The sequence below is a fragment of the Felis catus genome, chromosome C1, assembly GCF_018350175.1.
Source record: "Felis catus isolate Fca126 chromosome C1, F.catus_Fca126_mat1.0, whole genome shotgun sequence".
NCBI lineage: Eukaryota > Metazoa > Chordata > Mammalia > Carnivora > Felidae > Felis > Felis catus.
In genome coordinates, this window is record NC_058375.1 from 26,002,789 (window position 1) to 26,146,967 (window position 144,179).

At 45.5% G+C, this 144,179-nt stretch overlaps 2 protein-coding genes and 1 long non-coding RNA gene across 12 annotated transcripts in view; 1 reads left to right on the top strand and 2 right to left on the bottom strand.

The window, feature by feature from the left end:
• The window catches only part of CSMD2 (CUB and Sushi multiple domains 2), a 602,474-nt gene extending 586,804 nt beyond the window's left edge, over positions 1-15,670 (bottom strand). For 5 of the 6 annotated variants that reach the window (XM_045035511.1, XM_023258438.2, XM_023258437.2 and 2 more), the window contains exon 1: positions 15,369-15,668. In XM_045035511.1, the coding sequence (XP_044891446.1) occupies positions 15,369-15,558 (190 nt within the window). In that variant the 5' untranslated portion in view covers positions 15,559-15,668. Of the gene's footprint in view, positions 1-15,368 lie in introns of all 6 variants that reach the window. The other variant, XM_023258442.2, reaches the window with a different exon arrangement.
• Positions 15,671-22,802: 7,132 nt separating this feature from the next.
• Positions 22,803-28,282, bottom strand: LOC111561705. 3 transcript variants are annotated; one of them, XR_002744408.2, is made up of 4 exons: positions 28,162-28,282; positions 27,346-27,534; positions 24,902-25,031; positions 22,803-24,664 (listed from the first exon to the last, which is right to left on the bottom strand). It is a non-coding gene; the product is annotated as an uncharacterized LOC111561705 (long non-coding RNA). The 3 variants fall into 3 exon arrangements; XR_006584143.1 differs by having other exon boundaries at positions 24,902-25,036; XR_002744407.2 differs by lacking the exon at positions 28,162-28,282 and adding an exon at positions 27,825-28,154.
• Positions 28,283-29,001: 719 nt separating this feature from the next.
• On the top strand, positions 29,002-65,852 carry CC1H1orf94 (chromosome C1 C1orf94 homolog). Of its 3 annotated transcripts, XM_011284744.4 has the most exons (7): positions 29,002-29,330; positions 48,183-48,871; positions 51,676-51,936; positions 52,969-53,144; positions 57,396-57,473; positions 61,309-61,505; positions 65,407-65,852. In XM_011284744.4, the coding sequence occupies exons 1-7, from the start codon at positions 29,002-29,004 to the stop codon at positions 65,480-65,482; spliced, it is 1,806 nt and encodes a 601-aa protein (XP_011283046.2). In that variant the 3' UTR covers positions 65,483-65,852. The 3 variants fall into 3 exon arrangements, with proteins under 3 accessions (XP_011283046.2, XP_019692178.2, XP_023114211.2); XM_019836619.3 differs by lacking the exon at positions 57,396-57,473; XM_023258443.2 differs by lacking the exons at positions 57,396-57,473; positions 61,309-61,505; positions 65,407-65,852 and adding an exon at positions 54,950-55,084.
• The last annotated feature ends 78,327 nt before the right edge of the window (positions 65,853-144,179 follow it).

Below are 144,179 nucleotides of genomic sequence, written 5' to 3' on the forward strand. Positions count from 1 at the left end.
TTCTGGAGACCTAAACATAGGATGCAGGGATCATCAGTATTTGGACAGCCGTGTTAAGTCCCAGGAAGGAAGGGAATGTAGAATCAACAGAGAAGAGGGCTAAGGGCAAAAACCTAGAGACGCTGATATGAACGCAACTTTAGGTGGGGAGGGAGTGATGATCAGTGTCAGATCATGGTAAGGGGAAGGGACATGTCGACAGAAAGTCAAGAGCAGGCTGTGCCAGACTGGAGAAAGGTCTAGAGGCCATGAGAGACACTTACATTTGGGAAGTAGGAAGTCACGTGGTGCCCTGGGCTGCAGCACTTCCCCCTGGAGTGGGGAGGGTGGAAGGCAGATGACGGGCACTGAGAAATGACGGGCACCCTCCTGGGAAGCCTGGTTAGGAACAGAGGGAGAGGGGGTGACAGCCGAAAGGGGTGCAGAGTCAAGGAAGGGGCATTGTTCAGTGTGCTTTTAAGAAGAAAACAAAGTGTGTTTATGGGCTCGTGGGGAGGAGGGATGCCAATTACACCTGTGCCATATTCCTGGGTAGCACTTCCCAGCCCCAATTCAGTGGCGAGGTTCACGCAGTCTCCATTTTTGTGTGATGGAAGAAACAAGGTTGTTCAGGATAGCCAAGGGGCAAGACTGCGCCAACAGTGAAAATGGTCTCCAGACAGAGCCTGTGGTTCAGAGGAGCACAAAGGCCAGGGGCAGATTACCCCAGGGACTGCACTGAGTGGAAGAGGCCAACAAGGGTTGGATCAAGAGGAAGAAGAAGAGTAAGGTTAGGCCAGACTAACTTCTAGGTTCACTGTCTGAGGCCTAAGGATGCTGAGTGGTGTCAGATACACAGTGGGTCCTTTACCACCCTACCTGACCCTAACCTCTCCAGACTGATCAACTCATTTTTTACCAAAGTGTTAATGGCTAACACTCCTCAAAATAATTTAGTTCTAACAATGGACAACAGAATTTTCCTGCAACACAGGCTGACACACACCAGCTATCTCATTACTCCGTATCAGAAATTTCCACCACCCCCTTGCCCCAGCCTCTCAGCAACCTTAGGGAATCTACCATAATCTGGGGCAGCAACAGGAAACAGAAAGGAAAACTTCACTGTGTCTCTTCCAGGTGTTGAGCTTTCCCTGACGACCATTCAATATGCTTTCATTCACTCAACAAACACAGACTGACCATCTACCATGCTCCAGGCACCGTCTCAGGTGCCAGGGACACTGTTGGCATGAACAAAAGAACCCAAACCCGTCAGTGGAGCATGGACTTACATGGACAAGGGGGCAGGAGAGCTGTGTGCTCAAAACCAGGCCCCTCACAAACACAGACCTGTATAGGCGAAATTGCAAGGTCAGGCTGTTTGACCCATCCTGCTACTGAAACAACTGAGGCCCAGAATGAACTAGGGCCAGGATCTGTGTTGTGTTGGACTTAACTCCAAAGTTTGTGCTGAGAAAGTGGGTCCCCTAGTGCTTCTTAGACTCTCTGGCACAGGAATCATCTGGGGTCTTGTTAAAGTGCGATTCTGATTCAGCAGGTGGGTGGTGAATTTCTAAGAAGTTTCCTGGCAAGGCTTTGGGCCACACCTTGGACACCAAGGGCCTACTGTTTCCCAAACTCGTCTGAACATGAATATTTTTCTCCCAGGGCACTCATTTAATAGCCCCAACCCCACAAATGAATGCCATCTCTGGGCCTCCCAGGGTCTTTATACTTCCTGCCTTAGCATCCTTATTTGTGCTACTGGCCCTTTGCCTCGACTTCCCCACACAGGGAAGACGGACTCTCAGCTAGGTCAGGGCCCCTCCCCTGGGGGTCGGTCCTGCTCCAGCCAGGAAGGTAAGAGGGCTGGAACCTGAATTCCTTGGCCTCACTCTGGGAGCTTCCTCCAGAAGCCTGTCTTGACCAAGCCCTGACCCCAGCCTCACCCCACCCTGACCCCAGCCTCACCCCGCCCTGACCCCGCCTGACTGACCCTGCCTTAGCCTGCCTGCAACGCCTCTGTCTTAAAATGCCAGCTGCCTCTCACCACAAGGCCCGAGGAAAAATGGCATTTCGGTGCTTTGTGTCTGCTCTTCAACGAGTATTAACTCTAGAATAATGGGAATTAGTACACTGAGGAAGTAGAGGATAAGACTCCCCTGAGTGCCCTGATTTCTCACCTAGCAAATCAGGGCCTGGCGGAAGAGCTCTGGGACTCGGGAGCTCCAAGCTGGCGGGCCAGCCCTCACCAACAGGCCCTTTGTTGGGTGGGTCAAGCAGTTTGGGAATGTAAATGCCTGCCCACAGAGCTTGGGGGTTTCTCCTCAGGAAACCACCTAATCTGACAGCGCAAATCTGGTCAGCTCTGGGGTCTGCAGCCTCTGGACACAGGTCCTGCCTCGGCCAGGGCGAGGCCGGTGGGGGCGGGGGGGGGAGCGGGGCTCGTTTCCACTGCGGAATCCCGGGTCCTAGCTAGGTGAGCTGGAGTGGGTGGTTGAAGGCCTATGTCCTTTGAGCTCCACCTCTGGACCTGGGGAGCTGTTTGCCTGAGAGGCTCCCAGACAGAACCCGGATGCATAATAGTAATAGTAGGAGGAACTTGTTAGGGATACAGACTGCACATCCGGCTCCTAGATACTCTGATTCAGAAGACCAGGGGGAAGGCCTGGGACTCTACATTTGTCACTGGAAACTGGGCTACAGTGATGGTTGTGCCTGAGGGGCCTGAATCAGACCGGCTTTAAGTCTGGCCTCTCCCCTGCCCCGCAGTGTGGTCTGGGGCTAGTAACTTCATCTCCTTCTATTCCCATTTCCTCATTCGCAAAATGACTGACTTCTTGGGAGCACCAGGTTTAAGAAGAGGAAAGTGCAGCTCGCAGCCAGGGGCCTGAGTGTTCCCTAACGGACAGCTTCCAGCTTCCAGGACAGAGGCAGCGGTGCGGCTGGAGGGGAAGGCAAACCACGCGCCCCAGAAGCTGCCTGCAGTTTGCAGCCTTTGTCCAAGCCACTCCCTGTCCAGCACCTCCTACCCCACATCCTCAGCATCCAAGGGACCAAAGCTCGCCCCTGGGGAGCCTGCTTGCTCTCTGGGGGAAGCCCAACCTGCCACCTCCTCCCCTCTGTTCTCTTAGACCTCCCTGAGCCTCTGGGAGCTTATAACTGTCCTTAGGGGAAGGTGCTGGCTTTGAAATGGTATTTGTAGGCATGACCCCCAGCCCAGGGCCACAGCAAGCAGCCCACTGTCCCTAAGCAGATGGCAGTGGCCAAGGGCCTTAAAAATCCTGCTTGTTGACAGAGCTGCTGGGCCAGAGCCTGGCTAAAGGAAAGGCCATGGACAGGGAGGGTCCCAGGTCAGGTGGGGGTGGGGGTCAGGTGGAGACAACAAGGTCAAAGGTCAGGAAGAGGGCCCAACTGGAGGTGAAGACAGGGGTGAGAAGAAGATGACAACAGTGCCAGGGAGGTCACGGGAATGAGGAAAAGGAGGGAGGGAAAAGGAAAGGGGACGGAGACGGGCCGAGGAGGAAGAGAGCGGCAAGCAGGTGGAATGATGGAAATGGGGAGGGGCACGCGTGACTGGATATGGAGGGGCTCTGAGGGTCTCCCCGCCAGACGGTCTGCTGAGTCAGGCCCAAGTAAGGAGATTTCCTGTTTTTATTCCTTCTGGCGGAAAGTTTGGTGATGTTCTCACGGTGGCAGGATTAAGAGCCCCGTGATTTACGGTCCACGATTTATGGAGCCGGGTTCCTGGACTCCTGACAGTGCTGTCACATGTTTACTCCCTCTGGGAAGGCAGGCAACGGGGTGGGGGGGACGCAGAAAAATGAGGATTCCTTTACCCCCTCCCTGCCTTCTCTCCCCAACTCCTCCTTCCTTCAGAGGCCTGTGCCCGCCCACCCAGCCAACCAAACGGGTCACACCCCGGCTCGAACCCTCCAGACTCCCCACTGCTAGAACGCTGCTTGCTCTAGGAGCCTTCCTCGTCCCCTCAAGTCTGGAAAGTCAGTTACCCCTCCTTTTTTCTAATTGTGGCAAAATATATGTAATGTAAAAGTTACCACATTAACCACATTTAGGAATACAGTTCAGCTGGTTAACTACATTCACACTGTCGTGCAACCATCACCACTCCAGAACTCCTCTCATCTCCAGAACTCTTCTCATCTTGCAAAACTAAAACTCTGTACCCACTAAACACTAACTCTCCCCTCCCCTCTCCCCTGAGCCAGCAACCCCCATTCCACTTTTCTGTCTCTATGGATTTGACTACTCCAGATAGCTCATCTAAGTGGAACCATATGTTATTGGTCCTTTTGTGACTGGCTTAATTCACTTAGCATAATATCTTCAAGGGCCATCCACGCTGTAGCATGTGTCAGAATTTCCTCCCTTTTTAAGGTTATGTAATATTCCCCTGTGCCCGTGTATACACCACACTTGGTTTATCCATTCATCTGCTGATGGACACTTGGGTGGCTTCCACCTTTGGGCAATTGTGACTAAAGCAGCTAGGGAACTTGTCTATGTCCCCAGGGGATCTGAGAGTCGGGCACAGCACAGACCCACAGTAAATGCCTTGCTGAAAGACTAAGTAATCCCTCCCATTCTCTAAGCGGGGCACCCATTAGGTAACTCATTTCTCCTTTAGCTGGCATCTTCAGAAAACACAGGGCCTTGAGCCAAAAGAGAGACCTTTCACAGGAATTGGGAGCCCAGTATGGATAGGAAGGTTCTGGAAATCCTCAAAACCCTCTGAACAGAGAGCCAGTCCTATAAGAGGGTAGACCCAGATGTCCTCACATGTCTCAACTTCTGCCCTTTACAAAACACTGATAGGTCTGGCCACATCAACATGAAGCATCCCTGTCCAAAGAAAAATGCTAAACCAAACAGACAGATGAAAGATTGGGAGAAATGATTTGTAACCTCTGAAACTAACCAAGGATAATATCTGGAATATAGAAAGAACTTCTACAAATCAACCAAAAATTTTTCTAAATTAAGACAGGAAGTCCAATTTAAACGCAGGCAAAGACGATGAATAGACAATTTGCAAAAAGAAACTCAAACCACTAAGCATATAAGAGATACTCAAACTTACTAGCAATGAGAGAAATGCAAATTAAAATGATGAGATGGCATTTTAAACTCATCAGGATGGCACACATTAGAAAGGTGGACAAGAGCAGGTATTGGTGATGACATGGGGGGACAGAAACTGTTGTCCGCTCTGGGTCAAAATGGGTCCTGCCTCAGCCTTTCTGGAAAACATTATGGCACAGCATAGAAAATAAACATATTAACTCAAGGATCCCAATTGTCCATTTATATAGCCCAGACTTAGTCTCACACAGGGTCCCAAGAGAGCATGAATGAGGATGTTCTTCAGAGTTTCATGTGTGGCCAGGAGTTACAGCCAAGCCAGGGTCTCTCCCGGGGGATGGATATACAGAATGTGATGGAAACACAGCTCATAATGCAACACAGCAGTTAGAAACCACAAACCAGACAAACACAGGAGCGGGGCGAGATCTTTTATTTATTCATTTATTTGAGAGAGAGTGCGTGTGTGAATCGGGGAGGGGTAGAGGGAGAGAGAGAAAAAATCTTAATCAGGCTTCATGCTTAGTGCAGAGCCCGATGTGGGGCTTGATCCCACAACCCTGGAATCATGATCTGAACTAATATCAAGAGTCAGACACAACTGACTGAGCCAGTCAGGTGCCCCAGGGCTAGATCTCTAAAATACAGTGCTGAGTAAAGTAAGAAACTGCAAGAAATGTATAGTTCAAGATCACCTATGTAAATTAAAAATACCTATAACGCACTAAACAACCTTACATACATTATAAGGATCTATGCATATTTCAAGATATCTGTCAAATATGTCAGGGTGGGTACAGATAAAGGAAGGCAGCAATGCCTTGGGATTGAGGATAAAGAAAGGAAAAATTTTAAATAAAACAAGAGAGGAGCCTTGCATAGACAGGTGATCATAAAGTGTCATGGTCTGAAGGTGGGATTAATTCAATGTCAGGTACCTGAGCTCAAAACAAACAAACAAACAAACAAACAAACAGGCACAAAACAAAAAGCACCTGTGTCTTCCATGTGACTCAGGAAAACTACCTCTGTAACATTTTCCTCTTTCCATGTTTCTGGGAGCAAACTGTCAAAGGAGATGTGAGTCCCAGTGGTCTTGGAATATAAGATCTTGGAACTTTCATCTTGCTACAGTTAAAAGGCCTCAATGAAGAGCGTGTCCTCTGGATGGATGTGTTAGTGAAGAAGAAACCTGGGCTATCAACCTCTCCCAGACTGAACGCACAGCGATGCTGCCCCAGGGCTGGTGGGTGGGTAGAGAGAAGGCTGCACCATATGTCTGATGGGATGGGGGTGGTAACTGCTTATCCCCTCCCTTCCAAGTTTTCCTGAGCAGCCACACAGTCCATCGGAGGGTAAGAATGGACCAGGGCCAGGAAACTCAGCAAGCCCACCCTTCCTCACTCACTACCCCTGTACCCGGAAGGTCTGCATCCCTGGGAAGCCAAGCCAGCCTGGCCAGTGGGCAGGACCTCCCACTGGATGGGGCTTAGACTAATGGCCCATTCTAGTATCTCCGGGTCCTATTTGTTTTGTTCATTAAAGAGCTTCCAAGTCCAGCATTACAGAGACACAGTGAGTAATATTATCCCCATTTTATAGGCAAGGAAATAGAGGCCCACAAAGATGAAATCATGGTTGCATAAGTGAGAGAGACACGACCGAGACTGGAATACTAGTTTCCTGACCCTCAAGTCAAATTTCTAGACATATATCAAGCACATGAGACTATCTTCCTCCCAGTGGTGGATCTGCTGTGGGTCAGCCCTTCCAGGCCTACCAGGGACAGAGGGGCAGAAGGGCAGGGCCACACAGGTCCCTCGGAGGAGAGGATGCCATCCCGGAGGTGGCTGTTTTCATGCTAGGAACTTTTTAACGTGGATTGAAAATGAATCATTACACTCTCACCTCCTCTTATTGCCAAGGAACGTGCCAGAAGCCCACACACCCTCACCAAGTCTCACTCAATCTCTCCGCCTCTCTCCATACTCAGCCCCCACTCAGGAAACAGTGAGGGAGGACGCAGTGAGGGTCAGTAAGTGGTAGGCGAGACCCAGGCTGAGAGTGGACAGTCAGGCAACGAGCAGGCAAACCTCCCAGGGCTGAGTCAACCCGACCACGCCTGCTCATCCTAGAAGAAGCCACACAAACCACCCGTGCATTCTCTAACACGGACTTGTATCTCAAATGATCTACATTTCAAACTCTCTGTTTTCTCCCTTCAAGCTTAACACCATCACACTTGCTCACTGCCATTCAATACACAGATGTAGCTACTTAATAATGGAACTTAGTCTACCTCTGATTTGAAAACCCAGAAGATAGCCACATCATTTTTTTTTTTTTGAGGTTTCTGGATGATAATTGCACTTAACTGAGTATAAATTGGACATTGGCAGAGAGGAAGGCTATTTGTGCCACAACAGGAGCCCTTGTTTTCTGCTCTAGACCACATGGGAGATTTTCAAATAAATTTCTAAGAGTTGTCTTGGTGCTATCAGTAATGTAACCATACATACATTATTTCTAGCATCATAAAAGTTCCTTATGATGATGATTTTCAAGGATAAGATGGACATCCTCTGAGAAACCAATTCCATTTAAAATGTTCTGACATTGTACAGAAACAAATAGGTAGAAAGTAAAAGGCAGTTTCCAATGGGGAGACTCTCCAAAAAAAGGAGTGCTACTGAGGTAAACCCCTATACCATGGAGGAAATTGCTTTTTGTGGGAAGAGTCACCCCACTCCCTGGCTTTAGGGAGGACACAGTGCCTTCTTTGGTGCTAGGCTGCACGGGGGCTCCTGGCATGTGCCTGGCATATTCCTCTGATAGGGTTCGTGGTGATGGCCACAGAGGACTCCCAGTTTCTCCCTGAAGAGTGACCTCCGATAGCAGGAGATCGGCACCACCAGCATTTTAGAATCCATGCAAGACTGGATGCAAGGGCTGATGGGGATTTTCTATCTGCTGGGATTTCACAATTCAGGTAAATAAAAACCTGAGGAGCTCTGGGGAGGAAGAAGGAGATGCTACAATAATGTGAAGCAGGTAGTTTTTGGTGCCCTCACTCATTTCCGTTTCCTTATAGTGCCCACCCCACATGTCCCAGTAGCCCATCCCATTCACCTAACTCAAGCTGTCCCAATACATCCTGACGCACCCCCGTCCCACCCCATCCCACCAGGACACATTCACCTCCACTCTACCATATCCCAATTGTCCCATTCCACCACAACCAATACCACCCCTCCCATCCTATCCCATTCCACCCCAATTCATTCTAACCCATTCCTACCCCACCCACCCCATCCTACCAGTCAATCCCCTGAACACTCTCTATCTAACCCTCTCAATCCCACCTCAAACCATTGTATTTCACTCAACCCTATTCCCTTCCATTCCACCATCCATCCCAATCCACCCCATTACATCCTACCCATCCCATTCCCAAAACCTCCCCAGCATTCTTGATCCTACCCCAACTCATTCCTTCCTATATGATCTCAGTCTACCTCAAATTATTTTATTCCTCCAATCCCAAAGCATGGTATTCCATTACATTCCCTCCCCTCCCATACACTGCTTTGCCAAGGCTCTTATTTGTGATTGTATACAGAGGCATGACCATTCTTTGTGTTACATGAAGCTACGTGAGAAAGCCAAAGGGTCTCACCCTCCCCCAAACATCTAACAGTTAAGTGTGTATCCAAGTGGGAGAGGAGAAAAAAAGATACAGAATCTCATCTTTAAAAGAAAGGTATGGAAAGATAGTCCAGGGAACTGAACTCTCAAGAGTCCAGAAAGAAAATAGGGCACCTGGGTGGCTTAGTTGGTTAAGCATCTGACTTCAGCTCAGGTCATGATCTCATGGTTCATGAATTCCAGCCCCACATTGGGTGCAGAGACTGCCTGGGATTCTCTCCCTCTCTCTCTCTCTCTCTCTCTCTCTCTCTCTCTCTCTCTGCCCCTCCCCCATAGGCATGTACACACAAGCGCACACACTCTCTCTCTCAAAATAAATAAATACACTTAAAAAAAAAAAAAGAGTCCAGAAAGAAAATAAATATGAGTCTCCCTTGTCTCTCTTACCTTACAAGAGCCAGGAAAAAGTTCTAAGAACCACACCATCATTTTCAGGTTGAGAAAACCCCACATTGCATAGGCCACCCTTTGCTTTCTTTCTGTGGGTCCAAGGGAGAGTCAAGTTCTGTTCAAAGCCAGTGAATCCTAAGACAGTGTCTCTGTGAGGCAGAGGACCCTGAAATAATCCTCCATTTTCAGGTTCATCCAGATGGTCCCCTGTTGTGGAAAATCGTGCCGCGGACAGAGAGTAGGGGTTTGGAGGCCATACTGGTCTCAAGGAGCAAGGCCCCAGGACAGTATCAGTGACATCAACCAACCTCTAGGGGGAGATACGGGATCCTCCCTGTTACCCCTCCAGGAAGAGGAGTGATGGTTGGGTGAGTGGGCCACCCCACTGAAAGTGCCGGGTGTACTTTCAGCAGGGGGAACGGGGAGGGAAGACTCTTGCAGATGCACAGAGCAGTACCTCAGAGGGGCGCTGTGTTAGAACCCTTCCCCTCAGGATTCTAAGAGGCCGGTGTACAAAGTAGTAGCAGCAGCCCCAGTGGTGGTGGTGGTGGTGGTGGCCGTGGGCGGTGGCGGCAGCATCTAACACATACTGAATACTAACCAAGTCCCGCACTGTGACAATGCTTTCCAGGAATTAGGAGAATGTCCCCTGGAGTCAGGTAGCCCTGAGGGTTGATCCTGCCTCCTTTACCTATCTGCTCTAGAATCTTAGCCAAACTGCTTAATTTGTGAGCCTTTGTCTCTTCAAATCTGATAAAGTGCCTGGATTGTTATGCGAATTGAATAGTAATGTCTAAGACGCATTAGCGGGACTCACTGAAGTGCAGCTGCTATCAGTAAGACACAGAAGGGCTGGGGCTGCCTCCCACCTAGGGGATGCGTCTTCACCCCTTCCCACTCCCATAAATCCTTTGCCTTGGGAATGTCCAAGAAGGCAGTCTGAGGGTCAGGAAGCCTTGGGTTCCAGGGAACCTGCCTCTGATCTTCTCAACAGGTGCTTATTGAGTATCTGTGGTCTGGTCTACACTGCCCTGCCCGAGTTCACAGACCTTCAGGGGATACAAACAGGTATCACCTCGCTAAACAAGACATCCCAATATGTTCTGATGAGTTTTACAACAGGGGAGCTTGGGGATTGTGAGAGTTCATGGCAGAGTTCAATCAAGATGGGTGTTTGGGACTAGCAGACCAAGGTGACATCTCTGCAGTCACAGGAGCTATGGTGGAGATGCATGGACCAGGGCCGCATGAGGGGCTGGAAGTCTGGGGTCCAGGCCTTGAGTGCCAACAGCAGCACAGCATAACTCGGGGTGGGGGCAGCCCAGGGGGAAGAGCAGGGCAGAGGCACGCAGCCTGGGCAGAAGGATACCCGGGAGCACAGCGCCAGCTGGGCCCCCTTAGAAGTTGAACAACAGTGGGGTTGTGAGTAAGATATTCAGAGTTGGACAAACTGGCTTTAAGCCCTGGCTTGGCCATTGACTTGTTATGTGGTTAAGTTACATATCCTCTCTGAACCTATTTCTCCACCTACAAAATGGGGATAATAATATTGCCAGCCTGACCACATTGCTGTGATGGTTGAGTTAATACAAGCAAGTGCTTGAGATGGTACCAGCACATGACGAAGACTCAGTGACCACCAGCTATTAGTGTTACTCCCTTGGATACCTAGGGGGTAGCTGCGGTGGGGGGAGGCACAGGCCACAGTGAGGGATCACAGGCTTCTCGGCTGAGTCCTTTGTCCTCAGGGTTACCGCTCCAGCCCTGGCTTCCACTAAATGGGCACACTGGATGAGCTAGGTTATGCACTGCGTCTGGTGCATTTCGGATTTCTAGTCCTTTCCACAATGCAGGAATGACTTGCCCCTTCTCCAAGTGGAGAACGTGAGCTTGGAGAGGTCTGAAGATCAACCAGTTCTCCCACAAGGAACATCTGGCTCTGCTGGGCAATCAGATTACCTGCTGGCCTGAAAATGATGATGAAGCAGAGGCAGGTCAAGGTGATGCTGCCGAAGCCACCTGCTGGACTCTTGTGGACAAACCCAAACCCTGCAATCTAAGAGCCTGAAAATCTGGTTCTCTAGTCCCCTTGCACATGATTCCAGGCTCACCTTCAACAAAGCCATGTTCTCGCCAGCTGGAGATACGGTCAACATCATCTGCTATGCTCAGCTTCTTTTTTCAAAACCATAAACTTGCTGCTCAATTGCAAATGGAAATTCAAATCCATACTCTGGTGACTGAGTGGTTCAAGACCTTTCCTTGGGGGTGTGGGGACAGTTATATCTAAAGGCTTGTTGCATCGATTCTGAAATCTAAGGAATGACCTACCAATCTGTGATATTTTGTTCTAGAGGGAGAGCAACGGGGGACCAGGGCATCTTCGTCACCTCTGGCTGTCTTGCCCTCTAAAACTCTTGATTTAGCCTTATCAGTCCTTAAAAAACTGTCCAAGAAAAAAAAAATATTTAAAAACCATCCACTGATTTAACAACCATCTATCAGGCTCCAATTCTATGCTAGGTCCTGAGCTGAGCGCTGGTGATATCAAGAGAAATAAAGTACTGTTCCTGCCTTCAGGAAGCTCATAGTTTAATACAGGAGACAAACAAATAAATACTTTGAATACAATTCAATTCGTACTATAATCAAACACTGGGTATGATCAATGTCCCAGTATGCAAGAAACCTCTGGAAACAAGCACTTAGGGAACAAGCAAAGCAGGGAGAATTTTTTTTTAATAATTTGGTTTTTGATTTTTGTTTTTTAAGCAATGAAGAGGTCAGCATGGGAAAAATCAGAAGTTCGTAGGAATTCCTTATACTTCCAGTTCAATATGGCTTTTATTTTGAGTTACTTAGTAAGCATATGGGAGGCACGACAGCCTTGTCAATGCTCAGAGCCTCTGAATCCAGAGAAAAGTAGCTAGGTTAAGAGCAATTGAGGGTCGGCACTAGATGGCCACCTGGTAGGGGAGGCATTGAAAATGACTCTAAGGTTTCTGGGCTGGGTAAGTGGAAGGCTGCAGGTGCTACCAGCCTACACGTGGAATACTGGAGGCTCAGGAAAGGAAGTAATGAGCTTGCTTTGGAAGGGGAACATCTAGGTGAAGTTATCCAAGAGTCAGTCAGATATATGGGCTGTCTAGACCCAGAGTTTCGATGGACTAGGAAGCCAATAGATATATCAGAGGTGTCTTGGCAGGAGACATGTCTGGAAGCTTCACTGTGGTAGTGGAAGGGATGGGCCCTGGTGAGCTCACCCACAAAGTGGTGAAAGGAAATGAAGAAAGACACAAGGAATGGAACACTGCAGGAAACACTTACAGGAGGGGAAGAAGTGCTACCACCAGAGACTGGGAAGGAACAACCAAGAGGTAGGAGAGAAATCAGCAAAGCACCGTAGCCCAGAAACCCAAGGAAGAGAAATTTTGAAAGGAGTAACCCAAAGTGTTCAAAGTCACAGAGAGGTAAAGGAAAATAAACACAGAGTAAGCAGGATGGGTTTGATAATTAGGATGGGCATCGGTGATCCTTCCTAGAGAGTTCCTATCCTAGGGACAAAAGGCAGCCTGCAGTGAGTGAGAGGTAGCAAAGAAAGTTGAGTTGAAGACCCCTTTGAAGACACTCATAAAGGCAAAGAGATGGGATGGTAGACAGAAGGTCACTAAGGCTGAGAAATCTGGTTAGCTTGTTTTCTATTAAAGATTAAGCTGTTCACAGGCCAAGGGGAAACAGAAGAAGGGAGACAGACTGACCCACAGTTAAGAGAGGTTGATGAGAGGTTTCAATGGAGGCTGCAGTGGGGGCGGGGGGGGGGGGGGGCGGGGTTGCGTAGTGTGAGGCAGGGCCCACATGGAAGGGGTTGAGGTCTAAAGAAAGGTGGGTGAGGAGGCTCCCCCTTTTCAAATCCTTATATTCATTTTATTCAGTCCTCCCTGGTCCAAGGAAGGGAGACAGCTCAGTCCTGAGCATCTTTTAAAGTCAACAGAGTGAAGAGAACACAAAATGAATGTGCTTCCCTCTCTAAAGTGCCAAACTCTGCGATCATCTGTCACCAAGTCCATTTCCAAATCTCTGCTGCTTGCAAGGCCAAAAAGCACATCAAAATGCGGGAAAGGTTTTAAAAAAAAAAAATGCACTGGAAGCACCGTAAGTCAGAGTGCCCGCCAGAGAACGAATGCCCCCTCCCCCCAGCAATTCACCACCACCACCACCACTGCTCTACTGACCACAGAGCTGGAATCCAATGGATCTCTACAAGGCAAGATTGCAGCATCCCCCAGCAGTGTGCAAGCTCCTGTGAGTCGGCCCTTTTCTTTCCCCAGGGACAAGACATGCCCAAGGGGCAGGGACAAATCTAGCTAGAAAAACAGTTCCATCACATCAGGAGCAGTCTAAGTCTGCTGAACCAGAGCAAGGGCCCCACCTGGACAAACGTCGGAGAGGCCTGACAGTCCATAGCAGCGGTTCCCCCACCGCCCATGTGGCAAGTCTGGGTGACCAGCAGTGTCGCGGTGAACAGCGCAGCCACCCAGTGGGTGTGGGTGTGCGCGAGGCCTGAGCTCCTAGGCGAGCGCACCGCGGGCGCCCCTCTCTGGGTGTCGGCAGCTATGACTCTTAGGAGAACCCAGAAAGTCCTGTCAAGTCGGGATGGGAAAGCTGAGGCTAGCTTGGGGCGCCTTCCCAGACCAGCAACAGGAACATTCCCGGCTAAGGAGGTGGTGACCGTCTGCAGGTACGGGTTCACTGGATATTGGAGCCCAGAGCGGGGCGGAAAGTTCTCTCGTGAAGGGGCGCACTTTCTAAGAAGGGAGCACTTGGGATGCTGGAGTGGCGGAGGCCAAGCCTTCAGAGGTTCAATCGGTGGTTTAAAAGAAAAAAGAAAAAAAAAAAAACACCAAAAAACAAGAAAACAAAAACAAAACCAGCACGGATCCAGGCCGGAGGTGTTCCTAGGCCAGGCCTAGGCAGCAGGTGTTACCGGTTTTCTCCCCCAGTGAGTGTCAGCCTCTGGGCTAAATGAAAATGCGGCCCCAGGCATCGCCCGTTGGACCCGTCCCCACCCGGGCACGCGGAACTTTCTAGGCTGTGGCTAGAGCTGAGCGTCAGAGGGGTGCAGGAGATAAAGTGGAAGGGCACCAGTCGGGGCCAGTGATCCCCACTGGAGACTGGGTTCTCCCGAAGGTCCGCGTGCCTTCCCCAATACGCCAGCTGCAGCCAAACACCCGCGAAGTTCCGGGACTCGCCGCACCCGCCGGGTCTGCCCCCCTCCCTGACTCGGTCGCAGGGAGCAGGTCCCGCCGCCCGCGCCGCCGCAGCCGCAGCCCCGGCGCTCGGCTGCAGCAGGGCGCGGGAAAGGGCACTTTGGCGCGGAGTGGGAACCGAGGGGAATGTGGCGGCGCAGAACCTGACGGCGACACTCCCTCCCCCGCCCCCGGGCACAACCGCCGCCCCCGCCTCCCCGTGGCTCAGCACCCTCCAGCCCCCAACCTGAGCCCTCCCGCAAGGCGTGCGCGGGACCCCGGCCCTGGGCGCGCGCCCACCTGATTCCCCCCTTCTAGCCCCGAGCGCCGGGGGAGGGGGACACTTGGGGAGGAGGTGGTGGCCGCAGTCTCGAGGCGGCTCCGGCTGGGGCGCGGGCTTCATTCACCAGAAAATGGGCGGGGGCAGGAAGGGCAGACCCCGCAAACAAGGAAACGCGGAGGGGGCACGCCATTCGTCTCCAGCCCCCAGGACCAGTGTGCCAACCGGAATCGGGAGGCGGCGGTGGGGGGAGGGCTCCAGGAAAGTTTATCGGGGAAAAGCCTGGCACCTTGGGGGGCTGGGAGGTTGGAGCAACTGAAGCCACGGTCCGGGTGCCCCTCAACCCCTGGCGGGGATGTCGGTCTCCCAGGCCCCCGCGCCGGCCGGATCCGGCCAAGTTGCGGCTGGGGCTGGGGGTAGCAGTGAGGGTGACGGTGGAGGTGAGGACGCCGCTGAAGGTGGGGGGGGTGGGGGGGTGGGGGGGTGGGGGGGAGGATGGTGGGCCGACTGAAGCGAGGCTGAGCAGGAGGGTGGGCGACTGGGAGTGGGGAAGGTTAAGGGGGAGAGCGGGGGAAGGGACAGGGACCGTGTCGGGGAGGGGTGGGCACGGGGCTCGGGTGGGGCGCGCGGCCGCCGCGTCTCCCCGGCGCGGCCGGACTTACCCGCGGCGGCCGAGGCGCCGAGCAGCCCCCAGCCCAGCAGCAGCAGCAGCGGCGGCGGCGTTGGCGGCGGCGGCGGGCGGCCCCAGCGGCTCCCCGCGCCCGGCACGAGCGCCGAAATCCCGGCTCCGCCGCGAGCCCTCCCCGCGGGGCGGCCGCAGCGCCCCTGCTCCCGTCCCAGCGAGCGCGGCATGGCGCGGCCGGCAGCGCCGAGGGAGAGGCTCCGCTCGCCGCCGAGGAGAAAGGAGGTCAGGAGAGCTCTGGAGCTTTTTTCTGCTCGGAAAAAAATCCCGGTACGCGGGAGCCCTGAGCTTCTGCGGCTGGAATGAACCAAGTGTCCGCCCGGCCGGGGAGAGGCGCGCTGCGCTCTCGGAAATGACTCGCTCCAATCCCGCTTCGCGGGGTTCGCGCCGGGGGGCGGGGGGGGGGTGAATTATCCCCGGATTAATCACTCCGGAGCCGCTTCTCCGCCGCTCCAAATGCTGGGGGTGGAGGCGCAGCAAAGGAAAAAAATATTGGAGGGTGGGGGTTCCTCTTCAGCGCCACCTCCACCTCCAGATAAACCACAAATTACATCTAAAGGGTTGTTTATTCCTGTTTGTTTTACAATTGACCAGTTTCTTTTAAGTTCAGTCCTCTCGTTGCCATTTATAAGATTACCCATTAATACACCACCCCCCCATACACACGCGCGCGCACATACACACAGTGATACACACACGCACACACCAGCCTCTTCCACGTTTGGAAATTGGAATACTGTCTGGGAAAAGGTAACCAAAGAAGGATGCGGTTTCCCAAGTCACGGCTCCTACGAGCTGATCATGGGTGGTGGCTTTGAACTTACAATCTGGGGCCAAGGACTATGTTTAGGAGCCCCATTCGCAATAGCCTCCTACCCCATCCCAGGAGAAGGGTGTGCGTGCGCACATCCAGGGTTAAGAATTGGAGGGGAGGGAGGTGGCGACCCGTCCCTTTGGCTCGGTGCGGTCCTACCCCTGCCCTAAGACAAAATCGGGATGGAGGGAAGAGTGCATGTGTGCGCTGAGGTGGGGGAGGAAGTGGAGGGGGGTGCCTGGGGCAGATGAGGTTGGTGGAAGGACGGTGCGAGAGTTACTTGTACAATTTATCCTCAAAATTAAATAGCCGGACCCTGCTTCTTCTCCCCCACCCCTCCCAGCCACGGCCCCAAACCCGGCGAGTTTCTCTCAGTGGCGTGAGCTGCTCCCCCACCTCTCCCCTGTCGCCGCTGCCGCCTGCCCCCTAGGGCTCAGCGTCGGTCCCCACCCCATCCCCCACCCCCACTCGGTCGCCCTTTCTGTCTCGCCTTCCCTAGGCTCCTCCGTCAGTCACGATGGCTCCTTCGCTGTCTACGCCAAACTCTGGGCGAGGAGGAAGAGATGCTGCGGGGGGGACGGGGGTGGGGGGAGAGGCCGGAGGGGACCGGGAGGGGCAAAGCTGGGGGTGGGGAAAGCCCCCGCTGGCGCGCCCAGCGGAAAGGCACTACAGTCGGTGAGCACCCCACCCCCTTTGCCTAAGGCACCGGGAGAGGCTGCGCTCCGGGCTTAGGGGGTTTGGCCAAGCCGGAGCTCGGGTGTCTGCGAGCCCAGGGGGCAGTGCCCTGCGGTCCGTGGGGCCTGGGAATTTTTGGGAAAGAGCCTGGAAAGGGCTTTCAGGTTGTCGATCTCAGATGGGGAGGGTGATGGGCTGGGCAGGGTCGGAGGAGTGGATGCTTGTCCTTGCTCCCCACGAAAAACTTGCTCCCCAAAGCCACGATCTCCCAGCCTCCTTGATGCCCCTCCTCCCCCACCCCAAGTTGTTCCGGTTTCCCTGCATGAGCTCATCCCACAGCTGGGGAGCCTGCCCGGTGGCCCAGGGCCGGCGAGCTTCCTCCGAATCGCCGGCCCATCCCCACCCCCAACACACTTGCTTTCTCGCCCCTCCTGAAGCTGCCTCGCTGGGTGCCAAGAACCAACCGAAGCAGCCAGAACTCCACAGTGAAAGGCCTGCTTTATGTCCCCGGGGCAGCGGGGAGGGGGCTTTTCGCTTCCCATTGTCCAAGCCCAGCCCCTGAAAGAGAGGGCTCAGCCAGCCACGACTGGCCTCGCTTTCCCTCCAGTCCTGGGGAGGAGAGAGGGACTGGCTCTGCGGTGAGTGGGTGGTGGCCTTGGGGGCTATTGGCTGGGGCCTTCCCTGGGGTGGGCTCCGGGCTCCAAAGCTTGGGCCTTCCCCCTCTTCTGCCAGCGAGGTTCAAAGAGCTGGCAGATACCCAGCCCTCCCCAGCAGCCCACAGCTGGGCAGAAGAGTCTGGGCCGCTCTATACTTCTAGGGCTCCAGCCCAGTGGACTCTCCCTACAGCCTTCTCGGCCCCAGAACTTTGCTCTCTGGCTGCAGCCCACAACTGAGGTTTGCCCCCAAACCTTCCTTAGCAAAAGGTGTATTTGTCATCCTTCTCTTTGGGGGCTGTGGAGGGCAGGGGCGCACTTTTCATTCCTGTAAATGGCCCAGTTACTTTATCCACTATTCGTCCCTCTCTGATCTATTTGGGTCCACGTACATTTTTAGTGAGGCCTCCTGGGCTCTGGGCCCTGTGCCAGCCTATGCTGTGGGCAATGCAGATGTGGACAGTGTGTAGTCCAGCTGGGGAGGATGTGGGGCACAGGTGGGAACCCCACACACATGGCAGTGGTGATCACCATGATGCAAGGGACATGTTCCAGAGACGTATCAAGACTAAGTTTGTCTTGGGACTTGGAGAATTGAAAGGCTCATGCGAGGAGGGAAGTAGGATTTTGGCTGGACCCTGAGGCCTGGGTAGAGACTTTGGCAAGGTGAAGATTTACTCAACAAATATTTATTGAGCATGATTACATGATGGACACTGGACACTAGATAATGAACAGACACCCAAGTGAACAGTCCCTGGCTTGATGAAGATAGGTGATAAATAAATATATATAACATCACAAATTAAGGATGCAATGAAGGAAAAGTTCATGATGCCATGAGAAAGACTATGAGGGAACATAACTTAAATAGGGGGTCTGGGAAGACTTCTCCGAGGCGGTGACCTTGAAAGTGGGATCTAAATTAAGCAACACAGCCATGCCAAGAGGTGGGAAAGGGATTTTTGGTACAGGGGTCGTGGGCAAGGCCCCCCAAAAGGGATAGGGACACAGGAGATGGGGTGTGGGCCTGCATCAAGGTGAGGAAGAGGGGACACCCAGGAGGTGAGGGAGGAGGTGAGAGCACAGGATCCAGATCATGCAGAATCACAGGGGATGGTGAGAAATTTGGATTTTAGTCTTAGGCAATGAGAAATAAGAGGTTTGTTAGTTTGCTAGGGTTGCCATAACAAAGTACCACACAGTGTGTGGCTTAAGTCACAGAAATTTATTTTCTCACAATTCTGGAGGCTAGAAGTCTGAGTTCAAGGTGTCCACAGGGTTGTCTCCTTCTGAATCCTCCCTCTTTGACTTGTAGATGGCCTTCTCCCTATGTCTTCACATTGTCTCCCCTCTATACGTGTCTGTGTCCAGATTGCCTCTTCTTAAAAGGACACCAGTCATTGGTTTAGGGCCCACTCTAATCTCATTTTAACTTGATTACCTCTTTAAAACCCTGTCTCCAAATATAGCCTCATTCTGAGGTCCTGGGGGTTAGGGCTTCAACATATGAATTTAGGGGAGGAGACACAATTCAGCCCATAACAGGAGGAGAGGACTTTTCAGGTGGAGGGAGGAGAGAAAGCAAATGCATGATGGTCAGAATATATATTTAAAGAGAGATTTGTTAAGGCTGTGTGTAGCGTGACTGCTTTAGCAGGAGATACCCTGGAAAGGTAGACAGCTCTGAATACTGGAGAGGTGGACTTTTATTTCTAGGAAGTAGAAGCCAAGGGGCACAGCCTGGCATGTGCCCTGACTTCTCTGTAGGGAAGAGTTGGGAAGGACAGGGCAGAAAAGTGGAGTGCACTGGGGAGGTTACCGCAGTAGTCTTTGCTGGAAGTGATGTGGGCACAGGCAGAGATGGGAGCCTCAGGAACATTTGCAGGACAAGGGAGAGGCAGGAGTCCAAGAGGTGATAACAACCCTCCGCCCTGTAGCCTAGGAGAGTGTGGCTCTCAGCCCAGTTCCTGGGGGCTGGCTTCCTACATGCCCCTTCCGTTCTCCCCAGAGCAATAGGCAGCCACGGGTCAAGATGTCTCCACGATATCATGTTGCAAAAAAAGCCCAATGCAGTATAGTGACTCGCCAAGATAAGCTTAATATCTAGATAAGATCAGAGTTCATTTTAGAAAGAAAACAAGACCTGATGCGCTGGAGAATTCAGCCTGATTCAAACAGGGGCTGTAGACTTGATGCCCTGAAATTTTCATTCTGACCCAAGAAGAAAATGAAGGAGGTTTCTGAAGCCCAGGGGTGGGAGGTGGGCAAATACGATGCTGTAAATAGTGAGGGCAGAAATGGATGTTGAGGGGTGAGCAGGACTGCAGAGAAGGGCTACAAAGGCAAGGGCTCAAAGGAAAAGCCTGGGGTCTGAGTGGAGGGTGGGGATTTGAAATCATGAACATGATCAGACAGAAGCTAGTATTTCCCAAGAGCAAGGCTGTCACTGTGGAGATGACAGTGATCTGCTTCCCAGGGAAAGGTGACAGCAAGGGTTGAGAAAGGAAAAGCCCAGAACAAAGCGTGATGAGGCTATGGACCACAGAATCCAGGAGGGGGAAGTGAGAAGGGCCCATAGTCAGCCCTTCCTCCGGGGCCACCAAATGCTGGGGCCGCCAAATTTTAACATTTCTTATAGAAAAATGTGTTTGTGATAGAAGGTAAGGGACAGCGCTCACATCAGTGGCAAAAGAGGGCAGAATTCTCAGCTTGTCAGAGGCCATAATGCACAGGACAAGGGCTATTCTAGGCTGTCGTCTCTACTTGAAGCTCTAGTCAGCTCTGCTATCACGCCTCTGTGCCTTTACTCATGCTGTTTCTTCTGACTGCACTACCATTCTTTTCTCACTGTGTGGAGTAAATGGTCCTAGCCATCACTCAGCTCAAGTGTCGCCTCTCCCAGGTAGCCTTTCCTAACCGCGCCCCACTCCCCTGCTGGATGCCCCTTGCAGCATGGCCAGCTAGCTGGATCTCAAAAACGCATGCTTCACCTTCCATGGCACACAGCACTGTTCTCAATCAGGGGCAATATTGCCCCCCCCCCCAACCCAGGGGATGCTTGACAATGTCTGCAACCTTCTTTGGCTGTCACAGCTGGAGAGTGCTACTGGCATCTAGGGGGTAGAAGTCAGGGATGCTGCAAAACATCCTACAATGCCCAGGGAAGATCTCCCCCACCCCCCGAAATTAATCAGCCCAAAATGTCAATAGTGCTGAAGTGTCACTTAGAAGTGGCTACATTTTCCAGTTCCCTTTGTAGTTGGGTGAAGTCATGAAACAAGGTGCCAGCCAAAAGAATGTAAGCAGAAGTGGTGTGAGCCACTGCAAGGCTAACCCCATAAAACCCTCTCATCCTTCCTCCTCCATCTGCTGGCTGAGCATGTGGGTCCCTTGGGGATGGCAGAGCCACAAGCTGGAAGAAGCTTGGATCCCAAATCACTGTGTGGAGGAAAATTACCACCCAACAGGGACACCGGAAACATACCCTTATCTGAGAAAGGATCTTTTTAAACATTTTTTTAATGTTTATTTTATTTTTGAGAGACACAGAGTGTAGGTGGGGGAGGGGCAGGGAGAGAGGGAGACACAGAATCGGAAGCAGGCTCCAGGCTCTGAGCCATCAGCACAGAGCCCGACATGGGGCTTGAACTCACAAACCATGAGATCATGACCTGAGCTGAAGTTGGGTGCTCAACCCATCGAGCCACCCCAGTGCCCCTGAGAAATGATCTCTAACAGCATTAAGCCACTGAAATATTGGGAGCATGTCACAGCAGCTAGCAGTACCCTCACACATCCCTTCGTGTTTTTTTCTGTAGTCATTGGCTTACTCCTCACTCACTCATTCATTTGTTCATGTCTGAAACATTAATCTGCATGCCAGGTAACATGCTGGGTGCTGAGGTAACAAATACGAAGAAGAATAAGGCCTGGCCAGTAGGCCCTGCCCTCATGGTGTTGATAGTTTATTGAGGAAGGAGTTCAACAACAAAGCATGACTGGTTACTCTGGGAGAGATAGAGCATGGGATGCAAAGGAGGAGGGCTCTGGGCCTAGTTTAGGGAGAAAGGCAGGTGACAGGTGGCCCTGTCCAGGAGACAGAGTGAGGCTTCTGCAGCACTCCTGTGGCCCAGGATGCTGGCAGAAGAGCGGGGTGGGGGGGGGGGGGGAGGATAGGGGGGAGAGGGCGGAGAACCTCCCTTCTGCACTCTCTGGGCTCTGTAATTGTCAGATTTCTCACTGTCCCGCCTGTACCCTGGTGGACTGGGAGTTGCCTCTGGCAGAAACCTCCTCCTGAAGGTCTGAGTCCCTAATACCTGCAGAGTGTCTGTCATCCTCTCCTCTTGGATGTCCCGCAGGACACTGTGCCCCAGCCTGCTCACACCTTGACTCCCCCTGCCTCTAACCTGTCACCACACCCCGCCTCTGTGCCCAGTGCCTCCATGTCCACAGGCTCCTGAACTGGAAACCTGGGGCCTCATCCCAGACCCCCTCAGTCCCTACTCCCGGCAGCCCCCAAATCATCTAAATTCTGCCTCCTTAATATCTCCCAGGTCCCAGTGAGGGCCCTCCCGGTCTTTCTTTCCAGTTTCTTACAACAGCCACATCACAAGTGCCCCAGCTCTGCTCTCGCCCCATCCAACGTAGCTTCCTCTTTGCCACCAGTGATTTCAAAAGCACTACCCTGATTTTACAGCTCCCACACCTTCCCAAAACGGTTCCCCATGACCTCCAGAGTGAAGGCCAAGCTCCCTGCTAGATTCTCTGAATAGGGGCTTCCGTTACCTGCCCCTGCCTGCTCTTCTAGCCCCTGTCTCCCTGCTCCCCCAACCCACCCGCTCATGCTCTAGCCATTTGGAGGCCCTGTGCTCCTGAGATGAGCGTGCTTTCTCTCTCCCCATCGCCTTGGACCTTTGTGCATGCTGCTCCCTCTGCCTGGAATGCTGTCCTCCTCCTGCTGTGGCTGGCGTCCTCCTGTTTGTCCTTCAGAACTCGGTCCAGGTGTCAGCTCTTGCAAGCAATCTTCACCAGTGCCACTTAGAGTGCCTGGTACATGGTGGGCATTCAGTAGAGCTTTGCTGGCTGGCTGGCTGGCCGGAAGGATGGATGGATGCTTGACTAGGTGCTCAGTAATGTTTGTGGAATGGACCCAAAGGTGTCTCCCCTAGTCTTCATTATTGGAGTTCCTTAAAGAAATGCCTTCTCTGAGTTATGATTTAATGTTATGCTCTATGTCTTCAGAGAACCCTGATGTGAGAAACTGACCAACTTAATGGCATTTCTGTCTTTATGAAAACAGAATTGAATATATTGCCCACTATGTCACTCAGTGTCCTTTACACAAGGACTCATGATAAATTCATGCTTGGGGTTATTTCCAGGAAACATTTTGTCTCCACAGATGAAGATGTGTATTTTCTGCTGTCAGAAAATAAAAACTCTGCCTTCCGACGTGTTTCCATTTTTGCTTTAGCTGACAAATAAGGAAACTCAGTTTTATTACCTTATTACCTCCGTGGTTCTGACCAATTCAGGTGCCTGAGAGTAGCAACTCTTTCTGGTTTCTTTAGATGGAGTCAGTTCTTGCTTTATTCTTCAATGCTGTAATTTTTACTTTTTAATCTGAAAGCTGCCTCAAATCATCTCAGCACTCAGCTAGTCCAAATCTTAAACGAATGCATATTGGTGACCAACATCCTGGCCCGGAAGTTACGAAAGGGAGGGCAGAACACCAAGCTCGTAGCTGAGAAGGATCCCACATAAAGCCTCCCCAGAAATTCTTGGGGTACCTGTCATGATGAGTCTGGCGGGAAAGCCAGAGCAGGAAGCAAAAGGCCAAATGCATTCTGACTTTTTTGCTACCTTACTTTCCCACCACTACCAAGTCGTATTCTTTTCCTCCATTTCCTCCATTCCTTCCTTGTTCCTAGCTTTAAATGGAGATCCCATAAGCTACCATTTTCACTGTAATAGCTGATAATAATAATAATAATCGGTATCTTTTACTGTGGGCACACAATAAGCCTGGCACTGTGCTGAGAGACTTTGTGTTTTCCTGTTTGAACCTCGCCCCCTCCCAACCTGTCTATTGTTTTAACCACTTTGCAGATGAAAGATAAAATGCCAGAGAAGTTAAGCATGTGTAAAGCCACTCCACAGTAAGTAGCAGAGCAGGAATTCAAATTCAAGTATGTTGGCTACCACAGCCTAAGCTCTCAACAATCTCCTCACATGTGGGCGAAGAATGGAGGCAAGAATAAGGGCTGATATTCCCTGGGCAATGGTGAGGATTGCTGATGATGTTGCTGGGAGAGAGAAGTCACAGCGTCATAGCATTGCTTCTAGAGCATTCTGGTGTCCTTTTCAAAGTCCTAGAAATGGCTGGCTACTCTGTGGCCAGGTTCAGTTGCTGAGACAATATCCAGGGGAGGCTTGTCCCTGTGATACATGGCTCAAGAAATTTACCTGGGAGCTCCCTATGCATGGGCCCCCCTCTGGGCAGCTTGACCCATTCAGGCATCATTGGCCTGGTAAGAAAAGGGGTTTCTCTGTGGTTTTTCAAAAGAGCCTACAAGAAAATTTGAAGCCTAAGAATGTTTTTATTAGCTCCACAATACCAAGTAGAAAACTGCAACATTAAAATCAGTAAATATTCAATTAAATGCAAAATGTAACATTATGTCAACTTCATTAACTGTTGAATTTAGTAGTCATAAAAATTTCATCTCATTTGATAACAGTTTGCCGGTTGGACTTCTCTCACTGCGCAAGATTTCCCAGGTAGGCACCAAGATGGGTAAGAAATCATAGCCAACCATAAAAGAAATAAATTACTCATGGCCAAAAATTTTCAAAAGCAAAATGGCAAAAAGCCTTTCAAATTGTTTTACAGCCAAAAAGTTATATTTGTGGTGAGAGGTGGGTGTGTTTAAAATGTTAGATGAGGGATAGGGCCTACAGGAGGAAGCCGGTTTCGCGCCTATGAAGGTCTTCACAGAGTGCAGGCCACGCCCAACCTGGATGAGCTCTCCATCCTGTCCATGTTAGTGTCAGTGATGGAAGCCGGGTAAGTGGAGGTTTGGGCTGGAGACTAGAGAGAGAGATTTGCTTCTTCCTGAGGATTCCCTGCTTCTAAATAGAAGAACAAGAATCCCTGAATCCTAAATAGCGATAGCTTAATATCCACTGGGTACCTGTTCTAAGCTGTGCACCTGCATTATCTCAGCAGTCACAAAACAACTCTATGAGGTTTATTATCCCTGTTTCCCAGATGAGCAAACTGAGGTATGCAGAGGTTAAACAACCTGCCCAGGGTAATAAGGGCAGTAACAGGTAATTGAAGAATTTGTCCAAACAAATTGAACCTACCGCTCAAGGTGCTGAAGACAGGCCTGGTCCCTGCCCTTTTCCAGAGCTTGAAGTGAAGTGCTCAGTGGTGATAGACTCCATTTCGTGTGCTGGGCACACAGATCTATACGTGCTGGAGGAACACAGCCACCTATACTGAACAAGAATGGAATAAGTTCAGTTTCCTCCACATCTGCTGTGTACCAAGCACCTATGGAATGCTTTGTTCCCTTCACTTGCCTGTAGCAGTCTCTAAGCTAGAGAGAGGTCTTATTTACCTCCTAGCCCTGCGCCTCGCACAATCTTGGTCCGTGGCAGATGCTCAAAAATGAACCAAGCCTAGAAAGGCTTAGTTGATGATTGGAGTCTGTCCCTCCATCACAGAGCAATTTCCCCAGTACAGCTAAAGTCCTCCCTCCCTACACATAGCACAAAAGCTGTTATTTAGAAACTCCAGTAGCACACATTTTAATGTAATCAACTGTAAAGGAATCAGTGTAATCAATGTAAAGGAACTAATATACAGCACTTTTATGTGTCTCTTATGTGCCAGGCATTCTAGGGACTTTCCATGTGTTAAATAGTCATTAGTAATAGTATATCTACAGTTCTACCAAGCAGGTGTTCCTTATCATCCCATTTTACAGATGAGACCAGTGTTGTGAGCTACGTGCTGTCCCTCCAAATTCATATGTTCAAGTCCTAACCCTCAGTACCTCACATACCTTAGAAGTGGAGATAGAACCTGCAAAGAGTGGTAAAGGTAAAATGAGAACATTAGTGTGGGTCCTACTCCAATATGACTGGTGTCCTTATAAGGGGACGACACAGACACGCACAGAGGGAAGACCATTCTAAGACACAGGGAGAAGACAGCCATCCGTGAGCTCATGAGAGAGGCCTCACCAGGAACCAACCTCCCCGACACCTTGATCTTGAACTTCTAGCCTCTAGAACTGTGAAGAGATAAATTTCTATTGTTTCAGCCGCCCATTTTGTGGTACTTTGTTCTGGCAGCCCTAGAAAACTAATACACCAAGGCACAGAGTAGCCTGCCTAAATCTACATCGCCAGAACACATGAACTCGGAATTTGAATCCAGGTAGTCTGGTTCTAGAGTCTATGTGTTTTAGGACAATGAAAATGTTTTCTGTGCTGTCCAAAATGGTAGCCACCAGCCTCATATTGAAATGTGGCTGATGGAACTAAGGAGCTACCATTTTTAACTTTATTTACATTAAAATAGAATTAAAATAGCCACATGTGGCAAGTGGCTACCATATTGGACATAGTTTTATGTGATTTCTAATTACTTCACTTATGTTTTTTTGTAGAATCTTCTATTTTTTATTAGGTTTATTCATTTATTATTTCTGAGAGAGAGAGAAAGAGCGAGCACAAGCTGGGGAGGGGCAGAGGGAGGGAGGAAGACACAGAATCCGAAGCAGGCTCCAGGCTCTAAGCTGTCAGCACAGAGCCTGATGTGGGGCTCGAACTCATGAACCGTGAGATCATGCCGAGCCAAAGTTGGATGCTTAACTGACGGAGCCACCCAGGCGTTCCCTTGCAGAATCTTCTAGAAACCTCAGGTGTGTGCTCCAAGAAACATGCCCCTATCTTTATTCCCTGTCCCTGCTACATTTTATTATTGTTATTATTTTTGCAATCCTTTCCAATTTAGCCCCTGTTGCCTAGTCTCCTGCTGAAGGGGAGAAAGAGCAGGAGCGAGTGAGCTGGCTAACTTTCCAGAATCCTGTGGCCTGGGCAGTGCTGGGCTGTTGGTGTACTGCTCTAAGCATAGGTGTTAGCCAACCAAATGCCAAGCAGCACAAACACTGAGTGACATTTTCAGAACTATTAATATTTCATCAGAAATGATCACTTTTCCTTTAAATACACTATCTTAAAAGGTTTTCTACATTCTTAACTATAATTTTATTCAGTCTAGATCCTCAGAATTTTCCCCAAAGGAGCACATCTTCAATTTTATAATGAAAATCAAAGGGGAACGAAGCTCGGATTTCAAATTTGAGAGTCAACATCTCCAGGAACTCGGGCCTTCTCCAAACAGCAAGGATGTGTGTTGGGCACCCACTGTACCACCAGGTGCTTTACGTATGGCATACCATTAATTCATCCGGCACATATTTATTGAGTGCCTACTATGTGCCAGAAATGTGGTTTTCATGATAATTTATCAACACCATTTTACAGAAGACGGTTCCTTCTCTTCCTTCCGTCTCATCTCCAATGTTACCTTAGCTCCCGAAGAGGCCTACCTGGATATCCATCTAATTCTGCCACATTCCCCCCTCCCTTGCCTCCCTTTGTTGATTAGTTTCCATCAGGGCCCTTATTTCATCTGCAGTTGGTGCTTATTTACTTGCTATGCTAGTTTGTGACCTGTCTCCCTGCTCTGGAATATAGGCTCCATAAGAGCAGGGACCCCAGGACGCTTTGTTCACCTGCCTGGACGCTCAGCAGGAGGTGCTCAGTCACTACTGGGAAATGAAGGAGGGAGCATGGGAGACGTCAAAAAATTGGCTGGCGTGACACATCTAGGTGGTGGCAGGGTCCGGGTTCAACCCAGCTCTGGTCTGTTCCCATCCGTTCTTCTTTCCAGTCATCTGGTTCTCCCTTTACTGGGTGAAACCCTGGAGGAACAATGATTCGTGGGGTCAGAGAGCCTGGGGAAGGTGCTGTGTCAGCTCCGAGTTCTGCGAAGCCCATCCAGTGAGAGGAGGGGATCCCACTGGGGGGCAAACTGCTAACTTAGCCCTTCTTCCCGCACCTGAGCCCCTGACCCCACTCCTACCTGCCCACCCTCCACCCCCAGCGTAGGAGGGACTGGTCGATCTCAAAGGCTGAGCGCTCCGCATCAGGCCTGGGGCGGGTGGGGGTCGCGCTGGGTTTGAATCCACTAGAAAGAGGGCCTTGGACACACCCCTTTCTGACTCGGAGACTGGGTTTCCGGCCCCGCGGCACAGTGGTGCTAACTTCACAAGCTTGTTAGGTTGCATATGACACAGAAAGCCCAGCGCTAGGCACACGGTAAGCTCCCAACATAGTGGCCGTTTGGGGTAAAATGAGGCGACCCAGGGCCAAGGGCCCAGGCAGGCGCGGAGTTTTCATACGGAGCGGCGGGGCCAGGCGGGGGCGCGGGGCCCTCGACTTCCAACAGCAGCAAGGGTCCTCCGGGCCCCCACCCCCACCCCGCCGCGGGGCCTTGGGCACCGAACCCGGGGCGGCCCGCGCACCGAGCCGTTGCGTTTGAAACCCACAGAGGAATTCTGGCGCTGGACTGGGAGGGTGTGGGAGCCACCGACACGCAAATAGGCCCAAGCTGCCACCTCCGGCGCGGCCCGCCGAGACAGCGCCCGGTTGAGGCGTGGGGCCCCTGGCCGGTCGAGGCTGAGCGCAGTCCAGCGCGGGGGGCGCGGCAGGTGTCTTCTGGGGGCGCCGGGGCGGGCTGCGGGCGGCCGCACTCCCGGGGGCCTTCCTGCCCGAGGCGGCGGCGGAGCGGCGCAGGCGACTGGGACGCGGGCGGGCCGAGGGGCGAGCTAGGCGGGGCCGGCGGGCCGTTGGCCCCCGGCGGTGCGCAGGGTTCCCTGGGAAGGCCCCACTGAGGAGCTGATGGCGGGTCCCCGCCCCCACGGCGCCTAGCAAGGTGCCCAGTGCCGGGCTCTCGCCGATCCATCCGCGCGGCTTAGCGGGCGACAATGGGCTGAGCCACAGGCTCCGCAAGGTGTCGGGGGCGCCTCACGACGGGGGTGTGCCAGGGACTGTGGGGAGAGCCCGCCCTCCCCCTCCAGCTGTTCCCAGATGTCATTCTGCCCGCCCAGGCGCCTGGTTCCTGAGCTCAGGGGGATTCCACGGTTACTAAGCTACTGGTTTTTGTTGACTTTCAAATATTTTCTTCTAAGGGAGAGGGGGAGGGGGGCAAAAGTCAGGAGAGAGCAAATAAAAAGAAATCAAACTAAGCTCCCCCTCCCCAGAAGAAACTTGCCCTCCAGCCACCACTCACACACACATCGAAGGCCTCTGAACATAGTCACCTTGCTGGAGGAACAGCCAGACAGAACTGACCTGCTTCTGCCCCTCCTCCTCTCCCCTTCCGGTGAATGAGGGGCCGTGGTGGATGGTCCCCCTGTCTTGGAGCCCTGGGTGGACAAAGGAGCTTCCGGAAAGAGAGGAGGAGGATGGCCAGTGGGAATGGGCTCCCTTCATCCTCGGCCCTGGTGGCCAAGCGCCCCTCCGCCCTGGGCCCATTCCCCAGATACATCTGGATCCACCAGGACACACCCCAAGACAGCCTAGACAAGACTTGCCACGAAATCTGGAAGAGAGTTCAAGGCCTGCCCGAGGCCTTGCAGCCCAGGACCTCAAAGGAACAGCTGTCTGCCCCCATGACTGGGACTCCAAGAGACAACGGGCTCGGCTTCCAAGAAGAGTGAGTGTCCCCCCTATGTAGCTGGCACCAAGGGAGGAGGGAAGAGCAGAAGTGGGACCTTCTGGGGGAATGTTCTGGCCCATCGTTCAGTCTGGTTAAACCGTAAAGGCTGTATACTTTCCCTCCATCTGTTGTGGTCCTTTGTCCAGTCTTTATAAGGGAGGTGACTGGGTCCTGGACTTACTGGGTGCAGGGCCAGACCAGGGCTGGATTTCTGTTGCCCCTTTATCAGTCCACTACGGGGACATTTTTCATTTTGCACAGGCGGAAACCCACACTGGCCAGGGCTGAAGGTTAGATGCCCGTGGCTTTGCCTGGAAGCAACTGGGGGACACTTCCCTTTCTCAACCCCCAAAGGCTACGCATTGGCACGGATGAGTCTGGTGGTTTAAAACCACATCTGGAATTCCCTAATACAGGGAGCAGCTGTCCCATTCAGCCTCCACAGAAGCCGCTGCAAGAGCGCACATCAAAATATTTACTGGGAAGGCATTGACATATTCAGAGGACATAATAGAAAATTAAAGTGCGGGAAGATGGCTGTAAATAGCCTTTTTCCTGGATGGGAAATCCTGTGTCTGGGAAACACAGAGCTAAATGTTTCTCCACCAGGGCAAAGGCGGGCAGATATTGTTGGGGACAGATATCCGCAAGGAAAGGAAGATGGGAGAGCTCATTAGGAAAAGCAAGTAAACCACCATGGTCATTAATGCCAGTGCTGAGCCCTTGTTCAATGTTTGGCGTCTTCCAAGTGGGCTGCAAACATTAATTAATCCTCCCAGAGTCCCTGTGAGGCAGGTATTAGTGTCCCCATTTTACAGATGGATTAAGTGTTAATAATTAAGTGCTAATTAAAGACTAAGTGATAATTAAGTGTCGCCTGTTCCAACACATGTTCCTCTTCAGCTCAGAGATGCTAGAGTGGGGGATAATTTAGGCAATTATCAAATGTGTCTGGTTTCAGGGATTTCTATGAAAGAGCTAGGAAGAAAGGTGAAGTATAACCACTACCCAGGTGCGCCCTACCTGCTGTCCCCTTTCAGGCTGCAGGTGAAGGTGGAACGCTCTTTAGCTATTATTGAGTATCCTGCCCTGTGCTCAGCACGACATGGCTGGGATGGGAATGGCCTGTCTATAGCCAAAGTCCTGCTGTCCAGCCCTCCAGTGGCACTGAGCCCCTCTCCCCTGCCTATGGCCATCTGCTCTGGGACAGGGCCTTGGCAGGGGGCCCTTGGGGCTGTGCTTAGCTCTCAGTGGCCAAGAAGCTGATTGTCCACTTTGTGGACCGAGGGTCAGTGGCAATTTCCAGTAGATGGCACCCTCTGTGCCAGGTCACACTGAGTTAATGGAGACAGACTCTACTTCCAGTCTGCTCTTGGCCAAAAAGTGAACTGGTGCACCTTTGGCCAGTTGCTTAACTCCATTTGGCCTTGATTTTTTCATCTGCAAATTAAGGGTGATGTGCCCTGCCTTGTCCACCACGGAGTCGATAATGAGGATCACACGTGATAGAGACAGGAAACCGAAAGCTGCATTATGCAAAGAAGGCTGTCCTTAAATGTAATTCTCAGAGTTCAGGGGTTCTGTTGCTGTTGCTGGCTTCAAAATATGGGCTTTTCGCACTATGCTCACAGACCCCAGAGTGCTTCAGGGGCCACCCTCGAATCAAGGGGCCTGGTTGCTGGTCCCCCATCCCCACTTCAGACAGGGCTGTTTGGCTTTTTGGGGTTTTGCTTCCTGGAGTCCTGAGTAAAAGCTGCGTTTGGGGAGAAAAAAAAAAAAAAGGTTCTGCTACTGAGAACCGAGCTGGGAAACCACTGCCTTAGATGCATAAGCGATGTCATAACCGCGTAGATCTCTACCAAGTAGAACACGAGGAGCTATTCTTGACATCAAGGCAGCTGTGATGGCGGAGTCAGATACTGGGTTTCAGATCGCGTTGCAGCCCTGTGCCAGCTGCGGGATTTGTTTAACTTATGTGAGCTTCAGTTTCCTCATCTGCCAAATGGAGATGATTACCGCCATTTCAGAGGGCTGTTGGGATGATTAAATGGGATATTTAAACATTCCTGGTAATAACGGTAATAACTAGGATTTGTAAAAATTCCTTGTAATAATAATGATGATGATGATTTCTTTAAGCCCTGCAATTACTACATGAGGTTGGTACTATTTCAGACTCCCCCTCTTTTTACTTTTTATTATGCAGCTTCCCATGCATAAAATAGAATAGTGTGGTGAATGTCTGTGTGTCTGTCACAGAGCCCCATTAATTACCACATTTGCGCCATTCTTGTTTGGATTCCTCCCTCCCTGCTTTTTAAACGAAATCCTTTTTGCAGATGAGGTCACGCGTTGGAGGGGTTCGTTTCTCTGCCCAAGGCCCTACAGTTAGGAAGCGATGGAGTTTCAGAAAGCAAACCCAGGTTCATTCTTAGCTACTGTGCAATAGATAGTGTGGTCTATGTTCCCCTGGAAATGGAAGCATCTTTTTGGATCATTACAATATTTGGCAGCCAGGTGTTCTGAATGGTCACACATAGACAACAGATTTCAAATTCAGTGAGCTGTACGGTATGTTTCCGGGATGGCTGCAAGCCCACGAGATACCTCTCAGCTAGTGTTCCCACAGCTTAATTTGTAGACCTGGTTTTGGTGATATTTTTTGCTCTCAGGGTGACTAGAGAAGTAAGTTCTAGAACTCTTGTTAGCCAGAATCTTTTTTCTTGACTCAATCCCTACATATCATAAAACTCCAGACAACTCAAGGTTGAAAGGGATATTGGAGGCCATCTTCTGCTGTTTGAATCTCTTCCTGAAGATTCTTGCCAACTGGTTATCCACTTGTACACTTTCTTAGATGGAAAGCTCACCATTTCGTGAGGTAGTCCCTTCCCTTACTATGAATGCTGGCTGTCAAAAGACCGTTTTCTTCCTATGCCGAATCTATCTCTATCAAACTAATACCCATAGATCTGGATTCTGCCTTTAGGGCTGTAAACTAAATCAATCCCCTCTTTCTCTCAATAGCTCTTTAGATATTGAAAGATGGCAACACTATTCCTCCTCGGATTTCTTATTTCTACAACTGATTATCTCTGGTCTTCTAAGTTTCCCCTCGCGTGCCAACTTGGTCAGTTTCCTGCCCGCACTGCTGGTCCTCGTGGTAGTGCAGTGACCAGAATCAAGTACAGTAATCCAGGTATGATCCAGTTAGTGCGGATTGGATCTTCCCTGTTTCTATTCTGTATTCGTGGTAATGGTGATTGATGCCACATTTACTTTTCTCTAAGAGCCAGCTTCATTGTGTGGACACATTTAAAGTTCATTCACTCCTTCATTCTATTACTCATTCAACAAATATTTAATAAGCATCAACTATGTGCCTGGCACTGTGCTGGCAGGATAGAGTCGGGAACTGGATAAGGCTGTCCTTCTTGGAGCTTACATTCAAGAAGGGGACAGAAACAAAACAAGTAAGTAAAAGAGTATGATAGTTTCAGTATGTGAAAAGGACTGGTGTTCTAGTGGGAGGAAACCAAACACATAAAAATGAACACATAAAATAATTTCAGATAGCGAAGAGCGCTCTGATGGAAATAAAACCAAGTCAAGGGGAAACACCCTTGGATAGATTGCGGTGGGGGAAGGGTTCTCTGAGGAGAGATGGTCATGGGATGTAAAACCTAGATCCAGAGAAGGAGCCAGTCAGGTGAAATCCAGGCAAGGGCCTCCAGGCAGATGGGAGAGCAGCTACGAAGAAGAGCCTGATGTGGGGGTGAACGTGGAGAGGGACAGGGGCAGGTGTTTGATGGGACATGGGACAAGGCAGGCCAGCAAGGTGTAGGCGGCTTGGGGCATCACTGTAATGAGTTCGGACTTGATTCTCCGTGTGATGGGGCACACTTGGAGGATTTTAAGAAGGGGGTGTAGCATGAACAGATTCACTTGTTTTTAAAGACCTCTCCAGCTGCTGTGTGGAGAGGGTGTGCGGGCCTGAGAGAGGACGTGGGAAGACCTTGGAAAGATGCCACAGTAGTCCAGGTGAGGTGCCACGGCGGTGGTGGCTGGATCAGAGTGAGTGCAGTGGAGATGGAAAAAGCTGGCGAGTCAGTGTGTGTTCTGAAGAGCCACCAGACCTGCTGGTGGTTTGGGGACACTCAAACGGAGATGGCCAGGCTAACCTGAGGTTCTCGGGCCTGAGCCACTGCTTGGACAGTGTGCCATTTACTGAGGTGGGGAAGAAACAGGAGAAATGGGCTTTGGGGCAGAAATCAGTAACTCTGTCTAGTGTTCATTAAACTGCAGAATCTTACTCAGTTACCTTTTAATTAGACTTAAACTTGGGCTCAGAGAATCGTGGCAAACCACTACTGACTCATATTCTAGGATTACTTTCTCACTCGTTCCCCTCGTTACTGAAACTTCACAGCCTCGGAGTGGAGTTTTGGATTTGCTGTTGAGTCCATTGCCCTGACTCAGAAGGAGCATTTGTTCATTCCTTCGTTTACAGGCTCATTCAGCAAACACTCAGCGCCGCCTTCTCAGTGCCAGGCCCGGTGCTGAGTCCCACGGGTACAGAGATGTGTAGGACAGGAGCCCTGCTCTCAAACAGCTCCCACTCCGGTGGCTGGGAGGAACCCAGATACATCTGACAGCAAGGACATTCAATAGTGTTTATTGTGCACTTACTGCATGCTGACAAAGTGTGGAAACAGATACAATGGTGGGAAAGATGGGGACTGAACTTCAGGGACCTTTGGTGTCTTGAGGAAGGCAGATCACAACGTATTACGGTTAATGTGCTGGTGAAGTCCCAGTGCTGTGGGAGCACATGGCTGGGGGAAAACTTCCTGGAGGAGGCTGCGGGAGGCGAGCTGGAAGGAAAGTCAAGACCCCTGCACTGTGAGTGTGATGAAGGATGGAGAGACGGCCCCTTGGGGGCAGAGGATGGCAGGATTGTCACTGCAAGGATCTCCATGGTGGTGTCTCCTGAGCTGGGTCTTGAGAAGAAAGAGGGAGTAGCCTACAGAAAGCATTCTGCAGGTGCTGGGAAGGATAGGAAGCTCCCTGCTGAGGGCATATCCTGTGTGGGGTTGGAGGAGAGCAGAAAGGTGGCCAGGAGCTTGCTGGATGTGGTTCACTTTTCTGGCTGCTTCCAGGCCCTCAGGCAGCACTCCGGAAACTTCCCATGTCCCCAAGTCAGACAGAACGTGGTCTGTAGAGTCAGGCTTTGGTGGGTGTCACTCTGAACCAGACCCAAGAAGGAAGAAAAGTCTAATAAAGGAAAGGAAATCCATTTAAATATTTAAAAAGCAGAAATACTCCTTCCTCTCTCTCTCCGCACCCCCCCCCATTCTGTCTCTTTCTCTCTCTCAAACATAAATAAACATTAAACAAATTTTTTTAAAATTTTTTTAACGTTTATTTTTGAGACAGAGAGAGACAGAGCATGAACGGAGGGGGGTCAGAGAGAGGGAGACACAGAATCTGAAACAGGCTTCAGGCTCTGAGCTATCAGCACAGAGCCCGACGCGGGGCTCGAACTCACGGACCGCGAAATCATGACCTGAGCCGAAGTTGGCTGCTTAACCGACTGAGCCACCCAGGTGCCCCTAAACAATTTTTTTATAAAAGGGGGTGGTGCCTGGGTGGCTCAGTTGGTTAGGTGTCCAACTTCGGCTCAGGTCATGATCTCGTGGTTCATGAGTCTGAGCCGCGTGTCAGGCTCTGTGCTGACAGCTCAGAGCCTGGAGCCTGCTTCGGATTCTGTGTCTCCCTCTCTCTCTGCCCCTCTCCCGATCACACACTGTCTCTCTCTTTCAAAAATAAATAAACATTAAAAATGTTAAAAGAATATATCCTTATATCCTTTCATACTTTGCAAATGTCAAAGATGCCCTGGGCCCCAGGTTAGAATCCTTTCCTCTTGGACACTTAAGAATCTCCCTCCCTTAAGATTCCTGAGGCTGGGTCTCAGCCACTGCCATGACCCCAGTCACGTGGACACCCCCCCCCATCTTGGTTGTCAAGTGAATTAGTGCACGAAATGGCAGACCAGAGGTTCAAGGCCCCCCACCCCTTCCCTCTTCCAGTCGTCTTCATGATGGTGTCTGACTCCTTGCCTCTCTGCTGGTCTCTCTTCTGCCGTTTACAGAACATCTTATCTTGCTGTGTCTGGTTTCTTTCCTTCCTGGATGTCCTTCACCCTTCATCTGCTTCGTATTCCTGAAGCATGTCAACAGTGTTGCTCAGGAATCTTCCATGGCTCCCCTCATGATCTTCTGAACCCCTTGACCTGGTCCTCACGGATCTTTGTGTTGGCCCTGCCTTCATGTCTAGATGCATGTCCTGCTGTTCTCCAAACTCTCTGTAAACCAAGATGAGCCACACATCTCCTTGCTCTTGCTCAGACCAGTCCACTACCAGGAATGTCTTTCTTCCATATCTCTGCCTGTTGAAATCCTACCCATCCTTAAAAACCTAGAATAAGTATGTCATCTTCTGAATTTTTCACCGCTCACCCATTCAACATTTTGTTTTCTTTTTTTTTTTTTTTTAATTTTTTTTTCAACATTTATTTATTTTTTTTGGGACAGAGAGAGACATAGCATGAACGGGGGAGGGGCAGAGAGAGAGGGAGACACAGAATCGGAAACAGGCTCCAGGCTCCGAGCCATCATCCCAGAGCCTGACGTGGGGCTCGAACTCACGGACTGCGAGATCGTGACCTGGCTGAAGTCGGACGCTTAACCGACTGCGCCACCCAGGCGCCCCCAACATTTTGTTTTCTTCCTCCCTCTTCCATGTTCTTCCTTTTAATTCAAATAGAGCGTATGCCTTCTCGTTTTCCTCAGAGTTTAAAGGTGGCTCAGAAAACAAAATAAGGCAACAGCTGGATTAGAATCCCTGCCTACTTCTTAGCTGTAACCAACTTGCTAACACTTTCTGTGCCCCGTTTTCCTCATTCTGAAACATGGAAAATGTCTTAGTGATGAACCACCTTAAAAGATTCTTTTGGAGGTTAATGAAAGAGTGCATGCAAAACTCACGCAGCACCTGGCATAAGATAAGGGCTCCCAAGTTATTTTCCACCATCATCATCACCATTATTGTTCTGATCAAAGATAAAATAACAGGCGTTAAGTAATCAAGAATGGTATGGCGAGAGGAGACTTAGACCAGAAAACCTCAGCTAATGGAAATTATTCCGCTGAGGCTAGCATTTTGCTTTGGGATTCTTGGCAGCCAGAACAAATAGTGGAAACACAGCAGTTGGTTTCTATAACTTGCATCATCTAATAGGAGAAAGCAGGAGAGATCATCAGGAACGACCAGTGCTTCCCTAGCTCTAAGGACCATATGGCTTTTATATGAGGGTGATGGAATGGAAAAGTTGGTTCGGGCTCAGCTCTTGTGTTGACCATCGGCCGAACGGGAGGATACCACAGCATCCCAATGGGATCTGTCAGTGAGGTTCTGGCGTGAGGTTTCTGATCATCAGGCACATATTGCACACTGCCTTGTGGCAACAAGCCCTCCACCCCCACTTGACCATGGCTTCTTAAGGGCAAGGACTGTGTCTTACTCATCTTTGTCTTCCCAGTGCCCAGCTGAGTTCCTGGCACTTGGTGGCTGCTATGCGGTGTGTATGAATGAATGAGGAAGTGAATGATGGATGAACCATAAAAATGCCACTGCAAGGAGAGCGTGAAGCCCAGAGGTGGCCAGGATCCAAGCAATGGGTCACAGTCATCAGAGGAAGCATTGAGTGACCCAAGGACAGAATATCAATAAGGCAAGACATTGCAGGGTTTTTCCCTCCTCTGTCTTAAGCTGCGGAGAGAGGAACTAATGTTTTCTTGAACATCTGATATATGCCAGGCTCTATATTTTAATTTTCTGTGTATCTCGTTGTCTTAGCAGCCCTTCCCAGTAGATGGTCAATATTACTCCCATTTTACAGATGAGGAAGCTGAGGCTCAGAGTCCAGGCAACTTGCCCAGAGTCCTCCTGCTACGCTAGGAGTGGGTGAAGCAGAGCTAGAAACCCCCTGAGGCTTCGAGACCTGAGCTCCTTCCTGGACACCGGGATCCCATCGGGATAGCTCTTCCGTGTCTGCTTAGCACCAGGAGCCATGAGCAGCAGAGGGAAGATGAATCACGATTAACGTCCCATGTCCTGTGTCCCCCTTTTTAATTTAATTTTATGGTTTCAGGAGCTGTGTCGCAGGTTGTGGGAGCCTGCAGAGATGGGCCACCGGTGGTTTGTTTTAATCCCCTTTTTAATATCTTTGTTGCAACGTTCTTTCCAATTCAGCTCCCAAGTCACATTAAAAAAATACCTCTTCCTTAGGGTAAGCCTTCTCTTATTAAACAGATTCAAATGAAAAGTTTTAAAGATAATTTGAACAATACGAATCACTCTGTAGCTCTGCAGCCGTAGCTGAAGCTCCTTTACTGCTGTAGTCACTCCCCAGCATCTCCTGTCTTAATCTCCAGCCCACCGAGTGCCCCCACCCCAAACCCTTCCAGTCCCAGGCCAGCCCCCACCCTTGCCTGCTTCCCAGTGGTTCTGAGCTTCTCCTGTCCCCTCCTGTCCCCTCCAGGGGCAGTGGGGAGGAGTGGGGGGGAGGTGTCTCGCTCTGCCTTCTTGGCTTTCTGTCCCACCTGCCCTAAGGGACAGGCAGGGAGGAGCTGGAAGGTATCTGAAGGAAATTCCCACCTCATTTGCATCAAAACCAAGAGGGTCAGAGACAGAGAGATACCTGCTCAGAACGCAGATGCCTAGACCTTCCTCTGGACCAACTGAACTGCCATCCCCCCACGAGTGCCCAGGGATCTGCATTTGGAACAGTTTCCTTCCAGACTCCTGTGCATATGTATGAAAGTTCTCAGGTACTTTGGGGGTCAAAGATGACAGCTCCTCAGATTTAAAAGGGACATAGCTTTGAGAAGGAGGTGTTCCAAAGAAGCACGTGAAGGAAGGAGACTGAGCTTTATTGAGTGAGCTGTAAGTGTGTGCCAAGGACGTCATAAAAAATGGGCTCTAGTCTACGTGAAGGCCTTGCGAAGAAATGAGAGGGACGTGAAGTCCAGGCTTGGCATCGGGGCAGCTGAGGGATTTCACAGGGTTGCCTCCTCTAACGCCGGGTGCTATCGCCATCCGCACGGTGCCGATGACAAGGTTTCAGCAACTTCCGCCACTCTCCAGCCCCACCAGCCTGGGGCCCTGGGCAGCGCGGGGTCAGCAGGGCTCCCGCCCGTAGCCTGCTGGCTGGCTCTCCCACACCACCGGCTCTCTCTCTCCGTCGGTCTGAGCTGCTAACATTTGCATAGCGCTGGTTACAGTTTACCAAGTGCTTCGCATTCACCTTCTCACTTAATCCTCCCACAGCCCGAGAGCGAAGGGCGGGTGGAGGCCAGCTTTCTGAAGGCCCTCACCCCGGCCCCCTGCGCTCCCCAGACAGACAGAGCTCGGCGGCTTTCCAGGGACCTTTGGGACCCAGCTGCACAGGAGCTGGGATGGCAGATTTGCAGCCTCTGTCAAGTGACCCTCTGCCCCAAACTGAGACCCTTCAGAGCCCGGGACCCTGGGTTGTGATGGGTGGAATCCACCCTCCTTTTCAAGCCTTTCCTTCCTGCCAGTTTTCCCCAAGGCTGTGGCAGTGTTTGTGTGAGTGTGTGTGTGTGTGTGTGTGTTGGGTGTATGTGTGTATGGCTGTGGTGGGTGTGGAAAGTGCACATGGGTGAGGTGTATTTGCACAAATGTGCATGGATGTGGTACATGTGTTTGCATGTGTGTGTGGGGTTGTTGTGTGTGTGCACATGCCTTGTATGTATGGTCGTTGCATGGCTACGTGCGTGGGTGTGTGCACCTGGGTTTGTGTACATGGCTATAGTGTGTTTGTGTACATGACTACTATGTCTGTGTGTACACATGGATTGGTGTGTGTGTGCATGGCTGTGGCGTGTGCATGAGGAGGGAGCCCCAGGGTGGTTCAGTGAATCTTACACCTGGAGAGGGAAGACGGATGAAGACACAGGCAGCTTTGACCGAGATGGCCGTGTCCCTTCCCTCCATGTGGGGTGGGGCATCCTGGGTGCTGTGATGAATATGCCAAGGCAACAGAAAATGAGTCTCTGCTCCTCATGCAGACAGGAAGACCCAGAAACGTCTACCACCCTCGGTCAAGCAAGGGTCGTGCCCACTAGGGATGGGACCAGGCTGTATGCCAGAGCCCCTGCCTCCACGATGAAGGCCTCTCTTTGCTGGGGACCTTTGGTGTCTCCTCCCCACCCCCACTTGCAACCTCTCACCTGCCCACCAAGTTCTGCCTTCTGCCACCTCCTAGTTCCTGGCTGGCTCCCTGGCCTCTAGCCTCCTGCAGAGAAGGGAGGTGAATTGCTGAAAGGACAGAGCTGGGGTTTGAACTCAAAGGCCCTGTTCTGTGTCCCACTTGTACTGTTCTGGGCAATGTGGAGTGGTGACTGTGGGTAGAGGCTTGGAGCCACGTGGACTTGGGATCCCATCCTGTTCCAACACTTATGCTCTTGGGTGAACTTGAATTTACGTTTTGGATTCCTGAGCCTCAGTTTCCTCTTTCTAAATTGGGAATGAAGATGCCAGCTATCCTTTGTAACTGTTGTGGGGACAAGTGCCAAGTATAACACCCGGCACCTAGAAGACACAGCATAGATCCTGGCTCGGGCCCTTGTCCCCTCCTGTCACTCCTCTGGGCTGATCCCTGGGAGAAATACATCTGGTCTGGGGAAACGACAGCCTGGCACCTGCCTGCTGAAATCTCCCCAGTGGCTTCCCTTGCCTTTAGAATCAAGTCCCCTAGTATCACTCCAAGGCTGGCAGGTGCCCCCTCCTGCCTTTATCTCTAACCTTGCCTGATGGGACCCTGCCCTTAATGAGCCCCAGGCACTTGAGCATCAGTCCTGCCCAATGCACCAAGCCCTTTCCCACCTCGTGGTCTTCGCACGTGCAGTTCCCGCATCTGGAAAGCTCTTCCTTGCGTCATTTACCTGAATACACACTTGTGTCTTTTCTCCCCCAGCTTAAATGACACTTCCTCAACAAGGCCCTTTCCGCTCCCCTAACCTGGGTACGTGCCCCTAGAATTCCCGCTCGCAGCATCCCCCTCTTGGTTTTCAGAGCAGTATGACCTGGTGGTGACAAGAGTGGCCATCTGAGCAAGATGGCCTGAGTGCATCCACTGTGTTACTTCTTAATTCTGTGACCTTGGGAAAATTACCTAACTTCTCTGTCTCTTTGCTTCTTCACTTTAAAATCTGGGAAAATTGTATCTCCCTGTGTCAGTTAGCCTTTGACATATAACAAATCACCTCAGAGCTCAGTGGCTCCACCCCACAACTCTGTACTTAGCTCCCTTTTCTGTGGCTCAGCAATGTGGCCTGGGTTCAGCCGCATGGTTCTTCTGCAAGGGGCTGGGCCTGACTGCACGTGGCTCGTGTTCACCTGCATCTGCAGTCAGGTGGGCATGGCCGACTGGAGGACCTTGGGGTTTCCCTCTGTGGGCTGTGTCATCGTCCAGCAGGCTCTCCCGCACTCGTTCACATGGAAGTTGCTAAGTCCCGAGACAAACAAGAGGTTAAGCCCTAATGTCCAAGCACTCTCTGCTTATTCCTTTTCCTTTTCTGTATAAAATATAATTTGTTTTTAATTTTCATTCTATTTCTATTGAGCTAGAGTTGACGTATGATATTATATTAGTTTCAGGTGTATAGCATAGTGATCCAACATTTGTATACATTATAGAATGATTACCATAAGTCTTGTCACCATGCAAAGTTATTACAGTACAGTGTTATTGACTCCAGTCCCTAAGCTGTACTGCAGGGGGTATTTTATAACTGAAAGTTTGTACCTCTTAATTCAATTCCCTTCACAAATTTCACCCATTCCTTCCTCCCCCAGCCCCTCTGAAAACCACCAGTTTGTTCTCTATTTATGAGTCTGTTTCCATTTTGTTTTGTTTGTTCATTTGTGTTGTTTTTCAGATTTCACATGTAAGTGAAATCCTACGGTATTTGCTGTTCTCTGTCTGCCTGATTTTACTTAGCATAATACCCTTAGGTCCATCCATGCTGTCACAAATGGCAAGATTTCATTCTTTTTTATGGCTGAGTAATCTTCGTGTGTGTATGCGTTGTGTGTGTGTATACCACATCTTCTTTATTTATCTGTTGGTGGACACTTAAAGTGCTTCTGTAATCTGGCTATTGTAAACAATGCTGCAATGAACATAGAGGGGCATATATCATTCCAAATTAGTGTCTTCATTTTCTTCGGGTAAGTACCCAGAAGTAGAATTGCTGGACTGGATGGTATTTTTATTTTTATTTCTTGAGGAACCATAGTTGTCCATAGTGGCTGCACCAATTTGCATTCCCAGCAACAGTGCATGAGGGTCCCCTTTCTCCTCGCCAATACTTGGTATTTTTTGTCTGTTCTATACTAACCATTCTGAAAACTGTGAGGTGATTTCTCATTGTGGTTTTGCTTTGCATTTGCCTGATGATGAGTGATGTTGAATATCTTTTCATGTGTCTGTTGGTCATCTGTATTCTTCTTTGGAAAAATGTCTATTTACATTCTCTGCCCATTTTTACTCAGATTATTTGGTGGTGTTTTTTTTTTTTTGGGTGTTGAACTATATGAATTTTCAGTACATTTTGGATAATAGCCCCTTATCAGGTATATCACTTGCAAATATCTTCTCCCATTCAGTAGGTTGCCTTTTCATTTTGTTAGTTTCCTTCACTGTACAAAAGCTTTTTAGGTTGATGTAATCCCAATTGTTTATTTTTGCTTTTGTTGCTCTTGCCTGAGGAGACAATGAAGAAAATATTGCTAAGACTGTTATCCAAGAGTTTACTGCTGGTTTTCTTTTAGGAGTTTTACAGTTTCAGGTCTTACATGTCAGTTTTTGATTCATCTTGAGTTTATTTTTGTAGGTAGTATAACAATGTGGTCTGGTCACTCTTGAGTGTAGCTGTCCAGCTTTCCCAGCACCGTTTATTGAAGAGACTGTCTTTTCTCCACTGTACCCTCTTGCCTCTTTTCTATAGATTAATTGACCATATATGCGGGTGTTTATTTCTGGGCTGTCTGTTCTGTTCCACAGCTCTCTGTGTCTATTTTTGTGCCAGTACCATACACTTTTGATTACTATAGCTTTGTAGTATAGTCTGAAATCTGGGCGCGTGATGCCTCCAGCTTTGTTCTTTTTTTATCGAGATTGCTCTGGCCATTCGGGTTCTTTTGTGACTTCATATGAATTTTAGGATTATTTGTTCTAGTTATGTGATAGCATTTTGATAGGAATTGCACTGAACCTGTAGATTGCTTTGGGCAGTATGGACATTTTATCAACATTAAGTCTTCTAATCCCCGAGCATGGTGTACCTCTCCATTTATTTGTGTCATCTGCTATTTCTTTCATCAGTGTCTTATAGTTTTCAGAGTACAGGTCTTTCACCTTCTTGGTGAAATTTATTCCTAGGTATTTCTGCTTATTACTGAATCCAGATGGGTGGGGTCTACCAAAGGGCCTGGATACAGGAAGGCATGATAAAATGGTGGTATCACTGTAATCAGTCTACCACCCTACCCCACCAGGGCTGTTGTGGGGATTAAAATGAGGCTTTTGCGTGGAAAATGCCTAGCACAGTGCCTGGCTGGTTTGCAAACTCTCCATTAAGTGCTAAGCCTTCTTTGTATTTCGTTGAGCCTGGAACCTGAGGCTTAGATGTGTCAGCCAGCTTGCTTAAGGTATGGCCCCCAATTACCAGTGAGGGTTTGAGTCCCGTTTCTGACTCTTTCCAGGGACTGAGCTCTTGGCCACCAGGCTCTGCTGCTCCAACCATGCAGACAGGTAGGGAAGTCAGAACCTCATCCACAGTCAGTGAGGTCGGTCTGCAGAGGGACCGTCACTCAGGCTCAGGTCTGTGGCAGACCTGGAGCCCTTCACTTGCTTCAGTCACAGTCAGCCATGTTGCCTGGGCGCTGGGCTTGGGTACTGTGTTTGTCGTCGTTCTGAAATGCCACGGTGGGAAGAAAATATTTGTTTTGGTGTCCTCTTGTAGCACTAACAATTTTCCGCTTGCATTTTTCTGTTGTCTGGCTCAGCTGAATAGCAGTTTTCATCTTTGCTCTGTGTTATCATGTACACAGAACCGCTGTTGGGAGCTAACAGTGTGCTTGCTTAGTCATTATTCTGGGAAGGGGTGCCAACCAGTCAATAGCCTTTATTTTTATATGACTCTGTACCCTGCGAATGCAGACGTGATGCACTCACTCAGGCACCTGTCACTTCTGGAGGTAGGCAACGCAAAGGTGGCGGTGGCCCCTGGGGCCACGGCACCAGTCCTGACTTCTTTCCTTGTCAGTGCCCGGGAGCTGAGTTAGCCTCCCTGAGTGATTCACTGTGATACAGTCTGTGGCAGATTTTATGGTTTTTACCAACTCAAAGGAGAAAGCAAATAGCATGGGAGAGGTGCCAGGATCGGCAAAACTTCTTAGGAAGAGAGAAGAAAAGATAGATTCCAGGAAATGCAGGGGAACAGACTTGACAGTGAACCCAGCAAAGTCGTGGGGAGAATGAAAAAATCTTTCTGGGAGCCCATGGTGGTTGTGAAGATCAGGCGGGCTCTGTGTGGGGTCTGCTGTGGGACCACTGTGCAGAGGTGGGGAGTTCTTAGGGTGGGGCTGAGCATGTGGTTAGTATCATCTGACCAGCTTAGAGGGGTGCCAGGCTAGTCGTGGGGGCTAGAAAATGGAACCAAGGCAAGATAGTTTGCAACCAGTGGAAGGAACTGGGAAGTATTTGGCAATAGAGCTCTTGATGTCAAGAGCTCCAAGAGATGTCAAGATAAGTTCATGATCTAGTCCACCCATTGATTCAACAAATTCTCAATGAACTGGAGTCGTATGCCAGGCACTGCTCTAGACCTTGAGGCTCTGTGCTGAGCAAGATACAGTTCCTGCCCTCAGGGAAGTTATGTTGTTGTGGGAAGTAAAGATGTAAAAAAAGATGCTGTGTGGTAGTGGTTAATACCATGAAGAAAATAAACACTTAAGTGGGCACAACCGAACAGGAAGGGATGGATTGAAATTAAGGCTTAAACATGAGGTTAATAAACAGAGAAATGGATTGATCTGAGTTCTGAGAATGTCCTAACTCTGCAGGCATGCAGTTTTCTAGAACAAACAAGAGCAAATGAATCTTGTTTTCTTGGGAGTGGATGGGGCAGGTAGGAAGACCCTTGATCAGGGACTTGTAACTGTGCGATGAATCTTGATTGCGGCGAGGTGCTTGATAAAGGCTGTCTTGGAGAAGTCGAGATGGGCCGATAGTGACTGGATTGATTTATTCCCCCAAAGTGTTGAGCCAGGATTACTGTCAGGCTGCAGGGAGGGTATCCGGCAGTGTCTCCAAGGCTTGGCCCTGGGCTTGTTCCCTTCAACATTTCTATCCATAAATTGGCGGAAGACCCAAAAGACGTGCTCATCAGACATGCAGCTGAAATGGAGCTGTCAGGGACAGCTAATGCCATGGATGACAGACCCAGGATTCACCGCGATGATCCTCCACAGGCTGGAGTGATGGAATGAAACCAGCAATGGCCCTGATCACACTCAGATTGGGGAACTAAGCCCAGCCATGGAGTAGGAGTCCTTGCTGGATAACTGACCCTGGAAAGGAAGCCGGATGCGGTAGGAGGAGGCAGCAAAGGCAGCCAGAGCCACTGGCATCCCCACCCTTTCTAGTTGACAAGGTCCTTGGCCTCTTTCAGGCTTAATTTTTCCCCTTCATAAAGTGGGGATGATGCTGTTTATTGCCCAGGAATGTGGAGAGGATTAAATTCAAGCATGTATGTGGATGCCTGGCTTCCTGTCTGTTCTGTAGTGGATTTATGACAGACGCAAGGGAAATAGGGGTTTGTGGAGGCCCATGGGAAGCCTCGGTGCCTGGGGGCAGCCTTTCAGGGGTACGTGGAAGGCCCACAGCCAGAGTGGAGCCTTTCAGGGGTACATGGACAGCCCACAGCAGAGTGGGTCCTCCATTCTTGGCACTGTGCCGTCCCTTCTGGGGATGCCAGCTTCCTAAGAGGCCCGTGACCGCTGTGATGTATCCAGAGTAAGGATAGGGGTTCATACTCAGTTTCTGCCTGTATTCCGAGTTGGGGAGAGGTAGGAGTGTCTTATCAGGTGCTGAGAAAGGACCATCTGTGGGTGGGTTTTGATTCAGGGGCCCCAAGGTCCTGAGGGTCTTTTAGAATCTGCCTCGACTTCTCCTTAGAGTTGGCCTTAAGTAAGTGGTGAGACTTTTTTCTATGTGTATCTATGTCTAACACTTGTATTAAAAAAAAAAACAGCCAAAAGTAGAGCAAATAGCACGTGATGAACCCATGTACCTATCAGTCACGCAGTTTTAGTGATGGCCAATGTGTGGCCATCTTGTTTCATCTATGACCCTGCCATCTTCCCCTCCAACCCTGCTGGATTAAGTTTAAAGCGAATCTTAAACATAATTTTATCTGTAAACACTTTGTATGTATCTTTAAGAGATAAGGACTCAGTTTTTTTTTAAGCATAAACCACAATACCATTATCACAATGTTTTAAAATTGATATCATTGTAGTAGGTCTTTCTAGAAAATCTATTGGTATATAGCTTGCTTTGTAGAGGGGAGAGTCAAAAAGTGGTCCTTTAAATGTCTGGTGTCTGTGACTCGGGACTCACCTGTTCCCTTTGAGGATGATGATGATGAAGAAGAAGGGGGTCTAAAACCCAGATTGGTAGCCTCTTTTATTCTGATTGTTCCCAGGGACACAGCAGTGAGAGTGGGGCCTATTTATAGACAAAGTCTAGACATGGGATGGAGGAAAGGAAGAGAATGAGAGAGGGCAGAGAGAAGGGGGGGGGGAGAGAGCATGGAAGGATCAAGAAAGCCTGAATGGAAGATGACCCAGCCTCCCTGCAGCCACACCACCTTCCTGAGCTCCCAGGACCCTCCCACTGCAGCCAGCACCGGGCACCTCACCACGTTCTCAGACCTATGCCATTACTGCCGGTACAGGTGTCACGCCCGTGCTACAGGGGAGGCCTGGAGGTTCTGGGCTCTGGCATGAAATAGGCTCTAGCACCCTATTGAGACCCAGACCCGTTTGGCCAGAATCTGCTTTTTTCTGGTACCTCGCTCTGCTTCTAAGTCTGCTGAGGCCGCGTGCGCAGCTGGTGACCAGGGGGCATGGCTGTCTCGGTTGTTAGAATAGTGAGGCACTCCCATATCTTCAGCTCTTCCCAATGTTTCCCATTTACCCTGGCCACCCAGCAACCTTGCTACACCCCACTGGGCCTCATCAGGACCTGGCAACGAGGGGGGTAATACCTGGCACAGAGGAAGCCTCTGGGACTGTAGCCTATGTCCATTCTGATTGGCTGTCAAATGCAGTGACTTTCCCCCTGGTTCTGTGTGTGGTAACGTGCGAGACATTTTGTGCCTGCACGTGTGTATGCGTCAAATACACCCACACGTGCGTGCATTTGCTCTTGCACACAGGTGAGCGTGCATGTGCTCATATACAAAGAGCATTACCAGGAAGCCACATCCCTGCTGCGAACATTCATAGTCCCTGTTTGTGGGACTCACTGAGCCCTCGGGATGAACTGTGAGAGTAGGGGTGTGCTCCAGATGTCCCCATTGGCAGAGCTCCATTCATGAGGCATTTTCATTCCCACCCCCCCATTGCCCCTTCATTGTCTTCACCACCCCCTCCCAGGAGAGAGCACTGAGAAGTTTTCAGAATGCTCTTTCTAGAGCACCTCATCGACTTCTTATGGGAGCCCACCAAATATGGATAGCAGATGGTTTTAAGCTAGGTAGTCATGGTCCTTCTGGGAGTGCCAGGGAGGAAGATGCCCCCTTGCCAAAGATGCTAGTGAGGCAGGCTGGGCCACAAGCCAGGCCAACAGGATTGCCATTCTGTTGTGTGAGGTGCAGGTAGGGGCCAGTGTGTAGGTACAGGGAGATGCATGTGAATCAGTGCACGGACCAAGCAACTGCAGCTGCCCACGGGAAGTTGGGCTCAGCCCAGAGACTGTGATCTGATTGGAGGGCCATGTCAACCGGGGGGGACATGGGTAGCCACGGGGCAGTGGTATGGACTCCAGGATCCAGAGCCCAACCGAGCTGACACAGGTGTAGACACCCTCGTGTCACCCTTACTCTGTGCCAGACGCTGTCCACGGTGCTTTGTACATCTATGATATTCCTGTTAACCAGATGAGGAGACAGGGTGTCAAGATGCTAAGCAACCTACCCAAGGTCCCAGCGGGGAAGTGAGGGAGGCAGGGCATGAGTCCAGCTGTCCACTCCACAGTCCCTTCCCTCCCCCTGCCACGGGGCAGTGAGTCTTGGGTTTCCTGGCGCTCAGCCCCAGCACTCTGGCCTCTACGCTCAGAGCTGTCGGCTCACTCCTGACCCCTGTGCAGCTGGTCTTTCCTTGTTTCAGGTCCTGGGCACAACCGAACAGGAAGGGCTGGATTGAAATTAAGGCTCAGCTCACTCAGCAAGACATAGTATCTGGAGAGGACCCAGGTGTCCCAATTCCCAGAACTGTGCTCTTGGTGCTGGCATGTGTAGAAACCTCTTGGGAACCCACTGTTTGTCCATTTTCTGTCTTGAGAAAGCAGTAGGTTTCTTTGGCCTGGAGACGTGTTTTCTTCCTCCCCTTTCCCTGGGGCCTGGGCCCTGCCACGGAGCCACCCCTAGTGAGCTGGCACTAAAGCTGCCTGTCTTTCTGATCTGTTTGCAGAGCTCTGGAGCTCAGCCGTGATAAAGATGAGATCTCCCTGTTGGTGGAGCAGGAGTTCTTAAGCCTGACCAAAGAGCACCTCATTTTGGTCACAGAGAGCTCGGAGGAGCTGGAGGCCCCCGGCATCTCTCCTGAGGGACCCAGACAGCTGGCTCCCTGCCTTCTCATACCTCCTCCGGTGGCCGACGGCAGTGAGTACCCGGGGACCTCCATCATTGCTGGTGATACACTTCTTGAGCCGAAGGTGGCCATGTCTGTCATCAGCAGCCGGCCGGACTGTGATTCTGTCATGTCTACTGTCACGGGAATTCTGCGTGCTGCTAAGGTCAAGAGTGTCAAGGGGACAGACGATGGGGGCCACAGCCTGGGTGCCTCTAACTCAGAGATCGGCAAGCTCCTGGCTCAGTTCCCATTCAAGTCCACAGAAACGTCCAAGGCCCCTGACAACAAGATGGTGTTGGAGGAGACAAGGGTCATCAAGGACTTCTTGCAGAACAGCATGTTCGGTGGCCCAGGATCCAGGGAGCCCATGGGGCTGGGGCCATTCCTACTGCTGCCGCCTCCGCCTCTGTCTGCACCCCCTGAGAAGCTCCCTGAGCTCCCTCCTCAGAAGAGGCAGCTCCCAGTGTTTGCGAAGATCTGCTCCAAGCCCGAGGCTGACTCTGCTATGGAGGGGCACCTCTTGATGGGTGAGTGGGCCTGGGAGCAGGGCCAGTAGATGAGCCTGCAGGGAGGGACTTACCAGCAAGCCAATCAGGGTTGCAGCAGGTGCAGATGGCATCTCTGTGCAGAGTGGGGAGCAGTGGTCTCTCTGGTGGGTGCGGGCCCCAAGTTGTGCAGCCTGCTTTTTGCACCCACAGGCCCCTCTGCTGGAGGCCCATGTATGGGGCACAGCTTGTCTAAGCAAACGTGGTGGCCTTGATCCCAGCGCACTTTGAGGGGAGATAGAGGCACATTTGGTAACGGGCTCAATTTTTGAATCCGGGTACTCAAAGTATGTTGAGGGAAGCGTTTACCCCAGCTGTAACTGCAGCATGGGGACCTTAAGCCAGATAGGAGGGAAATTTGATTAGCAGACAGTGTCATCTGGCTTCCGATAAAGGCACCTGTTCTGACCATGAGGACTGGTCCTCACCCTGGGCCCTGGGAGTGAATGTGCAAACCTTCCAGGTTTAGTTCAGACTCTTGGCTCTGGACTTGTTCCCTGGGACTGTTCCCCCCCATCTCACTCCCAGGTTCTGCATCTTGTGCCCCTTCTGATCCAGCCACTCAGACTGGACGGTTCCAAGGCAGACTGATGGCAGTGGCATCTGCCCACAGCCAGCAGTTACTAGGAGAGTTGACCATACCCCTGTCAACCAAAAGAAAAATTACCCCCAGGCTGTGAGCGTGGATGGATAGCTGAGATCCCTGTGTTGTGAAGGCTCAGATCCCTCTCCTTAAGAAAACAGGTGCGTGTTCTGTGTTCTGGAGCATTATCGGAAGGCTGAGAAATCAGAGCTGGGGACAGCAAGCTGGACTCTGGGTCCTAGGAAGAGTCTCTGGGAGCCAGTGGCCTCTTTGGAGCCATGGGCTGTGCGTGTGAGGGTGGAACCCTGCCCGGAGGGTGGGACTTTCCTGCCATCTCCTTCTCCAGAAAGGATGTATGGATAGCTCCCTGACGGATGGGGCCGCTGGGTTGGAGGTATTCCTTTCCCACCCGCCGCGCCCGCTACCTGTGTGTGTCTGTGTGCCAAAGGGAACTTTACAGATGTGAGTATGCTTGCTAGAAAAAATGCGGGTGTGAGTGCATCTGAATGTGTGTGTCTTGTGTGCATAGTTGTGTACGTGTGAGTGAGGCGGAGGAATGACAGGCAGGAGTGTGTGTGTATGTGTGTCTGTCTGTGTACACAGATGTTAGAAGAGGGAGCTTTGGAGCTGAGTGAGTGGCAAGTGTGTTCAAGGCGATGGGAGGTGGGTGAGAGACTGCAGGTGTGTGGGTCTCTGGGGAAAGGGCTATTATTAGTGGGTACCGTTATTTCAGCACACTGGCTGGGGGCTAAACTTGGCAACCCGAGAAACTCTTGGAAGAGACTCTAGGGACATGTTTTGCTAAAAATGTCATTTTCTCCTAAATTGGCTCAGACTATAGCACTCTTTCCTTGGCTGGGATGGCACTAGGAGGGCAGGCCCAGTTCTGTCCACACTCAGCCACAGGCCACTGGACTGTGGTGGGGGCAAGAGCTGGTAGGATCAGATCCACTCTCAACAGGTGACACGGGGCTCAGGTCCTCCGATCCAGCCACTATGGGAATGATCTGAGGGCACCTGCTGTTTGTCCAGGGCCGTTTCCCAGCCAAGCTCCAGGGAGACCTGCAAAACCTCCAGGTTGGGGTAGGAGTGGGGAGCACTACTCCAACCAGACAATGCCTTAAAAACAAACAAACCCCCATGTATATAATTTCAACCATAGTTAATTTTGTTTGAAGAATGAGTTCCTTTTACTCAAAAGGAAATACGGGTGTGGAGGGTTCCACAATGGTCCAGGCAGCATCCTCATGCTGGCAGTCCATTCAGTCTATTTGGCAGGAGACCTGAGCCTGGCCCCATCCCCATGCAGGGACTCATCATGTCTCTCTGACGCCCTCTCCCGCAGTGCCACCTTTCCAGACTCCTGCATGCAAGGCCTCACTGAAGGCCCACTTCCTTCCGGAAACCCTCTGACCGTCTCAGATAGAAGCCGTCTCAGCCACCCTCTTCTCCCACTGTGTCCCTCTGTCACCTCACGGTCCCCATCTGTCTTGTCCTGGAGCTATTTCTGGGTCTGTCTCTCTCTCCCTCCTTGTTGTGAGCTCCTGCAGGGCTGAGTCTAGCTCTGACTCATCACAGTGTCCTCAGGACTCAGGTCAGGGCCCAGCACTGACGGGCGGGCTGCACTGCCCATGAGCGAGCGGCACAGCAGGAGCAGAGTCCATGGTGAGGGGCTGGACCTCGGTGCAGACCATGTGCTCTGCAGGAATGTGTGTCTCCCCCACTAAGCCAGGGGCCCCCTGAAGGCAGCTTTGTATCCAGGGTCGGCACTGTGGATGAATAGAGAGAAGAGAGGGAAAAAAAGAGGGAGTGAGGAAAGAAAAAAGATAGGAATGAAAGGAGGGAAAAAGGAAGGAAGGGGAAGGAGGAAAATAAAAGAAGAGAAGAAAAGAAAGGTAATTGGGAAGAAGGAAGTTTGGATGGAAGAAAGGGAGAATGGATGGATGGAAGGGAGGAAGGTACAAATGGAGGGTGGATGGATCCATGTATGCATGCATGAGAGGGGAAGATTGGAATGGGCAATGGTCCACAAAGGCTCCAGGGAGAAGAGTAGGACTGGGTTGGGCTGGCAGAGAGGCTCCAGAGTGCTTTGAGTCCCAGGTGTGTGTTAGGGAGGACCTGTCACTTTGTCCACAAGAGGGTTCTCCCAGCATCCAGCACTTGGCCTTCCAGAGCCATTGACCCAGTTTCTCTCCTGCTGTAGAATGGAACCCTAGCACCAAGGATCCAACCAAGGGTCGAGAGAGCCTCTTTCTCAGTCAGTGGCCCCAGAGCCGGAAGGACACCGGTGGTGAGGAGAGTTGCAGTGACCCAATAGGCTCCATGTCCATGGCCCTGCCATCCACGAAGTCTGTATGGCCAGCCGAGAAGAACCTGCTCTATGAGTTTCTTGGGGCCACCAAAAACTCCAGCGGGCAGCTGAAGCTTCGCAGCAAAGTGGAGGTGGACGGGCTGGAGCTGAAACGTGAGTTGAGTGTGCCCAGGGGAGCATCTGTAGAGGAAGGGAATCCAGAAACTCTGCCGCCAAATGGCTGCCTTTGAGTCACTGTCTTTCTCTGGGTGTCAGTTTCTAAACTCATAAAATGGGGAAATGACTTTCTCCTACGTCCCTCATCAGGAATACAACTACTAGGGAAATACAGGTGGCTTTCAGGGTCCCATGGGCATCATTAGTGGTCAATTTGAATACAACTCGGAGCCAGGGTGCTTCATGTCCCCTCAAGTTGCTCAAGCCCAAGAAAAATCCATGCTTCCTATTATTTCTACATTGAGATTATTCGTGTCCCTGCTTTCTCTCCTTACAACTGTTTCAGTCAGAACTCCTTTCCCAAAAAAGATGCCCATAAGGGGAAACTGAGGTCCCAGCTCTGACTCTGTGATAAGCTCACAGGACATATTATAGAGGGAGAGAACCTAGGATTCATATCCCAGAACAACTCAACCAAATCTCATTCATTCAGACTAACTTGGGGTCGTACCATATTAGTTAAATAATGTTTGAGATTTTTAAAAAGTGATTCCAATATAGGTACAATAACGTATATAAGGTTCTCGGTGTTGCCAAGTACATGTCCCAGGGGACTGCTTTAATAACTTGGTAAGAATGAATTCCAACAACATAGCAATTGTTGGTATAAAACTGGATTTTTGTAAAGCACTTGAAAGAATTTGGTTTTGTACCTAGGTGAAATATAGCCATAGCAACCTGGGTTATTGTTTTTTCTTGCTAAACCATCTCCTTTACTAGTGAATGATGGAGAAAGAGCTCTAAGCCAGACCATGCTGGGATTCTCACTTCTTCCAAATTGGCCAGGTGTGTGCTAACGATGTTTTTCTGTAGTTGGAAAGTCACCCAAACTTTGAAGAACCCGAGTCTTGGAGCTTAAAAGACCTGACATCTGAGAGCAATAATCCTGGGGTAGTCACGGTGCTGAGGGTGTCCTGGCCTCTTTCTTCTCCAATCCCTGAAATACTCTACCTCTCCTGTGACTTGCAGTTAACCCACCTGTGACAGTGGCCGACAAGAACAACCTCAAGTACACAGGGAATGTATTCACCCCACGCTTTGCCACAGCCTGGACCTCAGCAACCTTGAACCAGCCACTGTGGCTCAACCTCAACTATCCACCTCCGCCCGTGTTGACAAATCACTCCCCCTTCCCACAGTATCAGGTGAGTGAGTGGGTCTGGCTGTCCAGCTTCCAGCCACGGAGAAGCTGTGGCTTATGGGGAGCCTGATTCACAAAGAGGCTTTAGACTTGTTATTCTCTTCCTTGCAGCCACATCAGACCAACTGTGTGGTGTACACACACACACACACACACACACACACACACACACTTCTAAATTTTCCATTGTCTGAATTCCAGTTCACTCTATGCTGTGTATTCCAGATCTGCTTTGCTAGTTTTGGCCGTTTAAGTGCTTAGACTCCCAGCATAGGATGATGGTGTGGTCCCAGCTTCCCACCCACCTGCTAGTGCTTCCTTGTTACCTGGATGGTATGTGTCCTATAGAGTACTCAGGACAGTCCGGGTTTAGGACTTTTGTCCTGGCATAATTATTAAAAGCACGCCCTTTCACTCTCAAGTGCCCTGGTGTGGACGCCAAATTGTATGGCCACCTTATTTCAACGACATCTGAGTGGTCTTAGCTTGTACCAGTGAAGGTGGCCTGGCATACACAGTTTCAGTCTTGGGTTCATAGCCTAATAGCCTAAAGGGAATTAGTGACCAGAAACACATGTAGCAGGACTGGAAATTTTACTCACAGAACTTACTTATGCAGGAAAATGTAGTTTCTTTAGTTTGTCTATTTAAGTCAATTTCCCTTAAGAGTTGCTGCCCACTGGGCAGAAGGAAGAAAAAAATCAAATCAATGTCCACTCTGGTTTAAACTTGAGTTCAATTCAGTAGCTTAAATAGTCCCTTTAGGTAGTGCTCAGCTTCTCCAGGAAAGGCGCTCAGTGTCTAGGATTACTTAGTCTTCTGGCCCCCGCCCCAGCACCTCTCCAGAGCGGCACGTGGGTGTACCGGAGGGACATGCCAACTTGTAACAGTCAGGTCCTTGGGAACCTGCTGCCCCAGCCTGGCCCAGCAAAGCATGGAGAGAGCAAATAGAGAAGACAAGACACCTGAAAGTCATCTTGTCCTCTCTCTGTGTCCCTTCCCCTTCCACTTCTCCTTGGCTCCCTGTGTCATTCCCTCTTTTATAGCAGAGCAGCAAGCCTTATGGCTTAGATGTCCCCTGAGCAGAAGGCAGATCTTCTCTGCCCCATATAAAGCCTCTCTGGGCCGGTGCACCAGCCTTAGCCCCAGAATCTTAAACAGAAGCTAAGCTTTCTTTCCCTTTGATGTTTTGCTTTCAAGCCTTTTTTGTTTGTTTGTTTGCTAAAGAGGACAAGGGCCCGCCCTCTCCTCCTGCAGGACAGAAAGCCTCACACTCGGGTCCCATATCTGGATCCTCCTTACATCAGTCTTGAGAGAAGTGCCCGCATGCCCTCCTCCACTCACCGACCCCTTCTCCAGTACTCTTCACCCTTGCACGTTTGTGTTTGCTTGTTTACTCTTCAGGCATTTATTCACTGACTCACCGATGTGTTCATTTTTATTTATGTGTTTACTCATTCATTTAAGTAATTCAAAAACCTTTGCTCGACACTGACTAGAGGCCAAGCATTGGCCAGGCGAGGGCATTCGAAGATGACAGACAAGCTCACAGTCCAGCACACGTCAGGAACAAATCAAAGAACAGCCCTGTGTGCACACCCCACCTCTGAAAGAAGCAGTTGCATACTTTTATGCAGTGTAAACCGATCCACTCTAAGTGCCCTCACGGCTCGGCATATAAAGCTGATTCATGATGGCTTGCTTTATAAAGAGGAGATAGCAGCTCCTTGCTATGACACCTGCTTCTGACCTGACTTTTTGGAGGGAGTGAGATTCGAACGTACCTGAGCAGAGACCCTTTGTTTTCAGAGATGGCAGTGTTTGCAGGGCAGGGCTGCTTCCACGGCTTCCTGGCCTCGGCTGGAGACGCTCACCCTCCCAGGTAGTGATGGGGAACAGTGCAGTTTACCTTCTTCCAGCTCCTCGTGATTTCATAATGCCATCCAGCTTCAAGACAGCTCGTCAAGGGGCCTGATTTAATAAAAAAAAAAAGGCAGGTTTTGGAATCGGCAGACTCGGGTTTAAAGGAATCTACTGCCTTTGAGCTGTGTGGCCTTGGGCAAGTTAAAGTTAGCTAAACGCTCTGAGCCCTGGTTTCCTCACTTGTGAAATGGGCTCATGATAATAAGCAGCAGCCACAGCAGCAGCATACGCTTGACTCGCTTGTAAGGTTAATTGAGTTCATGGGTGAGAAAGAGCTTTGAAAAATCTAAAGTGTGATACAGATGTTGGTTTTTATTATTATTCAGCCCTGGTCTTCCTAGGAAACAGGGTCAGGGAACTCCAAAGACCTGGAGGAGACACAGGGAATGGTCTATCCTAGTCTCTTTTCCTGCTTGGCGTTAGGAATAAAGATGAGGTCCCAAAGCCAATTTGCTCAGAACTCTACTGTGGAGCGATGCGGAGCGATGCAGAGCCATGAAAGACTAAGTCCACAGCACCAAGGAACTCCAGAGTGCCCTGGGCTGCTTGGCATAAAGGAATGCTGCTCCCAGTTAAGGAGGGAGAGTGGAAAGAGTCCATGACCTCAAGGAAAGAAGAATGAGTGTTTATTTACCTTGCTTTCGATTTTCCAGAATTGCAAGTTGAACAACTAGCAACATCCTTAAAGTCAGATAGTGTGTTGCTCATGCTGATGCATGTGGCCCAGCCTCTTGAAAATCCATCCAGGATGGAGCAGGAAGGTGGCTGTTTGTCTTGCACAGGCCTGAGGGGTAGCCCGGCCCAGGCCGATGTGGAGGGGATGGTGGCCTGGGGGAGTTTGCTGTGTATAACAGAGCCAAGGCTGATGGGGAGGGAGACGGACACACAGAACATGGCCTCGGAGCTGGCTGCCAGCTGGAACAGCCCCATCTGTCCAACTTCTCTGTCCAGGGTCAGGCCACGGCCGGGGTCACAGAGACCAGGCTGTGGTCATGGTGGTGAAGGGGTTGCCCTGGCCGCAGGGTCTGGGATGCAGGTGAAGGGGCTGGTGGAGGCGGGAGGGGCCTGACCACGGTCTGTGTCAGTTGGTTGGGAGCAGAGACCAAGGAGAGGTTCTTAGAGGATGTGTAAACTTGGGGACCTGGAAGATAGGGCCCCATGTCAGGAATTCTGGAGCCTTTGATGAGGAGCTCATGGGCTCTGAGGAAGTCATCAAGGGTACAGTGTCAGCCACCAACACTTTGATAGTTGCCACAAGCTGAGCCCAGAATGAAGGCAACATCTCAGGGTTTGGAATCTTTGGGAAAGACATACTGGCCTGAGGGGTGCTTTGAGCAGCATCTGAGGAGATGACTCTGAATTGGCAGGTAGAGGCAGTCTGAGATTAGAGGGGCCATGATCTGACGCCACCCACAGAAGCAGGGTGTGTGTGTGTGTGTGTGTGTGTGTGTGTGTGTGTGTGTGTGTGTATACATGGATGCCTGAGGCCACCCCAGACAGAGTTCAAAATAAAGATTCCACTTTCCATCAGGCTGAACTGCCAGACAGCTTCTCCAAGGGGTGGGGAGCAGTGAGAAATGCTAAAAATCCCTCACATTTGCAGAATCCTCACTATGTGCTGGGCACTGTTCTAAGCCCTTTAGAGGCACTAGCTCATTGATCTTTGGGCCAATCCTCATCATAAGGTACAGACTCAGGTGTACATGTGGCACATAGACACACAGCATCAGGGACCTCAACTAATGCACCCGAAACACGCAACTGCAGACACAAAGGGAAGCACACGTGTTGATGTGTTTAAATAAACACAGATGCAAACTGACACACACATACACACAGATGTACATCGATACCTCCTGTCTTGGGGCAGGAATGGGGTTTGGGGAAAGGACAAAGGGTGAAATAGCAAAAAAAAAATAATGTAGCTACTTTCACAGGCTTTCCAGGTCCAAACACATATAATTTTGTAGATAAGGGAAAAGAGGCTCAGAGAGGTGAAGTGATTTTCCCAAAGTCACACAGCCACCAAGGGGCAGATCTGGGATTCAAGAGGCAATCAGGTTCCTCAAGGTCTTACCTTAAATACTCACCCCAAGGGCTATGAATCCTGCCCAAGAAGGGGCTTCCTGTGTGGGGTGAGTTGTGCTTGTTTGGCCTGATGGCTGGACAGGACTAACTGGCGGGTGGGTCTGGCCGGCAGTGTGGTGGGACGGACTCGAGCAGGCTGGCGATCCAGGCACGTGAGCTGGTCTTTGGGCTGAGCGGCTACTGCTCTCTGGCTGGCTGGGAGCCCTTTTCCCCACACTGCTGAGCCTCCCCCTTCTCTCTGCAGGGCCTGTATCCACAGCGTGCAGCCAGGATGCCCTATCAGCAGGCCCTGCACCCCCAGCTGGGCTGTTATTCCCGACAGGTGAGTAGACAACCTGCCCACCTCTGTCCCAGCTCCACAAAGGCCTTCAAGTCAGAAGGACATCTGCTGCCTCGTCTTTATCCAGCTGGGCACTGGCCATATATTTCCTGGCCCGCCCTTAGCCCCAGAGAACAGGCACAGAGGCCAGTGTGCATGTGGAGACAAACCAGTGTCTCTTGGTGATAAGAGCTGGCACCTGCAGAGCCCTCACTATGTGCCAGCCGTTCTCTACAGGCTTAACCTGCATAAACTAAGGGCAGGGCGCCTGGGTGGTTCAGTCGGTTGGGCATCCGACTGCGGCTCAGGTCATGATCTCACAATTGATGAGTTCTAGCCCCACATCGGGCTCTACTGTCAGCATGGAGCCCGCTTTGGATCCCCTGTGCCCTTCTCTCTCTACCCCCACCCCCAGAGGCTCACGCAAGTATGCTAGCTCTCTCTCAAAAATAAATAAACTTTAAGAGAGAGAGAAAAAGATAAGGGCTTTACCTGCATGAACTTCACAACCGCCCTATGAAATAGATTAAAGATGAGGACACTGAGGCACAGAGAGATTAAATAACTTGCACAAGGTCTCAAAGTTAACATACTAGTTAGCTTTTCCTGTGGCAACAGATGGCCTCAATACCTCAGAGGCTTTCAACAATAAATACTTATTTTTCACTCATAGGCCTCTGAGTTGGTTGAGCTGGGCTGGGGTTGGGTTCAAGCCTGTTTCATGTGACCTCCTTTTGGGACCAAGACACGGTAGCTTTGGCTCCTGCCACGGTGGATGACCGGAGTGCCAGAGGGGTGAGCGGAAACACGTGATGCTTCCGAGCGCCTCGACGTAGAGCCAGCACGTGGGATGTGTGCCTACCCACTTTCCACTGGCCAAGGAAAATCACATGGGTTTGCCCGGCATCAATGGGGCTGGGGACTCACACCCTTCCATGTCAGTTTGTCAGTTAAAATACGAGACACCCAGTTAAATTTCAGATAGATGGTGGGTAGAGTTTTAGTATAAGTTAGCTCCAAATATTGCATGGGCCACACCGATATTAAAAAATTATTTGCTGTTCATCTGCAATTCAGGTTTAACTGGATATGTTTTTTTGTTTGTTTGCTAAATTTGGCACCCCTGCTTCCGTGGGTAGCGGATATGTGCTTAAAAATCACCCGATGGCAAAATTAGGAGTTTGACCTTGGGCAGCTCAGCTTCAGAGTCCATGCTGCCAATGACCATGGTTTACTGCCTCTTGGACACAGATACACAAAAACACAGTATCAAAATAAAGCAGCAGAGACAAATGCAAACACACAGAGACACACATGAAGATATAGTCATATGCACACCCCCAGGCTGCACACACAAGTGTGTTCAGAGAGACTGAGAGTCTTGGGGCAGCAACGGGGGTGTGAGGAGAGAAGCTAATACTGCTCTTCATCCCCAGGCTGGTCTTGGCCCCTCACACACAGGTGGACAGACCCCCCCACCCCCCGACACACACACACTCAGACTTACACTCCTTGGCTCTCCTTTCTCCCCCCAGGGAGCCCCACCCTTTCTCTGCAAACTGCCCCCCTGACCTGAAGTATGTTGGAATGTTCCAGAGGGTAGAGAAGGGCCCATAGGTAGAGCCTACTTTATTAGCTGGGCCAGAACTATTTCTCTAGCAGTAGGGAATCTGCATCCTGAAGAAGAACAGAGAGGAGACAGTCCGGCTCACAGAATCTCAGTCAGTCACCCCCACCCCACAAACAGTGATACCAACCACCTAGCCCCCACCTAGCTCCAAAGAGTTCGCACTGAGGCGACCTTCTGGGCGTGTGTGCATCTGAAAAAGTAATATAAGAACATGGTACAAAATTTTTAAAAATGTCAGAGTCACTGTTGCTGGTTCCTCAAGCATCTTTCCAGTGGTATCTATTTATACAAACATTTTGTACAAATGCCGCTTTCTGGGCACACTGTTCTAACATTAGTTTCGTCAGCAGAGAGTATCCTGGAGATGGTTCCAGAACGGCATACGTGGCCGTTGTATGGTGTTTAGCTGTTACATGTAGTTAGGGTACCTTTCTAAAGAAAGTTTGTATCAGCTGTAGGACCCCCGTCTCCTCTCTCACGTCAGTTCCCTCCCAGGTCCGGGACTCCACCCACCACCCCCACCCCCAAGAAAACCAGGGGGATTTTCCGCCATTTTCTTGCAGGTGTCTGTCCTGGGAGGTGTCTTCCTGGGTTCTCTCTTTGAGCCCTTGGCCCTTTCTGACTTTCAGCTTGTCATCTTGGGGTTTTGGTGCCCATGTCCAGCATCACCCAGTCCTATGTATCCTCTGGGGGAGACATGGGGAGGGCCAGGACGGAGGAGCATGCCTCCAGCCTCCAGAGGGAACATGCGTGGAGGTGCGGTACAGCGGTGTGCCTTGGGGCTTCTCACTACAACTCTGACACCTTGAAGCACTTTACTATGCAAGGTCTTAACTTCTCTGAACCCCATTTCTTCATTCCTACAGTGGGAATAGTAACGGTCCTGCCTCCCAGGGCTGTTTGGAGTTTGAGTGAGAGAATGTGTATGAAGGGCTGGGCATGCCCTAAGCACTCAATAAACCCTAGCCTTTGTGAGTTTTTTTGTTTTTTGGTTTTTTTTTTTAATGAGATAAGGATGTGCAGTGTTGGAGAGAGGGTTGTCTGTGTGTTGAATCCCTGAGCAGCTTGGACCCCAGACTCTTGCTTTCAAAGAGGAAGCCCAGAAGTTTTCCCAATTTTCCCTTCGGCACACAGGAGGATGGCTGTCCAAGAGAGAGTTTTCTGACGTTTGGAGCCGTCAGTAGTAGAACGTAGTGCTTAACATGTAATGAGATCCCCATCACTTTAGGTATTCAAGCAGACACTTAGTGGCCTCTTTTTTCCTCCCTCCTCTTCCTCTCTCTTTCTCTCTTGCACTCATTCATTTACTATATGTTTATTGAGCAGTTTCTGTGTGCCAGGCATTGTCTTAAGGCTGAGAAGATATCAGTAGATAAGACAGATAGGGTCCCTGGCGTGTCCGTTGGTGGGAGTCGGATCCAGGTAGTGTCTGAAACTCCACTGAGTTCCTAATTTTCTCCAGAGTGTGAGCTGAATCCCACTGCCTTTTTGTGCCCTTTCTCCCAGACTCACACTGTGCAGTACTGTAACCGCTAGCCACATGTGGCTATTTAAACTTAAGTCAATTAAAATTAAGTAAAGTTTAAAATTCAGTTCCTCATTCACAGCAGTCACATTTCAAGTAGTCAGTCAATAGCCACATGGGGCCGGCGGCTACCATACTGGGCAGTGCAGACACAGGACATCTCCATCACCTGTCACGGGCATTTCCACGGGGCAGGGCTGTCTTGCATTGGGAATCTGTTGAGATCCTGAGGTAGAGGCCAGGGACATATAAATCTCAACAGCTTTTTTTTGACAGTAAAAGTAAGAGACAAGGGCTTTGGGGATGGTTATTGACAGAGGAACAGGTAGGGAGGTGGGGCAGAGAATGGGAATAAAATTTATGTACTATTTATTACGTGCCAGTCTCTTCACTTATATCAGCGGACTCAGGGGAGTCCGTTGGGGGAGGGGAGTGTTTGCCCATTCTACAGACGAGGAAACTGAGGCTCAGATAAATTAAGTACCTTGCCAGTCAGACACAGCAGCTGAGCCCTGTGCTTTTGCCGTTTCAACACATTGCCTTCTGTATACCCACAATGAGTGAGGGGCAAGGGGCTGGGGGGAGGCGCCTGGGATTAGGGTTGGGGTTAGAGCTGGAAACTGTGAGGTTTGGAAGCAGTGGGCTCTGCGGGACCCAGCCCCTCTCTCATCTCTGACCTGCAGGTGACACCGTACAATCCACAGCAGATGGGACAGCAGATTTTCCGCTCTTCCTACACCCCCCTGCTGGGCTACATCCCCTTTATGCAGCCCAGCTATCCGTACCCTCAGAGGACACCTCCAAAGCTCTCCGCCAATCCCCGAGACCCTTCCCCCATGGCAGGAGATGGGCCGCAGTACCTCGTCCCCCAGGCTTACGGGTGAGTCCTCAACTCGCACTGGGAGTCCACCTGGTACCCAGAAAGCTGCTGGGGAGGGGAGGCGAGTGCTCCGGGCCTCGCTGGTGTGTTCTTGGTACGTTCGTTCCATGGTTGAGGGGAGGGAGGGGCCCTGTGCCTGTCAGGAGGCTGTGTGGGTCGAGGACCGGTCCGGTGTGGAGGTGAGGCCGGTCTGGGGCCTGCCGGGCCCCTTCTGTAGGCCCATCGGGGGGCTGGGCCCCACAGTCTGGCTGCAGAAACGTAGCTGCAGAGCTGTAGTGGATGACGATGCACTGTCTATAGCAGGTGGCAGGTAGTGAAGCATAACACACCCGCCTTTACCTGTTTGCTTGGTTTACAACAGGACACGGCCAGGCGATCTTCTTACAGCTTTCTCCCCCCACTTCCTGCACCCTGAGCTCCTTCCCAGGCTAATCTCTCCAACATCCTGTTGACTTTGTAACAGGCCTGCTGAAGGGCCTTCCATTGCTTATCAGGGCTCCTCACGCTTCTCCTCCGAAGTGCCCCAAACGGCAGATGAGAAGGATTTAACCGCAAGCAGCCAACACAAACTCAACATTTTAGCCGAAAATTCCGCACACATTTTACCTGCTGGTCAGCCATAAAGTTATGTTTGTTGTTTTAAGATGACAGCACGCGGCCGCTCATTCCCACCCACCAAATCTTCAACTAACCTTCATGCTCAGGAAAGGGAGATGGGAAAAGTGAGGCAAGGTGGGGGCAGGCCCCGGTCTCCCCAGAGGGGCGATTTGGTCATTCCAAAGGTGTTTATTGAGGACCTCGTGTGTGCCTGGCACGGTCCTAGGCAGTGGTTCCTGGAGGGAACAAGGCAAAGGTTTTTCTTCTCTCATTCCAGTGGAAGAAGTAGACAATTCTGAAATACACAAGCAGCTCACGTGTCAGGGGCCAGAGGTTAGGAGAGAGAGAATGAAGGGATGTCTCCTGAGCAGAGATCTAAATGAAATGAGGGATTATATATAGGTGATGAGCTCTCTGGGCAGAAATACAAAGCGCAGTGGCCCTGAGGTAGGAAGTGTTCCTGGAGCATAGCGCGTAGGAGAGGGAGTGGGTGGGATTGGAATCAGAGAGCATGCAGGGCCAAACTAGATAGGGCCTGGTGAGCATGGTGAGGAGTTTTAAGAGCAGTGGGAAGCCATTAACGCTTTTAACCTTTGGAGGACGTATTCTAATTCTCCGTCTAAAGAAGAGGACGTTGGCCAATGTATGAAGCCTGGACCACGGGCCAAGAGCTGGTGCAGGGGAGCAGGATAGGAGCCCTGACAGCTGTCGGAGTAAGAGGTGCTGGCGGTGTGGACTAGGGCAGAGACCTTGGGAAGGAGATAAGTGAAAAGATCTGGAGTATTTATTTTCTTGGTTGAATTGACAGGACTTGATGATGCAGGATGTGGAAGGAGGGAAAGAGAGAAGCCAAGCATGATTCTTCAGTTTTTGATTTGAACAAGTGGAAATGCCAAAATACTAAGGTCAAAATGACTCTTAAAGACGGGTCTGTCGATGCAGTTTGGTTTGGGATATGCAAAATTTGAGAGGCCCGTTACACATATGAGTGGGGCTGTTGACAGGCAGGTGGATGTGTGAGTCTGGGGCTCAAGGGAGAGACTGGGGTTGGCAATATAAATTCGGGAGTCATTAGCATATAGATGATATTTAAAGGCACGGGGTGGGATGAGATCGCCCAGGGAGTATGTGTGCATCGAGAGGAGATGAGGCCCAAGGACTGAGCCCTGGGACTCCTACAGGTAGGGAGGTTGGGGAGTTGTGGAGGATGCAGCAGAGGCTCTAAGAGAGGGAGCGTTAGTGAGGTGGGTGAAGGAATAGGTGAGGGTGGAGTATAGGAGGCCAGGGAGGAGGTGTTTCCTGGAGGGGAGAGAGAGGGATCACAGAGCAATGTGAGCACATGGGCTAGGATGCAGGGAGTGCCAGGCAGGGCCGTGGTGTCTGGGGTTCCCAGTCATCTGGGCGGAACAGGTCTAGGAGAGGCGGCACTGGGCAGGAAGCATGCAGGGGCCCTGGGGGAGAGTGTAGTCCGGGTAGTCCGGGAGACAAGCAGGGTCAGGAGCAAAGAAGCGAACCAAGAGACTAAACCATACGGAGAGGGAGAGGAAGGAGTAGGTGGCTGTCAGGGAAGGAGGAGCCTAGTGGTCCCCTCCCTTTGCCACATCAGTTTGCATGCATTCATCGGGGTAGGATAACCACACGGTTTATCTTCCAGACAACAATAAGTTTGAGAGTTAAAAGGAGCACAAAGAATAATCACACTGGAAATGCCAGTGTAGAGACTGTTGCAGGCAAACCAGGACAATTGGCCATGTGCAAGGCAGTTCAAGCTCCTCCTCTTCCTCCAGGAGTCACTCCTGGATCACTCTAGTCCATGGGGATTACCTCTCCTCCTGGCTCTCTAATGAACGTCCTGTCCAAACCATGCCCTTGACAATTGAACCCATCGAAAGTTCCCAACCTGGATGGCCTAGATTCATGGGGCGTGGCAATCCGATATGAGGTGTGTCCTGAGTAATTTGTTACCAGTAATTATGAAATGCTGAAGTACGGGCTATGTATGGTCTTTTTTGTAAATCAGAGTGGAATCCAGTGTATCCCTATAATATCACTTTCCATCATTTCTTTTCCAATGTGATTTTTGGAAGAGAGAAAAAAGGGTGGGGTTAGGGGGGGTTAGAGCCAGCATAATCGTTTATGAGGCATCTCCCTTGTGCCAGGTCGTGGGCTGGGCCCTGGGCATAAAGTGGCAAATAGTCCAGATAAGGTCCCTGCTCTCCTGGAATTTATTTAATGAAAGGGGAATCTAACTAACCCAAAGCCTTGCTTGCCCATGACACTGTGAGCGAGAGATCTGGATACCAGCTGAGGCATTACAAATTAATGCGGTGGCTTGTTCCCATTCCTTCTTCCCTCCCCCACCCCCTCCCTCTTCTCCTTTCATTAATTCATGGGAGGGTGTGGTGAACGTGAACGTCTTCTGTAATATGCATCTGCCCAGCTGAAAAGGGACCGAGAATCCCTGGATTAGACTAAATCTAGCCATTTGTTCCGCTGCGATTTGTACTGATCTCCGTTCCCATTCATTCCAAGTATCCTAGCAGATGGGTGAAAAAATTGCTGTAGGATCCCAGAAGTGTGAGTAAATGATTCCATCTGGAGAGGTCAGGGAAGGGGTCACGGAGGAGATGGCTTCTGAACTCTCTTTTGAAGTATGAACGGGAGTGTGGTGCCGGGGATAAAAAGCGGTCTGCGCTTGGAAGGTGAGGCTCAAATTCTCTCGGCTTTTCCTTCCCTGCTGGTCTAAGCGAAGTCCCAGGCACTCAGTGACGTCTCAGTGCTTATTCCTCGCACTGGTGTTGAAACGGAAAGCCTGATTTCATTTGGTGTTGATAAGGGGTCAGGGAGCCCTGGGATGGTCTAGACTCCGGGGTCTCCCACTGGGACGTGGCCCTGAGTTCCGTGGTGTGGTGGCATTCCTGAAGGACACACCTGGGTCCTCTAAGGCAGGTAGAATGGCTTTAGGCCCACAGGTAGGGTGCTCAGATCCGGAGAGGCTCCCTGCTGTGTGGTCCTGGAGATTGGGGGAGCACTGGCCCCAGAGAGGCAGTCCCTTACAGGCTGCCAGGGGCTCCTTGCCTTAAGGAAGGGGCAGAAGAAGCTCTTTATTGCCCTCCAATTGGATCATTTTAATATTTTATTTTCCCAGAGCCAAAGGTTTTTTTTTTTATGCTAACGCGTTTAGCCTTCAAGCCTGTCATGATCTACCCAGTCCTTGACAGCCACAAAATTAATGTATTACTTTTTCTAATATCTCTGCTAACATCAGGAGTTTCATCATGACACTGTATTCTCTCTCTTCCAGGTTTGGCTCGACGGCTGGTGGGCCCCTGATGAATAGCCCCTATTTTTCCTCCAGTGGGAATGGCATAAATTTTTAGATGGTCTTCTCTTCTCCCCCCTCCTACCTTAGCCCTTGGATCAGGGCTAAGGGCTCTGGAATTCTGGATTCTGGAATAGCAGCGTGGCATGAAGTTGGAGAAGCCAAGGCTCCGACCAGGTCGTAGACAGAAAACAGCAAGACCAGACTCATCTGTTGACCAGCTCTCTCACACACATAGCCCCCCTCACACACACCACCTGCCACACATGCACCTCCCTCATAGTCACACTCACCTGCTCAGCCATCTAGGCACCTGTATTTAGCTGACATGAGTGATTTTTTGTTTTCGTTGTTGTTGGTAAAATAGAAATAAGACCCTTAATTTTAGAACGTTTGTATTTTATGATAAAAGTGAGAGCTGCTTGAAATGGAGTGTGCCTATTTATTTTCGTGATGTTCTGTGTTCTCTCCACTGCTCATTTTTCCCACGCACGAGACACGGCGTTTACCCAGAACATGACAAGAAACCACGGGCCGGAGTCCTCAAAGTGCTGCTGTCTAAATACAGGAGCCCAGGGATCATAGACTGAAGGGCTTACTCTTCTCTTCGGTGACCCACTCACTTCTCAACATCCCAACTGATGTATCTCAGGAGTGGACATAAAAGAAGGACACCCTGCTCAGGTGGCTGTTTTACAGAAAAAGTCTCTCTTGGACACAAGATGGGGAAATTTGATCTGGAAATCAATTCCAAAAATAATCCTAAATGTGACGGACTATATCCAGAGATTGTCTATCAATGCCAAGCCCCAGGCCAGTGACAAAACTGAACCTGATGGCACTGCCCTTTGATCTGTCTCGATCAGCTTTTATCAGTGACTTGAATAAGGGTGTCGAGAGCATCCTGACCACACATGTGGAGGACACAGTTCTGGGAAGAGATGATGGTCTCATCTGGCAATAGCACACATACTAAACTCCCCCACACCCATGGCAGGTGGCATTGCTAAGCAGCGGTTCCGCTCGACCTGACAAAAGCCACACCATCATTTTCCCCATGGTGGTTCAGGGGGCCATCCCTGATCAGGGATGGTCTGTGAAATGGAACCCCTGGATCATCCTTTAGAAAACTCTAACAAGATGACATTAAAGAGAGTTAATTTAGGGACCTGCTCTTGGGTCAAAAAAAAAAAAGTGAGCTATGCACGTATGAGACAGGCCAACAGTATCAGTTATAAGTTACTCTATTACCAATCTTATTAGTTACCTGAAAGCTCAACCCCACCCTGGCTGAGCCCAATCCTGACAGCAATGACAGGTCAGGGTCTGGAAGTCACCGATGTCTTGGGGCAGCTTTAGCCCCATGCTTACAAGAGCATGACTCTTGACCTTACAGGGTGACACCATTAGCCTCACTGGCCTTTCCTGTTGGGAACCTGGAAATCAATTTATCTTCTAAGTTCTCTTAGGACTTAGGCCCTCTCCCTTTTCTGTGGCCTGAGTCTTGGATTCCTTCTGAGTTCATTAGCCCCTTTCCCCAAGGCTGGACACTATTTTTAGTATATATATTTTTTCCTTTGGCTAACAGTCTAGATTTGCCATGGACTCTGAAAGACACTAGTTGCCAAGGAGTTCTGACAAACTCAGGACCCCTTTTCTGAAGGGCTTCTTGGCATTGTATCTCCAGGTATTAACCACAAGTTGGACCATCATTTACCACCCTCTCTTGATCTCAGGGTGTTTGGAGATAGAAGAGAGTAAGAGAAAAAGCATCGATTTGCCTTTGGTGAGACCTGGGTTCTAAGCCACTTTCCGACATTGACCTTGGGCGGAGAATTTAACTTCTCTAAACCTCAGCTCTATGAATGGCTATGTGAATAGTTGTGGGGATTAAAAGAGAATGTAGACTTAATATAGATTTATGTCTACTTAATGCAGACATGCGATTTTACAATGGTGGAGTGAAGATGTTTCTGTCCCTCTTCTCTTGAAATCGCCCCCTAAATAGCAAGAACAAGAAAACCCATATGAACTCCATTCTCAGTGAAACTAGGAGAAGCCAGCAATCCCATACACTATATACAGAAGCAGAAATGGGATAGAGGAATAGTAAATACCTCAGTGGAACAGGGGAAGATCATCTTGAGATGCCCACTGAAGGACACTGATCAACAAGAAGCAAACGATTTTCTTCTGCAGAGCCCTGAAGGTCTCAGTAGGAGTCCGGTACTGGACACCGTGAAAGGTGGGCTGGAGAGGGTTGAAAGTGAGGATGTGATGCAGAAGGTAGGTTCTATCCTGACCACACAAAGCGAGGGGCCATGGATAGCATGTATAGCAGACAGGAGGCATTTTCTCTGGGGAAACTTGGACGCCATGCATAAGGATTGTGGAATTGAGAGTCCGGAGTTAAAATGGGGATTAAGCAAAATACACATACCCACCTAATGCCAGCACCTAGATTTTAACCAAGAGGCAGGGGTTTGGGAGATCCTCTGGAGAAGCTGAACTGACCCAAAAACACTTGAAGGCACCAATAAAAATTATCCTATGATTATGTCCATCACAAAAGCTCCAAATCAACTTTTAACGACCTGAGTGTTTTAATTAATGAGAGAGCATGCACAAGTGGGGGAGGGACAGAGAGAGGGGGGAGAGAGAGAATCTTAAGCAGGCTCTGTGCCCATCACAGAGCCTGAGGCAGGGCTTGATCTCATGACTGTGAGATCATGACCTGAGCCAAAATCAGGAGTCAGACGCTTAACCGACTGAGCCACCCAGGCTTCCAAAAGACCTGAGTCTTAATAGGAATAGGCAATCCCCAACAAGAAAAAAATGGATCAAAACAAAGGTAAAAAGGAACCAAAAAAGAGACAGACCATAATATTCTTGGGGAGATAAGATAGTACATTTAGAAAATAAGACAATATGCTGTATACTTATTTTTAAAAATCAGAAAAAGAAAGTGCTTTTGAAATTAAAGCAGTGATAGTTGATATTTTTTAGCAAAGAAAGTTGGAAGCTAACATCAGAGAGATCTCATGGAAAAGAGAACTAAAAAAAGGCACAGGGATGGATTATAGGAGATAAAACATGAGAAAATGAGAGGATCAATCCAGGACACCAGATATCTGGCTAACAAGAGTTCTAGGCAGAATAGTGAAGATAAAGGGGAAGGTAGTATTAGCAGAAAAGCACAAGAAAATTTCCCGGATATAATGGCCCAGACCAGTGTTCAGCAAAATGAATTAAAAAGATCTAACCCCTCCCCCCCCAGGCATATCACTGTAAAATTTTAGAATATCAGGGATAAAGGTAGGAGTCTCATTTCAGAAAAGCCCGCTCACATACAAATGTGCAAGAATCAGAACGGGATCAGATTTCTCAACAGTAATATGGTGAACTTAGAAGATCCCAGGACAAAGCTGCCATTACTTAGATCAGAAATGATCTTTGACCTAGAATTTTAAAACTCAATTTTTATCTGTAAAGGTAGAATGGAGGTGTTTTCAGACATGCAAATCTCAAAAATGTTACCTCTTTGCCCCTTTGTCAACAAATTAAGGGAGGATGTTCTCCACTAAGACAAGTAGATAAGCCGAAAAAGACACAGAATGTGGGAAGCAAGTATCCAATGGAACGTGAGCAGGAGGGAGGCTAAGGAGGCATCTGTGGTGATAAAAGAGGAAGGTCTCAGCTCAAAACCACATGGCAGAGCCTGGGAAGCCACTACCACCCGTCCAGCAGGAAGCTGGAGACCTAAGGAGGTATGTCTACAGTGGGCCCGAGGGGCTGGAGAAAAAGAAAATGCCAGATTATCCTGACGGAGTTGACCGTGTAGAAAATTGTGCTGAGAGTTGTTTTATAGCGGTTGGTGGGGGTGGGAAGACATAGCTGTAAATTCAAGTGGAAAATGAAACAATTGTTAACTTGGCAGTGGACAATATTTACGTGGTCATAATAATAAAAAGCTCCAATATAGACTGCATCAAAAATTGTTTATAACTGTAGTGAAAGGGTGGAGGTGAGAAGAGAGGTGTGAATAAAGTGAAAATCCTCACTTACCATAAGAGGAAGTCAGTAGGTAATGTCTAAAATAGATGATTCCAGAGAGTAGAATACACATGGTTATCAAGAAATGTGGAGGTAAATCCCAAAATAAAGAGCCAAAAGAGTTGAAGGAGTCACCTATGAGAAGTAGAATGGGTTTGGGAGGGATGGAGGTACATGAGTCCTTGCCTCATTCATGACTTTTTAGCACCAGTTAGCTTTTAAACTATGTGCATAAAAGTAAGCATTTATTAAGAAGAGAAACTGTATATAGAACACCATTTAACAGAGTGCCTGGCACATGCTGGGTGTCAAAAATGCTTGTTGAATTGTATTGAGCTGCATTCTGACACAGACCCGCTGTCCAAGCCTTCATTCCAGGATGTCTGAGAGTCGGATTTCCAGAAGTCCCCAGGAATATTTTTTCCCTAAGAAATTTATCAGGAGGAGACAGTTAAGGGAGGGCTGCAGCCAATGCCCAATGCCTTTCCAGTGCATTGCACTCCCTGACTCTGCTCACCTCTCAGGGAATTCTAGAAATGGTTGGGAATGGGGGAAAGGGAGACTGAGTGCTTGCCCTGATTTGGACAGTGAGGTCTGAAGAGGGTTGAAAACTCCCAGCTCTTCTCTGTGTCCCTTCCAACCAGCTCTCCATCCCATTCATCTAGCACATACTCACTGAGACTCTTAGGGATGTGCGGTGAGCCGGACAGACACAGTGCCTGCCCCCCTGTGTTATAAGCTTAGACATTAAATCACAGTTACTGCAAAAAGTAATGAAGTTATTATGGGGATATATGAGAGCACATAGCAGGATGCCCACCCTAGTTCAGAGTGTTAGATCACTCTGTTAGTGATCACTCTTTTAGTATTTCTGGTTCGTGCATCTGATTCTCATCTGATATGTTCTCAAGTTCTAATCCCCAATCCCCTATCTCAGAACATTTATTTGCAAATCTCAAAACTAATGATAGTCCGTGTGGGGTTTAAGCAACAAAGTTGAGGAGTAGCATGTTTTTGTGGGCTTCAGAAATACTTAATAAAATAATAACAGCTATTAATCATGGAGCACTTACAATGGAGCAGGCACATTGTTGTATACATCACCTTTATCATCTGATGTAATGTTCATAATAACTGTAGTATGTGTCTTACATATGCAGAAACTAAGGTTCAGAGTGATTAAGTATCTTATTTAAGGTCACATAGTAAGTGACTCAATGTTCTTACCTACTTTCTTCTCCCTTCCCTTTTTATATTAAGACAGCCCAGAGTGAATGACCTTTGTTGGATCTTATATCATACGGTTAATGACTATTAAGTTTTCAGACAACTAAGTCATTTTCCAGTGTGAAGCCATTGTCATAAGAAGTGGGCGGTGTGAACTGCAGACTTGGGAGAGAAGCAGCCCCAGAAGGGAGGGATTCTCTGAAGCAAGGAGATCAACTCTCAGCCTTGAAACTCATCCTCCAGGACTTCAGGTTCTCCAAGCCTTTCTCCTTTGGGGAGGCATCCTCAGTTTTGTGTTATTTGTTCCTCTGTATGACAAGATTTCCAGTTACCATGCATCTCACCCTTCTTCCTTAGTAATAGAACTTCATTTTTCAGATTGGCACATGGCCATCTGGAATATGTGACTTAGTTCTAGCCAAATGAGATGTAGGCAAAGTGTTTTGTGTGATTTCTAGAGGTCAAAGCTACAGTATAAAGTTGGTAGGTAGAGCAAGAAGATGGAAGAAGAGAGCCTGTAATAATAGTGGATGTCCTGGGCCAGCCCTGGAGTGTCTATCTCCAAACTTTGCTTCTGTGAGAGGACAGTGAACTCTTTTTAAAAGCCATGGTTATATAGGTTTCTTTTCCACATAGCCAAACTTGATCCTAATTCACATACTCAAAAAGGAAGTAACACCATTTCTTCAAAAAGGATTATTTCACCCCACTACTAAATGTTTTTGAGGTCAGACTGTCATCTTTTCATCCATCCATCCATCCATCCACCCACTCATTTATTCATATATACATATATACATACATCCTTCCATCCACTCATCCATCCATCCACTCGTCCATCCATCCATCCATCCATCCATCCATCCAATTATTCATTCATCACATAGTAGGAGTTTATTGACTACTTGCCTTGTACATTGGGCATTGGGCTAGGTGCTGAGTTACACAGTTGGACAATCCTATTCTCGGCCATCACAGAGTTAGCTGACTCTAAAGAAAGAAAACCTTCCAACAAGGAAGGTTTCCACGTCACAATCATACAACCAAGCAGTTCCCAAAAGGAGGAGAAACTTGACTTAGTGAGGTCAGTCTCATACATGAAATGTATTTACCAGTTGCTTCCCTTTACAAGGAGAGCAGCAGGCCTAGAAAATGCTAGTCTATCTACATTTTAAAGGATTACATGCAAAAATAATAAATAAATAATAAAGGAATTGGAAAACTAAAAAAGTAAAAAAAGAAAAAAGAAAAGAAAAAGAATTCAAGGGTAACACAGAAGTAACAACTGCAGATAGCAGATACCATCCAAAGAGAAGAGGATGGATTTATTAAAACTTAGAAGCCCAAGGTTGCCTGGGTGGCTCAGTAGGTTAAGCGTCTGACTTCAGCTCAGGTCATGATCTCACAGTCAGTGAGTTCAAGTCCCGTGTCGGGCTCTGTGCTGACAGCTCAGAGCCCGGAGCCTGCTTCAGATTTTGTGGCTCGCTCTTTCTCTGCTCCTCCCCCACTCATGCTCCGTCTCTCTCTGCCTCTCAAAAATGAATAAATGTTTTAACAAATTAAAAAAACAAAAAATCCCAAAAACTTAGAAGCCCAGAGGAAGAGCACTGAGGATTTGAAACTCAGATATATGGGCCTGGGAACCAGGGACTGTTTGGTGTTGGAGTCTGGATTCAGAGGAAGGGGCCCTTGGGGTAGGAATAAAGACCTCTTAGGAGGAGATATCAGCCTACTGATGTTGGTGTTCTAAGAAGGCACAGTGAGGCTGATTGGACAAGTGTTGAGAAAATGGCAACCTGGGTACAACTGTTGCTATTGGAAAGTTGCTAAGGTGATGCTGACCAGAATAGGAGCCACACAAGAACGAACAAGCCCCTTCTATCTCCTCCAGCTTTGGGGCTCCCTTTAGTATCCCTTCTCAACAGAGCCTAACAGAAAGACAGTAGACAAAACAGAAAAGTGGTCTGCAGAGGTTTGGGATCATTGGGAGTTCATTTGAAGCCAAGTAATGAAGACTTAATAACAATATTTCATAACTATTATTAATAACATAGTTAATATTAATATTAATAATTATTAGTAATAATAACTTAATAATAGTCTTTTTATGGACTGAATGGTTGTGCCCATCACAAGTTCATATGTTGAAGGCCCAACTCCCAATGTGATGCTATTTGGAAATGAAGCCATTGGGAGGCAATTAGGGTTAGATGAGGTCATGTGGGTGAGGCCCTCATGATGGGAATAGTGCCCAAATTAGAGGTGGCACCAGAGAGCTTGCTATCTTTCTCCACATGTACACAAAGAGGTCATGTGAGCCCATAGCAAGATGGCAGCTTCCTACCACCCAAAAGAAGAGGCCTCAGAATGAAACCCACCTTGCTGGCACCTTGACCTTAGGCTTCCCAGCTTCCAGAACTGAGACATAATTATCTGTCTTTAAGCCACCCAGTCTGTGGTATTTTGTCATGGGCACCCGAGTACACTCAGACATTCCCCAGTGATCTTGACATGAGTGAAATGCTCCGAAGTTGTCATATATGGAAATAACTACCCTAAACATTACCTTCTGGGAACTACCTCAACCAGCTCCCTAGCACCCCAAGTTCTAAAGAATGGTGTGCGGATGTTCCTGGAGATTTAACTTTCTTGAACAAGACATTTTTGCACAACATTTCTCCAAATCTCCACTCCTCAGAAATCACCCGTTGTCCTTCAGGAATCACCCCAGGAGGCAGGGGGGTTGGGTGGGGGATGATCAGAAACTATTAATCAACAGACAAGTCGTCTTCTTGCTGCATCATAAAGTCTCAAGGCTTAGCTTCAGCAGTTTATTAAATTACCAGAACGCCAAGAAAAATAGCTTTAATAACACATTTCTGCCTATCTATTATTTTTTTATAACCCAGAGTGGAGAATTAAAAGGCTCCCTACCATTTAAAATAGCATTTTTAAAATTAAAATGAACATGTTAGAGGGCTCTCTCTCTTTTATTTTTTTAAACCCAGAACAGAAGCCATTGATTCAGGATGTGATTACTCTAAGCCGGAATTTTATGGCTAAATCTTTGTTTGGTGTAAAGGAAGGAGGAGAAATGGTTTTTCTTCGGAGGTTTAAAAGTGTATTAATCAGAATAGGTGGATGGGCAGGTCACTTTGTCCTCTCATGTGGTTTAGTGTTCCAAACATCAGCTTCGAGAATTATGATGCTAAAGAAGTTGAGAGAGACACCATCTAGGGGGCCAGCTGGCCATATAGGTGAGGCCTCTTGTGGGGGAAGGGGAGACTGGTGAATGCCCACAGTTTAGGCTGTGCTTCCGAGCTTTGAAAATTCAAGAGCATTATGTGGGTCCTTAGATCTGACCAACTCATAGGTTGATGTATAAACCCAACTCCAATTTATTTCTAATGAGGGACTTGTCAATAATTGTTGACAATCATTTATTGAGCTCCAAGTATGAAATAGTCAACGTTCTATGAAGCACAAATAAAATGATAAACTAGCCCCATTCCATGCACACAAAGAGCTTATAGGATGGGTGATGGGAGGGTGGAAAATATAGATAAGTATCACTTAAAATGTTTCTGCAATCGTAGAACATAGCTGTGGAGATACAGAGGGCTGTAGTAGTAGTTTTCTATTGCTGTGTAACAGATTACTACAAAACGTAGTGACTTAAAACAATATTTAATGGCTCACAGCTTCTGTCAGTCAGGAACTTGGGTGTGGCTCAGCTAGTCCTCTGCTTCAGGGTCTCTCACAGGCTGCAGTTCAAACATCTGCTGGGGCTACTGCTGCATCAGAAGGCCCAAGTGGGGAGTATCCACTTCCAAAGTGAATATTTATGCATTTGTTAGCAAGATTGGCTACTGGTTAGAGGCCTTTCTTTGGTTCTTAGCCACATGGGGCTTTCTATAGATCATCTGACAACATGGCAGCAAATAAGCAAGAAAGCAAGAAAAAGTACTAGCAAGATGGAAGTCACAGACTTTTTGCAATGGACCTAGTCATGGAAGTGGTATACCATCACTTTAGCCATATTTTATCCATTAGAAGTGAGTTACAAGGTCCAGCCCACATTCAAGAGTAGAGGAGTACATAGAAGCTAAGGTGTTTCCTGGAACAATGGAGACAGTAAAACAGAGTGGTTAGTAATAACTCTAGAACCATTTTGTCTGAATTCAAAGCCTGGATACAACACTTAAATCTTTCCTCAGTCTCTTCTTTAAAATGGACATGTTCTGGGGCACCTGGGTGGCTCAGTCAGTTGAGCGCCTGACTTCAGCTCAGATCATGGTGGATTCTAACCTCACATCAGGCTCGCTGCTGTCAGCACAGAGCCTGCTTCAGACTCTCTGCCCCTCCCACGCTCTCTCTCTCTCTCTTTCTCTCTCAAAAAGAAACAAACATTAAAAACTATTTTAAAATGGAGTGCTCCATTGAACACATATTTATTGAATAACTACTATATGGAAGGAGATGAGGGTCAACCACAAAACAAAGCTCCTGCTTTCATGGGGTTTGTACTCTAGTGAAGGAAGAAATTAACATCGTTGCTGTCACCAGTGACATCTGAATGGAGGCCAGAAAGAGGTGAGGGAGTGACCTGCAGAGACCTGGGGAAGACGGCATTCCAGGCAGAGGAGGTTATAAAGTTATAAAGACAAAGAATAATAACAGTGCCTACTTCATATGATGTTGTCAAAGTTAGATATAGTACATGCTCTAACCAGGGGTAATAATGGCCATGCAGAAAAGTAAAGCAGAGTAAGGTATGAAGAATGAATGGGGCAGTGAGCTATTCTTACTATATTTTCTTTTCTCTTCATAAATTTTATTTAGAAACGATTTCAAATATACAGAAAAGTTACAAGAAGAGTATAGGGAGCACTAATATACCTTTCACTCAGGTCCCCTAGTAGTTAACATTTTCCCAATATTTGCTTCATCATTATTTTGTAATTTATTTTCAGAACTATTCAGAACAGTAGGTTGCATATATGATGCTCTTTTACCCCTAAATACTTCAATGTATAGTTTCTAAAAGCGAGGACACTTTTTTTTACACAGCCATAGGACAATTATCAAAATCAGGAAATTAATTTAACATGGTTATCTATTCTGTAGACCTTATTAAAATTTTAACATTTGTACCAGTAATGTACCCTATACAAAGCAAAACAAAACAAAACAAAACAAAACAAAACAAAACAACAACCCTTATCTTTTCTGGTCCAGGATCCAATCCAGCATCACATGTCTCCCACTTACTTGTCATGTTTCTTTAATCTTCTTTAATCAGGGATAGTTGCTCGGCTTTCTTTGTCTTGACATGTTTGAAGAATAAAGCCTAGTTATTTTTGCAGTGTGATTCCTCAATTTGGACAGATCTGGTAAAATAGGAAAACCACAGAAGTAATGTGTCCTCCTCAGTGCATCATATTAGGAGCCATACAAGGTAACTTTGTGCCATTACTGGTGATATTAACTCTAATCCTTTAGTCAAGGTAGGGTTTGCCAACTTTCTCCATCATAAAGTCACTATCTTTTCCTTTCTAATTAATAAGTATTTTGAGCCTGTGTAATTATCCTGCTCCTCATCAAGCTGTTACTCACTAGTTTTAGCATCCACTGTTGATTCCTGCCTGTATCAATTACTAATATGATGGTTGCCAAGTAGTGATTTACTCGTCCCACCATCCCTTCCACATTCATTAATTGGTATTCTACTATGAACTGTTTTTAGATAGGGTCATCAGGGAAGGCTTCTCTGAGGAGGTGACATTTGAATGGAGACCAGAAGGGAGTGAAGGAATAAACATAAAGATTACCTGGAAGATTATTAGATTATTATTCTAAGTGCCAAGAATAAAAATAATACGTATCTCATATGGCTGTTGTGAAAAGCAAATACAATACTGTGTGTAAAGTATGGCACACAGATTTTAGAAATAACTCGTTAAAAGGAAACTATTGCCATCAAATAGTGACACCTAAGCTGAGACCTAAAAGGCAAGAGGGCTGGGGTAACGAAGTTGAAGAAGGGTTGGGGAGGGTAGGGGAGCCCATGTGTGGCAGGCAGAAATCTAAGACAATCCCCAATGACCCCATGCTGTGTAACCCCCTCTATCTCTACCTGTGAATATCATGGGACATTGCTTCCATAATTAGGCTATGTTGTAGACACACATGGCAAAGGAAGGGAGACTATCCTCAGTGAGCCTGACCTACTCACAGGAGCCCTTAGGGGATGAGGTCCTTCCTGGAGAAAGAGATCAAAGTCAGAGAGATTCGAAGCATGAGGGGGATCTGACATGTGACAAGTTCTCCACTGCTGGCTTTGAAGATGGAGTGGCCCATGTGACAAGGACAGGAGAGTGACCTCTTGGCACTGAGCACACACCCCCATCCTCCCAGTCAGTCAGCAAGGGACTGAATTCTGCTAACATCCTGAATAAGTTTGGAAGAAGTGCCCCAAGGCCCCAATGAGAATGCAGTCAGCTGACATCTTGATTTTAAACTCATGAGAATCTGAGCAGAGAACCTAGGTGTGGTGTGCCTAGATTTCTGAACTGCGGAAATCGTGGGATAATAAGTGGGTGTTGTTTTAAGTTGCTATGTTTGTAGTAAGTTTTTACACACCAACAGAAAACTAACACAGCCAGGGGGTCACATTAAGAAAGATATTTAAGAGAAAGAGGGCATGAGGACACTGGGAAGCTGCAGCAGCTCAGAGCAGCTGGAGCTCAGTGGTGGACCAAGGTGTGGGTTGCAAAGGTAGGCAATGTGTTCACCCACCCGAGGTATTGGGGTCATTCCAATTCAACAACCTGGGTGCCAGGTTTTGTGCTGAAACAGGCTGAGATCTGGAGACACAATTTCTGCTCTCAAGGAGCTCACTGCATGATGGAGAAAATCAACTCAGTGGGTCATTAAAGGCTTGTAGACTGGCAGGTCTATAAGAGCATGCCCCTTTATTGGTTTTGTTCATTTATGTATCCCAATTGCCCAGAACAGTGCGTCACACATAGCAGGTGATAAAAACTGTTTGTTGAGTTGAATGGAATTAAAGTCTATTTCATCAAAGACAGTGATCTTCAACCACGGGCAATTTTACCCCCAGGGCCAAGGTCTGCAGACATTTTTGGTTGTCACAACTGGGGAGGTGCTACTGGCATCTAGCAGGTACAGTTGGAGGAGACTGCTAAATATCTTGCAATGCATGTGATAGCCTTTCACAACTAAGAATTATCTGGTCCAAAATGGCACCAAGTTTGAGAAAGCATAGTGTGTACAATGGTGAAATCTGAGGAAGCCTTTGCTTTCCCAGCAGAAAAGATTTCTCTAAAGCTTATTGCTCCCAGTCTCCGCATGTCCTCTCACTTGGACATGAGTGAGTAAAGAGTGAAATTCCCCTTTGTGGATCCTCTTGGGGTTTGTGAAGTTCAGCTTCCTTCCACTGGCATTTCTTTCTGCAATACTATCAATGTCATTGATTAGAACCCAGTGACCTCTTATGCTCATTCCTCTGCTTTGGTTTGGGATGTACCAAGTGATGTGTTCAATAACCAGCTCTCAAAAAGATATAGGTACATGGTGTACCTATATACATAAATTTGTTAAAATTCTACTGACCTAAAGGATGTGTAGCATGCAATTTGCAAATAATGTAATTGTAACACTATTTCTTGTAAATTCCATATAGTCAATTGATTCTCATAGAATGCTTTCATTGATCTTTGCTGAATGCTTGTACCCACAGCTAACCTAAGGAAGGAACTGGTGAATGGTGACATGGATGTTGGCTGATATTTTCTCTTATGTTAACAAGTAAGATGAAAGTGAAACAAGAAAAGCATGCTGGGACTCTATTTGTTTGCCAGTGATGTGAGTGACTGCTTTGCTGAACCAGGTAATGGTTTCTAAATACTGGAAGAATATATCCTCAAGTTTTGTGCCATTCCCAATGTGACATTTGCAGACACAATGGGCTTTCAAGTTTTAATCTGCATTATTAATATTTTCTCCATCACCGTATTAAGTCTAGACAATCAACCAAACAATAAATCAAGTTGTGATTTTTAACATTTTCTGGTTTCCATGGTAAAAATACTCCCACTTTGGCCAATTTCAAGCCACCAACATGATGTCACCAAATCCTGAGTGGGGAAGAGAAAGTAAGTATACTGTTATGTAGTGTTTCCACTATACAGATATAATAGAAGTAAATAACCCCAAGAGCATAGATAGTAGTAAAATGTAAAATAATTAGGAAGTATGAGTTCTGAATTGTTATCTTTTGTACAATAAAATTTATTTAATTGTAGGTTAAGAGAATTTAATTTTTAATAATGTCTGTGTTTAACAACCAGTTCACAAAATTTCAGAAAATTTAACAATTGAAGTTTGAGAGTTGGCTCCAACAGACCTCTAGTTTGGGCCTCATAGTTAGGGCCCTGTGTTAATGGTTAAACTCATTCTCATTGACACTTTCAACAGATCCATTCACAAAGAGTGATCTTACTTTTAAGTCCTGGGGATTATACACCGACTACACACACAACTGTGAATGTACTGATCACATCAGAACCCATCCTGTCTATATTTCATGTCTGCTGGAACTATTGGCCTTATCAGCACAATGGGAGGAAGATACTTGACTTTTAAAAGCTGGTGGAGACTATTGACTTTTCCTTGCCCTGCTCCCCATGGTGTTCCCTCCCAAGGAGCAGTAGTGGTGAGAACAGTGGGGGGAAATGTGGCTTCACAAATCCTTAATTTATTAACACTGACTGTCACATGCTTGCAGGAGAAACATGCAGGAAGGTAACTTTCTCAAGATGTTCCCAAGTACAAAGTCTCTCTCTCTCTCTCTCTCTCTCTCTCTCTCTCTATATATATATATATATATATATATATATATATATGTGTGTGTGTGTGTGTGTGTGTGTGTGTGTGTGTGTGTGTATACATATATATATATATGTGTATATATATATATATATATATATATATATATATATATATATATTAATTACCCCTCAGTGTCATCCCCATATGATGTCACAGTCTCCCCAAATCTTTTCTATTTCTACCCAATTCCTCTCTGAGATGGAGCTAGCATGACCCCATGTTGTACCCCTCCATTTGTAGGGGGATTTTCCATTTCTGGTGTGATTAGCAGAAGGAACAGGGAAAATCAACTGGTTTAGTCTTTGTGAGGTCCTTTTTTCTACTTATTTGGAATGCAGTCATGTCCATGGCTCACTTCATGCCTGTGATCTCAAGGAGGTAAACATGTAGCATCCTCTGAGTTGTCTTGCCCATTTTGTCCAATGTTTTAATGAACTCTTAATATTTTCTTGAATTCCCCAACTTAACAGGTTTAAAACATTTTCCACCAGCTAAACATAAAATACAAATAATCTCTAAACATATTTAGCCACATAATTGTACCTTATCAACTACCAAATTTCTTACCAAATACATTCAATATACTTAATGCTTAACTTATAAGTTCTCCTTTTCTGATGCAATGCATTTCCCTCTTAGCCAATTTTAGACAGTAAGGACATTATTTACTCTATGGACAGTATTTATTTATGCTTTTCCACAAACATAGATGAGTGCCAGTTCTGGGCCAATGGTTGGGGATGTAAAAATGAATAAGAAAGAGAGATTTCTTCCCTCTTCTTATGGAGCTTTTAGTAAGATGGAGGAGAATGACATTGGGCACACACACACACACACACACACACACACACACACACACACATGGTTAAACCAGTGAAAAATGCTATAAAGGTAAAGAATGGGGTCCTATGATAAGCATATATACTTTGTATTGGGGGCAAGGGAAGGTATTACTGAAGGATGAGAAGGAATGAGGCAGAGGAAGAGCCAGGGAAGAGTGTGGGCTCCAAGGACTGGGAGCCACCTGACCCAGGGTCCTGAGAAGGAGAATTACGAGGCTCTAGTGTAGGGATGGACTTTGTGGGTGGGATGAAGTGAGGTGTGAGACTGAGGCAGGTCCAGAGGACACAGTCAAGTAGACTTAATTATTGCTTTTATTCTAACCTCAATAAACCATTCAATTCCTAATAAAAGGCAATGAGTACTCCAAGCCACTTTCTTAAAAGATCATTCTGGATGATAGGTGGAAAGTGGATCGGGGAATGGGGGCAAAGAGGAGGCAGCATGATACTTAGGGAGCACTGGTAGTAGTCCAGAGGTGGTGTGAATACAGTGGTTGCAGTGGAGAGGAGCAGAAGTGGACAGATTTTAGAAAATAGACAGTGGAAATGGTTGAAAATGCTGGGGGAAATTGTCGTGGTGAGGGGGATGAAGGAATGGGGGTGTCAAGAATGGAGGTCAGTTTTCTGGCTGGACAGAAGGAAGGGTCATTCATCGGGACGAGTATGCAGCCACCAGTTTGGAATGACTGTGTGTGACTATAGGAGGGGAAGCTGGTGGGAAGCAGGGAGAGAAACAAGAGGACTTAAACTAATTTCTTTCTTATCTTATCAAAAAGATCCAATTAGACAAAGAGTAATTTCCTATTGTCAAAATGTGCTGGCTGTTTTGCTTCCCCACCCTCTCTGATAGCCAACTAGTCCTGGGCTCACTGTTTTTGGCCATTCATTCAACAGTTTTGACCAAGTTCAAACACTCTAAGACAGTGTTCCCTAAAGTGTCGAGCAGGTAGCACTGGCGGTATACCAGATGATTGCAAGTGGCATGGAAAATGACTTTTCAATGCTGTATGGATATGGCATCACATCACATTGAATCACATAGTGAGAAAGTAATTTCCTTTTCAATTCTTTCTTAGGCTTTCTGATTACATCAGGGAGAAAGGCTCAGTTTGGTGTTAGTATGTCTTTACGCCTCTCTAACACCTGATAATCTCTCTTTTTAACAAAGAGAGAACAAGGCCACAATCCCAGAGCATTTTTAGCAGGCCACCATCTCTAGCTAGAATTTAATAACATTGTTTTGTTTTCACTGTAAAAAATACGTAAGATTATCTCCTATTTATGGCAAGTAATATTTGTTTTTCACTTACAGCACTGATATAAATACATTTATTTTAAAATAAGGCTCTAAGTACAAAAAGGGAGTGGCAGAAAATTAAATAATAGTGTGTGTGATACACGAATAAAGCAAGAATCACGGAGAGAGCACAGTGGTCACAGTCTGTAAAACAGCAAAGTGGACATTTGTTATTCCTACATCTGTTTTCTCTTATTGGGGCAATATTTCCTGATTTGCCTTGGTGAATCACTCTCCCCGATTTCAAGCCACATCTTCACAGCAAAATTGATTTCACTCTTGGACCCCAGAGGCATCCCTGGGTATTCCATCACCTTGGCCAGTGCTTGGCTTATTGATGAACACTTGATCCAACCAGGCCAGCCAGGCCCAGAGCTGGGATTTGAACCCGGATAATTTGGCTACAAGGGCCATGCCTGAAACCACTGGACCCCCCTTCCTTCCATATACGATGGCTTCTGAGCTGAGATCCAAAGATTAAGTAGCAGAGTTTAGATAGTTGTTGAAGGAGGAGGGGGTGATGCAGTGAGGCTACAGATATAGTCAGGGACTAGACCACAGAGAGCCTTTGTAGACCATGGTAAGAACTCCACTTTGAACTTCATGTTAAGAGCAGTGGGAAATCCTTGAATGGTTTTTAGAAGGAAGGTGGTAGGCTTAGATTTGTATTTAAAAAGACCACTGTGATGTTGAGAAACTTAACAGAAGATCATGGGGGAAGAGAAGAGGGAAAAAAATAGTTACAAACAGAGAGGGAGGGAGGCAAACCATAAGAGACTCAAATACAGAGAACAAACTGAGGGCGGATGAGGGGATGGGGGAGAGGGGAAAATGGGTAATGGGCATTGAGGAGGGCACTTGTTGGGCTGAGGACTGGGTGTTGTATGTAAGCGATGAACCACGGGAATCTACCCCAAAAACCAAGAGTGTACTTTGCACACTATAAGTTAGCCAATTTGATAATAAATTATATTAAAAAAAAAAAGACCACTGTGGTTTTTGTAAAGTACTTAGCATGGAGTCTTGTAAATGTGAGTACTCAACTAGAGAATGCCTAGTGTTTGCTGGGTACAGTATTGGGGTTCAGTAAATATGTATCCTTACTCCCCTTCCCCTATGCTTGTTCCTGAGGCTGCTTCTATCAGATAGAGCTCCAGGGCAAGTAGAGTCTTAAGTAGGATGTAACCTTGCCCAAGGGCACTGAAGTTTGGATGGAGCCTGTGAGTTGAGGCCAAAGGCAGGAAGTAAAGGTTAGTGTTCCTGGTACTTTTTAAACTTGGATAGTCATTGAATTTCTACAGTTTAAAAAAAAAAAAGTGGGATATGGCAAATAGAAATTTTGAAAAAGAAAGAAAAAAACAAAACCAGTGACTGATGGTTAAGGGAGAAGGTCTAACTTCACACAGGTTATGAGACTCAGGAAAGTGCTCCTTTTCTTGGTCAAGGCCAACAGGCTGACAATATGATTAGCCTCCAGGAAACAAGGTTGTTTGCTTGCAGTCCCTGTTTGCACGTGGGAATGAATGCATGGCTACAGGAGTAGGATGAGAGTATAATTTGGAGATAGAAGTGGTTGAATGAATTCCACTGAGAAATTATATCCTGGCATAAACTTAAGACATAGAAATAAAATCAATTTCATGAGACCCAGAAAGCCTGATTCTTGTGAAGTGTCCTCATAGAGTCTCAACATACTTCGGCACTCTCAGTCTCCTAACCCCTCCCCCCAACCACACCTTTGCTCCAGCTTGGATGGAAATAAGCAACCACTCAATCCTTCACCTGCCATTGTCCAGAGCAGGCTGCGGCCATCGGTCCTGCCGCAGCTGGTCCTCTTGATACAGAGGCCCACACAGACCCAACTCACCGGGCAAAGATGCCTCCAGATGCTACCCCACTCCTCCAGACCTCACTGCCCTGAACTTGGACTGGTTTTACTGTCTCCCCTTATACCCGGTCTCCCTCCTGTGTCAGGGCAGTGTGGCTCTGTAGTTAAGCATAGTGTCTCAAACAGTCTCAGAGTTGGACAGACAGTCTCAGGGTATTGAGTAGTGGCCAAGACAGCAAGTTTTGGTTCCAGGTTGCTGGGATCTACTTCCCAGCTTCCCCCACTTGCCACATATGACCTTTTGGATAAGTTATTGAACCTCTGTGGGCCTTAGTTTTCTCATCTGGGAATGAATGAATGAATGAATGAATGAATGAATGAATTAAATTAGAATAATAATATCACCTCCTTCACCTCCTTCAATTCATGCATGTTATGAACTGAGGAGTTTTTGACACTTAGTGAGTGGTCCGTAAGTGTTAGGTGTTATTATTTGAACCTTTCTCTATTTACAGCTGCGAAACATTATGCACACGATTTAATCTAAGCCCAGCTTCAGCACTACCCTCCTTATCATCCTGAAACAGTGCATTCATTCCCAGGAGCAACAGGAGTAGTTAATAGACAGGACTGGTCACATCCAGGCTCAGAATGTTTCCTGTTTGTTTGGCCATGACCCAGACAATGACCACTCACCTGCATTTAGTGAATTGTGTCATTTATTCTCTTCTCCCCTATAAGGACCCATCAGTAGCTACATCTTCTCACTTTGCTTCTTTTGCTTCTTTACATCTGAAACACTTGGTCAAGGTTTCATACTTTTTTTTTTTTTTTTAATTCAGAGTTTAGTGATTTCCAAATGCAAAGCCCAGGACATCTCAGGAATGGGATTAATCATAGGATTACAGGAGATAGTGCAGATAGCCTTGATGAATGGCCTCAGTTACTACTGGAGCTGGAAACCTGGAGACACCCTGGACTCCTTCATCCCCTTCACTTCCGATATCCAGTTGGCCACTATATTTCACCAATTCTGATTTTTTTCTACTTATTATTTTTTAAAGATTTCATTTCTTTTTTTTAATCTTTATTTACTCTTAAGAGAGAGAGAGAGAGACAGAGCGTGATCAGGAAAGGAACAGAGAGACAAGGAGACACAGAATCCAAAGCAGGCTCCAGGCTCCAAGCTGCCATCACAGAGCCCAACACTGGGCTCGAACTCATGAACCATGAGATCACGACCTGAGCCAAAGTTGGACACTCAACTGACTGAGCCACCCAGGCGCCCCAAGATTTAATTTCTTAAAAGCAATTTTAGGTTCACAGCACAACTGAGTGAAAGGTACAAAGGTCTGCCATTTCCCCTCTGCTCTCAACATGTATAGTGAAAGGGAGAGCAAGAGGGAGAGGGAGCCTCCCCATTATCAACAGCCCCTCTCCCTGAGTGGTACATTTGTTTTAATTGATGAACCTGCAATGACACATAGTAATTATCCAAAGTCTATGGCTTACATTAGGGCTCACTTTTGGTGTTGTACATTCTATGGGTTTGGATCAATGAATAATGACATCCATCCATCATTATAATATCGTACGGAGTATTTTCACTGTCCTAAAAATCCTCTATGCTTTGCCTACTCATCCCTCCCCTACAATTCTGACTCTTTAATGCCTCTTGAAATGCCTCTCTCTTCTGCCTTCACCACTGTCTGTCTGGCTCAGGTCACCTGTACCTCTCATTTCATCACTATAAGAATCTCTAAACTGGTGGCTCTGTCTCCAGGGAGGCTTACCTTCTGTAATGCAGCCTGCACCCTGGGGGAGCCTATACAATCCTTCCAAAACAGAAATATGGTAAGTCCTTCCACTATTTAAAACTGTCTTATTTCTCCTCATTGCCTCAGAGAATGCCTGGACTTCAGTTAGGAGGATCATCACTCCCCACCTTTCACATTAGAAATGTTCCTAGACACCTCCTTGCACCTCAGCCCATTACAACGGTTGAACTTGCCATAATTGTCATTTGAAAAATGCACAATGCCACAAAATACCGAGACTTGCAAATGTATCTGAATTTTTAAAATCATTGTAAAATTTATTTCTATTTTAAAATAGTAGCATATGTATTGACAGTATTTATTCATTGAACAGTCAAAAGTCAGTGCATGTAAGAATTTGAAGATTTCTTTCACATAACTTCATGACCCCCCTAAAGTCTCAGATGAGCCCTTCAAGGCTGAAGATGATTGGCCTAGAACTTAAATTCCAAACTTCTTCTTTCCTACAGGTCTCTTAAAGGGCACATCATCTCCCTCTCCCATCTATAACTCTTCCTTTCCTATCTATAGCTCTCCTAAAGTGCACATTATCTTCCTACATACAGCCAAGCTCCAGCCATGAGGATCTCTTGTTCCTCCAGAGCATGCCAGAACCTCTCATACCTTCTCAGAGGGTCTCTGCACCTCCCCCTTCCTCTGGTGAATTCTTACTCCTTTTTCAAACCCTGTATCAAATGTCACCTCCTCTGACAAGGCCAGTAGTTTCCTACTCTTTCTTCTGTAAAAACTCAATTAGCACCAAATTTAATGCATCGTAATTATAGGTTGATACATTTTCTCTCCTTTTATAAGCTCCTTATGCAAAGATACCTTGTCTGCTTTATCATCTTTGTGCCCCATCCACTAAGGCAGCTCTTGCAATTGGTAGGTGCTTAAAAAATGTTAGACTAATGAATGGATGAAGGAGCAGCCTCTAAAGAGATTTGATCCCCTCAGTGTAGATGTGCTAATGGGAGAGGGCCAACAGGTTGCCCTAGGTAAAGAATGTGCATTTTAATATAGTCCTAGGGGAGCAACAAATGAATGGACCCTCATGCAAACCAGGAGGGTGGGTGGCACATGGACACAATCTTTTCCAGAGAGCCCCATGAGCCCTTCCTTCATATCAGAGGCGGTTTTCCATTCTGCCTGTGATCAGGGAAGGTAGCCCAGTGGACTGTTCATCTCATGGAGAGCTTGGTCCCGAGATCCCAACTGACTCAGGATACAATAAACATTTGCTGGTAGCCAGCACCTTCATTGTCTATCACTTTTCAGTAAGAAGGAGAAAATCTCCTTTGTGGTGGGGATCCAACCTATGTAGAATCTAATTTGCTGTCCAATGTCTTAGTACCTAGAGGAGATACCTGATGGAGAGAAGAGGCAGATGATGTCAATCATATCCACAGGTGATGGAGAGAGCAGGGCAAAAGCTGTCTTCCCAGCCAGTTGCTTTACTACCTACCTCCCCCCAAAATGCAAATTCAACCTAGAAGCAGAAAGATAAGATCTGCTTCTCTCTCACTTGCCCAGGGTCCATAGACTCCGTGAGATTGGGGGTCAAGAGGCTTGCAGTGAAGTCCCAGTTCTGTCATCGAAACGCTGTGTGAAAAATAGGATAAAAACACAGGGAGGCATACCATAAGAGACTCTTAAATACAGAGAACAAACCGAGGGTTGCTGGAGGGAGGTGGATTGGGAGATGCGTTAAATAGTTGATGGGCATTAAGGAGAGCACTTTTTGGGATAAGCACTGGGTGTCATATGTAAGAGATGAATCACTGGGTTCTACTCCTGAAACCAAAGCTACACTGTATGTTAACTTGAATTTAAATAATAATAAAAATGAAATGCGGTGTGATTTTAAATTTTTCTTTTTTTTAAATTTATTTTTGAGAGAGAGAGAGAGCACGTGGAGGAGGGGTAGAGAGGGGCTGGCCAGAGGATCCAAAGTGGGCTCTGTGCTGACAGCAGAGACCCCAATGCGGGGCTTGAACTCATGAACCACAAGATCATGACCTGAGCCAAAGTTGGATGCTAAACCAACTGAGCCATCTAGGTGCCCCTTAAAAATTTAAACATAAGTGTTATATTTATACAAAAAGAATAATTATAATGTATGCTTATAAGGAATAATAAAAATCTGTATTACTATCATTCAGCATAAGAGATAGAACACTGCCAAGACTTTTGACTTTTTCTTCATGCTTCACTGCGAACCCATACTCCTTCCTTACCCTTCCAGGGGTAAACACCATGTTGCATTTTATGTTTATTTTTCCCTGGCTCTTAGAATAATTCTTCTAAAAGAAATGATTTATATGTTTATGCATCTTATATACGGACACCATTCTGTATATATTATTCTGTGACTTGGTCTTTTTTCTTAAAAACATTTTTTTTAAAGTTTATTTATTTTTGAGACAGAGACAAAGCGTGATAAGGGGAGGGGCAGAGAGAGAGAGAGGGAGACACAGAATCCGAAGCAGGCTCCAGGCTCTGAGCTGTCAGCACAGAGCCCAATGCGGGGCTTGAACTCATGAACCATGAGATCATGACCTGAGCTGAAGTTGGATGCTTAACTGACTGACCCACCCAGGAACCCCTGGTCTTTTTTTCAATCAGCATTGTGTTTAATAGTTATTAACTCATTTTCACTGCTGTATTATATCCCATTGTATGAATACACTATAATTTTCCTGAAGATGGATCTTTGGATTGTTTCTAATTAATGGATGTTTTAAATAAAGCTATGAACATTGAAGTACAAATCTTTGTATGGACATATGCATTCATGTCTCTTAGGTAAATACCTAGAAGTGGAATTGCTGGGTTGTATGTTAAGTGTACATTTAACACAAGAAACCTCCACCTTGGAATCTGAGGATTCCGATTACACCATATTCTTGTCAACACTTAGCATTATCACTCTTACTAGTTTTAGCTTTTCTAATGGATGTCTAGAATCATCCATCTCACTGTGATTTTCATTTTAATTTTCCTGGATGTTAATGATGTCCATCGTCTTCTCATGTACTTATTTTCTATTATATATCTTTTTTGGAGACATGTCTGTTCCAACCTTTGTCTGTGTTTTAAATTGTATTTTTTTTGTCTTTCTGTTGAGTTGTAAGAATTCTTTATATACTCCTTATACAAATTCTTTGTCAGATACACACGTGAATATTTTCTCCTACTCTGAGGCTTCTTTTGACTTTTTAATATCATCTTTTAAAGATGAAAAATTTTTAACATTGATGCAAAAACAATTGGCTGATTTTCTTTAGCTTGTGTCCTTTGTGTCCTAAGAAATCTTTGCCCTCCTTTAGGTCATAAAGATTTTCTTATGGAAGCCTTATAGTTTTCATTTTGATGTTAGCTGTATGATCTTTTTCAAGGTAATTTTGTGGGTGGGGTAAGGTAATGATCAGATTCATTTTTTTCCACATCAATATCTGGTTGTACCAATGCCAGATGTTGAAAAAGTTACTCTCTCCCCATAGAATTACCTTGGCATCTGTATGTGGTAGGCAGAATAATGCCCCCCCCCCACCAAAGATATCCATGTTCTAACCCAACATGTAAATATTAGGTAACATGACAAAGGGTAATTAAGATTATAGGTGGAATTAATTTTGCTAATAGAGTGACCTTAAAATAGGGAGACTATTCCTGATTGTCTGGGTTTTTCAATGTAATCAGAAAGATCCTTAACAATGGAAAAAAAAGAAACAGAATAGAAGTTAGAGCGATGTAATGTGAAAAGTATTTAACCCAGCACTGCTGAATTTGAAGGTGGGAGAAGGGGCCGTAAGCCAAGGATTGAGGGCATCCTCAAGGCAAGGAAACAGATTCTTTCCTAGAACCTCATAGCCCTGCTGACATCTTGACTTCAACTCTATGAGCTCTGTGTTGGATTTCTAATTCACAGATCTATAAAATAAATTTGTGTTGTTTTAAGCCACAAAATTGGCGGTAATTTGTTATAACTTCAATGGAAAACTAATATGGCACCATTAATTGACCATATATGTGTGGATCTATTTCCATACTGTTCTATTGATCTATATGTCTACCCTTATCCCCTTATGCAATGCCATATTTCCTTGCTTACTATATCTTTATATTTAGCTTTATAGTAAATCTTAAAAATAGATAATATTAATCCTCTATTGTTCTTCTTTTAAAAAATAGTCTTTGTTATTCTAGTTGTTTCCAAGTCCATATAAATTTTAAGATCATCTTTTCAAAGTCTGTATAAAATCCTCCTAGGATTTTTATTGGGATTGCATTGAATCTATAGATCAGTTTGGGGAAAATCAACAAACATCCTAACAATATTGACTCCTGATCCATCAATACGATATATCTCTCCATTATTTAGTCTTCTTCACTTTCTGTGTTTATTTTGTACTTTTTAGTGTATAGGTCTGAACATATTTCATCACATTTATACTTCAGAATTTCATGTTTTGTGATGTTATGATAAATGGCATTGTTTTTCTATTCCAATTTTCAATTGAATATTGGCAGTTTATATAAGTACAGTCTATTTTGTATCTTGATCTTGCTAGACTCACTTATTAGTATTGGTTGGATTATTTTTATGCATTGCTGAGGATTTTTTACTTAGAACTTTTATTATCCTTTTTCAGATGTTTTATACTGCTTAGGACCAACAGTACAAAATTTGATAGAAGTAGGGAGAGAAGACATCTTTGCCTTGTTCCCAGTTTAGGAGGTAATGCATTTAGTCTTTTGCTACTTGGTATGATGCTAGCTGGAGAGTTTTTTGTAGATATCGTTTATCAGGTTGAGAAAGTTCCTTTTTATTCCTTGTTTGCTGAGAGATTGTGTCATGATTAGGTCTTGAAGTTTTCAAATGTATTTTTCTCTATCTGTTGAGGTGATAATAGGGTTTTCTCTTTTATTTTGCTAATATGCTGAATTACATTGATTTTTTAATGCTAACCAATATTGCCTTTTGGAATAAATCCAAATTAGTCAAGATGTATTATCTTATTGTATATTGCTGAATTGAATTTGCTAGTATTTTGTAAAGGATTTTGTGTCTATGCCCACAAATGAGATTAGCCTATAGTTTGTTTTTCTTGTAATATCTTTGTCTAGTTTGGTTCATGGTAATTCTGGACTCATAAATTATTTGGGAAGTGTTTCTTCTTATTTCATTTTCTGAAAGATCTTGTATAAAGCTAGTATTATTTTTCCCCTTAAATATTTTATAGAATTCACCAGCAAAACCATCTGAACCGTGTGTTTTCTTTGTAGGAAGGCTTTAAGTTAAGAAATCAATTTCACTAATAGATGTAAGACTATTCAGATTCTTGCTTCTTTTTAAGTGAGTTTAATATATTTTGTCTTTCAAGGAATTTGCCTGTTTCATCTCAAGTGTTGACTTTGTTAGCATAAAGTTAATAGTATTTCCTACAGGATACGTAGGGAGTCCCTCTTCATTCCTGATAGTGGTAATTTATGTCTTCTCTCTTTATTTATCAACCAAGCTCACTATAGTTTTATCAACAACTGTATTAATTTTCTTCAAAAACCATATTTTGATTCTATTCATTTTTTCAAATTTTAGACTATTTTCCTCTTCACCAATTTCTTTTTTTAATTTAAATTTTAGTTAGCTAACATACAGTGCAATATTGGCTTCAGGAGTAGAATTCAGTGGTTGATCACTTACATACAATACCCAGTGCTCATCATAACAAGGGTCCTCCTTAATACCCATCACCCATTTAGCCCATTCTCCACCCATTTCCCCCCATCAACCTTCAGTTTGTTCTTTATCATTAACAGTCTCTTGTGGTTTGTTTCCTTCTCCTCTCTTCCCATGTGTTCATCTGTTTTGTTTCTTAAATTCCACATATAAATGAAATAATATGGTATTTGTCGTTCTCTGATTGACTTATTTTGCTTAACATAGTACATTCTAGCTCCATCCACATCATTGCAATATATATTTGTATTATATTGTGTGTATATATATATATATATATATATATACACACCACATCTTCTTTATCCATTTATGTTGATGGACATTTGGGCTATTTCATTAATTTCTGCTCTTTATTATTTCTTTCCTTCTACTTACTTTGGTCTTAATATGTTCTTCATTTTATATTTTCTTTAATGGAGGCTTAGGAAACTGATTTTAGACCTTTCTTTTTTCTAATACAAGCATATAAGCTATACATTTTTCTTGAAGTGCTCTTTTGGCTGCATCTCACAAATTTTGATATGTTTTGTTTTGGTTTTTATTCCATTCAAAATATTCTCCAATTTATCTTGCGATTTTCCTCTTTGATATGGATTATTTAGAAAGTTTGCTTCAATTTCCAAATATCCATGGATTTTCTTTTTAAAAATTTTTAAATTTATGTATTTATGTATTTATTTATTTATTTTACATCCAAGTTAGTATATAGTGCAACAGCGATTTCAAGAGTAGATTCCTTAATGCCCCTTACCCATTTAGCCCATCCCCTGCACAACCCCTCTAGTAACCCTCTGTTTGTTCTCCATATTTAAGAGTCTCTCATGTTTTGTCCTCTTCCATTTTTATATTATTTTTGCTTCCCTTCCATTGTGTTCATCTGTTTTGTGTCTTAAAGTCCTCATATGAGTGAAGTCATATGATATTTGTCTTTCTCTGACAGACAAATTTCGCTTAGCATAATACCCTCTAGTTCCATCCACGTGGTTGCAAATGGAAGGTTTAATTCTTTTTGATTGCTGTGTAATACTCCATTGTGTGTGTGTGTGTGTGTGTGTGTGTGTGTGTGTGTGTGTATGTGTGTGTGTATACCACATCTTCTTTATCCATTCATCCATCGATGGACATTTGGGCTCTTTCCATACTTTAGCTATTGTCAATAGTGCTGCTATAAACATTGGGTTGCATGTACCCCTTTAAAACAGCATACCTGTACCTCTTGGATAAATACCTAGCAGTGCAATTGCTGAGTCATAGGGTAGTTCTATTTTTAATTTTTTGAGGAACCTCCAAACTGTTTTCCAGAGTGCCTGCACCAGTTTGCATTCTCGCTAGGAGAGCAAAAGAGATCTTCTTTCTCTGCATCCTTGCCAACATCTGTTGTTGCGTGAGTTCCTAATGTTAGCTATTCTGACAGGTGTGAGGTGGTATCTCATTGTGGTTTTGATTTGTATTTCCCTGATGATGAGTGATGTTGAGCATTTTTTCATGTGTCAGTTGGCCATCTGGATGTCTTCTTTGGAGAAGTGTCTATTCATGTCTTTTGCCCATTTCTTCACTGGATTACTTGTTTTTTGGGTGTTGAGTTTGATGAGTTCTTTATAGATTTTGGATACCAACCCTTTATCTGATATGCTGTTTGCAAATATCTTCTCCCATTCTGTTGGTTGCCTTTTAGTTTTGGTGATTATTTCCTTTGCTGTGCAGAAGCTTTTTATTTTGATGAGGTCCCAATAGTTCATTTTTGCTCTTGTTTCCCTTGCCTCTGGAGACGTGTTGCATAAGAAGTTGCTGTGGCCAAGATCAAAGAGATTTGTGCTTTCTCCTCGAGGATTTTGATGGCTTCCTGTCTTACATTTAGGGCTTTCATCCATTTTGAGTTTATTTTTGTGTATGGTGTAAGAAAGTGGTCCAGGTACATTTTTCTGCATGTCGCTGTCCAGTTTTCCCAGCACCACTTGCTGAAGAGACTGTCTTTATTCCATTGGATATTCTTTCCTGCTTTGTCAAAGATTAGTTGGCCATAAGTTTGTGGGTCCATTTCTGGGTTCTCTATTCTGTTCCTTTGATCTAAGTGTCTGTTTTTGTGCCAGTACCATACTGTCTTGATGGTTACAGCTCTGTAATACAGCTTGAAGTCAGAGATTGTGATGCCTCCTGTTTTGGTTTTTTTCTTCAAGATTGCTTTGGCTATTCGGGGTCTTTTATGGTTCCATACAAATTTTAGGATTGTTTCCTCTAGCTCTGTGAAGAATGCTGGTGTTATTTTCATAGGGATTGCATTAAATATGAAGATTGTCTTGGGTAGTATTGACATTTTAACAATATTTGTTCTTCCTATCCAGGAGCATGGAATATTTTTTCCATTTTTTGTGTCTTCTTCAATTTCTTTCACAAGCTTTCTATAGTTTTCAGTGTATAGATTTGCACCTCTTTGGTTAGATTTATTCCTAAGTATTTTATGGGTTTTGGTGCAACGGTAAATGGGATTGATTCCTTGATTTCTCTTTCTGTTGCTTCATTGTTGGTGTATAGGAACACAACCAATTTCTGTGCATTGATTTTATATTCTGCAACTTTGCTAAATTCATGAATCCATTCTAGTAGTTTTTTGGTGGAATCTTTTGGGTGTTCCATATAGAGTGTCATGTCATCTGCGAAGAGTGAAAGTTTGACCTCCTCCTGGCCAAACTGGATGCCTTTTATTTCTTTGTGTTGTCTGATTGATGAGGCTAAGACTTCCAATGCTATGTTGAATAACAGTGGCAAGAATGGACATCCCTGTCTTGTTCCTGACCTTAGGAGGAAAGCTCTCAGTTTCTCCCCATTGAGGATGATATTAGCATTGGGTCTTTTATATATGGCTTTTATGATCTCTTCTATCCCTACTTTCTTGGGGGTTTTTATCAAGAAAGGATGCTATATTTTGTCAAATGTTTTCTCTGCATCTATTGAGAGGATCATATGGTTCTTGTCCTTTCTTTTACTGATGTGATGAATCATGTTAATTGTTTTGCGGATATTGAATCAGCCCTGCATCCCAGGTATAAATCCCGCTTGGTTGTGGTGAATAATTTTTTTAATGCATTGTTGGATCCAGTTGGTTAATATCTTGTTGAGGATTTTTGCATCCATGTTCATCAGGGAAATTGGTCTATAGTTCCCCTTTTTAGTGGGGGTCTTTGTCTGGTTTTGGAATCAAGGTAATGCTGGCTTCATAGAAAGAGTTTGGAAGTTTTCCTTCCGTTTCTATTTTTTGGAACAGCTTCAAGAGAATACGTGTTAACTCTTCCTTAAATGTTTGGTAGAATTCTCCTGGAAAGCCATCTAGGCCTGGACTTTTGTTTGTTGGGGATTTTTGATTACTAATTCGATTTCTTTACTGGTTATGAGTCTGTTCAAGTTTTCTCTTTCTTCCTGTTTCAGCTTTGGTAGTGTATATGTTTCTAGGAATTTGTCCATTTCTTCCAGATTGCCCATTTTTTTTGCATATAATTGCTCATAATATTCTCTTATTATTGTTTTTATTTCTGCTGTGTTGGTTGTGATCTCTCCTCTTTCATTCTTGGTTTTATTTGGGTCCTTTCCTTTTTCTTTTTTTATCAAACTGGCTAGTGGTTTATCAATTTTGTTAATTCTTTCAAAGAACCAACTTCTGGTTTCATTGATCCCTTCTGCTGGTTTTTTGTTTTGTTTTGTTTTGATAGCATCAATTTCTGCTCTAATCTTTATTATTTCCTTTCTTCTGCTAGTTTTGGGTTTTATTTGCTGTTCTTTTTCCAGCTCTTTAAGTTATAAGGTTAGGTTGTGTATCTGAGACCTTTCTTCCTTCTTTAGGAAGGCTTGGATTGCTATGTACTTTCCTCTTATGACTGCCTTTGCTGCATCCCAGAGGTTTTGGGTTGTGGTGTTATCATTTTCATTGGCTTCCGTGTACTTTTTAATTTCCTCTTTAACTTCTGCTTAGCCCATTCATTCGTTAGTAGGATGTTCTTCAGTCTCCAAGTATTTGTTACCTTTCCAAATTTTTTCTTGTGTTTGATTTTGAATTTCATAGCATTATGGTCTGAAAATATGCACAGTATGGTATCAATCTTTTTGTACTTGTTGAGGGCTGATTTGTGTCCCAGTATGTGGTCTATTCTGGAAAACATTGCATGTACACTGGAGAAGAATGTATATTCTGTTGCTTTAGGATGAAATGTTCTGAACATATCTATTAAGTCCATATGGTCCAGTGTGTCATTCAAAGCCATTGTTTCCTTGTTGATTTTCTGATTACATGATCTGTTCATTGCTTTAAGTGGGGTGTTGAAGACCCCTACTATTTTGGTATTATTATCAATGAGTTTCTTTATGTTTGTGATTAATTGATGTATATATTTGGGTGCTCTCACATTGGAGCATAAATGTTTACAATCGTTAGATCTTCTTAGTGGATAGACCCCTTAATTATGATACAACGCCCTTCTTCATCTCTTGTTACAGTCTTTATTTTAAAGTCTAGATTGTGTGATATAATATGGCTACTCCAACTTTATTTTGGTGACCATTAGCATGATAGATGGTTCTCCATCCCCTTACTTTCAATCTGAAAGTGTCTTTAGGTCTAAAGTGGGTTTCTTGTAAATACCATATTGATGGATCTTGTTTTCTTATCCATTCTGTCACTCTATGTCTTTTGATTGGAGTGTTTAGTCCATTGACATTTAGAGTGAGTACTGAAAGATATGAATTTATTGCCATTGTGTTGCTTGTAGAGTTGAAGTTTCTGGTGGTGTTCTCTGGTCCTTTCTAGTCTTGTTGCTTTTGATATTTATTTATTTATTTATTTATTTATTTAGTCTTTTCTCCCCTCAGAGAGTCCCCCTTAAAATTTCTTGCAGGACTGGTTTAGTTGTCACGAGCTCCTTTAAGTTTTGTTTGGGAAAGTTTTAATCTCTCCCTTTATTTTGAATGACAGACTTGCTGGATAAAGATTTCTTGGCTGCAAATTTTTCTGATTCAGCACATTGAATATATCCTGCCACTCTTTTCTGGCCTGCCAAGTTTCTGTGGATACGTCTGCTGCAAACCTGATCTGTCTTCCCTTGTAGGTTAAGGACTTTTTTCTCCTTGTGGCTTTCATGATTCTTTCCTTGCCTGAGTATTTTGTGAATTTGACTATGATATGCCTTGTTGATGGTTGGTTTTTGTTGAATCTAATGGGAGTCCTCTATGCTTCCTGAATTTTGATGTCTGTGTCTTTCCCCAGGTTAGGAAAGTTTTCAGCTATGATTTGCTCATATAACCCTCTACCCCTTTTCTCTCTCTTCATCTGTGGGACCCCTATGATTCTGATATTGTTCCTTTTTAATGAGTCACTGATTTCTCTAATTCTTAAATTTTGCTCTTTTGCCTTAGTCTCCCTCTTTTTTTTCTGCTTCATTTTTCTCCATAAGTTTGTCCTCTATATTACTGATTCTCTGTTCTGCCTCATTCATCCTTGCCACCGTGGCATCTATTTGACACTACAGCTCAGTTACAACATTTTTTATTTCATCATTTATTTCATCATTTTACTTCTTTTATCTCTTCAGAAAGGGATTCTAGTTTGTTTTCAACTCCAGCTAGTATTCTTATTATCATTATTCTAAATTCTGGTTCAGACATCTTGCTTGTATCTGTGTTGGCTAAGTCCCTGGCTATCATCTCTTCCTGCTCTTTGTTTTGGGGAGAATTCCTTCCTTTCATCATTTTGAAGGTAAAAAAGGAATTAATGCAGTTAAAATTTTTTCTAAAAATTAAAATTAAAAAATTAAAAACAACACACACACACACAAAATCAAATGAATGATGGTAGATCATAGGTGTGTTTTGGTCCGGGTGTTGATATATTAAAGAAAAAACGGGAAAGAAAAAAAAGGAAAAATTGTTTGACAATTTGAAAAAATGAATACAATTTAATAGAATAAAATAAAATAATGGAAGTAAAATAGAATTTGAAAAAAATTACACAAAAATAAAAATATAGTAGAAAAAAATTAAAGAAAATATTTTTAATAAAAATTGAAAATAAAAATAAATTTTTTCTCTTTATGTATTCAAGAAAAAGAAAAGAGAAAGAGAAAAAAAAAGGAAATTGAATGGATGGACCAGCAAACACACTGAAATATGATTGAAATTACTTCATTTTCCCCTAGAAGTCAAACTATGAAGCACTTTATAGTCTGTAAACTAAGCAGGCGGAGAGATTTGTGTTCCTGAAGAGTGAGGTTGGCCCACTTGGGCGGGGCTTAGTGTAATGGCTCCGTTCTCCACTAGATGGCACTGCTGAGCTTACTGGGGTGGATTGCTGTGGCGCTTGTAGGTGTGCATGCGCATTCGCGGGAGCGGTGAAAAGGGCGTCACCCAGGTACCAAGTCTCTAGGATCAGAACTCTGTTCTCCAGGATCAGCAATGGCACACCTGCCCTTTGTCTGCGGCTTCTTTTACACCTGCTTTTACACTGTCCGTGACCAAGCCCCAAGCAGGACCTCCCTCCTGAGTTTTTATCTTCGTTGCGGCTGTGTTTCTGGGCCCCTTACATCCGAGGGACTGTGGCTTTGACCCGCTCCACCCCTCTGTAGATGGTCTCACCGAGCACTGCCCAGGTGCCCACCACACCCAGGAACGTTCACCGGAGGTAGTCCTGCTGGTGCCCAGAGACTGCGGCTGGGGGCCAGCCTGCCCCAGAGAAAGTTCACGCGATTTTATAGCACTAGCGTCTCAGGGATTATGGCAAATCACAACACACATCTGGCACCAGGCTTCACCCCAGCGACCTTGTTCCAGCACCCACGAATGTGGTTGTTCTCCCGGGTCCACTGGGGCCTTTTGCCTGTTAGGGGGTCAACACCACCTCTACCAGATGTCGTCCCAGCAAGGGAATTGCCACTCTCTGTGTGGCCTGAAGACTCCCGGACCCCACTCTGCTCCTGGGAATTTGCCCTTCTCACCAGAGAACTGCCAGGTATGGAGCTGCAGAGTTTCAGACTCTGGACTCCCTCTGTTTATAGTCTTAATGGAATTTAAATCCTCTCCTTTCTCCTTTATCCCTTTTTAGTTCAGTCCCTGCACTGTTTCCACTTTTCCACTTTCTCTCCAGCTGCTTTTGGAGGGAGGGGTGCTTTGCCTGTATTCTTCCCTGTCTCAGTCCTCTCTCTGCATGCAGAAACAGCTCCTTGCCCTCCATGGCTTCTCTCTCCCCATATTCACCTCTCTGTGCCACATACCTACTGAGTTCTGTGGTTCAGGTTATGCAGATTGTTGTGTCAATCATCAAATCAGTTTTCTAGGTGTGCAGGATGGTTTAGTGTTGATCTGGCTGTATTTCAGGGATATGAGACACCAAAAAACACCTTCCATTCTGTTCTGCCATCTTGACTCCTCCACCCCCCCCCAATATCCATGGATTTTCTACATATATTTGTTAGTAGTTTCTCATTTAACTTCCTTCTATTCAGAGAATATACTCTACATGATTTCAATACTCTTAAATTTGTTATTAAATTTGTTTTAAATTTGTTATTTATGGTTTATCTTGGTGAATATTGAATGTAAAAAAAGAATGTGTGGTCTGAGGTATTGCAAAGATTGTTCTATAAATACCACTTATTTTCAGCTTTTTGATAGCATTATTCAAGCATTCTATACTTGTTATTCTGTCCCTTCGTTTTATCCATTACTGAAACAAAACTGTTGAAATATCCAACTATGTGGATTTGTCCATTTCTCCTTTCTGTTCTGTCATTTTTGTTTCATGTATTTTGAAACTCTGTTATTATGTGTTGTTTAATTTCCATGCATTTATGAGTTTTCCCATTTTCCTTTTGTTATTCCATAGTGATTGGGAAAGATACTTGAAATTGCTTTCAATCTTCATAAATTTGTCAAGACTTTTTTTTTGACTTAGCATGTGATCTATCCTGGAGAATTTTTTGTGAGCACTTGAGAAAAATGTTTATTCTACTGCTGTTGGGTTGAATGTTCTGTTTATGTCTGTTAGGTCTATTTGGTCTATAGTGTTGTTCATATCTGCTCTTATTGATTTTCTGTTTGGGTGATCTATCCTTTATTGAAAGTGGGGTATCAAAGTCTCCTACTACTGTTGTATTTCTGTCTATTTCTCCCTTCAGATCTGTCAATGTTTACTTTATATATTTAGGCCCTCTGCTGTGGGATGCATAAATATTTGTAATCATTTTATTTTCCTATTCAATTGACTCTTTTATTCAATTGACCTTCTTTGTCTTTTGTGACAGTTTTTGACATAAAGCCTATTTTGTCTAAGTATATAAGTATACCATATTGAATGCTATTTTATCTGATATAAGTATAGCCACCCCTGCTTTCTTTTGCATATAATATCTTTTCATTCCTTCACTTTCAGTTATATGTGTCTTTGAATCTAAAATGAGTCTCTTACAGACAGCATATAAGTGGACTTTCTTATCCATTCAGTCACTTTATATCTCTTGATTTGTGAACTTAATTCATTTACATTTAAGTTCATTATCGATAGATAAGGACTTACCATTGCCATTTTGTTCATTGCTTTCTGTTTTGTAGTTCCTTTGTTTCTCTTTTGTTGTCTTCTTTGTGATTTGATTTTTTTTGTAGTGATATACTTGGGTTCTTTGTCTTTTTTTTTTTGCACCTACTAATTTAATATAGGTTTTCTCTTTGTGGTTACCATGGGGCTTGCATAAAACTTATTATAGTTATAACAATCTATTTTAAGCTGGTAACAATCACACACAAAAACTCTATATTATTTTTACATTGTGTATCCATTAACAAATTTTTGTGGCTATAGTTATTCTTACACTTTTGTCTTTTAACTTTTGTACCTGTGTCTAAAGTGATATGTACACAAACATCATAGTATTATATTATTCTATATTGTCTTTACATTTACCTTTACTAGTGGGATTTATACTTTTGTGTTTTGTTTAGCTTTATTTCATTTCAACTTGAAAAATTCCCTTTAGCACTTGTAAGGCAGGGGTACTGGTGACAGATTCCCTCAGTTTTTGTTTGTTTGGAAAGTCTTTGTCTTTCCTACATTTTTGAAGGATAGTTTTGCTGGGTGTAAGATTTTTGGTTTGCAGTTTTTTCTTTTAGCACTTTGAATATATTATTCCACTTCTTTGCTTGCTTCAAGGTTTCTGCTAAGAAATATTCTAATTGTCTTTTAAGGATTCTTTGTATGTGATAAGTTGCTTTTGTCTTGCTGCATTCAAAATTCTATCTTTATTGACAATTCAATTATAGTGTACCTTGGTGTAGATTTCTTTATGTTCCATCTATTTAGAGTCTTTTGGGCTTCATGGGCCTGATATCTATGTCCATCCCCAGATTTGGGAAGTTTTCAGCCATTATTTCTTTAAATAAGCTTTCTGCTTCTTTCTCTTTCTCTTCTCCTTCTGGGACTCCCATAATGCACATATTGGGGTTTTTGTTTTTGTATTTTTTTTGATGGTGTACTATACGTCCCATAGGCTTTCTTCACTCTTTTTTGTTATTTTTTTTCTTTTTGTTCCTTTGACTGGATGGTTTCAAATCATTTGTCTTTGAATTTTCTGATTCTTTTTTTGGCTTGATGAGTCTGATGTTGAAGCTGTCTATTAAATTTTTAAAAGTTCAGTCACAGTATTCTGCCACTCCAAAGTTTCTTTTGGCTCTTTTTAATGTTTTCTATATATTTATTGAACTTCTCATTTTGCTCATGTATTGTTTTCCTGGTTTCATTTAGTTGTCTGCGTTCTCTTGTAGTTCATGAATATTTTGAATTCCTTGTTAGTTACTAGATCACCATTTCTTTAGGGTAAGTTATTGAGGCTTTATTTTGACCCTTTGGTGGTGTTATGTTTCTCTAATCTTCATGATTCTTATAGTGTTCTGTTGGTGTCTGAGCATTTGAAGAAGTAGTGCCTTTTCCAGTTTTTACAGAATGGCTTCAGCAGGGAGGGCTTCACCAGTTAGCCTAGCCAGAGACTCTGTAGGCCAGGTGGCAGAACCCATGGTGGTGGAGGGAGTGCAGACCTGGTGTTGAGGTCCACAGGTGGACAGAACTGTGCCAGAATCCACAGGCAGGCTCACTTTCTTTTTCCCCTGTGGAATAATTTGAGACAAGGGATAGATATCTCTTGGTGCTCCTTTATGTTGTTGGGTTATGGGAGGGAGGTTGATGTGGTTGAATAAAAACTATTCTTACACATATTGATACATCTTTTCTCATTTCTGTGTTCCACTGGGGTGCTTCAATCTCTCAGCTGGATTCTAGAGCTGTCATAAAGGTATTTTTATCCATGGATCGCTATTAAATTGGTGTTTTTGTGGGGAGACAAGAGCTGGAATTTCTTATTCCTTCATCTTTCTGATGTTGCTCCAATCTTTTCTTTTTAAATCCAGTCTGACAATCTCTGTCTTATAACTGGAGTGCATAGACTATTTATACTTAATATAATTATCAATACGGTTGGGTTTAAATTTATCATCTTGTAATTTTTTTTTCTATTTGTTCCATCTGCTCTTTATTTCTTTTTCTTTTTCCTACTTTCTTTTATATAAATTTCTCTCTCTTATTTTTTAGTATTCCATTTCATTTCTATTTTGGCTGAGTAACTATACTTTAGGGTTTTAAACTTTTTTAGTGAATACCCTGGGATTTATAATATGCTTCTTTAACTTCTTACGTCTGATTTAAGAACTTTATAATGTATCATACTTTCAACATTGTTGTGGGTTGAATTAGAGCTTACATTGCCTTGAAGAGGCTTTGGTAAAAATACAGATTGTAAAGAAGATTCTGGTTAGAGCTCAGAAAGGAAATATTCTGTTGTCTTAAGGAATACATATATCATTGTGAATAGAATTTTTCTAAAAATATGAATGTTAAAGATGCTTTTGTTGAGTTCTCATACAGAAATAAGGGACATGCTATTGGAAACTGAAGGAAAGACAACCTTTGTTATAAGGTGGCAAAGAACTTGGATGAATTATGTTTTTTGGATGGAAAGATGGAGAGAAGAACTTATAAGTGATGAATCTGGATGTTTAGCTGAGGAGATTTCCAAGCAAAGTGTTGAAGTTTCAACATGGTGTCTCCTTGCTGTGAGAAGACAGAAATAAATTGAAGAAGGAACTACTAAGCAAAAAGAATACAGCATTTGATTGGAAGAATCTCAGCTTATCCAGATAAGCATGCTCTGGAAATGGGGCCAAAGGTGTAACTGGACAACCATTTTCCAAAGAGACTAGGAATGTGACTGATAGACCCATTCACCCATCTCAGCATAATCCAAGAACAGACATGGTGTTATTTGGGAAAGATATGTTGAGGACTCTCTTGTCTAATAGCTTGCTCTCCCATTAGTTGCACAGGAGGCCAACCAGAGTCTTGAGAATTTTATATGAACAGAAATACTGCCAACCTGGACTGTTCTTGTTTTATTTATTTTGAAGCAATACCATGTGCATACAAGTTTAGAATTATTTAGTCTTTCTAGTGAATTGAACTTTTATCAATATGAAATGACTCTTATTATCTCTAGTAATGCTTTTTGCATTAAAATCTATTTAATCAAAGGGACCTGGATGGCTCAGTCGGTTGAGCATCTGACTTCAGTTCAAGTCATGATCTCACAGTTTGTGAGTTTGGGCTTCTCATCAGGCTCTGTGCTGACAACTCAGGCTCAGAGCCTGGAGCCTGCTTCAGATTCTGTGTCTCCCTCTCTCTCTCTGCCCCTCTTCTGCTTGTGCTCTCTCTCTCTCTCTTAAAAATAAATAAACATTTGAAAAATAAAATCTATTTAATCAGATAATACTAATATGGCTATATCAGCTTTCTTTTGTTTAGTATTTATATGATGTATCTTTTCCCATCTTTATGCTTTAATGTTTCTGTTTGCTTTCTGTCTCTTATACTGTATAGAAGCAAATTGTTTTCATCCTGGTAACCTTTTTATTTAAATTGGAAAATTTAGTCACTTTATATTTTTTGGGATCACTTACAGAGTTGGACTTTATTCTATTACATTTATTTTGTGCTTCCTATTATTCTTGCCCTTTTCTTTAATTTTGTTTCCACTCTGTTCTACTTTTTAACATTCTTTTATTTAAAATTTTATTCAAAATTTTTTAATTTTATTATTTTTGAGACAGAGACAGAGACAGAGACAGAGAGAGTGTGAGAGGGGTAGGGGCAAAGAGAGAGGGAGACCCAGAAACCTAAGCAAGCTCCAGGCTCCAAGCTGTCAGCACAGAGCCTGATGTAGGGCTCAAACTCACGAACTGTGAGATTGTGACCTGAGCTAAAGTTGGATGCCTGACTGAGCCACCCAGGCTCCCCATACTTTTTAACCTTCTTTTAGATTGGTTCCCTACTAAACTTATCCATTATCCCTCAAGTAGTATAGAAGTTACATATCCTATATTTGTTCTTTTAGTGCTACTTTAGACATTTTATTATGCATATTTAACAGATTAGGCAAAATATATGTTTTCCACCCCCCTAAATTCAAGGACTTTAACTAGAATTACTCTCTTTCTGCTTCAGGTTTATTGTTGTTCAGTATTTTTAACATCCCAGATTATGCATTATGCTTATAATTATGACTTATACAGTCAATATGTATTTAGATGTACCCACATATTAATATATTCCTTTACCAATTCTGGAAAATTCCAAGTTATTATCACTTTGATTCTTTCCTTTACTCCATTATATTATGAAAAATGGCCAGAGGGGAGGAAAAACTCATAGATTTAGGTGTAGTATCCAATTTAGGGTCCTCCACCTGGCATCCTATTTCCAGCAACAAGGCAAGAAACTCAGACTCCAGGACAGAAACTCAACCTTGGGCTATAGTAAGCTGATAAGTTAAAAAGGATAGGGGATAGAGGTAAGCTGCTGGTCATATTGGGCCAATTATAAGCTGAATAATGACAGAAAAAAAAAATGAGAGTTGATGTGAAGCACCAAGGAGAAAAATGGCATGGTTCCCTGACTTGCCAGTTTATATCCCTGTGAGTTTCAGCTGTATTCTGGTGTCAGTCCTTGCATGTTCATTAGATTACTCAGAGTTCATTAGATTACCCATGTTCATTAGATTAACCAGAGTTAGCCTGAGTAGTTTTGGCTTTTGCACCCAAGAGTCTTGACCAGAACACCTGAGCCTTACTTTCTCTATCTACAAGATAGGACAATGTCTGCCCAACAAACTTCATAAAGCAGAGTGCAACAGTCAGAAATATAACACAAACAAATGATAAATAAGAAAACACCTTCACAACCTCAAACAGAACTAGCTCATCCACAGGAGGCCACATCATATGACATGGTGTTTATGGGTAATAGTGCATTCCTTTCCTAAAACAGATGGACCCACCTAGTTTTTCATTATTCCTTTGAGAGAATATTCCCACTCATATCTGTTAGCTAACTTTCTCTCTATATAATTATTACATGTAAAAGTTATTCATATTTTTTAAGACTGTAAGTGTATGGGATTTTTGAAGGGAGCTAACATTTACTGAATATTTTATAATGGAAGATCTGTTTTTTACATACACGATCTCATTTATTCCGTCCTCATAGCAACCCACCAAGATTGAATTAATATGCCTATTTCACAAATGAGAAAACTCAGGTTTGGAGAATTGATGTGATTTGGAGTTGGAATTTGAGTTCAGGTCAGTTTGACCAAAAATTTATATTCTTTCAACTACGAGGGCTAACATGGATGAATAATTAGGGAATGTTCCAGAGGAATGGAATCAATGGTCTAAAGAAGACCATTCACTGAACCTTAGGCATATCATTCATCTTGGACCCAAAGTCATTACATGAACCCCTCAGCAAATTTAATAGGAAGTTTGGAAAGGAAGAACAAGTCTTTTCCATTGATCTTGGGGAAGGCCACTGAAAAAGGAGTCTAGGCAGCTTCTAGAACAGTACACAGTAAGCTTTTAATAAATAAGGAGTTAAAAACTATAGGTACCAACAGGGGCCTGACAAGCACTATAAACGATTGAAGCAGGCTAGAATGCGTAGGTAGGTACACATTCAACATTTGTGGATGGTTATGTCCATCTGGAGACAAGAACTCCTGTCCCAGTTAAAGGGGATAGTCGTAACTCAATGGCACCATTACTCAGCTCTAGCCAGCTATTGCCATAGGAGAAGGAAGACTAACCTTGCTTCATTTTCCAATTTTTCTAGGTTCCAGAAATCTGGATTTTTTAGTAATATCTCCAGATTTTTTTCATGTTTCCTGTCACTAGTTGGGAGTCTTGTTTGCTAATAGGCATTAGTCCTTCTCTGAATTTCTTCTCCTTCCCAGATCCTTGAGGAGTCAAAATGATACCCTGATGTTACATGTGCCATAAGATGCAGGGCATTTAAGGAAAAGGAAAGTCAGGCCCATGTTCTTGAGGATACATGCCATCTCTCATCTGGGAGTATTGTGATGTTAGCTTGCATTGCAGGCACCAGCTCAGGACAATTCTTTCTTGCATCACCTGTTGTTTTGTAGCTCAGAAATGTAGATGAGGGAAGAGAATTGAGCTTATGTTGTATGTGTTTTATTTCTGTAAGCATTGTAATTTGAGGACATGGCTCTTGGAGGAGAAAGAATATTTACGATTCCTTGAGACATGATATGGCTGTCAAAAAATGCATGAAATCGGTTATGGGAGATGTGCAACTTAAGTCATGGTTCTACTTGTGCATCAATGGTGTGAATATGGCAAATTTTTCATCAAGATGGAAGATAAACACAGCTTTTTCAGAAAGGTGTTCCAGTTATTCTTCACCACCAGCCTCCTTCTCTGCATCTGGATCAAGTCTAGGGAAGGAGCTTCTAACCTAGAAGGTAGGTACAACGGGCCACTTTGCAGTCATACTGTTCTAGTGTGGCAGACTGTTTCATTCTACTTAAATATTCTCCAAAGGAGAAGTATATCTCCCCACCCCATTGACTTTGGGCTTTGCCATGTTACTTGCTTTGGTTGATATAATGTGAGTGAACTGGACATATACTATGTCTGAGCAAAAGCTTTAAATGTGTGGTTCATGTCAGCTTCTTGATCTTCCCCTCTGCCCTAAGCATAGGTGTATCCCAAACAGGGATACTTCCTCCACTATGGTCCCAAATAAGAAGATGCACAGAGCAAAGCTGAGTAGAACCACAGATGTTTTGCAGCTGCCAACATGCAACATAAGCACAAAGTAAATGCGTGTTGTTTGAAGACTTGAGATTTGGGACTGTGTGTTATACTTCAAAGCTGACTAATATACCAGGCCTTGCTACTTCTGGGCTATGTGATCTTCAAAAAGTTGCTTCATTTATTCAAACCCAGTGGATTCACTGATGCCAATATGTGATAGTTCCTGTTTTACACACTCGTGTTCAAAGAGGAATAAGACAAGCTCCACCATGGGAGTGCTCTCAGTGTAATGGAGGAGATAGTGAGTTACAGGCTGTGTTAGGAGCCAGCACAAGGATTGGAAGATGCACCCCTGACTCAGTGAGATCATGGAAGACTTCCTGGAAGTAGCCGTGCTAAATCTTGAGGGACAACTAAGTCCCCCCCCCCCCAAAAAAAAGGAGAGGGAGACTCTTTCTTGTAGAAGAAGCATCCCAGGCAGAGGTTCATGACATTTGCAAACTGAGGACTGGTTAGGATGGGGCTGGGATCAGATGACCTTTGGGATCCTCCTCTCTCTCTCCCCAATTTCATCCATGCACTGAACTTTGCTAAGAAAGTTCAGTCTCATGTCCCAAGCTGGTAGTAGTTCCTGGTTTTTGCTTTAGGTATGTCTAGACACCTGAATGTCTACCGTGAATTGCTTCACTTTGGGAACTGACCTGGAAGGAAAGTGGCAGCTCTCAGGACCAAACGACTTTGGAGACCCCATTACCATCAGTCTCAGGCACCAGAGCAGGAGGTGGGGAGGCTCGAGCCCAGAGTGCTGCTCTCAACATGGTTGACAAAGAGTGACTGATTGTGAGGGAATAATTTACTTGCATTTATACATGATCAGACCAAATGAAGAGTTCCCTCATCTGAACAGAATGGATTGCCCACGTTAATCCCAGAGTCTGTCTAGGGGAAGTGAAGCATGGTAGAAAAGTAATATGGAAAGCTTGCTGCTGGGAAACATATTGAGTCCAAACAGGAGAGAGATGAGGGAAGGGTGCAGTAATAGTCCAGCAGAACAAGACTGCAGAGTACTAAATCCTATAGTTAACTCCTGAACAAGTTCAAGATATTTCTGAGCCCTGACCATGCTGTTACACTCTTCTTCCTTCCTTCCTTCTATCCTTTCCTTCCTTCCTCCCCTTCCCCTTCCCCTTCCCCTTCCCCTTCCCCTTTCCCTTTCCCTTTCCCTTTCCTTTCCCTTTTAATTGAAACTAAGGACAGGGGTACCTGGCTGGCTCAGTCAGCAGAGCATGTGACTCTTGATCCCAGTGTCATGAGTTCAAGCCCCACATTGGGTGTAAAGCTCACAAAACAAAACAAAAAGCTAAGGACAGAGGGTTTGAGCTGTGTTAACCCACACTAATTTTTCTTTCTTTCTTTTTTTATGTTTCTGTATTTATTTTGAGATACAGAAGGCACAAGTGGAGGAGGGGCAGAGATAGAGGGAGAGAGAGAATTCCAAGCAGGCTCCATGCTGTCAGAGGAGAGCCCAGCTTGGGGCTCAATCCCATGAACTGTGAGATCATGACCTGAGACAAAACCAAGAGTCAAATGCTTAACTGACTGAGCCCCCAGGAGCCCCCAGACTAATTTTTCTGATTCCAGTCTCTCAGTCTTGACTAACAACAAGTAAGAACACTTGGCTTCCACTAATAAATTCATTGAATCTTGAGTGCCAGGTATTGCTGTAGACACTAGGCAGACAACAACAACAAAACAAAGTTTCTGCTCCATGAAACCTGTATTCCTTTAGAGTGTCTTTGAATGTGAAGACTCCTCTGAAGTGACATTGGTCAATATGCCTACCAAGGAAGCACCCTAAAACACTAGCCCTGCCCCAAGTTTCTGGAGTTTCTCTGCACCAAGTTAGCCTCGTGTATGTTCTTTCATTTATCCCAATAGTACCCCATGAGGTAGCTATTATAGATCTTAGACAGGGATACTGAAACTCACAGTCAAGGGATTTCCTTGAAGTAAAGGATATAAAAGGCCAATGGGGGACCAGTGCTGTTCTGGGATCTTGTGCTTCACACATCCTCACTTGTCTGATTCCTCCTGCTCTTAGCAGTGAGGCAAAATCCATGTGGGCCCCCCAGCACACTTCAAAAAGACCCCCTTCTTAAATCCTGCCATATGTGACAGTGTGGATAACCTTGAGAACATTTTGCTAAGTTAAATAAACCAGTTACAGAAGGAAAAATGCTGCATCATACCACTTATTTGAAGTATCTAAAATAGTCAAACTCATAGAAGTAGAAAGCTGTCAGGGAGGTGGAAGGGAAGGAGAAATAAGGAGTGCTATTCAGTAGGTATAAAGCCAGTTATGCAAGGTAAGTTCTAGAGATCTTCTGTATAACATTGTGTTTATAGTTAGCTGCTGCACTATACACTTAAAACTTTGTTAAGAAGGTAGATCTCTTGTTAACTGTTCCTACCCCCCGCCCCACACACACCCCCTCCTTCCTTCTATAAGCTGGAAATTTGAGCCAAGTAATTAAGACTAAGAATCCTGAATGATTAGGGAGAAGGAAAAGGAGAGGAGGTCCACTGGCTCTCCCCCCAACCCCACTGCATATGTTGTGGGGTGAGGTTACTCATTCAAGCAACCAAAATTATTCACTGATCATAGAATCTGTGCCAGGTACTCACAGAGGCAACAGCAGAGTAGACCGACAAGATTTTTGTCTTTCTGGAGATTAGAATTTAGCAGAAAAGGCAACAATAAACAAGGAAACAAACATTCAAAATGATCCTTTCAGACTAAGATAAAGGGTATGAAGGAAATGGATGGGGATATGACAGTAACTTAGGGCTGGGTTTTAGATGCCGCAGCCTCCATGGGCTGGTTGCATGTGAACTGAGACCTGAGTGGTGACAATAGGCCAATTATGCAAAGAACCAGAGCAAGAGCATTCCAGGCAAGGGGAACAGCAAGTGTGAAGGTCTGGAGACTAAAGAGGGCTTGCTGGATTCAAGGAACAGAAAGGAGAGCAAAGTGGAAGGAGCACCATGAGCAAAGAGAATGTTATCGGATGAGGATTTTCACAGATGGTATTTTCTTCTCTTGAAACAGTCACCATCTTTCCACACCTTAAGAAGTTGTTTTTTTCCCAGAATGCAGAGGAGTTTTGAGGAGAGGCAGGGCCCTCTGTCATCCCTATATCTCCTCATTATCAGGCTGTCCCTGCAATCCAGGAACTGCAAAAGACTTATAGGCCACAAAGTGGGAGAAGGTGACATTAGCAGGAGACTAATGTCGTTGCTCTGCTGAACTAATCCCTCCACTACCATTGTCAGCTGCTTGTGTGTAGGAAAGGCATTCATTAGCTTTAGGCACAATATCCTTGAGATGCATGTGTTACTGTCAGGTGGAGGGACATGATGGTCCAACCTAGGGGACAGCAAACCACAATCCACAGGCCAAATCCAGCACTGTCGATTTTTGTAAGTGAAGCTTTATGTTTAAGTGAACATTTACAGATTGTCTGTGACTCACTTCAAGCCACAACAGCAGAGTTGAGTCATTGTAACAAAATCTATTTGGCCCCCAAAGTGAAAATATTTACACTATGGCCCTTTCAGGAATTTGCTGATTCCTAGATCAACAAATTAGATGCATGGAAGTGCACTTGCAGAACTTGGTGGTCACTTCCCTCCATTGTTGCTTTGGCATCCCTGTCCTAGACTAAATCCCTGAGCAAATATTCTTGTGCTTCCAGTAGACGCCAGGTTATAGGAACAGCCCTTGGAAACATTCCCAAACAAGGTATCCTAGGGCCAGCTACACAGCCTCACAACTTTGGGAATGGAAGATAGCACAGAACTGGAAGATCCTCCAGGATCCAACACTGATTAATGATAGTGGGTCATTTAGTACTGCTCATCTGCCCCAGAAGCAAGAGTGTGTCCAATGCTCCACCATGATGTTGACTGGAACACAGTCTCATCTCAGCTTCTCCCTTTGTTTTTGTTTTGTTTTTTTTCCACTTCCATTACTGTTATATACTGGGTGTTAATACTCCCCTTGGAGAGAGTTGGTTTGGTCTTGTGAGATGACATTGTTCTTTGAGTAGAGCTTCCTGGCTAGACCAAGTCGAAAGGCCGCTGGCAAACCTGCAGCTTGTCTTCCCCTTGGCTTAGGCTCTCTTGTAGTAGCACCAGCTGGGGTGTTGGTGAAGGTGGTCACATTGCACCAGATGACAACTTTTATAGAAGCCTCCATTGTAAGGGAGTGATGGGCATGCCTGTTTGCAGGCTACATCTGCACTGTATTTTGATTAATATTGACCTGGATATCATTTCCTTCAGGTGGGTTGAAACAGTCTTCAGAGCTTCCCATATTCAGAGGTGAGGGTCTGCAGGGCTTGGCTAGACAGCACCCACAACCCAAACACCATCACCAGCTCGATGTTCACTCCCCAGTGACCATGTTTCTCACCAGGACCTGAGGTAGAGGTGACTTAACAGAGAAACATCTTTCATCCAATTTGCTTGGGAGACTTTCTGCTCCCTCCCATACTTTTTTTCAGTGGGGCATTGCTGTCCACAGCATTTCTACCTAAGTCAGTTTCTCCATGAAGCTCACCAGCTATTCAGAGAGATCTGTCCTCCCCACTCCCCAAAATCTTGAGTGAAGCATGCAAAATTCAGTCATTTGGCTCATTCAGACTTTCCAGATGTCTAACGTTGGGCAAGAGATGCATGCTGCTGATGGATGGCACTTTTTACCTTCTACCCATGTGTTTGACATTGTGCAGATGCAGGCATTTGAAAAAGATTGATTTGTTTTGTTAATGAAACAGTGATGAAATAACACTGGAGAAACTTTTGACAAGTCACACATAACCCCATTGTTTGAATACAACAAGTATTTCTATTTTTGCATATTTCCTTATTGGTTTAGTTCATATACATACTATATGTGCATATATATCACACAGTGTTTCCACCATTTGGTAATCTGCTTATTTCATTTATTATTTCATCAGACATATTCTTTCTCTGTTTCCACATTATCTTTAAAATTATTTATTTTAATAATTTCAAAATAGTCGTTTGGAGTGGATATGCCATTTCCTTAGTGTAGTGATTGAGAACATGGTCTTAATCATGGAGCGTCAGTGTCTATATCTATAAAATGGAATCACTACTAATCACTCAGGGATGTTGTTAAAATTATATATATATATATAGATAGATATATATAGATATATATAGATATATATATATAGAGAGAGAGAGAGAGAGGGAGAGATAGTCAGTCAACATAGGTTATGTTGTGTTAACAAGCAACCCCCAAGTCTCAGTTAAACAAGGCAAAGGTTTATTCTTTTGTCACGTTACATATGCATCTTGGATTAATTGGTGGTGGGAAGGCATTGGTAGTACTGTGGTTCTGTTCACTGCAGTTACTTAAGGATTTGGGCTGATGAAAAATTATGTGTCAACTGTTTACAGCTATCTTGACAGAATAACCTGGCCCCACCCACTAACAATGGGGACCAGAAGTACAATCTTACCTGGGCCTTAGGGAGAACTAGAAAATTTTGATAATTTCCATAACATATAATTAAAATAGAGTGACACGTATAAAGTTCTTAACATAGTGCCCCAGAAACATGGGGAACTCTCAGTAAGAATAGGAACTACCAGTACTGTTACTAATTTCTTGTTACTGTGTTTTTTTGTTTTTTTTCAGTTGTAGGCAGTGTTTCAATGAATACTCTTATCCAGAAGTTTTTTGCCTGTGTGGAATTGTTCCCTAAGGATTCATCCTCCAAAGTAGTATTGAGTGCTGAGCCTTCAGATCAGGTGGAGGAGGATTCAGATTCTGGCTCTGAAACTTACTAGTCGAGGAGCCAAGGCAAGAAGGAGTGTGAAGTCAGCCAGGACTAAACCACTGTTTCAGTCCTGTTTCCTAATCTGATTTTGATTTCTTGCCTTTAACATCATATCTTCCATTGGTGGTGCTTAAAGATTTCTAATTTATATTCTTAGGTACTAGCCAGAGGTAATGAGTTTCTCATGTTTTGTAGAGTATGCCACACTCTCTACATCTACAGTTCAATTTCCGTCTTGTGTTGTTAGTGTAGACAAACTACTCTCTGTGTCTGACTGGTGTGTGATCTTGGCTTTGCTGAGTTCTCACTGGTTGCACGTATGTGACGTCTGTCACTGGTGATTTCTTCACAAGAGCTGAGGTAGTTTAAGGAACCACTGCTGTCGAGACCATAGTGGGGCACACCTCTTAGTATGCGGTGTGGTCTGCCTCAGACCTACAGTCTAGCCAGAGGCTCTGGCTTATGACTTGTATGGTTTGCCTTATGGGGGGTTTGCTTTTAACTTCGGACAAGCTACGAACAAATACATGCCTTCCTTTATGCCTTGGTAAAATAGACACGGTAACATCTTGAGATCCAATAGATGCAGCATAAACTTGATTTCCCTGCATGAAGGCAAACTGTCTTTACAGCTTTTACTAAGCACAGTTATATTTTTTAAAAGGTTGTTTGTGGATTTGTCTATTAAATATTTAGATCAGTGGTTCACAGCACTCAACATATATCAGAATCACCTGGAGGAACCTAAAAACACTGATAGCTGAATCCCCTCCTGAGGGGTTCTGATTTAATTGGGCTGGAGTGTGGCCTGGCTGCTGGGAGTTCTAAAAGCTCCCCAGGTGATTCTAATATTCAGCAAAGTTTGAGAACTGTTGACTAGACCAGTGGTTCTCAGACTTGAACATGCTTTAAAATTCCCTCGAGGGCTTGTTAAAACCCAGATTGCAGGGATCCACCTCCAGAGTTTCTGATTCAGTGTTTAGCAGATGTGGGGTGGAACCTGGGAATTTGTATTTCTAACAAGGTCCCAGGTGAGGCTGATGCTGCTGGCCCAAGGTTGCACACTGAGAGCCACTAATGGATGCTACCATTTACTCTCTGTGCACTTCTCTGCTTTGAGGAATGTTGAAAAGGATATCTAGGGGAGGCATTTTGGAGGCAGGAGAATGTACAGAATGTCCGAGACCTGAGCATTGCAGGACTCCTTCCTGAAATGCAGTTGCTATCAGCAGCCTGGTCCATAGCGTTCCTCTTTTAGAAGCTAGCAGCTGGCTGGAGGGTTCAAGCCAGGCTTGCCTCAGCAAGCCTGTGCTATCAGCCCTCCCAGGAGCTGGAGACATCAGTCTCCCTCCTTCCATTACCTCCATTAGCACGGTTATTGGTGACAATCCCTCTTGCTGGCTGCTCAGAATATAAAGTGCTGACTATGAAGCCACACTGCGTGTCTAAAACTTTCACGGCAGAAAGGAGGGATGTGATGGTCTGTGACCCATGACACCAAGTGGCATGAGGCAGGCATGGGAGAACATGGCATATTAGCAGCCTGGGCTGGGGGTGGTGGTGCAGGCAGGAGTGTGGCCAGAGTCACTCTGGGCAGAAGTATCCCCAGATGAACTGGCCTTGAGATACCTGAGCAATTTGAGGACAAAGCAGAGGATTTATTTCTCTATCATTATCCAGATAAATGTAGTGATGAGGAGGTGGTGTATATGGTGGTGGGTGGGGTGAGGTGGGGAGAAATGATAGAAAAGGAGAGGAATAGAAATATAATATTTTTTGCATATTATCTGAGTGGTGTGTATATTCTGTGGCATAGCTGGGGGATAATTTAATCATCCTGAGTTTACGGAGGGAACACACTCAGTCCCATAGACCTTCTGCTTTGGCAGACAAAAAGCATCTCAGGGTGAAGAGCGATGGCTAACACTTACACAGCACAGACTCCATGCCAGGCGTGGTGCTAAGCGCCTCACATTTATTCACACATCTCATCCTCACATCAACCCTAGCCGGCAGGGACTATTATTACTTCTGTTGTATGGCTGAGGAAACTGAGGCATGGCAAAGTCACGTGATGTGCTCAAGGTCAGCCAGCTAATAAGGATTTGAAGTCAGTCACTTTGACCCCAGAGTCCATGTGCTTAGTCCTGGAGGGGCTGCTTGTGTTGGGGGGACGGAGGGGTCCTGGCACCAGCTCAGGATGTGCATTCTGAATTCTCTTGAAGTCTGTGGTCAGGTTCTGTACAAGCAGAGACATGGCTCCCTCCTGGCCCAACCATTATATGGTCACATGTGTTGCCTGCACCTCACTCCCTCCTAGGACTCTCTCTTTTCCTGAAGTTCCTCATGAGACGTGGTGCCTAGTCTGCCTTAGCAAGAGAACAGAAGAACTTTGGCAAGAGTAGGTGGAGTTAACTTCATTGTCTTCTGTTTCTGGGTCTGGTCCCTCCACCCACTGGATGCCCATGTTCCTGAAGCCCCCTCTCATCCTGCCTCCCCTGACATGCCCGCCTCCATCCTTCCCAAAGTAGCCTCTCCTCTCAGTCCTAAACACCACACAATGCCCTCAAATAAGTCCAATGGACACATCACCAGAGGGAGTAAACAGCACATTCATTTTTTCCCTCAAGCTTCCAATCATCTCAAGCGCAACCCACTCTCCCTTCCACTATCATGTTCATTTTCTTCTTCTTCCAGGAAAAAAATGGACCAGGAGTCAGTCAAGCCAAGAGCTGGTCCAGCTCTGACATTAACCCCGAAACTGTTGACAAGATCACACAGTGTTGTTAGTGTTATGATCAATGACTGTGGCATCAGGCAGATCTGGGTTCAAATCCTGGCTCTGCTGTTTTTGGGCCTGGGGAAAGTGCCTGAATCTCTCCACATCTCTAGTCTTTGTTCTGTACAATGGGGACAATAATTCTGATCTTGTAGTGTTACTAGGAGGACCGAGTAACTACCTGCCTGTGAAGTGGTCAGTACTGCACCTGGCACAGAGAACAAGATTTCAATTATGGTAATTATGATAGCTTTTATTGTAATTGCTCTCCTCCCTGGCCTCAGTTTCCTTGGGGTTAGACTGCTTCATTTCCCAAGGCCCTCCCAGCTCCGACAGCCTCTGACTCATTGGCATCCTTCTTGTTTCAGGTTTTTTATTAGATTTCTACGATTGACTCATCTTTCTCCATCTCTCTCCCTTATCATCACCCTCCAATGAATATGAATCTTCCTTCCCTTTGTACTCAGGCCATTGCCCCATCATCTCTGCCTGGGGTGGGGTGGGGGTCAAATAATCCAAGACGGCCAGCCCCCAAGAGCACCACCACCACTCTGAGTCAAATTCTGTTGGATTTATAAGGCACCGGAGGAGTAGGTAGCCGATATGAATAACCATTACATTGGGGAGGGCTTTTCTTCTCCCTCTGACTGATGACAGCTAAATTACTGCTAAATATAGGCCCTGAATTTGCATGAATCTGCAGCTTGCCACAGCCAGGCTGGGGGTTTTATTGACAGCCAAGGCACTGGAGGCAGGCAGGCACCTGCTCCAATACACCTCTTCCAGAGGAAGCAGAGTCAGGCAGAGCATACCCCTCCCTCACCTCCTCTCTAAGGCATGCACTTTTCTCTCCAAGCCTCCAGACCTACAGGTTCTAAGGGAAAAGTCTGGGCTTTGCTTTAGGATCCCAGATCTGCCATCTAGCTGATCCTGAGCAAATTACTTAACCATTACCCAGCCCTCCCCCAGCCTCAGTTTCCTCAATGGTACAGTAGGATAAGAATAGCACAATTGTGGTGAGCCTAACATAATGTAAACCTGTTGAATCACCATGTTGTGCATCTGAAATCAATGTAACATTGTGTGTCAACTGTACTCAAAACATCAAAATGAAAAACTGTGGAACATTTAGGTGGCTTAGTCGGTTAAACGTCCAACTCTTAATTTCGGCTCAGGTCATGATCTCATAGTTAGTGGGTTCAAGTCCAGCATCAGGCTCTGCACTGACAGCATAGAGCCTCCTTGGGATTCCGTCTCTCTTCTTCATTCTTTGCCCCTTCTCTGCTCTCAAAAATAAAAATAAAAATAAAATAGTGTAGTATGGCAAATCATTATCTCAAATAAAGAGAAGTTTGGAAATAGGCTGTTCCAAGTTTCTATCTCACCATACCTATGTGTTTGCTTCTTTGGTCTTCAGTTACTGTTTCAATATCCCAAGATGGCAGCTGCAGGCAACAAATCATATCACAATCAAATTCAAGGCAGAAAGAAGGGGGCAGCCTTTCTTGTCATCTCCCTTTCTATCAAGGAGTATAATCTTGCATAAAAGCACCCAGGAGACTTCCCCATTACCAGTCATGGCAACAACAACAATAATAATAATGGTGACATTTATGGATTACTTAGTTCATAACAAGAACCTTCTAAATACCTACATGGGCTAACTAAATACTCAAAACAATCCCAATAGGGGCGCCTGCATGGCTCAGTTGGTTAAGCGTCCCACTTGGGCTCAGGTCATGATCTCACAGCTCAGGAGTTTGAGCCCCATGTCAAGCTCTGTGCCAACAGCTCAGGGCCTGGAGCCTGCTTCAGATTCTGTGAATCCCCATCTCTCTGCCCCTCCCCCATTCATGCTCTATCTCTCTCTCCTTCAGAAATAAATAAAACATTAAAAAAATTTTTTTTTAATACGTGCTATTTCTAAGGTGCAGGAGAGTTTAAAAAACTGTGCCCAAAGCTACTTAGCAGATAATTATCAGAGGTAAGATGTGAAGTCAGGGAATTTGTCTATAGAGCCCAAGCTCTATAGGCCATGTTCACTAGTTCAGCTTTAGATTCTGGTGAAATTTGAGAAGCTGAGGATGGAGAAGGGACCTACCTTCCCAAGTGCATTAGACTTGCCTAATACAGAAGGCAAATTGGGGTTCTATAAACTAAGGAAGAAGGCAGACTGGCTTGAGGTAGAAACCTGCCCTAATACCTTATAGGGTTGTTAGGTAGAAGATGGAATGCTGCCCCTATCCTAGTTTGACTGGGCTACCATAATAAAATACCACAGACTTGGAGGGTTACACAACAAATATTTATTTCTCACAGTTCTGGAGGCTGGGAAATCCAAGGTCAAAGTGCCAGCAAGGTAGGTTTCATTTTGAGGCCTCTTCTCTCGGGTGCTGCACACCCGCCATCTTGCTGTGTGCTCACGTGACCTCTCCTTTGTGTGTGCATGTGAGAGAGACAAAGGGAGAGAGGAAGAGAAGTGGTGAGGTAGGAGAAGGAGAGGGGAGGTCTCTAGTATCTCTTCTGACAAGGGCACTAATCCCATCATCGGAGCCCCACCCTCATGGCCTCATCTAACTCTAATCACCTCCCAAAGGCCTCATTCCAAATACCATCGTACAGGGGTTTAAGACTTCAATATTTGACTTTGGACAGGGACACTCTTCAGTCCATAGCAGTCCCTTAGTGCCTTTTTCAAAGTAGGTGTCCAGTAAATGAGAGTTTCCCTCTTTTCCTCATCCAATCCTTGATTCAGTTAGTTGTTTTGAACATGTAGTATGAGACTAACTTTAGGATACTATAATCTAGGTGAGAAGAGAAGAAACAGTTAAGTCACAATTCACAATGGCCTTTGTTTAGGGTCCAAATGCCTGGGCTTGTTCAGAATGTGCCAGATGGAACAGTAGGTCAATCTCCTCTTATGGATCCTGGTGGCCAATATGCTGAACTTCCAGATCTACCCTGGGCTGAGATGCAATGGAGCAGACCTCAGTTAACTTAGAGACAGATTTTTGGACATCCTGGGCAGACCATTTGAGGATAGAAAATCTCAGCTGGCAGAACCAGTTTTGGAAAAAGATGATCCACTAAATGTGGATGAGGCTCAGGCTTAGAGCCTGTGACATCATCAGAAGATATTTAGGGAGGGATTACTGTGAGGGGGAGACAAAGTGGATGGCATCAGGTCCAGCCGGCCGGCCTCCAGTGTCCCAGCTGGCAGAGCTATGGGTGGGCTGATACTCAAGTGAGGACTAGGAAGAGCAATAGCACTGTTGTGAAGTTTGGAGAAAAATATCACCAAAGAAGGAACCCTGGCATTAAGGACCCATGCATGGAGGTGTCAGTTGCCATGTGGAGGAAGCCAGAGTGGGGGTGGAAATGTAGGTGGGCCAGCCGCCTGGAGCTAATGCTGCCATCTGAGCAAGAAAGCCAGAGAGATGACCAACCAGAAGCTGAGTCCAGATCCCTACCAAGAAGAGTGTGGCTGTTGTGGTCATCAAAATGCCAAAGTGTGAAAAGCCATGAAGTAAGGTGCCCCTGCAACATCACTGGAGGAGACAGGTCAGGACAAGTGATGAGGGGGTAGGGTTGCCCAGGCAGCTGCCAGACTGACTGGGTCTGAGTCCCAGCTCTACTCTTATTAACTTGTGATCATAGACAATTAATGAAGGTCCACATATCAGCCCTTTTCTCCCCCCCCCCCTTCCCTGCCTGGCTAATGAAGACAACAATGGTATCTGAGAATTGTAGGAGATATGTGAGCAAAGTGGCCGGAAGTGTCTGGCATACAGTAGGAGGGAAATTGTGGGCTGTGTCTTTTTAAAGTTGATGGCGAGGTGGATGGAGACATGCTGCCTCTGTGCTATGGGCTTTCCTGCTGATGAGAGCAGCTACCCCAGGCTTTCATGATGAAAGACCGGTGCTGGGAACCACGTCACCCTGACAGAAGCTCTTTGAATCCCTTCTTGATGGAAGATGAATCAATGGTCAGCTCCGTCTGGGAGGCAAGTCTCTAATCCCAACTTTCATCTAGTTTTCTGCCATCTCTATGGCCTATTCAGGAGAGGTCTCAGGCCCTCTGTTCTCCAGGACTGCCCCCGAGATGGCTGCTTGGAGGCCCCAGCCTGCCCCACACATGACCTGGACTGACCCTGGGCTTGGAGTCTAGTAGTGTTTCTGCAGGTTCTTGGCAGTCTTTGACCATTCAAGTTCTACCCCTCTCGGTATGCCTGGTCTGTGGCCAGACCTATCCTCCCACTGAGCCCAATGGAAAGAGATTTTGTCCTGGAAACAGCAGTGGGATAGAAATAGTTTTGACTTCTCTCTGCAGAGAAAAAGCAGAGAAATCCCTGTGGGAGATTGGGCTACCTGCCTGCTCTTCTCTGACCAGACCTCTCCATCTAATCCTTCAAGGGACTGAAGGAGCCTGGTTTTGTCTGGGATTTCAACTCCCACTGCCCCCAGAATAAGCTTACTTTGGTTTTCCTCCTGAAATTCCTGGTTTTGAGTCTCTCTCCTCTAGTCCCTACCCTATACTTTTGAAACATCTTTCCCTGCTCATCCTGCCAGAAACGTTAATATCTCTTGGACCCTGAACTAGTGGAATAGGTCTTGTGCCCTCTTAAGCTTGGATTCTGTCACTGTGACTGACATCTACAGTTGTCCTACATCCCTTCTAGCTCCTTACTCTTGTACCTGGATGTATCCGCCATCTTCCCAGCACCACCGGCCACTAGCCAGTCTCTGTTCAGCTGTGAGAGCATGGGGCTAACAAGTTGGAAGCATGGACTGCAGGACCCCATCTCTCATTCCCCTGTGGACTTCAAATTTGGATATAAAATATTGTGAAGGCGTGCATGTCCAAAGCTTTCTTCAAGTGGGTGCATGACTCACCAAAAGGTTATAACTCAGTGATTGAGAGTCCTTTTTAATACCCCTGATACTATGGTACACCTTTGTTATTCATCTTTGTATCAATTGTTCCTAGCCCAGTGCCTGACACATAGTAGATGTTCATTAAATATTCACTGGGTGAGAGAATAAATGATAGTAAATGAACGGGTTAAGAAATGGTGTGTCTAGAACCCATTGAGGAAGGAAAGAGCTTCCTCTGCAAGGCCTTTGTAGATGAAAATGAGTCTCTGCATGATAATTTTAGTGACGGGGAGCTCTCTCATTCATAGGGATAACTCATTACACTGAATTTCCTGAAAAGAGCTAAGTTCTGTACTATTTCAGCTTCTACATTCTGCCCAAACCTTGACCTAGGAGCTGCCCAGGATTCATCCCACCTCTTGGGCCCCTTGAAGGACCACTGGCATCAGAGGTACAGGTATCGCTTTCTCAGCATCTGCCAATGCTAATGAGATTTTTCGTACCCAGCCAGGCTCCTCTGAAGACAAGAGAGGTAATCCCCATTCTCTGGAAAGTGTCAGCTTCAGATGGATCAACCCGTGACAAATCTCTGTTCCCAGAATGGACCATAATACTCTTGTCATCATAGAGTGGCAGGACAAAAGAGAACTGGCCATCTTAATTTACAAACAAGAAAACTGATGCTCAGAGAGGGGAAATGATACTCCATAGGTCACACATCTGGAACAAGAACCCAGTTCCTAAGGCCCCAGCCCTCTGCTCTGCAGTCTCCTTGCTGCAGATCTTAGTCCAACACAAAGGGGTGACCAGAGTCCTGCACCTCCTGGCAGGTTCCATATATATGCTCCTGTTGGGGTTGTTGGATTTTCCTGGATCACTCAGGCTCCAGTCTTCTTGCTTTGATGAAGTGTAGGAGGTCCTGGTGGGCCAACGCTTAACTCTCTGGGCATGTGCTCTGGGCTGTCAACTTCAGACCAGTTTAGCGTAGTGTTTAAGACACGGCCTCTGGAGTCAGACTCTCTGGGGTTTAGTCCTGGTTCTGTCACTTCCTAGCTGTGTGATCTTGTAGATTACTTAACTTGTCTGTGTCTCAGCTTCATCATCTATAAAATGGGATAAAAATGTATCTAATTCACAGGGCTACTTGAAGTTTGAAGGTTAAATGAGGAGGAAGTGTATAACTCAGTGCTAGGTAAGTACTAGCTGTTATGAGTGCTTACACCTGTCCTGATTTCCCTGCACTTGCTGGAGCCAGCTCACTGACACCAAGAACTACTCTTGTAGTGACCTCAGCCAAGTAACGTTCTGTGTCACAAGGAAGGAATGGCATGCCAGAAGGGGACTTTTGCAGACTGCCTGACTCTGAAGAATCCTGGTGTCCAGTGATGCTTCTAACCCATCTGAGGAGGCTGTTTTGCTGGGCAGTATAGTCCAGTGGTTAGAGTCAAAATGAGCTCTGGGACTAACTTCCTTGGTTCCAATTTCAGCCCCCCTGCTTTCTAGACATCAGGCCTTGGACAAGTTACTTTGCTTTACTGTGACTCAATATTATAATCAAAGGGGGATGATAATACCTGCTTCTGAGCACTTTGAGAATCTAATAAAATGGTGCGTGTGAAGGACTGTGTTTGATACGCGGCATATCATTGTGAATAGCGACATTAGCTAATATTTATTGGGCACACAGTTTGTGACAGCATCGTTTTAAGTGCTTTTCGATATGTGAATTCATTATATCTTCATAACAACCCTGTGAAATAGATCCGAGTTTTATCCCCTTTTGCCGGGGGGGGGGGGGGGGAACTAAGGCATGAAGAAGTTAAGCAATTTTCTGTGACTAAGATTTGCAGCCAGGTGTCCTGGCTTCGGCTCTCTTATGCTTAGTTACGACTGGACACCATGAGAGGTGACACACCTGATATTCATGGCTGCAGAACTTTCTGGTTGATATTACAATTTGCAACGTATCTCAAGCAGGTGTGAGACTGCCTGGAGGCATCTTTCTCCAGAAAGCCTGGGTCAGCACAGGGGATATAGATCAGCATGGGGAAGGAGTGGGAGAGAAAGTGACCCCCAGCAGAGACTGACTACTAAATTTACCACGTTAACCATTGACCATGTGCCCAGGTTGGCAGCCCAGAGGCAAGCCAGCTGCTGATGCCACCTACTAGGGAGCACCTGACAAAATCTGCAATCATGACTTGGAGTGGTTTAATTATAACTCTAGCCTGAATTGTTGTTGGGGGAAGGAGTGGGCAATGCAGGGGCCAAGACAGGAGAAAGACAGGGTCTTGGGTACTGTGGCATAGCCTGGATGCCCCTCAACTCCCTAGTCTAGCCTCTGACCCATAGGACACGTATAGATTTCCCTGATCCACATTGAGACTAACTTGGCACATCTTGGGCTCCAATCTATCAACATTCACAACCAATCTGAGATCTTCTGGCCTCTCCTGAAATGAAGTCAATCCATCTTTCTAGTCCTCAGCTTTCTGGGAGCTTGGCCAGCCAAGATCTATATCCTGGCTGCTAAACTCACTCTGAGCAACTCAGAAAACTGCCAGACCACCCTGCATGCCTCTGAGCAAGACCTGGGTCAAGGAAGCAGGTCCCGTCTTCTGCTATTAGTACCAATCCTACAAGATTTCCATGTGTCATGTGCCCGGCACACAATAGATGTTCAATAAATATGTTACTGTTTTGTAGGCTAGAGCTATCCAGGGAATATGCTGAAGATCAGGTCAGATGGCAGGAAGAAAAAATCTCGTCTGAAACAGTGGTGGTTCATGATGAGGGGGTAGTGCTGGGGGTAGAAATCCTTTCCAGTCTGCCAGACACAATGATCCCATCTCTAAGAGACAGCACTCAAAACCCTCAGCACACTCGACCCCGTGGTCCATGCATGTGGTGCTCAGTACTCAGGGGCCCTGCTCAAGTCCCTGGCAGCAAAGTGCTCAGGACAGAAGTGTTCTGAACTCTAAGCAAGCAGGGCTCTGTGCTCCAGACAGCCAGCCATCAACAGTCAAGGCAGAGCACTCAGGACCCCAGAGAATAGCACTGCATGCAGTGTTTGCTGACCTGATGACTCTAGCAAGTAGTACCTGGTTTTCCCGAGGGCAGAGCTCAGCACTCTAGGAAGTGATGCCTGATACTCCAGGTATCATTGTAAATACTCCAGGAGGCTGCGTTCATGCAGGAGGTTGACTCAGGACTCCAGGAGATGGTGCTGGGTATTCCCTGCAGGCTATACTCCACGTGTCAAAGGCAGCTGGTGATGGAGATACGTACCCCAGAAATGGGTTTCTGCCTCCTGGTTGTAAGTTAGGGGTCTGGCTAGAACAGAGCAGCTCCATTTTATACTTGCTGGGAGCCCAGATGCTGAAGCAGATTTTGGATGATGAACCTTAAACAAAAGCCCAATTTTATGCTCTAGACTGTTGGGTTGAGAGAAGATCCATATCTGAAGATTTTCACTTTTCAGGGAATAGATCTTCTCTCCCTTAGAGTTAGGGTGGGGTTGGCCTGCAGTGAAACGGGATGGGCCTTTTTCTTGTAAATTTTTTGTACTGACAAAGACGTACACGATTCCTTTATGGAAGGAATAGTGGAAATGTTCTCAGAAAACATTGTAGATGTTTTGGTATGGCTTATAGAATAGTTAAAGGGGACCAATGATGCATATGCACTGCATTGGGGAGCCACCCCCATGGCTATAAGGAAGCCAGCCTGGGACTTAGCTCCCACTGTCACTGTCTTCTGAGAGTGTGCTTGTAAAAAAGATACCTTACCATGAAGGACTCCTAGGCCACCTCTTGTAGAAGTTAGTTCCATGGTGGAGAAGTTGGTTCAATGGTCACTCCATTCTTTGATAGATCACATCTATTTAGCAGGTGATGGATCTTAGAGAATTCCCAAGGTGGGGATCATTTGGTCAGCAGCCAAGTAGTGCAATTTCTGTTAATAACAAATTTACACCCTTGTTAAAGCATAAATGCACATTTTGCAGGATTCGATCTCCCTCCCATTGGCCGTAAGCTTCTTTCTTGGTGCTCTGAAGAAAGTTCAGCCACATTGTAGGCTCTTCAGTCTTTTTGATTTCTCAGCATGTTCCCTCTCTTAATGGGATCTGAGAAGAAAAGATAGGACAGATTTCTCCAAAGCCTTTCCACCCCCATGGGGTGAGACATGGATAGTACATGCAGGAGGCACAGAATCCCATGATGGTCTGGGGTAGAGGGAGGTCTCCAGTGCTGGTCGTATTTCAAGGGGGATGTGGGTGCTGTTAGTTGGCTGAAGAGAGGTGGCCTTGGGACACCAAGAGTGGCTGTCCAGGGTTCAGCCAAGCACTGCTACAGCAGTGATCTGTATCTGTTGAGCATCTGGCTCACTCTTTTCATTTTGATAGATGATTGCCAAACTCCCCACCAAAGGGCCTGCACCTATTTATATTTCCACCAATAGGTATTACAGTACCTATTTCCCTACCCCATGCTGCCACTGTGTCGTATTGAATTTCTGGTTTGCTCACCTCATTTTAAGTGTGCATTTCTTTAACTGTAAAAGGTGCTTTAAGTATCTTTACAGCATTAGCTATCTGCAGATCTTTTTCTCTGGGTTGTCTGCTTTTTGTTTTGGTTTGGTTTCTGTCCATTTTTTCCCTGTCAGGTTATTTGTCATTTTCTTATTGATCTGTAAGAGCTTTTGATATGTTAAGTAAACCAGGCCTTTGTTTGTCACATGAGTTGCAGATACTTTTCATCCCAGTTTGTTGGTTGACTTCTAAATTGACTTATGGTACTTTTTGAAGTTCTAAAAGTTTAATTTTTCTACTCAAATGGATCAATTCTTTATTTTTTCAGTTCAGAGGTTGTATCTTGCTTAGAAAGGCTGTCTCCACTCTACAGTCATAAAAAAAAGTTTTCCCTGTTCCTTTCTAGTATTTTTATGGGTTTATTTTTTATGTTGGAATTTTCGCTCCATCTGGAATTTGCTTTGACATGAGAAGTGAAGACGAGATCCAGCTTTACTTTTCTCCAGATGGTAAGTTGGTTGTCTTCACACTCCTAGGTGAAGAATCCTTTTTGCCTGATTTGAAACACCATATTCATTACATACCAAATTCCTGTGTGTTTTTGGATTTCTGTCTGGATTCTATTTTCCTTTACTCAACTGGCTTGTCTTAGTACAAACAGTTTTAAGTATTATAGATTTCTATTACGTCTTAATATCTGGCAATATTTGTCATTTTTGTTTATTCTTTCCTTTAAATTTCAGAATGTTCCTGGCTAGTATTGTGTTTGTTTTTCCCTACAGACTTTAAATTGCTTTGTCTGTTCCTCCTCCCCCCCAATCCCTTCCTTGCACCTGATCATTGGATTTCATTGCCTCATGAGTGTGTTTCTTTCCCAAGGAGAGAGCAGATTCTCCTTGGGTCAAGAGACCCTTTGGTTGGAGAGCTCTGTACTCAAGCCTCCCGTAGGGGAAAACAGTGTCATCAGACCTTCTTGCTGGCAGATACCCCCACTCTTCCCCAAATCTGATATTCTCAGGTGCTACAGCGGGATGGGTTTAATGGTTATGGGAGTTTGGAAAACCTTAGAGTAAATAAAGTTAAACAATTTTTTCTTGATCATCCATTTTGCAGATATTAATGGGCACCTGCCCTGTACCAAGTGTTGGGCCCAGAACTAGGAACACCAAGGGGAAGAAATTGGACATAGTCCTGCTGCTCACGGAACATTATGGTCTGGTTCGGGAGGAAGACATTAGTCAAAAACAAATTCCAAATATTCATTTTCTTAGGCTTGCAGTTGTAAGTGCAAAGAAGGGAAGCCCAGCTGAGGAAAGAATGTGTAAGCAGGGTTCTGAGAGCTTTTACCATGCACACTTAGCACAGAGAACTTTCAAAACAGAGTGTTTCCCAACTTTTTGACTATGGGGGTGTATTCAGTTGGCCTTTCTGGACCCTTTCTGTAGGTGTTATTTGGAAAATGTAATCTTTTGCTCCACTCACAGGTCTGTAATCCAGACCTGTCTTGCTGGAGCCAGGTGTCCTTAGAGAAGTTGCTCACCCTCTCTGAGCCTCATTTTTCTCATCTATGAAGTATGTAACATGGTTGCTATATAAATCACCACAAACTTAGGGGCCTAAAACAACAAATACTTATTCTCTTATAGTTCTGGAGGCCAGAAATATGAAATCAAGGTGTGAGCAGAGCTGCAATCCCTCTGAAGGCTCTAGGAGAAGATCCTTCTGTGCCTCTGCCAGCTTCTGGTGGCCCCGGTTTCTTGGCTTATGGCTGCATTGTTCCAACCTCTGCCTTCATCTTCATATGGCCTTCCGCACTGTGTGGGTGTCTTCTGTCCTGTCTCTTATAGGGACACGTGTCATCAGATTTAGGGCCCACTTGCCATCCAGCATGGTCTCATCTCAAGACCCTTAATTCCATCTGCAAAAATCCTTTTTCCAAATAACATCACAATGACCGGTCACAGGACATACCTTTGGGGGGGGGGGGCGGCCACAATTCAACAAACTACAGATGGGTGTCATTGGACTTGTTTCAGAGAATTGTTGTAAGGATTTGACATGACAAGGTCTGTGAAGCTGCTTGTTGCAGAGCAGCGTGGATGTTAAATGTTGGTTTTCTCCCCACTTTTTCTCCAGGTGTCTCTGTCCTCAAGAGGGGTTAGCACTACCAATTCACAACGAAGTGGGATGGGATGAAGGATTTCTTCTCTTAGCCTACCTCCACTGGAGGGGATTTCCTTTTCAACGAGGAGTCAGGGAAGGGAAATCCTCTTTTTTTCAGGGCTTCCCCTTTCTGAGTTCTGGGGCCCTGCAGGAGTCATTTATTATCTTTCCCCCTGGAAGGTCCTGGCCAGCTGCTCCTCTGCAGTCCTGATCACCTCCAACCTTGATCTATTCTTATCCAGACATCTACACTTACCAAGTCTTCTCTCCTTATGCAGTCATCAATGCTGGAGTTTCTGGGAGCTGGGGGGTGGGGGAGCCGGCAAACCCTGTCTGAGCCATTTTCCGCTCCTCTGACAGCTCCCTGGGGACTCCCATCCATCCTCAGAGTGCCTCGATGCTTTTCCTCATCATCTCCTGGCTTTGCGCTGCAAAACAAAGGCGGCTTCTCCGACCTCTTCCCTTTTCTGTCTTGCCTGTTGAAATGTGCTTGTCAAGCAGATGTTGAGGGGCATGAGCTAGATACTGATCAGGGGGAAAGAAACAAGCATGCCAAGAAACAGCTTAAAGGCTCTCATGTCTCTGGGGTGTGTTAATGGCCTTGTCCAGCATTCTGGTACTTCCAGAGGCACTGACTTCTTCAAGCTCCCTGCCTCCACAACTGCAATCCCCATGTTTCTCGGCCACTAGGTCCCTCTGTCCCCTGGCTTTCATCTCCATGCCCTTCTTCCCACTGCTTCCATACCCCTTCGTGATGACAAATCAATGGTAATTGCTTAAGTGCAGCTGTTCAATCCTTGGACTGCTGAGAGGGAACTTAATGTCCAAGAAGTCCCCAAGGAACCACATGCTGCTTGAATTATGTAAAGGTGAGCAGAGAAGGGTGAATTTCATATGCAGAAATCTTTTTTGGCATTAAAGTTTCATGGGAAAAACTGAACCCTTGGGCTCATATTTCTGGTCAATGCTTATCTTCTTTCATTCAGCACACACTTATTGGGCTCTTATTATGTATAGGGCCACAGTCTAGGTGCTATAGAATAAAGTGATTAATCAGTCTCAGATCTTACCTGCAGGTTCCCTTACCCCACAGACATACACTTGGAGCCAACAAGCTACTCTGAGATAAAACTATACCCCAGTGGGCATGATATCATCTGTCCATCCATCCATCCATCCATCCATCTACCCATTATTCAGCAAATATTAATTGAGTGCCTGCTATGATCCAGGTTATGTAATGGGCATTGGAAGCACTGATACCAGGTGAGAAATCTGTTGGAAGGCAGGAGTGATGAAGGTTTTTAAGGATGGTCCTTAAAGCTGGATCTTGAAGGACAAGCACAATTTGGCAGAATGCTTGCGTGCATGCATGCAAATACAAGCAATGTTGAGTTTCCTCTCCCAGTCCTTCTCTTCCCAGAATTTATGTGCATTCCCAAAGCTTATGTTCACTCCCAAGGTCAATTCCAGGTCCCTTAGGAAGGTCAGCCCCACAGGCTTTTCTTTCCCAGGGCTATTCTTTTTCTCTGCCTCACCTTGACCCCAACATGTTATCAACCTCTTATTCTTGATTTCCATAAGAGTCACCAACACAAAGCATTTGTGTGTAGGTAGTAGTGTGTCCCTCAGCCTTTTATGGCTTGTCCCACCTCCAGGCCAATTTGTAAATCTAAAGAGAGGTGGCTCTGTTAAACAGAGTCTCTTTACCTTCATCCTCATGTGGATCTCAGCAGGAAGAGAGCAGTATGGACATTCATTTCCCATTGATATAATTTAGGAATCCTACTACTGGATATTTACCCAAAGAAAACAAAAATATGAATTTGAAGAGATAAATGCACTCCTATGTTTATAGCAGTATTATTTATAATAGCCAAGATAGAGAAGCAACCCAAGTGTCTGTCAATAGATGAATGGATAAAGAAGAAGTGGTGTAAATATACAACAGAATATTACACAGCCATAAAATAGAATGAAATCTTGCCATTTCAACAACATGGGTAGACAGAGAAAAATAAGTAAGTCAGACAGAGAAAAATAAATACCATATAATTTTACTTATATGCAGAATCTAAAATACAAAACAAATGAACAAACAAAGAAATAAATAAACTAAAAACAGACTCTTAAATACAGAGAACAAACTCGTGGTTGCTAGGGAGATATGGGTAAGAGGGTGGGTGAAATCGATAAAGGCGATTAAGAGGTACTAACTTCCGGTTATAAAATAAATAAGTCACATAGATGAAAAGTACAGCATGGGGGATATTACAGCATAGTAATAACATATAGTGACAGATGATGAGTGCATTTATCATGGTGAGCACTGAGTAATGTATAGAGTTGTTGAATCAGTATGTTGTGTGCCTGAAATGAATATAAGAAACTAATATAACATCGTATGTTAATTATACTTCAATAAAAAAAATGTAAGCCCCATCAGGGTGGGGAGTTTGCCTATCTGGCTCACTGCTAATATTCCCAGGACCTAGATTAGGGCCTGGAAAAGTGCTTGGCATATGGTTGGGTCTCAAGATGCATATGTTGAATTTGTTGAATGAATTATGCCATGTTCCAATCCCCTTAAAACATTTAAACTGGAAACAAAGGGGTGGGGCATAACTGAGCAGCAGCAATGGCTGTGGCATAAAGCTCTTAAATGTTATCCCATCATGTTTAAAAGAAAACCCAAAGTTCTCCACATGACCTAAAGGCTCCCTTTGATGCACAGTTCTCTGGCCACACTGGCTTTCTTACAGCTCTGTTGGTCACGCCAAGCACACTGCTGCTCTAGGACCTGTTGCAGAGACTGTTCCTCTGCCCAAACCGCACTTCTCACTGCCAGCCCACAAGGCTTATCCTTCACCTCCTTCAGGTTTTGTTCAAATGTCACCTCCTGTCTATTTTCCTCATTATGCATATGATTGCCTGCCATTATCTTAAACATTATTTGATTGTCTCTTTCCTTTAAGAATGGTAGTTCCAGAAGGGTGGGGGTTTTGTCTGGTTTTGTTCACGACTATATTCTCAGTGCCTAGAGCCATGCCTGGCATACAGAAGACACTGCATAAATACTTGCTGTTGAATGAATGAATGCTAGTGAATGAACATGGACCCCACCACAAAGCTACTGATGGGGGTGGGACTTAGCAGAGGCCTGGAAGAGAAGTCACAGAGGTCATTATTGGAATGAGAAGGAGACAGTGTAAACAAGAAGCCCGACAACTAGATCAAACCTTATAAAAGCAGATCAATTATACCATAAGGATGGTATAATTATATGGATCAATTATACCATAAAGATGTCAAGGATGGTGGCAAGGTATAGAAGCCTCCAGGGATTCCCGTAGTACCCTTGTGTAGATGCAGCCTTGTACAGAGGATGCTATATGGTGAGTAGAATGCAGGCTGGATTTCAGCTGATATGCACCCTTCCATGGGTGCAGGGCACGTCTTGCCTGACCCTCCCTGATAGTCTCAGGCCTTTGAGTGCCCACCACGGCACTTCTCTGTTGCTGAGTTTGGGGGAAAAACATAACAACCACCCTGAGTTCTGGTGTGGTGAAGAGACTTGCCTGAAGTCACAGTCAGCTAAAGGACTGGGATTTGAGCTCCTTCCAATAGGATGACTTGGTGTGTGGGCTTGTGTCACCTTCTTGCTACTCAAAGTGTGGCCTGAGGACCAGCTGTGTATTGGCATCACGTGAGAGTTTAAAAGAAGCGTAGAGTTACAGGCTCTTCCCAGACGTTTAGAGTCAGAATCTGCATTTTGACAGGATCCCCAGCAAATTTTTGTACACATCAAAGTTTGGGAAATACTATACTCCACTGCTCCCAGATTTCATGCTCTTTTATTATTTTTCATCCAACTTGAGGCTGGGCCACCTCTACTTTGTCTACCTGGCCTGCCACCAAATGTTGTCTACAAGGCCAGGAGTTTGGGGGCTTTAAAACAGCACTGGACATCTAGTTGTATTTCAATGGCTGTGTGATGTTGGAAAACTCTTTTGTTCCTGAGAGTATGGGTTTACCCATCTGGGGAAAAGAAAAGGAATAATGATCCAGCAGTTTTGTGAGGCTCAAATAACATGATGGATATGAAAGTGCCTTGTCAATTATAAAATTCTGTCCAAATGCAAAAGATTATTGCTCCCACATAGTGTAACATGAAGGCCTCTGACAGAGACCACTTATCTCTAGAATGCTACTTCAACAAATTAGTAGGAGGGGAAAATGAATGGTCTGGGGTCTGTAGACTCCAACTAGAAGACTGGAAGAGACACAGGAATCCACAAATCCAAATTCATGTAGCCTACAGGGGTAATTAGCTGACATCCGAGGATTTCAAACAGGCCTTCGATCCAGTCTAGGGAAATTTTGAAGGAGAGAGGCAGGTAAAGGTTTGGTAGGGCATTTTCCAGAGAGACCTGTAGGGGTGCAATGTGTGGTACATTAGGGAGGAGAGGAAGGCTCCTGCAGACAAACAGCCTGCTCACCACTGGGGCTGGGAATGCCTTGTTCCTTTCATGCCCAACCACAGCTTGGCTATCAAACTTTTCATGCTGCATCCAGATGTTCTATGCCGTGTAGAAGTGGTTAGTAGCACTGAAGCCACTTGGCTGCTCATGAGCTGGGAGAATGCCATTTGTTAGTAAAAATGTGCCTCAGACCATGGTGGTGTTCCTGGGAATTCAACAGAGACCCTTGAGAGAGATGACTGGCTGGGTTCTACTGACATCACTGCCCACCTCTGTCACAAGACTGGACACAAGTAAGTGCTCAGTAAATTCTCGAGAATGAAGAAAGAAAGAAAGAAAGAAATAAAGAAAGAAAGAAAAGAGAGAAAGAAAGAAAGAAAGAAAGAAAGAAAGAGGAAGGAAGGAAGGAAGGAAGGAAGGAAGGAAGAAAGGAAGGAAGGGAGAAAAACTTTCTTTAGGAAGCTTTCTCTCTCACAATAAGACCTACCCTAACCATCCTGTTTTAAATTTAAGCTTGCCCACCTCTTTTATTCTCAATCCCCTTTATCCTGCCCCACTTTTTTTATTTTGACCATAGCACTCAGTCTTTCTTAAAATATTTATAATTTACTTATCTATTGTTTACTCTCAGTTACCCAACACCCAGAATGATTATCCCTTTGAATCCATTGATACATCCCTAAAATAGTGCTTGGCATGTAGTAAATGTTCAACAAATATTTGTTGAATCAGACTGAGTCAAACAAATTAGAGACAGCAACAGTATCAGACTTAAGTTCTTGTCTGTTTCTGCCACCGAATCATTGTGTGACCAAGGTGCATGCCTTTGCCTTTCTGTGCCTCAGTTTCCCCATCTGTATAACGAAGAGGCTGCATCTATCTCTAAGGGCACTTTCAGCTCTAATTCTGTGGCTCTTCCTTTGTGATGGTTGCCTTTCAGGGTGGCTTTGGAAGACTGTTTGCATGAAGTGGAGAAGAGAGTCCTGCAAAGGAAATGAACAGGCCTGGCTGCGCATTCTCACCCTGACACTTCATAAGTCCTGAGACTTGGGGTGAGACATTTGACTTCTATTCCATATATGACACTCCCAGCACAGTTCCTGGCATGTCTTAGGAACTGACTAAATGTTAGCTTCTTCCTTCTTCTCCCCATCTGGACCTGGATATCTTGCTGCCAAATGAGCCTCAGCCTACACAATCACGTAATGATGGGCTGAAAGAACTTTGCAAACTGTAAAGTGTTCCTCTAATGTAAAGGGTTATTATGGTTATGCACATATCCAATCTCTGGCTTCCCTCCACATAGATCAGATTGAAACCATGGCTGCTATTTATACCAAAACTATCTCATGATTCACTGGCCTCACTGCTTGTCAAAAATGTTGCACCTGACGAGACCAAATTCACATTGGGTTTATCAAAGTCTAATTAAAACTTGATCATCGTGTCTAACATGTTGCCTTATTATTTTGGCTTAATTAGGGTGATGAGAGGAGGCTGAAAGCAGCAATTCCAACAGTGCCGTGATACAACATCTGGAGAGGAATGGGGCTTAGCCAGATGAGCAATTAAGTTGAACTATACACATAGGGAGGATCCTTGCATCTGACAGCTGTCTGGCCAGCCCCTCTTCGATCCAGGGTTTGCGAAAGCCAAACCCATGTGCTCTTCTTCACCTTTCGAAGTATCAGGAACTGGCCACACCCTTCAGAATGCTTGGTGGCAAAGCCACCATTGTGGGGAAAATCCTGCTGTCATGGTTTTTAGTCACTGGGTGTAGGGAAGATGGAGCATCTGGTAGTAAGAAGAAACTAATTCTCCACTTGGTCTTGGATTTGGTCATCTGTGGTCATCATGCTGCTGTGAATCATGCCAGGAAAACTCAGTCCTCTTTAAAATGTCATCACTTATCTCTTCGGTTATGAATAACCTGAAATTGAGTACTTCTGCTTCTGTTCCCAGGAATATGCAGGATGCAAGGGATAAAATGTTCAAACAACCTTCAAAACTCTCACTAATACAAAAGTTGCAAACTGATCTATTAGGCTTCTTGTAACAGTCAGGTTAGGATAGCTGCTATAACAAATAGACCCTGTAGTAGGAAGACTCAGAAATAACATCCAGTGATCCCTGTACCTGGCTTTCATAATCTTGTGTAATTTCCTCCCTTTGAGTGTGGGCTAGACCTAGTGACTTGATTCTAATGAACAAAAAGCAGCAAAAAGATGGGATGTCACTTCTGAGGTTAGGTTATAAAAAATGGTGATATCTGTCTCGCTCACTCTCTCTGACTCTTCTGGCTTACTTGCTGTGATTAAGCAAGCTGCCGTGTTGTGAGCTGCCCCATGGAGAGGTCCATATAGCCAGGAACTGAGAGCTGTCTCTGGCCAACAGCCCATGAGGAAATAAATCTTGCCAACAATCACATGAGTGAGCTTAGGAGCAGGTACTTTCTTCCCCAGTTGAGGTTGTGATGATGATAGCACTGGATGACATCTTAATTTCAGGCTGAAAAGGACTTTGAAGTAGAGGACACAGCTAAGCTGCATCTAGATTTCTGACCCACAGAAATTTTGAGATAATCAATGGTGTTGTTTTGAGCCACTATAAGTTGGGGCAATTTGTTACACAGCAATAAATGATTAATACAGACCCTGATATGTGTAGTGGTTCAAATACAATAGAAACTTATCTCTAGTACTTGTAACCATGCTTATAAAGACTGTCATTTTCAATATTTTCACTGGCCTCAAAGATTATCTTGAGATTGTCTCCATTTCAGCCAGTTGGAAGGGAGTAAGAGCATGATTGGGCATATGCAGGAATTTTTTTTAAGCTATTAAAAATTTTTAAAAATTATTTAAATTTTTAAAAATATACATAACATAAACTTTACCAAGCTAACCATTTTCAGTGTAGAGTTCAGTGACATTAAATACATTCACATCATTGTGCAACCATCACTAATCATTCTCCACTTACGTACAACACGTCTACATGTCAAAATAATACCAAACCATTATTACAATGCAAACACTAGTAACTCAAGGACAAACTAACCCAAAGCCCCACATGATTATACTGGCTCCATAGTTCCTTATGGGTATGTGCTTAATTTTAGAATCTAGGACTTTTAAGAGAAAGCTCTAAAAAGGTACCTGGTTTAAAAGGTAGCTGCTTCTCTGAGAAACTTTGCAAAATGTATTCTAGACATGTTATATCGCCTTATCAATTTTTGCGCCCTGCATACTTTGAAATGTTTTTTTTTAATTGCTTGTGACATTTGCTAGAACCCAAGATTCTGTTCTCTAAGGCCTCTCCTCTCCTGAAGGCAGCTTTTTTCATCACTGTCTCATCACATCAAAGATGCCTGAAGTGGAATTGATGGCCCTATACTATATGGCATCTTCTCTTTCCAGCTTGATGACAGCAGCTTCTGAGACAGGGGTCTCTGGGGAAGCCCTGGTCACCCTAGAGAGGGTTTTTTATTATTGCCAAAAGCAAAGTGCCCTTTTGGACCCATTTGAATCTTGCATTGCCTGAGATATGGCTAGCATGATTCATCCATTCCTTAAATCGCTTGTTTCCAGTACCTTCTAGAAGTGTGTTTTCATGAGAAAGTATCTATTGATGAAAGAAAGCAGAAAGAGCAGGAACTCTGTAATCTTTTGCAGTTTCTCTTCAAGCCACATATTAGAGTTTGGGGTGAGTGGCTCTGCAAATTCTCTGTCTGTGAAAAGTTCATTCTAAGGCCCACTGTCTTAGAAATTGCCAAATAGACTGAAATTTCCATTTCTATGTGAATAGCTGGCATTTGGAGCAGTTTTAGGTATTCCAGTTCTACTTATCTGACTTTGGGCTGTGCCAAGGTGATATCTGAGCAACTGTTCTTTTGGAATATATTGGATCATGGTGCTTGGCTGGGTGAAGTGAGTCTGGAACCCACTGGACACCTTCCTGGGGCCAGAATCCCTGTCCTCAAGGGGTTCACAATCTAGGGAGAGAGACACAACTTCAATATGACACCATGCAGTGATAATAGGTAGAAGTATGCAGGGGTTGCTGTGGTGGCAGGGGATGGGAGATCACCTAATTCGTTCTGAGGGGAAGCCAGAGAAACTGAGTAGGAGTTATCCAGAAAGAGCAGAAGGGTAAACCATCTAAGGAAGAAAAGTCAACATGAGTACATGAGTAAAGTGAGAGATATGAGAATGTGGTATGTCCTTGGAATGCAAGTAGTGGGGGAAGGCAATATAATGGTGGCAATCATCAACTTTGAAGTCCGGAAGACCCATGTGCAAATCCTACACCTACCAATTTATGCTGTAGGATCATGCACATGTTATTAAATTTCTTTTGCTTCCATTTTTTCACCTGTAAGATGGAGTAATGAACAAAATCCACCACATTAGGGGGGTTGAGAAGTGAAGAGAAATGTGTGTAGCATTGCAAATGGACCATATAAAAAGCTGCATAAATGCTATTGTCTAGTAGGTAAGTATAAATGTGAATTTGGCCTTAGGAGGTAGATCTATGTTAGAGAGGTAGTCTAGGAAATTATCAACATAAAGATGGCCACAGGCATAAAAGGGGGTGAAACTGTCAATTAGCTTTTGCTGCATAGCAAATCACCCCAAAACTTAATAGCTTAAAACAACCATGTGTAACAGTTCCAGAGTTTGTAAGTTCTGTGATCTGGGTCAGGCTCAGCTGATCTCAGATGTGCTTGTTCATATGTCTATGATCAGCTGGGAAATTGGCCGAGGTTGGCTGGTTTTAGATGGCCTCACTCACCAGTTGTTTGGTTGGTGACTGGCTGAGGCAGCTGGGCCATAGGACTCTCATTGTCCAGGAGGGTAGCCCAGGTCTGCTCACGTGACAGTGAGACCCAGGCTCGGAACTGGCACAATATTGGTTTACCATATTCTTTTGGTCAAAAAATCAAGGCCTGCCTAGGTTCAAGAAGTAGAGAAATCGACTCCATCTCTTCATAGGAGGAATTGCAAAGTTATATAAAAAAGAGTACAAATATAAGGAAGGATAGATCATTGGTACCATTTTTTTGCAAATAATCTGTCACAGAATGCATCCAAGATTAAGGTATAGAAGAAAAGGAAAATAAATCCCAGCACATAACTCTGTCATTCAAGGTCAAGAAGAGGCAGACTGGACGGACAGGACAATAGCCCAAGAGGTCATGGGAAAATGAGGAGAGTGTGGTTCAAAAAGCCAAAGGGGGAGAGAGAGTTCTAGATGTGAGATGTGGTGAACAGCATCAAGGCTTGTGAGAATCTAAGAAACACAGTGACTGAAAGGTGACCATTGGAATTCCATATGGAGGTCATTGGTGACAATGGTGAAGATCAGTTCATGATGAAAGTAAGACTTCCATGGTTTATGAAGAGAGTGGGCATTGAGAATTGGAGACAAAACCAGTGTTGACAACATTTTCAAAAAGTTTTAATGAGAAGGAAGAAGAGAAATCTGGTAATAACTAGTTAAGAATAGAGAGAAGAATAGATTCTCTAAAAAATTTAAGATGGGGAAGCCCTGAGCAAGTTTCAATGCCATTGGGAAGGAGCAGGTAAAGGTTGAACAATATAGAGAAGAATGGGGATAAATAAAGAAGATTCCTGAAAAGTAAAAGGTAAAAAGAGCCAGCTGAATAATTACTTTTAGATTCAGGAAGAAACATGTAACTGGAGAGGGATAAGAAATGATAGTTTTAGATTCAATAAAGGTTGATGGGAGAAGGCTGAGGCAGTTCTCCATTCTGATGCCTTGTATATTCTCTGTGAAGAGTAGAAGGGACTTCATCTGCTCAGAGAGATGGGGAAGTAGGGTTTAAGAAATGGTTAAAATCTGAAATAGCCACCATGGAGAATGAGAGAGAGCTGACAAGGGAAATAGAGAAGGATTGCCAGGCAGCACTGAGGGTCCATTTGGAGTTGGGGACCATAAATTCAGAGTGGCACCAGTGATTTACAGTGACACTGATCTGTGTGGATTTCCAGCAGTTCTTAGCAACCAGAGACAGGCAATAACTGGATTCATCCAAGTTGGTGTTTTGCCAGAAGTTGAATTGGGGGAAGAGTGGGGCAAGGGTATTTGGTAAGAGAGAGGCTGAAGTGATGAGAAATGGGATCTAGGCTGGATAGGAAAGGAAGGAAAGACAGGAGGGGGCTGATATACAAATAGAAATGAATGCTGATGTCATGGGCCAGCAAGGTAACATCTCAAGTTCATCTTTAAGGAGTGCCTTTCAGTTTGCTAATCAAGCACTCCACATCCCAATTACCTTAACAACTCACAACCTGAGAAGAGCTGGAAAGGGCAGGTGCTCAGTAGAAGCGGTATAGTGGGCCTCCATATCTGTCCCTTCCACAGGCTCTCAGTAAGTGAAACCAGTTCCCATTCAATCGCTTAAGACAAAATCTTAGGAGTCATCTTTGAGAAACCCATTTCTCTCACTCTCTGTCACTGAATCCATCTCCAAATCCTATTGGTTCCAGTTCCCAATAAATCCTCAAGTCTGTTTACTTTTCTCCATTTACATTGCCAGCACCTTGGTCCAAGCCACCATGATTTCTCCTCAGAAATAACCTCTCTCCTGGTCTCTTTGCATCATTCTCTGCTCCCTCAAACTCACTCTTCACACAGTAGCCAGGCTGGTCTTTCAGGAATGTAATTCATATCATGTATAGCCATTCCTTTGCTTCCAAGACTTCCTATCACTCTTAAAATTAAATAAAATTCCTTACCATTGAGTTGAGGCTGAGTTCATGTGAAAAGTTCCTAGGATGGGAGTGAGTGGAGCAAACACAAGAGTACCAGAATGCCAGTGTGGGTTAGGGAGGAAGGAGTGAGGGAATGAGGGATTTTCAGTGAGGCAGGAGGGTCAGGCAGAGGCTGGACCACTGGGGCCCTGGAGGCACTGGTGGCAAGAAGTTGGGGAGAGTCACGTTTTGAAAAGACCCCTCTGGCTGCAGAGTAGAGACCAGACAGACAGAAAGCAAGAGCGACTGCAGTTAAACTGGTTACGAGGACATTATATTCACGCAAGAGTTGATGGCAGTTTGTGCCAGCTGGTATTGGAGATGGAGAAAAATGACTTTGAGCGGCACTTTAGGAGATAAAGTGAAAGGCTTGCAACACCCATTCTACATCTTGCTCCTCTGCTTGCTGGTTAATCCTTACTCATTATTCTGAGGTCGACTTCCACCTTCTCAGGGAATCTTTCCGTGATATTCCAGATGAGGTCATACACAAGCCCAATAAATGTCTGTGAAACTGACATGACAGAAAATAGTCTTACAAAGATAAAGAGACTTGAGCATGAATATGGATAAGAGCAAAGCTCTTGTAAGGAGAGAGTGAAGATATCAAATTGAAGAAGTAATCAGCAGTGAGATTCCTAAAATGGAGAGGGCCATGGAATCTGGAACCCAGATGGGGGTTCAGCCTTGAATCAGAGGAAACATCTAGCCTTGCACTCCACTGGGCTAGGATTACCCTCGAAACAGGTTCCATGCTGGTGACTAGACCCCTGGTTCCTAGTTCTTTCTGATTTGAAGCCCCTCTTTGAACTTCAAAATAGTTCCTAATCTGCCAGGTGTAGCTATACTTTTAATATCCATTGATTTACCCCAAAACCCAAGAGCACACTGTATGCAATGCATGTCAGCTAACTTAACAATAAATTATATTTTAGAAAAAGAAAAATACATAATGGCAAGAAACTCCATGAGTTCAGAAAAGCTTTTAGATGAATATTCTTTTTATTAACCACAGCTTTATCCACTCTCCTTTAAAGCAGCATATATATGTGTGAAATAATTTTTTTTCCTAGAAAATGCCTCATGCAGTAAAACTTTGCAAATCAGGATGCTCTCTGCCCCAGGATCCTGTCTACAGGATCCTGTCAGGATCTAGTCTAGACCATTGACAAATGGCAGCTCATACCATCTGTAACTGTCTGTCTTCCTCCTAGACTAGGAGATCCTCAGACAGAAAAGTTGTGCCTTTCAATATTCCCAGCACCTAATATAGGACATGAAACAAAATGGTTTTTAAAAATTCTGGTTGAATGAATGAAAATAGAATTATTTACATGATGATTTAATCATTATTTAAAGAGAGAAGCCCAGATAGTCTCACATTCAATTTCTTGAAAAAAAAAAAAAACTGATTTTTTTTTTCCTCCTAGTGATTAAGATAATTCAAATTCAGCCCATTTCCTTTAGGTCCTCATTTTGGATTCCTGTCTATTTAAGCTGAGCCTGCCCTGGCTCAGGTTCATTTTTCTGTTTCTAGACAGTCTTCGGCAATGCATCATCTTAGTAAAGTGCCTGGCTCATTCCACGGAGTAAAATGTACTAAACGTGCAGGCACATCCTGTCCTTCAGATGTTCCGGCTCAAAACTCAAATTTCTGCATTTGCACATGCTTATTTGGCTAAATGTATCTTGTAGGATTAGTTTAAGCCACTGCATGCAGCTGACTTCTTATTTTGAACATTAATGTACAAATCTGAAGGGAGGAATCACCTGGCCTTACATCAACGAAATAAAAAAGCATTTCGTCCCCTGGCACTTTAATTGGATCCTTTTGATGGGAGAGGCCAGCGGAGACACCAAATCCCAAGATGTGATTCTTTAACTTCAAGCTGTCCTTGGAATAATGGAAAGAAAGCTGACTGTGTGAGCTTTTGGGGGCACTACTCACTAGGAACAAATTGACAAATGGATTTGAAAGTTCAATGGGAGAGTCAGCTGTCATTTCACAGATGGCCCAATGTTACCATTGAGTAAGTGTGGTTCTTTCAGCTACCAATCTGAAGTGGTGAAAATGTCCCACACAGGCTGTAGAAAATGAGAGTTATTGCTTGGAATATGGGAAAGGCTGAATGGTGGTCTGGAAATAGATAGAATGTGCACACACACACACACACACACACACACACACCATACACACATGTGTCCACATACACAGACACTATAGGCCATTAATGTTGACCCCTGCTCTGATTGGCTAACTCCCCTGTATCCTTAGCCTCTTTTCCCAACATCCTGTCCAACTTAGGCTTTGTAAAAATATGACTGATGCCTGAGGATATACCCTGCTCCGCTCAGACACACACATGCCTTGCTGCCACTGCTGGCCTGGCCACTTCTGGCCCCATTCACTGAAGACTTAGCTCCTGACTCTTCATCTTCCTCTGTGTCCTAGTTGCTGAGTACCTTAAGGTACATTTAAATGACTCATCGGATACCCCATTGTTAGGGGCTAAATTGTGTTCCTCCTCCAAGTTCCTATGTTGAAGTCCTGAGTGTCAGTAACTCAGAATGTGACTGTATTTGGAGATTTTTAAAGAAAAAATATATTCTTGACACTTGTTGAAGAATGCTAAGGCAGACTGTCTTCAGGGGGACTATTTTGCTAGGTGTAGGGAGTGCCACACTGGGGTTTTGCAGTAAGGGAGAGAGATCAAGCTCAACTCCTAATACAACAAGGAAAAGTGGAGGTCCTATAGCTGAGAAGCAGGGTGGGTGGGGGTAAGTCTGTGGATAGAAAGTCACTAAGGTGGAGCCACAGGGGCAACGGGGGGATTCTGGCTAAATAACTAAAGGGATTCTCACTGGAGGCAGGGCAGAGTAATCAGACATCACCTGGAGGTGCTAGAGGATGAACAATTGGATTAGTTAGTGAGGGTGATCAGACATTGAAGGTGGGGCATTATATTAGAGTGACTTAACAGGATTCTTGCTAAAATTGGGCAATGTAGAGATGAGCGTGGAAGCCCCAAAGTAAGGACCTTTTTGAGAAGAGAGGTCAGAAGAGTAGAGTTTGGTCAAAGGAGAATCTTTGTCAAGATAGGGCCTTGAACAAGGTTAGTAAGGTAAAATGGGTAAGCCCTGGTTCAACACATCTGGTGTGCTTATGAGAAGAGGAGATTAGGGCACACATAAACCCAAAGATTGGGGGACGATTGTATGAGGGCACAGTGAGGAAGCAGCCATCTTCAAGCTAAGGAGGGAGGCCTTAGAAGAAACCAAATGTGCTGACACCCTGATCTGGGACTTTGAGCCTCCAGAACGCTGACAAAATAAATTCCTGTTAGGAAAATAAATTCCACCTCCCAGTCTGGATGGTGTGTGATGGCTGCCCTAGCAAACTAATACACCCACCTTTGGGTTTTGTACTTCCTCATCCTCCAATGACACTTGCTTCCATTCCACAACTGATGCCCAAAACGTCCCCCTGGACGCTAAAATATCCGCCCCAAATGGTACTGCTACCTCCAGAATGATAATTCCAGCACCCTGCCTTCTGACTGCACCCTATCCCCATATTTACTTTCTCAAGTGCTATTCATTCTAAAACCCAATGGTTGATTCTTACCTCCTCCGACACATGTATACTTTCCCTCCATCCATCAGTTCCCTTTAGTCGTCACTTACCTTCTTTTATCACTGAGACTTTGTGGTCTATTGCTATAACCACCCCCTTGTAAAGAGCCTCACTTCCTTTCTATTTTCTTCATTTACAATACTCTTGTGAAAAAATTCCAGCTACAGGTGATCTTGGCCATTTGTATTCTCCATGTCTGCATCTAAGCAGGTTAAATACCTCACACATCTGTGCTGACCATCTTCTCTTTGTTTCATTTTTAAATTTACCCCTTTCTTCACTGAGACTCACAATAAGAAATATCCTAGTGATACCACATGAAAATCACCCTGCCTTAAGGAGGAACTTCACCAGTAGCCAGCAATCCTATGGTTCTCCTGATACCTCAGTTCCCACTAAGAAACCTAATTCATGCTTTTCTTCTTGCAAACCTCCCATGCCTATTCTCTCAGCTTGTTCAAAGCAAAGTTTCTAGAAAGAGATGACCACATATACTTTATATTTGCTCAATTCCTAGTTATTCTTTTTCTCATTGCGGTCTGGATTCAGCTACCACTGCTCCAAGTGTAATTGATTTTGGCAGGGTTACCAGCAACCTCCTTGTTACTAAATCCTGCACTTTAATGCTTCATTTTACTCTTGACCTCTGGGCTTCATTTAACACAGTTGATTATTCCCTTCTCAACACACTCTCCATGACATCACTTTCTTCCATTTTCTCCCTTTCTCCTCTGGCTACTTCTAAAGTTTCCCCTTCTCTGATCAATTGCTGTGTGTCAGACTTCTGTATTGTCTTCTCTGTGTTCCCCAGGTCTCACCTTGGGACCTTTGCTCTCTCCTCATGCTCTCAACCATTTCTAGAGCTTTCAGTGGCATCCCAGGCTGCTGACTCTTTAATTCAACCCCCCACAGCAAACCTTCATGCATGCATAGCTGACAACCTTGGATTTAACATGTCCCAATGTCTGCAGGATCCTCCTCCTCTCCACGTCCCAACCTTCCCTAGTTTCGCGCACCTTTGCAAATGGTGCCACCTTCTACTCAACCTCCTTGCTTGGAAACCTGGATGCCATCCTTCTTTCTCCCTCTCTTTCCATCCCTCCCCCCATGTCCAATCCTTTATCAAGTCCAGTTCTTTCCATCTCCTGAACATAGCTGGAAACAACAGACTCTCCCTTCTCTGATGTGGCTGACTTTTAGTCCAGTGACTTTCAAATTTCTTATCCAGACAACTGCACAGGACTCTTCTGGCTACTGTGGATTGGCTCTTGGCTTTGATTTATTCCCCACCCAGCAGCAAGGGTAGTCTTTTAAAAAATACAAATTGGACCATGATGTTTCCCTGCTAAAACGTCCAGTAGTTTTCCACTACGCTTTAGAGAAAATGAACACCACTTATCCTGGCTTAACCAGGCATACATGATGTGCACGTGTCTAACTCAGTGATGTTCTCATTCCATTCTTTTCCAAACAGCTCTGTTCCAGTCTCCATGGACCTTTCACCTTCTCAACAGAACAATCATGTTGTTATAGTCAGGCTTTACAGATGCTGTTCTATCTACCTTGGCTATACTTCTGCCCCACCATGCATGACTGACTCCTTCTTACTTCATGTCTTATTTAGTAATTAAAAAAATAGTTCTTATTTTTAAAATAAAATGTAACGTATATTGAAATAAACAAATACAAGCTGTGTAGTTTTGACAAATGAATACATCTATGTTACCCACATCCCTATCAAGAAAGTTCCCTCATATCTTCTCCCAGTTGATTCCCACCCTCAACCCAAAGGCAAACACCTGTTCTGATTTTTTTCATCATTGGTTTTGTCTATTTTAAAATTTCATATACATGGGCTAGTATAACATGAAAATTTTTGTGTCTGGCTTCTTTTGCTCACTATAGTATCTATGATCGTTATCCATATCGTGTGTATCAGTGGCATACCCTTATATTGCTGATTAATGTTCCATTATACTATACCACAATTTTTAAAGCCCATTCTCATACTGTTGTACATTTGGGTTATTTTTGGAATAACTTTAGGAATAAAGTTGCCGATAACAACTCTTTGATTGGACATTTGTTTTTATTTCTCTTGATAAATATCCAGAACTGGAATTAGTGGCTCACAGAGTAGTTGTAGGTAGTTTTTTTTTTTTTTAACTTTATAAGAAATGTCCAGAACTACTTCCAAAGTAGATGTACTATTTTATAACCCCACTAGCAATGTAGGAGTGTTCTGGTGGCTCCACCTGCTTCTTAATATTTTGTTGTCAATCCTTTGAATTTCTGCTCTTCTAATGAGTATGTTGCAGCATGCATCAGATATTAGACATTTGTTTTTGTCCTACAGGTCCCTGAGGCTCTGTTCTTCACTTTTTAAAAACTTTTTTCTTCCTATTTTGGATTAGATCATTTCTATTGATACATTCTCAAATTCCTTCTTTCCATTCTGCTATTAAGCCCAGCCATTGAGTTTTTCATTTCAGTCATTTGTGTTTTCAGGTCAAAATTTCTTTGCTGAAATTTTTAATTTTTCCATTTGTTTCAAGAATGTTTACATTGCTTGTTGGAGAATTTTTGTAAGAGCTACTTTAGTCCATCAGATTATTCCAACATTTGTGCCATCTTGATCGGCATCTGTTGACTGTCTTTTACCACAAGCGTTGAGATTTTCCTGTTTCTTTGTACAGTGAGTAATTTTGGGGTAGTATTCTGGACATTT

Excerpts from the sequence above, each read along its gene's own strand:
- CC1H1orf94 (XM_011284744.4), top strand. The coding sequence starts at position 29,002 with ATGAGGGGCCGTGGTGGATGGTCCCCCTGTCTTGGAGCCCTGGGTGGA. Across the intron at positions 53,145-57,395 it reads CCCCCTTCCCACAGTATCAG|GGCCTGTATCCACAGCGTGC; the intron begins GTGAGTGAGTGG and ends TTCTCTCTGCAG. Across the intron at positions 57,474-61,308 it reads TGGGCTGTTATTCCCGACAG|GTGACACCGTACAATCCACA; the intron begins GTGAGTAGACAA and ends TCTGACCTGCAG.